Genomic DNA, 138,540 nt, shown 5'->3' with positions numbered 1-138,540 from the left:
GTTTCTAAAATATACAAAGATGGAAGAGTTAAAATTTCGTGATCTTTAAAGTAACTTCTGCAATGGGTTGTTTTTCTGAGGCCAAACAGATATCTTATTGCTCTTTTTTGTAATTTGAAAATAACATCAAATTGGGCAGCTGTACTAGACCCCCAAAAAGAAAGACCATATCGAAGATGAGACTCGAATAAAGAAAAATATGTTATTTTAGAAGATGCTAAATTGAGTTCCTTCGAAACAGATCTTATGGCATAGCAGGCCGAGGCGAGTTTCTTACTTAACAAATCGATATGAAGAGACCATTTGAGGTTGCTGTCTAAAAGAATACCAAGAAATTTTACAGAATCAACGGTAGAGATCTGGCTGCTATTCACAAGCAGGGGTTTAAGAGCACCTTTATATGATAATGCTACCGTTCTATCCACGTTAAAGGAGAGTAAATTAGAGTCAGACCAGGTTTTTATCGTAAGAAGATCAGAAGTTATAGTTGCATAAAGAGTTGCAATAGTTGAGTTGCTCCAAGTGATACTGGTATCATCAGCAAAAAGAAAAATTTTTCCATCGATTTTTAAATTAGTGATGTCATTTATAAAGATCAGGAAAAGTAGAGGACCCAATACTGAACCTTGTGGTACTCCACATATAATGTTTTTGAGACTAGAGTCAGTATCATTTGCTCTAACCAATTGTTTCCTATTATCTAAGTAAGATTTGAACCAATTCAAAGGAATACCTCGAATTCCATAGTAATTAAGTTTTTTAATCAAAATGTTGTGATTTACACAATTAAAAGCTTTGGAATAGTCACAGAAAACAGTGGTAGTATAAAGATTATTGTTTAGTGCTTGGTAAACCTCGTGCAGTACAGAAAACATGGCATCAGTTGTACATTTATTAGTTAAGAAGCCGAACTGATTTTGTGATAAAATATTGTTATCAAAGAGAAAGGACATAAGTCGGGTTTTTATGAGCCTCTCAATAATTTTGGAGAGTACCGGTAGTAGGGCAATAGGTCTATAGTTGCAGGCATTAGATTTTTCGCCACCTTTATGAAGAGAAATAATAATGGCTGTCTTTAGGCACTCTGGAAATTTACCGTGGAATTAGTGACACGAGGAGTTCTAACACATTATCTGTGAGATTTGAGAAGATTTTTATGGATAGTCCATCAGTTCTACAAGATGATTTGCTTTTGATACTATTGATCGTTTGGATTAATTCAGATTTATAGATTGGTCTTATGAAGAATGAATTCGAGACAATTTCTGAATTAGGGAGATAGGAAGTGGGATCTTGTTGAGACTGAATAGTTGATGTTATATTTTTACTCACGTTAATGGAGTATTCGTTTAGATTTTCAGGGTTTGGAAGAGCAAATGTTTGAGCTGCGTGGGTTTTATTTCGAAGATCGTTTATTATGGACCAAGTTTCTTTTGCAACACTTTTGGAGCTTCCCAGACGATTTTGATAGTAGGCTTTTTTAGCTGATTTGATAAGTTTTAGGTATGTGACTCTGTAATTGGTGATATATTGAGTGACAGCGACGTTGGTAGTAAATTTCTTGATATAAAGTAGTGAACGCATATTTTTTGCTGATATGCGGATACCTTTGGTAGTCCAGGGTTTGCGACGTTTTGGCTTAATCGTAATTAAAGGAAATGCCTTATTGAAGATACAGACAAGCTTCTCCAAAAAATCACTGAAATTATAGTCCACGTCCGTAGAAGGAAAATGCCAGTCAGAAGTTAAACAATTTTGAAATTTATGAAAATTCCGAGCGGAAAAAATCCTACCTAAACGTCGGGTTTTCGAGGAGGGTTTGCTGAAGATGTTAAATTTCGTATATACTGCTTCATGATCCGATAGTTCCGCATTAAGAACTGTAGAGCAAACATCAAGGGGTGAGAAATCGGAGACAATATAATCAATTATGGTAGATGTAGTTTTTGTAATCCTTGTAGGAGAATTAACGTGCATTGAGAGACCATATGATTCAAATATGTTGACCAAGAACATTTGGGTAGCACAAGCAGCAGCATAATTTATGTTGAAGTCTCCGCATAGAATTTTTCTGCTTTTGTGAGGCAAGTCATCTAACAAATTTAGCAGGTTCTGAAAAAATAGTTCCACGGAAGAGTCAGGTGATCTATAGATGCAAATAATGTAAAGATTAAGATTTTTATTAAAAACTAGTGTAGGTTTGGTGGGAGGATAAAGGATTACATTATTTGGAAGGATTTCATTGAGTTGTCCCTGTTTAGGATTTTGTCCTCTTCAGGGTATGCGTTGAATATGGCAGAAAAAGCAAACAGTCCGAAAAAAAAACACCGGGGCAAGGTGTGGTGAGGCCTATGTGTTGTCGGACGGTGGTGGTTCAGCCGACTATCAGATATCAGAGAAGAAAGTTTGATGGAATTGGTGTTGGTTCCATTGACATGTGTGTGTACTGTCCGTGCTTTGCCCTCGACCAAGCTCCCTAGAAACCATTGTACAATGGACAGGTAAGCCTGCACTACGCGCTGGCGGTCAGGAGGTGGTTTTGGATATTGCGTGGACAGTGAGCGTTTAAGTGGTAGATAAAAGTTGCGGCTATTTTCTTAGGATGAACAGGTATAATTGTGCAATGAAGTTAGGAAACCGCAAAAAAACAACTTCTCCCTGTTCGGGGAAGGGAAGAGGAGTTAGATGAGGAGGGTAAGGTAGGCTAACGGGGCAGCCTCAAGTATTTCTTCGTATTCTGTCGGGAGTTCGTCAATGCATGTTTGCATTAGAGCAGACGGTGGGTGAAGCTTTTTCCGTTTGGGCTTTCGGTGGCAGAATACGTGGCCGAGAGAAGAACAGAAACATTTTAGAGATTGTTGTGTGTCAGACAAGTGCTAGCTCAGAACTGCTACGATCAAAGGAAAGATGTAATGATGTGCTTTATAGATTACGAAAAAGCCTTCGATCGAGTACAACATCATAAACTCGTACATATACTAAAACAACTTGACATAGATCAAAAAGACATTCGTTGCATAGAAGCTCTTTACTGGAATCAAACAGCTGTCGTCAAGGTGGATAATGAAACAACGCAAGCTCAAAAAATTCTCAGAGGTGTAAGAGAGGGATGCATTCTCTCCCCACTACTGTTCAATTTATATTCAGAATGTATCTTGCAGGAAGCTCTTGAGGAATGCGAAAGCGGCATCAAAGTAAATTGTACCTGGGTCAATAATATACGATATGCGGATGCCTCGGTCTTAATAGCAGACAATATAGAAGACCTCCAAAACTTCTTAATAAAATTGAAGAGCATAGCGAGAACATGGGACTTAGCATTAACATAAAAAGACGAAGTTGCTTATAATCAGCCGTCAATTATATCAACATCAAAATGCAAGACTAGCATATAACAACCAAGATGTAGAGAGCGTAAGAAAGTTTAAGTACCTGGGAACCTGGCTATGTGAAGACTGGATGTCAGATATGGAAATTAAATGTCGGATAGAAAGGGCCAGAAGTGCATTTATGAAATTCAAAAACGTCTTTACGAACTCTGACTTTGACCTAAACCTAAGACTAGGATTCACAAAATGCTATATATGGTCGGTGCTCCTATATGGAATGGACGGATGGACATTAAAAATAAACACAATGAATAAGCTAGAGGCATTTGAGATGTGGATCTATCGACGAATCCTTAAAGCTCCCTGGATCGCAAGAATAGCAAATGAAGAAATCCTGAAAAGAATTGGTACAGAACGACAACTGCTATGCACAATTAAACAGAGAAAAACGGCATACCTTGGGCACCTAATTAGAAATGAAAGATACCAGTTTCTGCAAACCTTAATTGAAGGAAAGATCGAAGGAAGAAGGGGAGTGGGCAGGAAGAAAATGTCATGGCTCCGTAATGTCAAACAATGGACAGGACTAAAAAACATAGGAGACCTAATACATACTGAAAGGGATAGAGAAAAATGGTCAAACGTGATCGCGAACATCCATTAGTGGATTGCATAAGAAGAAGAAGAAGAGAAATGTGTCAGAGAGGGGGCCGTTGATTACTTTAGATGTGAAGTTCCTATTTAGAGAGTTAATTCTCTCGATAATTGTGGAGATATTAGAAAGGTTATGGATTTCATTTGAGGGGAATCGCCAGTGCTCGTAGTTTACCCTCCGCAGGATTCTACGTTTCACTCGCAACAACCTCTCTTTTTTTGTTCTATTGAATAGACAATAGAGGCCTGATTTGTACTCAATGACGGGACGAATATAGGTCTTGTAAGTGTGGATGAGAGTTTTCGTGTGTGTCTTGCCAATTCTCCCTGAGAGAGGGTTGAGAAGTCTGGCTCTATTTCTTACCCTATCTAAAGTTGCCTTTAGATATGCATCCCAGCTGAGAGTCCTGGTAAACAGTACTCCAAAATAGGTCGCAGTCGGGTTGAGCACGAGCCTTTCTCCCATCAATCTCAAAGGGTATTGGTGGTCTTCATTTCTTATGATTTTTTGCGACACAGTGGGGGCGCGAAACAAAAGTGTTGTTGTTTTATTCGCATTCAGCGTAACTCTCCACTTACAACAACATTCCTCAACCGCGTTTAACAGAGCCTGGGCTCTTCTGTGGATGAGTGGTGGATTGTATTGTGAAGTTGTTGTGAGTAGAGCCGTATCGACAGCAGAGAGAAACAGACGAGTGCCTGGGATTGACGAACCTGGTGATGGTAGGGTCTTTATACAAAGCCATTAATTCGTTGTTAGTTCTCCTCTCCCACCCGTCTTCTGTCTTCCGTCCTCCGAATACGCGTCTCAATATTTTCCTTCCTCATCTTTCCCGAGTATCCTCTTCCTACCTTTTTAATGATCATGCGTGGCAGGCATATGTTTTTTTCCCTGGAAGCCGTCTGTTTTGAACCGGTTGTACTGCAGCCACTTGGCTTATTGTACATCTTCCATTGTTTATGAAACCCATTCCAGAATTCTGGAACCCTGTACCAGCTTGTACAGTGTACAGGTCTAGTGGGTGGGTGCCATATAAATTTGGAGTCATTTCGATGTCTCCGAAAAGTGTTTGCCGCCTCCGATCCAATGCCTCACAGTCATGCAAGATATGGTTGACTGTTTCAGGTTCTCTGTTAAAGAGTCTGCAGCTCAAGTCTCCATGAAACAGCCCCATTGTATGTAGGTGACCCTTAACTGGCGCATGTTCAGTGAGGAAACCCTGTTATGACTCTGAGCTGATTCCTGCTTGTTTTCAGCAATAACTCAGCTCTACTAGCACATGTCCGTGCGATATACATCTTACCATGTGTTTGACCGGGTACACTCTCCCAGTGTGAGTTGTGTTGGCTTCGGATCCAGGCTTTTTTTCGTTCGCGGACGGTGCTTTTTGGCACTCCCACGGCCGGCTCTGGACCCAGGTATTTTGTAGCTGATGCTCTCTTGGCAAGTGCATCAGCTCTTTAATTGCCGTATATGCCCCGATGACCTGGAACCCATACCAGTATAACACTGTTATGTTGTGCCAGTCTATCAAGTTCTTGTCGATATTCCCACACCAGCCTAGAGTTCATCTTAGGGCTTATAAGAGCTCCAATGGCTGCTTGGCTATCTGTGCATATGTTAACCCGCTGCAGTTCGAATGCCCTCAGGTTGTTTTCTCTTGCACACTGCAAGATTGCAAAAATCTCTGCCTGAAATACGGAGGTACATTCCCCCAGTGGAATAGAAATGTTGAAATTTCCACCACTATAGAATATCCCTGCGCCCGAACCGTCTGCAGTTTTAGACCCGTCCGTATACCAGGTGCAATCCTGCAGTTTGTGTCGAGAGTTTCCTCTGTCCCATTCGTCTCGTGGGCAAATGTCCACTTGAAAAGGTACTTCAGGCATATATCTTGATGTCATATGGTCAGAAATCATCATCCATTCGGCATCATTAATTTCATTCGTTATTTTACTATGTCCTGATTTAACTGGTACGTTGCTCAGGTTTTCTCGCAGTCTATAATAGCCCATTCTTGCCTCACCTCTTATTGTTATATGTAAAGGAGGGAGATCCAGTAGTGCCTCCATAGCTGCCGTAGGTGTGCCCCTCATAGCCCCCGTGATCCCGAGACAAGCAAGTCTTTGCATCTTGCTTAATTTGATGATGGCACTTTTTTGCTGCACTTTTGGCCACCATACCACTGATGCATATGTAATTGTGGGTTTTACCACCATGTTATAAGTCCAATATACCATGTCTGGTCTCAAACCCCACATTTTTCCATGAGTACGTCTGGCTACCATTAACGTAGATACCGCTCTCTTCGTTATTACTTCTCCTCTCCCACCCGTCTCCTGTCTTCCGTCCTCCGAATACGCGTCTCAATATTTTCCTTCCTCATCTTTCCCGAGTATCCTCTTCCTACCTTTTTAATGATCATGCGTGGCAGGCATATGTTATTGTATATATAATTACTGTGTTATATATTGGGAGTTTGCCTTGTCTATAAACGTATTTTGAGTTCATTTGGGCTCTTAATCTCCCTAATTTTTTATTCCTTTTTGATATTCTCACATCGAGCTCCCATTTCTCTTTTCCATTTTCATCGATTACTACATCCAGGTGTTCTTCTTCTAAGGTTTTCTTTTTTCTTCTCTCCTCACATGATCATATACTTGGTTTTGTCTTCATTTAGCACCAATCCGAATTTCTGTGCTTTTTCAATAATTTTCTTCACAACATTTCTTAATTCTCTCGTGGTTCTTGCTGGGATCGTTAGATCATCAGCAAATGCCAAGCACTGGTGGTCATTGTTCATGATTGTTTCTTCCACCTTCATGCTGCATTTTCTCATTACAGTTTCTAACACTCAGTTGAATAATGTGGTGGATAAAGGATCTCCCTGTCTCAAGCCTTTTGAAACCGTAAGTTGATCTGTAAATTGATCAAATGTTCCATTGCTTGATACATTTTGACTCTATCGACTCGTCTTCTTCTTCTTCAGCCTGTGTTCGTCCACTGCTGGACATATGCCTCTTCCATTTGCTACCATCAATTTCTACTCTTGGCAATTCTCATCCACTGCTTGCCCGCGACTTGTTTAATATCATCTGCCCACCTCTTCTGCGGTCTGCCTACTCCTCGCCTGTTCTGTCTTGGTCTCCAGTTTCTCGGGCAACATGTCCGACCCATTGCCACTTGAACCTTGCTATACGTTCTGCGACATCAGTAATCTTTATTCTTTCACGAATGTCGATATTTCGAATCCTGTCTCTCAAACTAGTCCCTAGCATATCCCTCTCCATCGCTTTTTGGGTTGTACTGAGCTACTCTAAGGTTTTATTTGTAAAGTCCATGGTCTCCAGTCCATGTGTAGTTACAGGCAAGATACATTTTTCACAAACTCTACGGTTTAGACACATTGGTATATCTTTATTCTTAAAGATAAAGCTTAGCTTGCCGAAAGCTACCCAAAACAATTGTATGAGCCTTTTTATTTCGGCTATTTGGTTTTCTTTGCCGATTTTAATGGTATGTCGTCCAACATATATCATGTTGTACATTTTCAAGACTGACGTTGCCAATAACAAGATTAGTTTGTAAATTACTCATTATTTTTGCTTTCTGAAGGTTTATTTTGAGACCTATTTTATTTGACTCTTGGTTTAATTCCGTCAGCATTTGCTCCAGTTCCTTGATATCTGTACTAAATAATACTATGTCGTCGGTCGTCCGCAAACCTCAAATGACTCAAACGTACACCATCAATGTTTAGACCTTTTTCCTCCCAGTCGAGCTGTTTGAATACATTTTCCAATGCTAAGGTAAAAAGCTTTGGTGAAATAGTATCACCTTGTCTAATACCTTTACCAAGGAGCATTTTTTTCAGTTTTTTCGTCTTCATTGATTTTTATGTGGAATGTGGGCTGTTCATAAATGTTTTTAATGAGTGTAGTATACCGTTAGTCTATTCGAACTGACAAAAAGGACCAAGTTTCAATACTATCGAAAGCCTTGTGAAAGTCAATAAATGCCATATGTAAAGGTTCACTATATTCTGTGGTTTTTTCTACCAGTATTCTGATGGTTTGTAAGTGATCGTTAGTACCAAACCCTTTTCTAAATCCTGCTTGTTCAACCGGTTGATATAAATCAAGTTTTTGTGTTATGCGGTTGGTTATTATTATTGTTAGCAATTTATATAAGTTTGTACAAACTTTGTTTGTAGTTTTGGTCTGTAGTTTTCTATATTAGTAGTGTCTCCTTTTTTGTGTAAAAGTATTATTTCGGCGTTTTCCCACAGGCTGGGCATTATTTTTTCTGTTAGACACTTATTCAGCAAGACTTCCAGAACCTCTACAACGATGTTGCCGCCCATTTTCAAAATTTGAGGTGTTATTCGATCCTCGCCAGGAGCTTTTTAATTTTTCATATTCTGTAAAGGTCGCAGCAGATTATCATGCTCGAATAGTTTCCAGCAACATAGCGTAGTCTCCGAAAAACATGATTTTACAAAGAGGTGTCTGATACGATACGTTCCGGACAGTGTGAATTGTTCATATTTAAAACCGATAAAATCAATATTTTTCGGAAACTAAACACTACGTGCTGGTAACGATTCGTGCATGATAATCTGCCGCGACCTTAAGGCATGTCTAATTTCCAAAGAAATTATTTTAGGGAGAGTTTCCGAGCCGACTTGTTCTTTTTTCTGTTCCGGGGTTCTGTATAGTAGATGTATAAAAATTATTATAGAACGTTTGTATTTCCTTGATTATTTGAGTTTTTGCGTCACCGTATTCCCTTCATTTTAGTTATCTTTGATTTTCCTTTAGTTAAATTTGATTTCAATACTCTCATGTTTCTATTGTTTTCGATGGTTTGCAATATTTGTTTTGTTTTATAAGCCCGCAAGTCTGACCTTATGCTCTTTTTAAGTTTATTGTTGATAGCCTTATACTCTGGTAATTCTTTCGATGTTCTTCTTCTTTCTTCCATTAAATCCAGTATTATTTGTTTCAGTTTCGTTTTTCTCGAATTTTTATTTTTACCACAGATCTTCTTTGCAGATGATGTTATGCCATTCCTTAATTTTTGTATTATTTCATTTATATCTTTAGCGTTGAATACTGGTAGAGGTCCTAGTTTCTTTTTAGTTCACTTTGATATTCCTCTTGATTCATTTCGAGTGCTTCTATGTTTGGTAATTTATCCGGTGTTAATAATTTTCTTCTATCGAATTTCGTATTTACTTCTATTCACACCCGAACTAATCGATGATCAGTTACATCATTACAGTAACATCTTTAGCAATGTTTTTGGAAGTTAGAGAGTATAAAGTCAATTTCATTTTTAACTTTGACGTTTGGGCTGTGCCACGTCCATTTTCTCTGCATCTTCTTCTTGTACCGAAGCTCCGCTTCTTTGCCGTGGCTGCCGTTGTGGACTTCATCATCCGTAACCCTGAACAAGGGACCCTAAACATGTACTAGTTTGCCGGGTCAGAAAACCCCCGGAATCTGCGGAGGGCAGGGATTGATTCATTTTCCCTGATAGGACAATCTTCAAGAATTTAAAGAGTTCCTACCCGCTAACCCTTTCGACTTCATATGCATATCTAAATTCCACAAAAAAAAAGCATACAGAGGAACTTTACCTTCATAACAAGTTGTCTGTACCCTAACAACACAAAACATTCCAGGAATGTACTATCAAAGTTCTATTAATGTTTGAATGTCCTGGACATTCAAGGAACATTCGGTGAAAATCTGATTAAGTTATTCGTGGAATGTTACCACAAAACATTCTATGAATATACTACCAATGTCCTATATTTTAAGAGAGGCCATTTACTATTCAATTTGCACTCACTTTCAAATTTGCCGCGCGTGTATATTATGTATTTAGGCAAACCAAACCACGTGACTTCTGGTTGGCATACAACAAAAAGTTACAGGTTACAGAGGTTATGTTTGTAATATAATTTCATTTCATTGTTTATCGTCGTATTTTGTCTATTTTGGATTCATTTGGATTTCGTTTACTGTATTTTGTGAACTTTATAAACTTTATCACACTGCAAAGTAATTATTTAAGGAAATTATTATTGGAAACTCCAGATGTTTGGAGAAAGGTAGGGGAAACAATTTTTATTTACTGTTCATTTTTCTCTGATGTTTATCAATATTGATGAATTTTGCAAGCAATAACATTATTTCTTTTATTGTTTTAGATATTTATTGAAGCTGAAAATAATTGGGGATTTAGATCCATATACAATTCAGTCAGAATTGGATTTTACCATAAAGTGCATTCCACCAAATTACTATTATAGATATTTATCCATTATAAATAGTTGATTATATCTGGTGGAGTCTCACAGTTACTACTCTAAGCAGCAGATGAAAGCATACAAAAGCCTTCAGGCACATAAATATTTTACAGCTGGATTTGTTTTAAAGTTGGAAGTCACAAGCAACAACTTCGTAAGTACCTACAAGAATATTGAGGAAATCCAGCTCCTCGATACTACTGGGCAAACTAGAAGATTGAAGAGGACAAAGCCTTTTGAACTAGTTTGAGTGATATGTGATAGTGAAAAGCAGAGCATAATGCTTGTGTGCCTGTGTATGTTAGAATAGTGCGGTTAGAAAAGCAGGCATAGTGCTTGTGTGCCTGTTAGATTAGATAAGAGACGCTATGGGGTAAGCTCTTCATCTTCATTTTAAGGAACAGTAGTAATTTAGGTTAAATTAAAATTGCTCATTGGTCAGAGTTATGACCAGATTGTAATTGTAATGTACAATTCAATACAATGAATCGTCATCGTAGTAATGATTATGGAAAAAAATATATGACAAGATTTTGTGCAATAAAAATGTTTATATTTATCAAGGATGTATTATTTGGTACGGCCACATATACTTCTGGTATATTGTCGGTGAAGTGACCTTACCTCCTATCTGATTTTTCATGAATTTTGTGGGAGATGAAAAACTTGTTTGGGCCACCTCCTGTTTTCATATATTTTTTGACTTGTTTTGTAGTAAATTCAACTATCTATTTACTACAAAAAAAGTCAAAACTTACGTATGAAAACAGGAGGTGACCTTAAAAAATGTTTTTCGTCTCCTGCAAAACTCATGAAAAAACATATAGGAGGTATTGTCATATCACTGACGATATATTTCAGAGAATGTCTAAAAAATATACTTTGAATGTCCTAAGAACATTCGTAGACATTCATGGAATGTTTCAATACATTCATGGAATGTTTAAACAAGATATTCAGTCTAAAAAATATACTGTGAATGTTCAAAGAACATTCGTAGACATTCATGGAATGTTCCAACAAGACATTCAAGGAATGTTTAAAATGCTGACACAGCACTTTCCTGGGACTTTCCAGGGACGTTCGTGTGCTTTTAAGGACATTCCAGGAATGTTTTCAATGTCCTGTGTGTACCTTCTAGGAACATTCCTGGAATGTTTTGTGTTATTAGGGTATTTCCTTTAAGGAGAATATTCTGTCTGTGTAATAAAGAGTAGATCTATTCTTTCTAAAGCCCGCCTGATATTCATGTAGGATTCTTTCCGTATAGCTATTTAGTCTATTTCTCAATATTCTTGCCAAGATTTTGTGTGCAGTATCTAATAAGGCCATACCTCTATACTTGACATACTTTAGTTGGTCTCATGGCGGTACCACACTTCGCTATGTGATATTTGTTGTGCGCCTTATTCGGTCGCATAAGACGAAGTGTGGAAGGTTCATTCGTCTATTCACACTCACACGCATAACGCATAAGCACGAATAGCAAATATGCCTATCCGTCCAGTTGTCGGTTTTTGACACAAATATTTGGGCACATACAGCGTAGCCGCATAACAAATAACACATAGCGAAGTGTGGTGTCGGCATCATTTTTATGCAGCAGACATATGTGTGCCTCAATCCAATCCGTTGGCATTAATTCATTTTACCATACTTGCACTATATGTCATTTTTTCCAGGACATCTGTTATTTTTATTTTCTTGTATTACTGTCACCAGGTCCTCCTCTGTAGGCTGCCTTTCAACTATCTCATCTTCTCAATTACCCAATTGTGTATTGCTTCATGCTCCACCTGGCCATTTCATTATTCTTCGAAATGTCTTTTCCACTACGTCATTATTTCTACCGGATCCCTAATTAAATTTCCGTCTTTGTCTTTCATATACATCATATAACTACAGTGGCTTTGGTAACCGTTTCCCATCTTCTTAACTACATGATAGAACGACCTTACCTCTTTGTTTTTGAACTTCTCTTTTAACTATTTTAATTTCAACTCATGTTATCTCTTTTTCTTTCTACACAGAGCTTCCAGCTCTCTTATATACTATTACAACTTATTTTAATCTAATTTATATTTAAGGAGTTGGACCTCTGTTGACCAAATATTGTTCTGAAACTGTTTTGTTGTGCCATCTCAAGATGTTTCGAATATTCTGTTGCGAATAAACCACACATGTAAAGTAAATTCTCAATTTGATGTTTCAACTTATTCTATATTTTTTTTTGTCAAGAGAAGAAATATTGAAGAAATATATTAAGATTCTTTGATTTTGTTGCAAGTTTATTTATTCTTTTCTCCTATATATAGTCTCTTTTGGGGCCCAATGTAAATATATTATTAAAATGGTAATTTCTTGTATCGTGCCTGCATGCTTGTTGTTATTTTTTTTTATATTAATCTTGATTTGCTTATTGTATGTCCTACTTTGTCCGCTTTTCTTTCGTTTACTCTACTATCTCTTCGTCCTTAGCCTTTCTTTTTCGTCATAGTGACAACAATAATACACATAGCAAATATTTAGCTGATCATTTACAGTTTGATGGTCAGACTTGTCAGCATCATATTTTACAATTTATATTAATGTATTTTCATTCTGGGTTACAATAGTGCAGTGAACTCAACAAATAATCCTATTGGTACTTTACCCCTCTTAAGCTGCACCCCCACCATTGCAAATACAGTTCATACAAAGCAAAAAATTTAGTGCTATTTATGTGCTAATTAGTTGCTCTAATCCGAATTTTGTTGCTCAAACCGTTGAGCAGGAAATCGCTTTGTAAGTGGGTGGGGGCAGCTTAATATCAAGCTGGACCCCACACCGAAAAAAGTTCGAACTTGGTGAAAAATTTACTTCTATTTATGTGCTAATTAGTTGCTCTATTTCGAATTTTGTTGCTCTAAGCTTTAAGTAGGAAAGCGTTGAAAGTGGGACGGGGCCAGCTTGTTATTATACATACAACGAAAGACTTGTAAATTCACTATAACAATGAGCAGTATAATCAGATACTGATATACTTTGACGGTACGTATTCCCTAAATTATTTTAGTACCAAATATGTGCGACCAACTAACTTATTTAACGCAGAACAGAGACACATAGAGCGCGGAGCAAGGTTGGGTGGGATGAACTAATAAATTTTTAAGTTCTATGGTTAGCAAAAAAATTAGGTATCAATATATTTCGATAGTACATATTCCCTAGAATATTTTAGTACCAAATATGTGCAAGCAACTATATTCCTCTGTCTCGTGTAAAATAAATCAATTGCTCGCACAAATTTGGTATTAAAATATTTTAGGGAACACGTACTATCGCAATATACAGTCGAACCCGCTTATTAGAGTACCGCTTATAGGAATATCCCGGTTTAAGGAATGGAATTTTGAGATCCCGGAACATTTCCATTTACTCCTTAATAAATTTAACCGTTTATAGTGATACGTTTTAGTAAAAGAATCCCGCCTTATCTAATAATCCTAAGTTACCAAAAACTTTTTAGGTACAATTTCCCACAAATTTTTATGTTTTCTGGTTTTATAGGACCTGTCGATAATATTTTATTTCTTACTTTATTATGGGTACCAATTCTACCTTCCGCCAAACATTTACCGATCGTAAAGTAGGTACCTAGTTTTTCAATTGTGTAAATATTCTTATTGCTCACTCACCGCCACGTCGTTGTCTGTTTAGATTTTTAACAGTTGGAAGTAATAAATAACCCCTTGTAATATAATAACCGCTGAAATTTTCTGGAGGGTAAAACCAATGTCAATTTTTTATTTATTATAATTTTAGAGCAACAAGTGACTAATATCGTTGATTGAGGTATTGGACCCATATTAATATTTCAATCAACGCTAATATCTTATGTAACAAAACAAATAGTCTCAGATTACCGATTATTTTTCCAGAAAAAAAGTAAGTCTGTTGGATATATGTTAATAAGAAAATATATATGTATACGTATATCTACATATTGCATACATTTCATACTTATTTGTGTAGGTATGCATGCACAGATAATGTAGTTTGGTGTTTTAATAAAATAAGTAATAGTTACACTAGGTACTGTATTATTGACATAAAAAGAAATAGAACCATATACATAATATATGTACATAACGTATGTATGTACATGTAAATACATACTATGTACATGTACATACAGTATGTACCTCTACAAAGTGTGTTGTACTATTACGACGTATATTCGGTACATATATTTCTGCTAGCCACCACTGATCGGTTATTAGAATATCCCGGTTATAGGAATATTTTTGCTTGGCACGAAGGCTATTCTAATAAGCGGGTTCGACTGTACTGGTATCCAATTTTGTTGCTAATCGTAATACTTGCAAATTCATTAATTTATCCCAGTTAAACTCGCCCCGCGCTCTATGTGTCTCTGTTCTGCGTTAACTAAATTAGTCGCTCGCACATATTTAGTATTAAAATATTTTAGGGAACACATCATTATCATCAATGGCGTTATAACTCTTTGTGAGTCTTTGCTGCGTTTACTATTGCCTTCCATGTTCGTCGGTCCTGTGCCACTAATTCTCATTGTCTCACTTCCATTTTCACCAGATTTTCTTTAACTGCATCTTTCTACCTTTTTCTATGCCGTCATACAGACCTTCTTCCATCTTTCCTTTCCCAGAACACATTGTCTATAAGGCGATTGTCGTTACTGCGTATCACATGTCCTGCCGATCTAAGTCTGTTGGCCTTTATATATCTGACTAGATTTTCCTTTCCGAATAGAGACTCTAACTAGTTATTGTATCTGAGCCTCCATTCGTTTGTCACGCTGTCTCTGCAAGGGCCATATATCATTCCAAGGATTTTAAGTTCCCACACCAACAATTTATTTACTTCTCTTTTGGTTAGCGTCCATGTTTCGCTTCCATATGCGACTGCTGGTCGTATTATGGTCTTATATATCTGGATTTTTGCACCTCGTGAAAGAAGTTTTGACTTCATTAGATGTTTCATTGCAAAGAAAGATCTATTTCCTGCCATTATTCGCGTTTTAACTTATCGCTCTATTTTGTTGTCATTTGTGATTGTTGCTCCTCGATATTTAAATTCTTTAACCACTTCGAAGTTATGATCGTTTATAGTAATGTTTTGTCTTATTCGCCGTCGTTCTTGTTTTGGGACGACCATGTATTTTGTATTTTAGGGAATACTGTCGAAATATACCGGTACCCGATTTTGTTGCTAACCGTAGAACTTAAAAATGTATTAGTTCATCCCACCTAACCTTGCACCGCGCTTTATATTCCTCTGTCTCGTGTAAAATAAATTAGTTGCTCGCACATATTTGGTACTAAAATATTCTAGGGAACATGCACTATCGAAATATGTCGGTACTCGATTTTGTTGCTAACCGTAGAACTTAAAAATTTATTAGTTCGTCCCACCCAACCCTGCACTGTGCTTTATATTCTTCTGTCTTGTGTAAAATAAATTAGTTGTTCGCACATATTTGGTACTTAAAAATTCTAAGGAACACGTACTATCGAAATATATAAGCATCCAATTTTGTTGCTAATCGTAAGACCGTAAGAATTTATTAGATTATCCCAATTAACCTTGCTCCGCGCTCTATGTGTCTCTGTTCTGCGTTATATAAATTAGTAGCTCGCACATATTTAGTACTAAAATATTTTATGGAGCACGCACTATCGAAATATCCCGATGTTGTTGCTAACCGTAGAACTTGCAAATGTATTAGTTTATTCCATGCGACCTGGCTCCGCGCTATATGTGTCTCTGCTCTATGTTAAATAAATTAGTTGCTCGCACATATTAGTTACTAAAATAATCTAGGGAACACGTACCATCCAAATTTACCGGAATCTGATTTATATATATTTGCTCATTGTTATAGTGAATTTACAAGTCTTTCGTTGTATGTATAATGACAAGCTGGCCTCGCCCCACTCTCAACGTGATTTACTACTTAACGCTTAAAGCAACAAAATCAGAAATAGAGCAACTAATTAGCACGTAAGTAGAAGTAAAGGAAAATTTACATGAATAGATGTGTCCTGAAATTTCAATAATTTGATACCATTGCGCCAACTCTGTATTTTGATTAACAAGAGCGTAAATTGATAAAAATAAATCTAAAATCAAATAGGAATGTACGTGTGTCAAAGAGAGAAAAAAGATCTTGTGATTCGCTTACTCCATAAATCTTTCTGAGAGATTAAGGCAATGGCTTACTCTTATCTTTACCTATTATTATTGATAATAAAGTAGGTATAATTTGGTTAGTTGTACCGACTCTAATCGGCTTAAGCTAGTGGTGAATAGACTGTTTTCAATAGCCTCTAGACTAACATTATTTATGAATGCCAGTTTTATGGACTTCAAAATGAGATTTCGATAAACTTTAGTTACAATTACCGCCCTAATTAAGCAAAATTCAAAGTTAGCGCAATGGTATCAAATTATTGAAATTTCAGGACGCATCTATTCATGTAAATTTTATTTCATTTGAGTGACATATTATATTTTCCATAAGATGTGTGCGGTGTCCTTTTTCACCAAGTTCGAACTTTTTTCGGTGTGGGGGTGTCCAGCTTGCCATTAGGCTGTTATAAGAACAGAAAATAAAAAACGAATTTACAACACAATATTAAAACCAGTGTTAACCTATGGAGCTGAAGTCTGGCAATTAACCAACAAGTACAAAGATAAATTACTAGCCACTGAGATGGCTTTTGGAGAAGGTCAGCAAGAAGATATAGACTAGAACACATAAGAAACGACGACATTAGACCACAAATTTAAAAATAAAGAACAATCATAGATGACATCGAAAGACAACAGCTAGTTTGGTACGGACACGTAGGACGAATGTATGAAAGGAGAATCCCCAAAAAAAGTGTTGTAATGATCCCCCACAGAAAAACGAAAACGAGGAAGACTAGCAACTAATGGATAAAGGGCATCTCCAAGGCGATGTCGGAAAGAAATCTAAGAGAGGAAGACTGCCACAATAGATAGGAGTGACTATTAGGAACGGAAAGGCGTAGAACGCTATAAAACCGATATAATATATAAATAAATTGTTAAATAAACCATCCAATTTGTAAAATTTTTTTTATTTCGGCCTTATCTGTTCTTTTTCGTCCTAGTGAGAACAGTAATACATATAGCAAATATTTAGCCAATAGGAATAAAAACTGAACAAAAATTATAACTATTTATATTTTAGTTAATACATCTTAAATACACAGTACACATTATATACAACTATTAATTCAGATTTTTTTCTATCCAGTCAACAAAAGTAGTAACTCTGGTGTAGACACCGGGATATCCCTTTTCAGCGCATCTAAATCCATAGGAAACCACTCCAATCAGATAATATCTTATAAATTCACCATCAAACTTGCCCCAAATTAATGGACCTCCTGAATCTCCTTGACATGCGTCTTGGCGGCCATCCGCCCGTCCTGCACATAGAGTTCTCTCGTCAATTGTTGCTTTAGCCCCAAAGGCGGCAGCGCATTTTGATGTGTCAACTACTGGAATCTGGGCTATTTGGAGGGCCGAACTTGAAGGTCCATCTAAAATTAATACTCTTTTATATACAAATGTTGTGAATGCAATATGCAATGGTAGAATTCAATATCCCTGTATCCTTAATAATCTCAATAAATGGCCGAAAAATAAACAAGCTACGTTTTGTAGATGACACGGCCCTTCTTGCATATAGTCAAGAAGACTTAATTGATCTGATACGACTGGTTGAAAACGAAAATAAAATATCTGCAGTTAAACATATCAAAGACAAAGATCATGATAGTGGATACTCTACATAACAATCATCCACACATAACCACGATTGGCAGGTTTGAGGTTGTGAGCTTATACGTATATCTGGGATCATTTACCACCAGCATAGGATTGCTACAGGAACAAGGACAACGTAGATGTGATCTAGCAAATGTCGCCATAGGAAAGATAGCCAAAATATGGAAAGACTCAAATTTCACTAACTTTAAAAATGAGGTTGATCAACTGCTTAACATTTCCAATACTGGCATACGGATGTAAATCTTGGACCCTAAGACAAGCAGAAAAATTAAATATAGATGCCACTGAAATATTCTGTTGGAGAATAATGTTACGAATTCTATGGACTGACCACAAAACAAATAATTTAATTTTAAATGGGTTAAAGGTCAGTGGACGGATCGCCAGGAAATTCCGTCTCCAACAATTAAAATACTTTGGACATGTTATGAGAGCATATACAGAAAACATAGAAAGACTTACTATCCAAGTAAAGGTAGAAAGCGGAAGATCACGAGGAAGTTTCTCAACAAGATGGATATACCAAATTATAAGAATATGCAAAAGACCTTTAAAATAAATGACCAGAGACAGAGATATTTGAAGATGGACAAGACACGACGTCACTATGACCTCTACACTCCCATCTGGGATTTAATACTGAAGAAAGAGAGAGAGAGAGAGAGAGAGAGAGACCCTTAATAAAATCAGTGAAAGCAAATCTGTGGACAACAGAGTGTAAGGTTAGGCTACAGAAAGGAGTGTCAAAGTCATTCCTGGCAAATATAGGATTACTACAAGGAGGAGCTTGTCATACGCCCTAGTCAGCATTGCTCTAGAAAGAGCTCTAATCGGTATTAATAATAAGTAATACTATCGTTAATAGAAGTGTACACCAATTAGAGTTACATATGAAGAAAAATTACCTTAATCCAAGCTTTAAGTTGTGTTAGAAGTGTCAATAAAAAAATGGGGTCACAGATTATTATCTAAAATCGACGAATAGGAATATACTGAGGATCAGTAAATAGACTGAAAGGTCGCGATTACGCTGATGATATAATGCCTCTAAGCACGCACAAAACAGGACATGTAACTCACAACAAGTAAACGAATTACAAGAAAATCAAAGAAGGTTGGTTTAGAAATAAACATCAACAAAACCGAAGAAATACGAAATACCTGAAACAACTAACCTATTGAGATCAACAACCAAGAAAGTGGGAGTGTGGTGGAATCGATATATCTCCGCAGGATAATCGAAAATATAACGGTGATACAAAGCGTGATGTGTAAGATCTCCAAGACGATGAGCAGACCAAATGAAGACTCAAAGACTCTGGTGGGAAAATTCTTTCATGAAGCTGTCCATCTGAGCAGGACCGCAGCCAATGGCAACAGTAAGCTACAATATTTAGAGTTAAAAAGAAAAGAACCGTTTCGTTTTGATTCAATTCGAGTCTCTTGCCATCCTCTGACACCTGATGTTTCGGAATCTATTCCTTGTCAAGGAGGCTTTGCAAGTAGACTGAATTGGACCATAACGAAACGAAGAAGAAGTGCAAATATTAAAATATTTGCACCGCCGCGGCGTATGGTTAGACTGTCCTCTAACGGGGAACGATGAAATGGGTGAAAACTAATTTCGACCACGAATCAAGTAAGAACTATATCGGCAAGAGACTCGAATTGAATCAAAACGAAACGATTATTTTCTTTTTTGTCATACCTTACACGTACTCGGTTTTAGAGTACAAAATGACCACGTTTCATATAAGTAATCTGCGACGCATTATTGTAGTGTTCTCCTAGCGGCGCCGCTTGGTACTGTGTACCTCGGTTAACAGATTCATGGATACTTGAGCGGATACTTGATTCGTGGTCGAAATTATTTTTCACTCATTTAATATTTAGAGTCTTAGCACGCCTTGAAAGAGCTCAAAGAATGAGGAGGGGGACAGGTATTATTATTTTCAATGACTAAATATCTATTATATATCGTTACGAGAGTAATCCGTCTCAATATGGGACGAATTGCTGTTTGAAATATTTGTTAGTAAAGCTGAACTTGCGAAGAAATGTTCAAAAGGAACTAAAAATATTATTTCTTTATTAAAAAGGTGTTTTATTGTTTAAAGTTACTATTTAATACAGTGGCCTACAATATCATATATTTCTATTAAGCGTTGAGATTATCGGTTTAGAAAGATATCCATTCTTGATGGCAGACCAGATCTTTTCATCCGACAAATATGGTTATCTCCTTGTTAGATAGATATCTGTTAGATAGGTATTATTTACGGAAAAATACTTACTATAATATGTGGCTCCCCAACCAGCAACTACAGCTGCATATTTTACAAAACTTTGTTTTCTGAAATTATCGTCAATTGGTAGACATACAGGCCATACCCAAGCTAGAATAAAAAATGTTTAAATGTAACTTTTCTTTATTAAAAGCTTTTCCTGACTTTAAAATATAAATAAAAAGTAAGACGAGCATTGTTGTGACTATATTATTATGTAATGCTAATAATGAAACTACTTTAAGGTTTCTCTTCAGCCCTGATCTCAGACCACTACCTCCAGATGGAAAGTAGTGGTCATCGTGATGTGGTGTATTTTCTCTCTTCAAAGATCTCTGTCTCTGGTAATTTCTTTTAACTCAATATATATATATATATATATATATATATATATATATATATATATATATATATATATATATATATATATATATATACCTGTAATTTGGTCGATCCATCTTGTTGGGATCTTCCTCGTGATCTTCGACCTTCTACTTTAAGGTAAAGGTCCAAAATTATATTAATCTTAAAATATGTAAAAAACAAGAACTTTCTTTTATATTTTATATTTATTCTTCGCCAGTCGGAACTTCCACTATTTCATTTAGGATATTAATATCTTGTATCTCTTCTATTTAGCATCTACCACTTTCTACCTGTTTCTTATGAAGTAGTTCATCAAAATTTGCATCAATAAATTAATCAATCCTTTCTTAACTTCTATTAGATGTCCGTCCCTTCTTCTGTAATATTTGTTTATTGTTGTATACTTTATTTCCTTTCTTCTCCTATGAATTATTTCTTATATTCTTGTATTGGTTACCAGCATAGCTAACCTAATGGTTTTATTTGCTGCCACCCTAAATAGCATGCTTGTATCAGTACTAAACCAAGCTCGCAAGTTCTTCAACCATGAAGTTTTTGTGTGCTTTTTTCCCTTGCAAACTTAACATTTTGTAGCGACCTATATTTGGGACCTCTCATTACATGTCCGAAATACTCCTTCTATAATCTCAATAGTCGTCCTGAGACGTTCTAGTATTGTTTCGAATCTTCTCCACCTAACAAACTTTTAAAATTTGTAATACCACCACATTTACAAAGCTTTAAAACGATTTAGATCACTTTTATTCACAGTCCAAGACTCGACACCATAAAGCGAGACCGAGAACACGTAGCAGCGAAGTAGACGGATTCAGAATGCCAATTTTAGGTCCCTGTTACATAATACCTTGGACATCCTTCTAAAACCCATATTAGATCTAAACTTTGGCTCTAATTTCACGTGACTCTCTGAGTTACAATTTAACTGATATCCAAGGTAAACCATTTGATCAACGTGGTTAAGTACTATTTACATGTATAGACGGTTTTATATTCTATTGTTTACCTATTTTTGATTTTCCGTATGTTCAGATCCAGACCTGCTTCTTTTCAGCTCTCAACGACACTGTCAAATCATGTTTGCAGATCGTCAGTGATGAATTCAGTTCACAATTTGAGGGTATTAAAGCCAAACTGGCGTGCGTCATATTTGTGAAATGACGTAAGTCTTGCTTTATAGCCTTGATAAATAGACCTCTTCTCAGCAGAAAAATCAGAAAAAGTGGTGTAAATATTTACAAGAATAAAAAACCGCTATACGCCGTAAAAATGAGTGGCGCATACAATATTCCAGCTACAAAAGATCTGATATGAATATTACGTGGCGCTAAAATGTATTTTAATTTTGATGCAAAACAAAATTCTAGTTTTATTTTAAAATATTTTTCCATAACATTTGCTAAATTTGAAGTAAACGCGCCACAAAACAGTTTCAAATTTCAAACTGCATCAAAGTTACTCTTTTGTGGCGCGTTTACTTCAAATTTAGCAAATGCTATGGAAAAATCTTTTAAAATAAAACTAGAATTTTGTTTTGCATCAAAATAAAAATACATTTTAGCGCCACGTACATAATATTCATATCACATCTTTTGTAGCTGGAATATTGTATGCGCCACTCATTTTTACGGCGTTTAGCGGTTTCTTATTCTTGTATCAGGAGTTTTTCAAAGTTATTTATAAATTAAATGTATGAAGTTGGATGTAATGTTTCTCGATTAAACGTAAAGCTTTATAAATGGTCGCCGTTGTTGCATTATCTCCCAAATGATTTAGTGTCCATTGAATGTACAATAGATTTTTTTTTCTATTCGAAATAGATTTAAAAAAATATTGGGATGGCCGGTAAATGAACTCGGATTGCCCGTTGCCAGGTCAAATTTAGCGTCGTAACCACTACAACTACATAAACCATTTCGGGAATAATCGTTAATTGGATTATACTTTTGTAGCTTAATAACTTCTAAACGGCTAAACCGATTTTGATCACTAAACATGAGTTTGAAACGTAATGACAAGTAGTATCTGATTCATCCAAGGTCAAGTATGGTAACTGAAGCTAGTACAGGAATTATTGAGCTTGAAAACCCGTTTTTTCCCATAGGAAATTGATTTGATCATACTTATGAAGCCTCTAACTTAAAAATTCGAATTTTCCTGTATATGCGGTATACACTGTTAGATTCGTCTAGAGTCCTTCTACAGACCTTCAGTTATTGGCGCAATTCATAGGTTGAAATTTTGAGTAATTGTCGAAAAACCAAAATTTTCAAAGTTTAGTTTTTCAGTTTTTCGGCTATACTGAGCCGTGTGTATGTCTGAGCTTGATCACTTAGGCACCATTTGAAAGCTTAACTCAACCCTATTGATTTGGTGTATTTGCGGTTTTCCCGTCTCTCCTTAACCCTAAGATATATACGCCCAAAAAGTATGCCATTTTGTATCTACCTAGCCCTATAACTGGCTTACGGGTAGTCAGAAGTCAAAAATTACACCGGTTCTGAATCGGCCCTCACACCCTCTTGAAACACAGAAAAAAATTCAGATCGGTGTAACTTTTCCACACACATATATACATACATACATACATACATACATACATATCCACAAACATTTTTAAATTTTTAAATAAAAATTGAGTCATATTTCTGAGCTCGGTAACTTTTGATCGTACAACCGATTTTCAAAATTAAACATGCGGTGGAAAGGTACTGATCTGTACTATCAGAAACCGCAAAGATCGGACTTATGTTTTTGAAATTTTTGGGAGTTTTGGGGACGAGAACGAAAAACTGACCCTAAATGGGAAGGGCCGTAAAATCCACACCCTTGGACTAAAATGGAGAGGTAGCATATGGATCGACGAGTCTTTCCCTAAACTTTAAGATGGGATTTGGCCCCATTTTCAATTCAGTCAGGTTTAGAAAATCGAAAATTTCGTGTATATATAGTGTCGCATGTAGGTGTGTTGTGCGCCACTGGCGAGAACTGCCGTTCTCTGGTAACAGTAATACAGTAAAAACTTACACCACTTTTTCTTTGAAGATGTCTATTTATAATTGTTATAAAGCAAGACTTACATTATTTCACAAATATGACTTTGGCTTTAACCCATTCAATTATTCCTTCTTGTTTTTCAGAAAGTGCATTTCTGAAAATTCTTTCGGAGTAAACGTTGAAAAGCAGGGAGCAGGGGCGACAAGGGACATCCCTCCTTACTCATCTTTTAATATTAAGAGCCTGTGATGTGCAATTATGCGAACGTCTCTGACATCCAAAGCCAATTTCTCTTAGAACTTCTATCAATATAGAGTACTTAACACGATCAAATGCCTTTTGGAAGTCAATAAAACAACAATACATGTATCTTCTTCTTCTTCAAGTGCCATCTCCGCGACGTATGTCGGCAATCATCATAGCTTTTGGAGACGGCTGCTCTGAAAAGTTAATTTGATGTACATCCGTACCATTCTCTCAGGTTGCGCAGTCACGATATTCTGCGTCTCCCTATGCTTCTTTTTCCTTAAATCTTTCCCTGCACAATGAGTTAGCGCAAGATGTATCTCTCTCCACGTGTAATATGTCCCAGATATTCCAATTTTCTGGTTTTGATTTTGAATAAATGTATACTTTTAGAGAAATTTTTAATAAATGGCTTAACAAACTGATGGTTCTATAATCAGCACAGGTTTCTGCTATTTTCTTTTTAGGTAGAGCTATGAACAATGAATTGGACCAACCATTAGGTAGGTATCCGCTGGTATTCTCGTGTTATTAAATAGTATAAGTAGTTCTCTTGTGTTGTAAAATATTATAAATTGTTCTATTGTCTTTCTTGCTCTTCCCGTTGTACTAGCTATTGACATTTAATATTGCAAATGGGCCAGCTACATAAAATTGATAATCAAAATAGCAATGACTGAAACTGCCGATGTAAACAAAACAAAATCTGGAAAAGTTTTGGAACACACACTAAGTTAAAGTATTATGTACTAATTCAGACAAGAATATATGTTTCTAAACTTACGATTGGTGGGGGCTCTTTCCAAAGTAAGAATTGCGATATCACTGGTGTATTTCACGGGACTGTAGTCTTCGTGAACTTTAGCTTTGATCAATGGTATATCTTCTGGTTCTGCTCCATCATTAGGATTGTTTAAATCTAAGTCTCCTAAACGAGCGACATATCTAAAAAGTATAAAGAAACAAATCATAAAAGGATATCCACTACTTAAGAGTTTCTCATTGGCAAAATATTCTATTGAGGAAGGGTAAAATTCAATTTAAAAACCAAATGATGAAGATATGATTTAAGAAAAAATTGAAAAAAATATAAACAAATACATAAAAAGACTCTTCTTCTTATTTTTCTTCTAGTGGCGCTACAACCCTCTGTGAGTCTTAGCCTGCTTAAACATGTTTCTTACATTCTGTCCTGTTGGATAATTTTCTTCGCCATTGCCTGATATTTATGGTTTTAAGATTTTCTTCTACGTCGTCTTTCCATTTTTTATAAGGCATACCTCTTGTTTTATTTCCTTGGGGCTTTCATCTCTGGATTACTTTTACAGCTCGATTATCTGGCATTCTTTCTAAATTAATGACCAAGCCAATCTAGTCTTTGTGACTTTACAAACCTAACAATATCTACGCTCCGTATTAGTTCATCCAGCTCGTAGTTCATTTTAATTCTCCACAAACCATCGCTGCAATGGGTTGGTCCCAATATTTTTCTTAGTATTTTGCGCTCAAATATTCTCAGTTGATTTTCATCAGTGGTTAAGAGGGTCCATGTTTTACATCCATATGTGACGACTGGTCTAATTACTGTTTTGTATAATCTAAACTTCTTAGACTTACGATTCAGTAACTTATTTTTCATTAAGAAATTGTATGCATAAAAGCACTTATTACCGCTAAGAATCCATGCTTGTATTTCTTGACGTGTTCTTGATGACGAGTGCAGACAAGCAATAGAGGAAAGAAATGAAGCAAAAATTATTTGAATTCGCAAGACGGAAAGCAGACAAGAGATGTAGAATTAAAAAGAGAGCCTATGAAAACGGACAAATAGAAAAAATGGAAGAAAATTTCAAAAACAACGAAATTAGAGGGGCTTACGAATACCTAAAAAATATAAAAAGTGGGTATAAACCTCAAACAAGTCTATATAAAGATGAAAGTGGGCAAATAATCAGTGACCAACAGAAAGTCACAGAAACCTGGAAGCATTATTTTCAGACACTACTTGGAACTCAAGTAGACATGGAAGATGAAATGGGTATGATCTACGTAGAAGAAAATGGAGTAGAAGCTCCAACCATAGAGGAAGTTCTCAAAGCCATTAAGGCCCAGAAAAACAATAAAGCTCCGGGAGTTGACGAAATACCAGCAGAACTATATAAGGTAGGTGGCGACCACCTAGCAAGTCACATCCACGCGCTCATCAAAGACGTATGGCAAGAAGAGAAAATACCCGACGACTGGAAGAAAAGTATAGTATGCCCGATCTATAAAAAAGGAGACAAACTCCAATGCAAAAACTACCGTGGAATCTCTCTACTATGTACAGCATATAAAGTCCTCACGTATATTATAAACCAGCGGCTCCAACCACTAGCAGAAAATATTATTGGAGAGTATCAGACGGGCTTCCGACGGGGAAGATCGACACTGGATCAAATATTTACAGTCAAACAGATCTTGAGCAAAGCATGGGAACACGATGTTGATGTTCACAACGTGTTTGTAGACTTCAAACAGGCATACAACTCAGTCAAAAGGAACAAACTATACTATATATTGGCTGAATTGGCAATACCACACAAGCTAGTAAGACGCATTAAAGCCACAATGGATGAAACTCAGGCATGTACGAATACAAAACCACCGGACAGACTTTTTCAACATTTCGCAGGGACTAAAGCAGGGAGGTGGGCTGGCCCCAACATTGTTTAACCTGGCACTGGAGTATACGGTTAGGCAAATGCAAACTGGACGAGGAAATCTACTGACCAACCGAATGGTTCAACTGGCCGCTTATGCTGATGATATTAATATTATGAGTAGAACATCAACAGGAGCACAGGAAACATATGCAGAGTTAAAAACACAAACAAAAATATAGTCCCAGAAAACATTATACATGAAGATGACATTGAAAGGTTGAAAAGTTTACATACCTGGGAGTAGAAATATATGCCGACGGATCAGAAGATGGAGGAATACGGAAGAGAATAACGTAGGCAAACAGAGCTTATTTTGCCCTCTCCGATATATTTCGGTCTAAAAGTGTCCACCGAAATACAAAGATGAGAATCTATAAAACCTTAATTCGACCAATAACATGTTATGGCAGTGAAGCCTGGGTCGTGAAAGAAACATCCAAAAACAAACTCGACACATTCGAAGGGAAAGTAGTTAGGAGAATACTAGGACCTGTGAGGGAAAACGGAATCTTCAGAAGTCGATACAACAACGAGCTTTATCAACTTTATAAGGAAACGCCCCTGTCAGACTTCATTAGAATACAAAGATTGCAGTGGGCCGGACATGTAATAAGAATGGGAGAGGAGAGGCTACTAAAACGAGCACTGAATGCTTGAATGCAAGGAAAGAGACCGGTTGGGAAGCCACGAAAGCGCTGGGAAGACACAGTCAACAGCGACGCACAAACCGTTTTAGGAGTCCGTGTATGGAGAAGAGCAGCCACAGACAGGCAAGGGTGGAGGCAAAAAAATAAAGGAGGCCAAGGCTCAATTTGGGCTGTAGTGCCGTAGAAGAAGAAGAAGAAGAAGTTGTTGTTTTCATTTATTATTGAGTAGGGTGGTTCGAAAAAAACTTTTTTTTTTATTTCAGATCGCTATAGTGCGCAAAAGTTGCCATTGGTATAGACTTGAAAAAAGCACTAATTAATTTTTTATTAATTTGTCTTCCGGTCGCGCAATGCCATCGAAGTTAGCAAAAATTGTGAAAAACCTTAATTTTTCATATATTTTTTTAACAGGACAGATGGTTTTAATTGCGTTCCTATACCATGAATTAACTACTAAAAGTATGTAAAATCAATATAAATGCACTTATTATACATTTGTTTCATATCTTCTGGTCGCGCAACATAATACAAAATGAGTAAAATTAGTAGTTTTTGCAAAATTTCAAAGTTTGACTGTTTGGTACAATTTAATCATACGACTTTTAGAGATGGTATAGTTTAATTTAATTACAATAATATATTTAAAATCCAAGCATATAAGATAAATTTTGATATTCAAGTGGAATTCGGTCGCGCAGCTTCGTCAAAAACAGCAGACTACCGAGAGACGAGGCGAAAGTGACAAATGCCAGCGAAGTGCGCGCTGCCACAAATAAAAATATATGTGGGAATACCTCTACAATGGAGTATTTGTCTTCTCCATTACAACGAACTGCCATTCCACCACCGTTTCCAACACTTAGATGAAAATACAACATGCCCAAGAGGATATTCCGGACCAATTGGAAAGGCCCTACCTGATTGTGAAAGACTACCACTTATTGATTTTAATCCTATTGATTGTGAGATTCCAAAAGTTGACAAGCGTATTCTTAGCAAGCACCAGTAATTGTACTTGCTTGAGATATCAGAAGTCATCAAGTCAGGACATTTTTCAGAAGACTTTGTATTGGGTACGTGATCCTATTCCAACGTCACATTCAAGATGGCTTACTACTGCAAAACGAGTTTTGCGTTTCTACATCAGTGTGTCCAACCCTTCTGAAAATCTGAGAGAGATTGTCACATTCATTCTCAAATGTTATAATATGCCTATGTGGTTTGCCATAAAAATAAACCACAAATTCACAGATGGGCCTAGACATGATTACAAAATCATTGGATATTCAAGGTACTTACCAGAAGAGCTTCTTCAAGTTGTTGATCCCGTTTTACAAAGGAATGCTTACTTTGTCCATCCCGAAAATTTACTTTTGGCTATGGTAACTGATGACAGAAACCATATCCGAGAGCTGGGCTTTTGGTGTATCATGAAGGAAAAGCAAGCAATATCTGAAAGTGACTATCAGAATCTTTAAACCACCAAACTTAAACTTGAAGCTAAATAGTATTACGAAATTATCAAATGGAACACCAGTAGACTGACTTCCCTCTACTGCTAAGAACATTGACTAATGAAGAGATAAAACAGTATGTGAGCAATGACTTCAAGCCTGTTATGAGTATAAATACTTTGCCATGCCATACACAGGCAGTTGAAAGATGCGTTAAACTAGTGACCGTAGCTTTAAGTAAAGTGTGTGGACACAGTTCCAGAGACGGCTATATTAGAACCATATTATTGCACCGCTCAGCGACGCCAACGATTAAAATCAACAACAACTGGTAGTCTTTCACAATCAGGTAGGGCCTTTCCAATCGGTCCGGATATCCTATAGTGCGTGTTGTATTTCCATCTAAGTGTTGGAAAAGGTGGCGGAATGGCAGTTCGTTGTAATGGAGAAGACAAATACTCCATTGTAGAGGTCTTCCCACATGAATCTCTATTTGAGCTTCGCTGGCATTTCGTCACTTTCGCCTCGCCTCTCGGTAATCTGCTGTTTTTGACGAAGATGCGCGACCTAATTCCACTTGAATATCAAAATGTATCTTAGATGCTTGGATTTTAAATATATTATTGTAATTGAATTAAACTATAGCATCTCTAAAAGGCTTATGATTAAATTGCACTAAACAGTCAAACTTTGAAATTTTGCAAAAACTACTAATTTTACTCATTTTATATTACGTTGCGCGACGTGAAGATATGAAACAAATGTATAATAAGTGCATTTATATTGATTTTACATACTTTTAGTAGTTAATTCATGGTATAGGAACGCAATTAAAACCATCTATTCTATTTAAAAAAAAAATTTGAAAAATTAAGGTTTTTCACACTTTTTCCTAACTTGATGGCATTGCGCGACCGGAAGACAAATTATTAAAAAAATAATAATTAGTGCTTTTTTCAAGTCTATACCAATAGCAACTTTTGCGCACTATAGCGATCTGATATAAGAAAAAAGTTTTTTTCGAACCACCCTATTATTGAGCATACGTAGGGAAAAGTTGAGGCATATTCGTGGGTATGGTTGTTTACCTTCAGATTCTCATTTTGATTCGACTTTGTGCACTCCATATATTTTGTTTTACTTTCATTTATATATAGACCAAACGTAGCAGCTTCCAGTTTCAGCCTCTATAGATTTTTCGCCCAATACCCTTTTGTTGCGGCTTATTATGGCCATAGCATCCGCATACGCGCATATTTGCATAGATCTTGTATTAATACAGCCGTTCATATCCAATTTTCTAACAACAGCTTCCAAAGTTATAATAAAAAGTGTTGTTGATAAGGTATCACCTTGCGGAACTCCATTTTCAATATGCCTCTGTCATATTCTCCTCATCTACTCTCCCCATGGCTTTGGAACCCGCCAAAGTCATTTTTATAGGTCTAACTAACTTATTGCAATAGAAAGAGTAATGTTAGGTATACGACTGTCAGATAAAAAGATGAATGGCTGGGTAGGATTAAAAACAAAAGTCGAGGACATAACAACAAAACTTGCCAAACTTAAATGGAGCTTCGCAGACTACACTGCTAGACAAAAAGACCAACGTTGAAATGCAACAGTACAACACTGGAGACCTTACGAAAGTAAACGAGCAAGAGGAAGACCATAGATGAGATGGGTTGATGTTATTAAAAGAGTAGCCGGAACAAATAGGAGATATGTTGCTCAGGATAGAGACCGATGGAAGGAGTTGGGAGAAGCATATGACCAAACGTGAACGATAGAAGGCCAAGAAGAAGAAGAAGAACTTATTTGGTATCCCTAATATAGAGAGTTGCTTTAACATTATTTATCTATCTACTCCATCAAACGCCTGTTTGAAATCGATATATCGGTATAAGTTGTAAATTAGTATGTTACACATAGTTTCAAAAGTTATGCATCACCCCTCGTATTCACGATGTTTACACTTTTATAAATCCATATCTTTATCACATATTAATTGAGCCTTTTTTTATAAAAAATAGACCTTTTTTGGTTTTTTATTTTATTTGAATACCCATTTAATTGACCTGGTTTTGCCAAGGTGTAAACATTTGAAAAAATTATTCTGGTGAAATTTTTGAAAACGTGATTAAAAATGAATCCTACTTTAATTTCTGAGTTGGGCCGTACAAGAATTATCGATTTAGTTGAAGAAGTCCATTCACAGCGGTTCGTGGCGGAAAGAGTGGGTGTTTCTCAGAGTGATGTCTCACGGATATGGAATAGGTTCCTGGAGACAAACTCGATACGGAATAGAGTAGGTCTGATAGACCCCGAGTTACCAATGATCGACAGAATAGATATATCAGAATTTCCATCCGTAGAAATTCTTCTATGTCTGTACCAGTCCTCCAAAGAGAATTGAGGCATGCTACAGGAGTCAGAGTATCGTTGTCTACAATAAGAAGAAAAATTTTAGACCCAGGTTTGAGGAGACGCCGACCAATAAGAGTTCCTCAGCTACAACCTAGATATATTTTGGACCGCCTCCAGTGGACTCAAGAACACATACAGCTTCCTTACAGTTTTGGAATTTTGTGCTTTTTTCAGACGAGACCAGAATCTGTTTAAATAGTGATAACCGGCGAATTCGTGTGTGGCGAGAGCCAACAAGAACTGCACAACTAGCCACACACGAATTCGCCGGTTATCACTATTTAAGCAGATTCGGGTCTCGTCTGAAAAAAGCACAAAATTCCAAAATTGTTGGGGGGCTGTATGTATTCTTGAGCCCATTGGAGGCGGTCCAAAACATGTCTAGATTGTAGCTGAGGAACTCTTATTGGTCGAAGACTCCTCAAACCTGAGTCTAAAATTCTACTTCTTATTCTAACCAACGATACTCTGACTCCTGTAGCATGTCTGAATTCTCTTTGGAGGTCTGGTACAGACATAGAGGAATTTCTACAGATGGAAATTCTGATATATCTATTCTGTCGATCACTGGTAACTCGGTGTCTACCAGACCGAGCTCTATTCCATATCGAGTTTGTCTCCAGGAACCTATTCCATATCCGTGAGACATCACTCTGAGAAACACCCACTCTTTCCGCCACGAACCGCTGTGAATGGACTTCTTCAACTAAATCGATAACTCTTATACGGTCCAACTCAGAAATTAAAGTACGATTCATTTTTAATCACGTTTTCAAAAATTTCACCAGAATAAATTTTTCAAATTTTTACACCTTGGCAAAACCAGGTCAATTAAATGGGTAATCAAATAAAATAAAAAACCAAATATGGTATATTTTTTATAAAAAAAAGGCCCATTAAATATGTGATAACGATAAGGATTTATAAAAGCTGTATAAAAAATGTATTTGGTCTGTAGTTAACCTTTTTGATCCGAAACCACATTGGTATTCACCAACGTGGTTTCAGTTCACCAGAAACCAATTCACATAAAAAGACATAAAGAACATAAATAAATCAAAGAGAAGAAGTAATGAGTAAAGACAGCCATATGAGTGCTTAAATCACTAGAGAGTGGGAAAAAAAGAAAAATAATGGTGATAAATAGGTAAATGTCCTAAAAGCAAAAAATAAAATACAGAAAGGAAATATAAAAATGTAGAAAGAACTAAGAAAAAAATTAGTGGAAGAGCGTGAAGAAGAAAAAGAGATCAATGAGTCATCTAACAAGTAGATTGTACTTACAAGTCTTTCTTGTTGTGTACACAGTGAGCAGCTGTGAGAATATGTCTTTCTGTAATGAGTGTTCCGCCACACAACCATCTTGGCTTTGAAGGGTCCCTGCTATTTCTATAACCCAAATTAACAATGAATGGTACCTCATCTGCAAAATAAAGTAATTATTTATATCAGAAAACAGTCTACTGGTTATATAAAATGAATCTGAAAAACTATTGCTGTTAGAATGAAACTACTAGACAAGAGTCATCAAATGTATGATCAGATTTATTTACGATCCGACAAATATTAGAAGAAAAAAACTGGAAATTCAACCGAGACGTACACCTAATTTTCGTAGATTTCTAGCAAGCAAATGATTCGATAAAAAGAGGCAGACTATGGCTAGCAATGCTAGAAGCTAACTCAAAGGAAGGCGTAACAGACTCATATGCACAGGAGCACAGGTAAGAATAGGTAACAAAACATCGATACCATTTAGTATAATATCAGGGCTTAGACAAAAAGATCCCTTATCACCGTTGCTATTGAATTTGGGTGTAGAATATGCAATATCGAATCGAGGATCAAAGCCAGTTTTGGCCTTTGCTGATGATCTACATGCAGCCGCTCATTCTACAAGAGACATAAGAGAGGTGTTTTCAGAACTAGAGGAAAAGGCAAGTAGTCTGGGCCTTCGAATAAATAAAGAGAAGGCGACAAAATACATGCTCGTAACCAAAAATCCAAGACCAATAATTAAAGGGTTTAAATATCTTCTTCTTCATGTACCATGTCCTTTCAGAACGTTGGTTATCATCACAGCTATCTTAATTTTATTCATTGCCACCCTAAATAGCATGCTTGTATCAACACCATACCAATCTCGCAAGTTCTTCAACCATGAGGTTCTTCTTCGTCCTGGACTGCGTTTGCCTCCAGCAGCTTTCTCTGCTTGATGCTTGATGAAGTACTCCAGCTTTCTCTGCTTGATGCTTTTTATGATCTCAGTAGTCTTGCTGAGACGTTCTAGTATTGTGGAGTTTCGAATCTTCTCCACCCAGGAAACTTTTAAAATTCTTCTATAGCACCACATTTCGAAAGCCTCAAGGCGATTTAGATCGATTTTATTCACATTCCAGGACTCGACACCATAAAGTAAGACCGAAAACACGTAGCAGCGAAGTAGGCGGATCCTCAATGCCAATTTTAGGTCTCTGTTACATAACACCTTGGACATCCTTCTTAAAGCGGCTCTAGTCTGCTCTATCCTAGATCTAATTTCGCCGTGACTTTCTGCGTTACAATTTAGTTGCTGTCCAAGGTAACCGATTTTATCAACTTGCTCAAGTTTGGTATTATTTACATATATAGACGGTTTTATATGCTGCTGTTTACTTATTACGAGTATTTTGGTTTTCCGTATGTTCAGTTCCAGACCTGCCTCCCTACAACTCTCAACGAAACTATCAAGTAGTGTTGCAGATCTTCTTGACTAGAAGCTAGGAGTACTGTATCGTCCGCATATCGCAAATTATTGATGACTTCACCGTTCACAAATATTCCTTCTTGTTTTTCAGAAAGAGCTTTTCTGAAAATTCTTTCGGAGTAAACGTTGAAAAGCAGTGGTGACAAGAGGCATCCCTGCCGTACTCCTCTCTTAATATTAAGAGCCTGTGATTCCACACCATCTACTAAAACTGATGTTGTTTGATTCCAACATAAATTTGCAATTATTCGAACATCTCTGCCGTCCAAGCCTGTCTTTTAGAGCTTCGATCAACATTGAGTGCTTAAGACGATCAAATGCTTTTTGGAAGTCAATAAAACAACAGTATATGTCTACAGATATATCTCGACATCTTTGAGCAAGTACGTTCATTCCAAACAATGCCTCTCTCGTTCCAAACCCGTTACGGAAACCAAACTGTGTGTCATCCAGGTATTCCTCGCATTTATTGTAGATAAATTATGTATTACTTTCAGAAAAATTTTCAATAAATGATTTAACAAACTGATGGTTCTATAATCAGCACAGGTTTTTGCTGTTGTCTGTGTTTTGCTGTTTAAATATCTGGGGACGGTAATCACAGATTACAACCATATAGAAAAAGAGGTCTCAGCAAGGATACCTGCGGGGAATAAAGCATTATACTTCCTACCATAATTAACAAGATCTAAGCTGCTAAAAGGAAAATCTAAATTAGGACTGTTCATGTCATGTATTCGTCCAGTTTTTACATATTATGAAAGTAAAACATGGACTCTATGTACCGGGTGTCCCAATAAGAATGGCTCTCTGCCATATCTCAGGAACCTTTTATAGTACAGCTTTGAGAAAAAAATATTTATAATAAAAGTTGCCTTGGGAAAAGCCTGGAAATTATTTTCATAATTGTAGGTCCACCGCTAGAGGGCGTAATTGAATATCAAAAATTAAAAAATCAAAATTTTACATTTGCCTAATGAAAGGGCACTGAAAATCCCATTACCGCATTGTTCATAAAATTCTGCGCATATTTGATTTCACAAGTTTAAGTCTACCTTTGCAAATAAGACGTGGAGGTGAGTGGGAACCTTCTTATGAAAAAATAGCTGTAAGTCCTGTTCTGCTAAATCGAATTTTGCATACTTGGTCTTGTTGAAAACAGCTCTTTTTCGTCAATGTAAGAGTGTTATTTTTGTTGTTAAGAGTGTTTCGTCAATGTGAGAGGAGACATTATTTAATTATTTTCATAAATCTAATTTTCTTTGGAAAATATTAAATACAAGTATGCATTTTTAATCCTGTATTACAAATTATCAAAAGAATACCGAAAACCGCATGTCGATACCTTTTTCTACCTCAAGATATCTTAAGAAATGTGTAAATTTTAAACATAACTGTTACTGTCACCGGCAAACGAAGTTAACGAAAAGTATTGTGCTATGGAAAAAACAAATAAACATTTTCCTGATGTAAACGTATATAATTAATTAAAACAACAATAAAACAAAAAACACTATAAATATAACAAAGAAATACAAGCACCTACTTACTTAGTGACGGCCTAAATGTTCAATTTGTTGCCCATTATTTTCGATGCAAGCATTTACTCTTTCAAGAGTAGATTGAAAAGCAACAGATTTAACTGTTTTAGACTTTTATATGGGGACGGATTAAAGACCTTGTTTTGGCCGCTCGGTCCACTACTCGAGAAAATATTATCTAATCTAGAGAATACGAAACGCAATTCAAAGCATTGCGAGAGCAGAACTTGAGACTGCTGTTCAATCTACTCTTGAAAGAGTAAATGCTGGCATCGAAATTTAATGGGCAACAAATTGAACATTTAGGCCGTCACTAAGTAAGTAGGTGCTTGTATTTCTTTGTTATATTTATAGTGTTGTTTGTCTTATTGTTGTTTTAATTAATTATATAGGTTTACATCTGGAATATGTTTATTTGTTTTTTCCATAGCACACTAATTTTTCTTAACTTCGTTTACCGGTGACAGTAACAGTTATGTTTAAAATTTACACATTTCTTAAGCGGCAGTTTCACATAGCAGTTCACTGTTATCGCAGCGGTTTTTAGCGGTGGGGATATATCTACTGCGATGGGTTTTACTGCTACCTACTTATTCACTACCCGTCCGTATGTCCAAATGAAACAGTCAGTTTTTAAAGATGGCGCCGAATAAAAAAAAAGTTGTAGATGTGTAACTACTTATTTATTAGGTACTATCTACCTATTGAAGAAAAAAATATTATGGAAAAAAAGTTCCCTCGGTGGCGAAACGAATATACAGTAAAAAAAGATATTGGATGAAAACACTGTTATTAAACAGACCTCGCTTTGACATGGAAAATAATTTATTAACAGAATCATTAAAACCATGGCACTGTTGGACAGTAAATATCATCCTGTGCTCATTCCTGTTGGTTGGCTATCATGAATTTTCTTTTTTTCTAGTAGATACGTTGCTCTTATGGATGCTATCTTCTTTTTTATGGTTTCTTCGTCTATAATATATACCCACCTTTTCCGCAATTTTTGCAATTGCATCCTTTCTCTTTAATTAACAAAAACATTTTTCTTTTCGTCCATGAACGCAATGAGTTTTAAAGATTTCGCCATTTTTATTTTATAAATAAGTTACTGCGATAGCAAAACTAGAATTATTTCTACTTATCGCAGTAATTCTTGTAGCAATCTACTGCAATCCAAGTGGTATGATTCACAAGGAAGAAAAGGTGACAGTCAAAGTGACAGTCAAAACACGCCTACCTAACAGTCGCTGTGATAACAGTGAACTGCTATGTGAAACTGCCGCTTTAAGATATCTTGAGATAGAAAAAGGTATCGACATGCAGTTTTCGGTATTCTGTTGCTAATTTGGTCTAATTTTGTAATACAGGATTAAAAATGCATACTTGTATTTAATATTTTCCAAAGAGAACTAGATTTCTGAAAATAGTTAACCCTTAAGTACTAACACACCGTCTCTCAGACGGCATCGTTTGTTGAAAGTGGGATATTTCCATTCCGAGAAAAATTTGAAGGTCATCCGTTTATGACTTTTCAAGTTATGTTGTTATTTACTAGTATTGAATTCGGCAATTTGCTGCAGGTTGTTATTCGAAAGATATTTAGACTCAAAGTGTGATTTCCGTCTAATAGACGGGGTGTTAGTGTTTGTGCCCAGTTCGTCATTAAACATAATGTGCCCCAGTTCGTCAAAAAGTTCAAATAAGGGGATAAAGACTATGAGGAAACTCTTTTGAAATGACTTGATGAGGTAGAAGACGACGTAAGCGAAGTGGGATCAATTTGTGATGAAAATGTTGCCACTGACTACCATTGCTACACTGTACAAATTTTAGTGCCTGTCAGTTTTTTTTTTGTTTTAATATTTTTTAAAAATTTTTTTATTTTCATGTTTATTACTCTTTGTTTAACTCGATTATAAATTTTTATCAAGATTCTTTAATTTGTTTCATTTTTATCACACTTATTTTCAGGAATAAAAAGTCGCACAGACAATCCTTCCATTCTTGTTATAATGTTTTGTATTTTAATAAATACAGAAAAACTAGATCAATTACTGTGTTTTTTTAGATAAGTAATACTTTCAGTAAGTCATCGAAATATTTTTTTGCATTATAATATTTAACAAAAGAAAAATAACCAGTAAAATGTGAAACCCGTCTGTCAGGCGGTTAGTTAGTGTTTGCGCCATTGATTTAAGATGTTAGTACTTAAGGGTTAAATATCTAGCTGGCATATTACCTACTTATTAGGATATTTCGAAAATAAGACTTTTGCATTGATGAAAAAGAGCTGTTTTCAACAAGAACAAGTATACAAAATTCGATTTAGCAGAACCGGACTTACAGGCATTTTTTCATAAGAAGGTCCCCACTCACCCCCACCTCTTATTTGCAAAGGTAGACTTAAACTTGTGAAATCAAATATGCGCAGAATTTTATGAAGAATACGATGATTGGATTTTCAGTGCCCTTTCATTAGGCAAATTTTGTAAAATTTTGATTTTTTAATTTTTGATATTCAATTACGCCCTCTAGCGGTGGACCTACAATTATGAAAATAATTTCCAGGCTTTTCCGGAGGAAACTTTTGTTATAAATATTTTTTTCTTAAAGCTGTACTATAAAGGGTTCCTGAGATATGGCCGAGGGCCATTCTTATTGGTACATTAGCGGGAAATAAATAATCTGCTGATATTTGAATGGAAAGTTCTGAGAATGATATTTGGCCCTCAAAGAGGTGAATTGGCAGTAGAGTGGGGAAGGCACCGTAATGCTGAATTGGTAACTCTGTATGGTACTTAAAACATCGTCAGATATATAGGGTGAGTCACCGCTAACGGGGCGGAAGATTGCAGCGAAACGGTAAAAGATTTGAAAAAAATTTAAATTGAATAGATTGTAAGTTGATAAAAGCTACATTTTAAAATTATTTTGAAATATACAGGGTGTCCCAATAAATGGCGGCGTATCAAAGTTATATTTTTTCTTATAGAACACCCTGTACTTTATTGCATTTTTTAATTGACCGCAAAAAATAAGGTATAGTTTCATAAGGCTTCCCTATACCTATGTACAGAGTGTTCTGAGTTATGTTGACTTCTCTTAAAATGTAAAGTTTTAAAAGAAGGCTTATTCTCAAGTTATTTAAAGAAATTATAGAAACATTACTTTTACATCTAAATAGTTGGATATTGGTTGAATGTATTCCATGATTAATTATTACATATTTGTCAACAGGGTGTTCAAAATTTACAGTTTCATTATTGGAGTATTATGATGCTTATTTTAAATGGAACACCATGTATATTAATAAATAATTATACTAACCAAATTTACCTCTTTCTAATGGTATATAAATGTCCTATACCTAGGTGTCATAGTTTTTGCGTAATTTACAATTATTTAAATTCTTAATCTGTAAATCGATTTTAAAACAAAAGATTATTAATGTCATTGTATGACATTGTCAGTTTATGACAGTACGGTTTGGTAATTATCTAAACTATAAACATCAGTGTATGATATTCAATTTTTTTTTACTTAAAAATGGCTTTGGAAGAGCCAATTACATTCAAATTTAATTGTTCCTAAAAATGAATAATCACACCATCTATGAAAGAGTAGACATGCTACTTTGCATTGGGGAATATTTTTAAAATTTTCTCTTAGCTTCTAAAGTTTACGCTTAAAAGTATCCTGATAAAAGACACCCAAAAAAGGACGTTTTTGAGAAATTTCTCGATAGATTCCCTGCTGCTGGTATGTTGCATAGGTAGGAAAAGTTAAATAAAAATAAACCATTTATTTTTGATGACGTCAACGAACTTGATGCCCTGCTTTCTGTTACGGAAAACCCAAATACTAGTACCTACGTGAAAAATGTCGAGTCAATTGGATATCAGTCAAACAAGTGTATGTAGAATACATAAGAAAAACCACTATCATCCGTATAAAACTCAACTACACCAGCATTAGACAGAACAGGAACGTTTAACTTTTCGTTTATATACTTTAGAATTTGGAGAAGATCCTGATTTTTTAAAGAATTTATTGTGTACAGACGAATCTACCTACTTTTAATAATAATCGTCTAGTTAATAGACATAGCTTTCATTTTATTATGATACAGTAAACAAACATTTTACTGTTGATCGCCAACACCGATGAAGTGCTAATGTTTGGGGCAGTATTCTGAGCCAGTACTTTATCGACCCATATTTTTTTGACGAAAATCTGAATGGAGCAACTTTTTTAAATTTCTTAAAACAAGTTTTTTGAATCCTTCTTAAAACCTTCCACTTAGCGTGCGAACAAACATGTGGCTCCAATTGGACGGAGCTCCTGCTTATTTTTGACGTGGTGTTAAGAACAACCTCAACATAAAATTTAGAAATAAATGAATAGATAGATTCGGTCCATATATTTGGCCACCTAGGTCACCAGGATTGACCAAGATGAATTTTTTTAAATAAGGTTATATTAAAAATATTGTAAATGCTGCACTTCCTAACCCAGGAACCTGTGTTTAGTACAATCTTTGATTAATATACATGGAGTTCTAATAAAATACCCATCATATTATGCTACATTGAATAATCTAATAATGAAACTGTAAATTTTGAACACCCTGTAAATAAATGTGTAATTTTCAATCATGGAATGCATTAATTATAAGATATTTACCAGACCGTATTGTCATAAAATGACAATGTCATACAATGACATTAATTAATGTTTTATTCGTTCTCTGGATTAACTCTTTATAGAAGTTAAGACTAATTTTAATAGTTTTATTTTAATTAAAATACAAATGTATTGTTACAAACTTATCCGTCATTCAACACGTAATAACATCTTATAAAAGTCAATAGGCAAAACGAACTCTTCTTCTTTTTTATAATCTTGTTTAAGGTAGGTAATACAACAATTAATTTCATCTTTTATTTTAAAATCGATTTACAGAGTAAGAATTTAAATAATTGTAAATTACGCAAAAACTATGAGACCTAGGTATAGGACATCCATATACCATTCAAAAGAGGTAAATTTATTAAGTATAATTATTTATTAATATACATGTTGTTCCATTTAAAATACGCATCATATGACACATTGAATACCCCACTAATGAAACTATAAATGTTGAACACCCTGTAGACAAATGTGTAATAATTAATCATGGAATACATTCAACCAATATCCAACTATTTAGATGTAAAAGTAATGTTTTTATAATTTCTTAAATAACTTGAGAATAAGCCTTCTTTTAAAACTTTACATTTTAAGAAAAGTCAACATAACTCAAAACACTCTGTACATAGGTATAAGAAGTCTTATGAAACTACACCTTATTTTTTGCGGACAATTAAAAATGCAATAAAATACAGGGTATTCCATAAAAAAATATAACTTTGATACGCCGCCATTTCAGGGTGGGACACACTGTATATTTCAAAATCATTTTAAAATGTAGCTTTTATCAACTTACAAACTATTAATTTAAAATTTTTTTCAAATCTTTTACCATTTCGCTGTAATCTTCCGTCCCGTAAGTGGTGACTCACCCTGTATCAGAGGAAGACAGATGTAGAAGATCGACAGGCCGTTCCAGAAAAAGGTGGAAGGATGATGTTGAAGCCGATTTATCTAGGATTGGAGTACAACAATTGGAAATGGAAGCGCAAGATCGTAGAAGTAGGAGGGCTATAATAGATGCGGTGAAAACTCAACCCGAGTTGTAGAGCCACTCAAGAAGAAGAAAAAGTCATCAAATTTGAAACATTGCTATCTTTAGTTTAAGAATATCCCATTTCTGTTTTTTGGGATTCAATAATTGAAGAGCTCTTCTCTTCCTTATTTCTGTTTTGTCGTTTAGTATCTATTCTTTCTTGTGTTTCTCACCTCTAAGAACTACCCCGCTATAATCTACCAAGACATAGTAACGGTGCCTTCGAGTCTATTGTGTAAGATTAATAATCTAGATCACTAGGTATCGTACAGCAATACCAAAATAGGGTATAACGGAAATTATCCTGGATCGGTCTACAATTAGATACTAGAAGATTTAATTGCTTTTAGACTGCGATGGAGAAAACCACTGGAAACTACTCCATTACTTTACCCTAGTATAATAATCATGATAACTGTGATACAAGATAAGGCCCTCAGTCCCCGGCAGACTTTTGGTAGTCAGAGAGTGCTATGGATCCCCGGAAGAAATTTAAAAATTGGATCGTGGAACGTAACAAGTATTGTTCAAGCTGGCAAATGTCGTATTTTAGAAAAAGGAATGGCCAGATTCAAAGTGATGGTACACTATAGTTTATTTTTTAACCAGGAGTAAATTAAAAAGACACATTCACACCCAAGAAAATCACTAGAATAATAACCAAATACATCTTCTTTTTTGGTTGATCTAGTCGGCACTCAACGGTAATCCATAAATATTATATTAAATAAATTAATACGTCGCTAAAGAGTTCCAAAAACAACTGCTTTTTATATAAAAGCAGACTAACAATCTAAAAATTAAAGGAATAACACGGAAAACAAAAAAATCGCCGATATAACTTAATTAACCTATGAAATGTCACTAGTGTCAAAATTGATAAATGTCATTAGTGTCAAAATTTTATAACAGTGGCGTAAACTTGCCTGCGGTTGGACCAATTACAAACAAGCAATACAGCGCGGTAAATTTGAATCACTCCTCTTGGTTAAAAAACATACCATAGGTATATACTACAAAGCCAGGTCCTATACTATTCTGGAAATGACAATCAGTAAACCCATTCAAATAGAGTCGGAATAAAATTACCCAACCAACGTCACTATTTAATGTCGCTATAGAAGGAACAATAAGAGCTACCGAAATCTTCTTCTTCTTATACTACTTGTTATAGATCTGTCGATCTGTTAATTCCGACGTTGAAGTATTACTTAACGGGTAGACCGCCAGCTATCTCTCCATTTTTTGGTGGTCTCCCCGGTGGACGCTTGTCAGCTGGTTTTCCTTCTAGCGCAATTCTTGGTAGTCTGTGCTCCTCCATTCTTTTTACATGACTGAACCATGCTCTTCGTCTTTGCCTACCCCATCTTACTACATCTTGCACGCCACATTGTTCCCTGATGATGTTGTTTCGTATTCTATCCCTCCTTGTCTTCCCTGCTATTGCATTTACCGTCTTCATTTCGGCTATTCGTAGCATACTTTTGGTTCTATTGGTGTCTTCTCTTGATTCAATGCCATAGGTCATAACAGGTCTAACGCAAGTTTTGTAAATTTTAACTTTGCTGTCCATTCTCATATATGGGTTATTCCAGACCACATCTCTCAAATATCCGGACATGACTGCGGCCTTGTTTATTTGTCCTCTTAGGTCTCTGGCTGGGTCATGATAACTTGGTAAGTCTACACCTAGATATTTGAACTGGTTTAGCTGTTCTGCGGGTTTCCCCTCTACCATGAGCTTGCATCTAATTGGATCTTTCGTAATGGTAATGCATTTTGTTTTTTGCGTGGATATGTTCATGTTGAGTCGTCGACATGCTTGGTAGAAATAAAAGCTACCGATATAAAAGGTACAATTATAATATCGACGTCGCAACTTGTGGCGTACGCTGATGACATAGCATTGATTAGGAGAAACGTATACAGTTTAAAAGAAGAATTCAAGAATTTGCAAAATTGTGCAAGGAAGCATCCAAGAGGGGTTTGGCAATAAATTAAATTAAAACAAAATACCTAATATGTTCAAGAAAAAATACAGTTAATGTGTCAAGGTTAAAATTGGCGAATATGAGTTTGAAAATAGTAGAGCACTTTAAATATCTTGGGCTCTCAGTTAACGGAACTAATGAGAGAAGCATAGTCATCAACGAAAGAATTCTACTGAAAATAATAGGTACAACTTCCCCAAAGATAAGAAGCTTACTCAAAATACAAAACTGAAAATTTACAAAGCAGCAGTTAGACCAGTAATCACATATGGTGCTATAGTAATGTACTTGATATAGAAAGATGAAGAAAGATTGAGGATCTTGAGATTCTAGAGAGAAAAATCATTCGGAGAATAGCAGGGCTACTAAACTTAGGTAATAATCAATTTAGAAAACTGGTAAACAACAAAGTAAGAGAACTTTTGAAAAGAGAAGACATCGTCCGATTTATCAAGGCACAGAGACGCAGATGGATGGGGCATATAGAAAGGCGAAATCCAGAAGCAGTTATTAAGAGAATCACTTAATGAAGACAGAAAACGAGATGGGACAACCAGATAATTGTGAACCTTATGAAGATGAGAGTTAGAGAATGAACAACCATAAGCAAAAACATGAACGAATGAAGAAATATCATAGAAGACGCCAAGTCACATAACCAACTGTAAAACCAAAATGTTAATGTGGACTGATTCCCCGAGGCAAATGAATCGGAATAGCGCAAAGAGAGCGGCAATCCGCTAGGAGTGTAGATACCATAGTGATTATGATGATGATGATGAAATTAAACATATATGAATCACTACTCACGTAATTTGGCTGGAATTCCACCTACAACTCTAAAGTTTGTTACATTACTAACACCACATTTCTCGTTATTTAAAACGGCACCAATGATTTTTGTATCGGTTGCTGGTTGTGTAGGTTCTGGTTCTGGTTCTGGTTCTGTATTGTCTGTTGGGCAACAAACATATACTACAGCTCCAAATTTACATGTTGAACGTTGCAGATATTGGCGCGTTTCCTGATTATTGCTTCTTGTTTTAAGCAAATTGAGCATGTATTTACATTCGTATATACTTTGACAAATTCCATATTCATTCCTAGCTGTGTAACAGGGCTCACCTTCTTCAACTGAAAAAAATATGTAGTACTAAAATAATGTAAACAGTTAATCTATTTATTTATAAATAGGTATAATGGTAAATATAACTCCACCCTTGCCTGGTCCCAAGCCCAGGATTACAAAGAAGGAGGGTTGTGCGTGAGGTTAGCAACCTCACCACATAAAAAATAATATTGCTAAAGAGACCTCTACATACAAGCCTCGGAAATAGGACAGATAAAGTAATGACGAAAATAGCCACCGAAATGGATTTGGGAAAACAATGTACATAGGGTGCTGGAATGTCTCAACAATGTTTGAAATAAGTAAATCACATCAAGTGGCAAAAGAAATTAATAAAAATAACATTAGTATATTAGGAATTAGATAGAAGGGATGTGGAAAAACAAGAATTGAACACGACAAAACGGTTATATACTCGGGAAAATGTGGCGAAAAAGATCGACACGAGAGTGGTGTTGCATTCATGATTTCAAAAGAAGCAACAAATGCCCTAATAGAATGGGAAGCCATCTCAGTTAGAATAATAATGGCTAGATATAAAGCGAGATATAAAAATCTAATAATTGTTAATGTATATGCACCAACTAATGAAAAAGAACAGGACATAAAAGATGAGTTTTACCAACAGCTACAGACAGCATACGATAAAATACAAAGTAAATATAAAAAAGATATGGTAATCATAATAGGAGATATGAATGCCAAAATAGGAACGTATAATAGTGGAAGAGAAACTGTAATGGGGAAAGAAGGATTGGGACAAATTAATGAGAATTGTAACATGTTTATAGATTTTTCTACGCTCAGAACAGTTTAGTGCTGGGGGGAAGTATATTTCAACACAAACGCATACATAAAGTAACATGAACATCCCCCGATGGACAAACACGCAATCAGATTGACCACATAACCATAGATAAGACGTGAAGGCACTCACTGTTAGATGTTAGGGCAATGAGAGGGGCAGACATAGGGTCCGACCACATGCTGGTTAGAGCCAAAATCAAACTCAAACTAGCCAGAAGTAAGAAAATGCCCAATGGAACAACGAGAAAGATATAACGTTCAGTGGCTCAAAGACGGAAATGAAATTACCAAAGAATATAAAACCAAGTTAAGCGAATTATATAATAAAACTTAGAATACAGAAAATGCCACAATAGAAGAGCTGTGGGACAAATGCAAGTACGTATATACACAAGCAGCAAAAGAAACAATAGGAATACAAAAAAGGAGTCATAAACCATGGCTGTCGAGAAGCACGTGGAAAAAAATAAACGAAAGAAAACTACTAAAATGTAAAATGCTAAAAAATATATCTAAGAGATAGGGAACAAATTAAGAGAGAATAAAGAGAGAAAGATAAAGAAGTTAAAAAATGCGGGAAACGACAAAAGGCAATATAACGAAGAACTGTTAATATAAGCAGAAACAGCAGCAAAAAACAACGACATGGTTAAACTTACTTATTTTAAATGGAACACCCTGTATCTTACTAGTCTATCGAGTAGAAAATTTACTTAGCTTTCAATTTGTATTAGGGTTTCCTATACCTATCTTTTTACAGGGTGGTCAAAATATTAGATTGTTCTATTAACAAATTCAAGCTGTAATAACTTACTTATTTTAAATGGAACACCCTGTAGATTACTAGTCTATCGAGTAGAAAATTTACTTAGCTTTTAATTCTTATTAGGGTTTCCTATACCTATCTCCCTTCATTTTTTAAGTATTTAAAATTTCCTAATTTGTAAGCTTTAAAAATTAGAATTACATACGTACCTATGTCGTGTTTATGTAACACATCACCAACACCGGCAATATACTTAGACAAGATACTGTCATTAATAATAAAATTTTCATTGTTATCATGTAATCACACAGAGTGTTGTATTATTTTAGTTGATTTTGGCCTACATGTATAATTGAATAATATGTTTATTTTAAACTGCATACCCTATATTAGATGCCGTATTCTGGAAGATATTTAAATTATATTTCATTCCGTATAAGTATTTTCCATATCTTAACCCAACGGTTATTAAGTAAATTTAAGAACGCCACTTTTTGTTTAAATCTTTAAATCGCAATTACAAACAATTAAATGCAATGGCTACTTTGACGAAAACGAGCCTATTGTACAAAAATATGTAAAAATGGGTATTTACAGAATAACATGGGAATTTATATTTACAGAATAACATGTGTATTGAGAATGTTAACATGGAATTGAAGAGATTTTAAATATCTTCCATTATAAAGAATAGAATATCGAGTATGTCATTTAAAATAAGAACACTCTGTGTGATTAAATAATAAAAATGTGAATTTTATTAATGAAACTATCTTGACTAAGATATTTAAGTATATTGCCGGTGTTGGTGATGTGTTGTACATAACCACGACATAGGTACTTAATTCTAATTTTTAAAGCTTACAAATTAGGAAATCTTTAAATATTTAAAAAATGAAGCTAGATAGGTATAGGAAACCCTAATAAGAATTGAAAGCTAAGTAAATTTTCTACTCGATATACTAGTAAGATACAGGGTGTTCCATTTAAAATAAGTAAGTTATTACAGCTTGAATTTGTTAATAGAACAATCTAATATTTTGACCACCCTGTAAAAAGATAGGTATAGGAAACCCTAATACAAATTGAAAGCTAAATAAATTTTCTACGCGATAGACTAGTAAGATACAGGGTATTCCATTTAAAATAAGTAAGTTATTACAGCTTGAATTTGTTAATAGAACAATCTCATATTTTGACCACCCTGTAAGAAATTTTGTTGCAATAAGCATCTGTTTAAGTATGCTAAATAGTCTATTATTAAGATCCAAGAAAGAATTTGTTACTGCTTCTGAGATTCGTAGATATTTATTTTTTTCTAAAACCTTACATTTTTATACAAATCGAAATAAATCAAAACACCCTGTATTTAGGTATAGGGAACCCTTATGAAAGTATAGCTTATTTTTTAAGGTCAATTCAATAATGTCATCAGATATAGGGCATTCCATAAGAAAAAATATAACTTTGATATACCACTCTTTTTTGGAACACCCTGTATAATTCACATTATTTTTAGGTTGTAGTATTAAAGGCTCTGTATATTTCTGTGAAGAAATTTTTTTAAAATATCAAGTGGTTTTCCGTACAGAGGCCGAGGCGAATAAGATGAACCACCCTGTATATTACATATTAGCCTCGAATATCGGCTATCAATGCGGCGGCTCTCGTTTAGTGCTTCTATAACACTGTCGAGTTCTACTGAGTCCTGAGTCGAACGCTTTGTGGAAATCTACAAATGTTAAAACTAAGGGCTTGTTATATTGTCCGATTGTTTCGATGAGTTGTTTTATTGTTTGGAGATGATCGTTGGTTCCAAAGTTTGCTCTGAATCCAGCTTGTTCTCTATTTTGATGTAGGTCTAATTTCTTGTCTAATAATGTGGTAATTACTCTCGTGAAAAGTTTATGTCGCGAAAAGATGGTGTAACAAACTGATCGGTCGGTAATTTTCCAGATCAGTTTTTTCTACTTTTTGTGCAGAAGAATTGTTTTGGCTCTATTCCATTCAGATGGTATGGATTTCTTTGTCAAACATAGATTAAAGAGATCTTTTATTTTTCTCATTAGAGGTTCACCGCCATTCTTCACAGCCTCGATCACTATTCCATCGTCACCTGGTGATTTATTGGATTTCATTTTATTCATCGCTTGTCTAATTTCACTGAGAGATATTTCTGGCATGAGTTCAGAGCCTTGATTTAATATTATTTTGTTTATTGCATCATTTAGCTGTGTTTGGTTCAACCGTCTGCTTTTATAAAGTTCTCCATAGAAGTCTTCTACTATTGTTAAAAGCTCCTTTCTATTTGTTGTTATGTCACCCTTTTTGTTTTTTAATTTAATGTTTTTTCCATTATTTAGTTTTCTTCGCAGACTTTTTAGGCCTTTATTATTTTCTATGGTTTGTTCGATTTTTAGTGCATTGTACTTTCTTAAGTCTTTTCTTATTGCTTTCTTGACTTCTCTGTTTATCTTTCTCTTTTGCTCTCCATTTGGATCATTTCTTTCTGTAATAAGATTTCTTTGTTTCATTAAATTCCTGGTGTCAGTACTAAGTTTTTTTTCGTTCTTATTTCTTGGACAGTGTTTTCTCATGCTTTCTCCAATGGCTTGCGTAATATGTTGGTTTAGTGCATCTATGTTTTCGTTGAGAGTTATGTCTGTGTTGTTTCTCAGTTTGGTTTCGATGTCGTTTTGATATTCTTTAATATCCCTATGTTGGGTCCATATTGGTATTGGTTTCGTATTTACTAATTTGCGTCTCTCTTGTTTTGTGCTTATTTTAACTTCTGCTCTTACCATTCTATGGCCACTACCAGTGTTGAATGCATTTAGGACCGTTACGTCTTGGATGATTTCTTTTTTGTTTGTAATTATGAAGTCAATTTCGTTTTTTGTTTTATTATCTGGGCTTGCCCAGGTTCATCTTCTATGTGGTTTCTTATAGAAAAAGCTATTCATTTGGACTAGATTATTCTGAAGGAGAAAGCCAATTAAGGTCTCTCCTCTTCCATTCCTTCCATTCAGTCCAAATTTTCCAAGTGAAGTTTCTTCTGGACAAGCTTTGATTCCTATTTTCGCATTGAAATCACCACATATTATCACGTATTGTGTGGGTACGTCGTTTAGGGGTATTGAGATATCGTCGTAGAATTCTTCGACTTCTTCATCTGAATGGGTGGTTATTGGCGCATAGACTTGAATAATTTTAATGCTGTATCTTTTATTGAGTTGTAATGTTAAGTAGGCAACTCTGTTTGATATTCCCTTAATAGATGTTATTTTATCGCTATGCTTTCTATGTATACAGTAAGTAAATCGTACAGCTGGACATGGGGAATATACATTGAGAGAATTGTGGCAACTGCGCTAACCTGTGTTAGTTGAAGCTTCTGTTTAAGTACGAGTTTTTGGTGCAATAGAGCTGTTAGAATAAATAGAATGAGTGAGTGTTAAAGCAAGGCTGTCCATAAATAGACCAAAAACAAAGTTTATGATTAATGAGTTAATAATTTAACTTTACTTTTTAAAATACAAAACCAATTTCGATACTAAACATATTTCCCATTCCCTTGGGCCAAAAGTATTTAGCTACTACATTGTCATATTTTGATGTTTATTTATGTCAGCCGAAATTTTGAGGTTAATGCCCCTTAATGCTAACAACCAAATTATTGTCATCGAGAGAGCTCAGTTGCCACAATGATCTCAATATAATACAATATATGTATTTATGTATCTAAATATATACAATGTATGTTCCCTATGTCCAGCTGAACGATTTACGTACTGTATAAAGCACAATGCCTCCCTCTGATGTTTCTTCATTACCCATACTGTAGAAAAGATGCCCTGTACTTCGGGTCTTCAGACTTTCTCCTTTCCTTCTCACTTCGCTGACTCTTATTATGTCCCATTTGATATTTGACATTTCACTCTCCATCTCTGTAAGTCTTTCTTCTGACAACAGACTTCTCGCATTGTAGGTAGCAATATGCATCAATATGTGTTTTTTGGATTTTGTCGTTTGCGAATTTTTGCCTCCCCCAGAATCCTTGAGGCAGACCTTATGAGGTGTGGGACTTACCATTACTGATCTACCCACCTGGGGTTCTATATGCTGAAGAATACATGGGAGTCCAATAAATTAACAATCAAAACAAAAATCAGGATATTTAATACAAATGTAAAGAGCATTTTGCTATATGCAGCAGAAACTTGAAAATTGGAGAAAAATATTATACAAATGGTTCAAACATTTGTAAATAGATGATTTAGGCGAATATTGCAAATATATTGGCCAAATCGGATAAGTAATAAGGAACTTTGGAGAAAAACTAATCAAGAACCGATAGCCAAAACGATAAATAAACTCAAATGGAAGTTTATTGGACACACATTAAGGAAAAATGAATATAATAAAACCAAACAAACCCTAGATTACCAACCAACTGGAAAAAGAAAACAAGGCATACCAATGACATCCTGGAAAAGAAATATTACCAGAAAGCTAGAAGACAACGGGTTAACATGGAAAGAGGTGAAAGCCCTGGCCAGAAACAGAGAAGAATGGAGGGTGACTGTAGAGGCCCTATGTTCCAAATGGAATCAAGAGGAGTAAAGTAAGTAAGTATAGTGGTAAATATCTAAAAATAGAAATAAATAACTGAACCAATTTTCAGTAAAAGTTATGTATAAAATATTAAATTAAAAGAAAAATAAATGTACTTATGTAGTTTGTTTTTTTTTTCCAATATCTTCCATGTTGTTCTGAAGCTATTTCCTTGTGGCATTTTTATAATCAACTATTTTCAGTGGAAAATAAGCCACAATTTTACCAGAAAAATGATTTTAAAATAAAATAATTTTTTTGGTAAAATTGTGGCTTATGTCCCATTGAAAATAATGTCTTCAATCTCTATGCTTTCCTAAAATCTTTCCTTGCGTGATATCCTGCATTGCTGATATTTTGTTGTTCGTATCACGTACACAAGGTATTATAATTTACGTATCTTTATTTCATTATTCCGTTCCGTTTCTTTTAAAAGTCTTCGCAAGACTTACGGTAATACCATTAATGGTAATACCATCAAAAAAATGTGTTGGATTTTAGAAATGTTCAAAATATCTCGATAAAATCTGGCTTATCGAAAAAGTACTAAGATGCAAAAAGTTTTAAAAACATTGTGTTTAATTAATGGTACCACAATAATAACTTAATTGGAACGTACACAAATATTTAGGGAGGTTTAAGGGAACAAAACTCCCATATAATTTTTATGGGGTGCACAAATTTCACTTTTATTTTTTTTAAGATATTCCTGCCTTAAGCATGCCACATGTCTATTTTCAATAAAAAATCTCTAACAGTTTTCGATATACTTATTGGAAAATAACGGTTTTCATTTTGTAACGTCAAAGGGATGTAACTTTTTTAAACGCTTTTCTTTAGTTCAATAGTTCGTCAAATCTTTAGACGTTAATTTGACTGCCTTTTCTTCAATGCAAATAAATCAAAATTTGCAGAGATATGCATTCGCGGGAACAATACACAAATAGTCAACAAAAAAATTTTTTTGTTTATTAATTGTTTAAATAAAAAAAACTATTTTAATGGAAAATGCTTAAATTCTATTGTTTTTTACAATGTAGAAACTTGAAACTTTTACGGATTGTAGCTAATGATATGAACTATACATAATTTCACTTTTTGCGGTAATTGTTTACGTTATGCGTCATAAATAAACAATAAAGTTTCAAATTTTGATCACTCATATATTTGTTTATATAAAAATCGGCGCCTATTCGTGTCAAATTTCAATACGATACGAAACAAAACTTCAACCAAAACTTGAATTAAAAAAAATCGTTTTTTTATCGTAGCCTTAGAAAAACCACCGATAAAGACGTTTTGTGCTACAATTAATATTAGAATTCATTTTGGAGTTTTAATTAAACGCTTTTCTTTAGTTCAATCGTTTGGGTCAAATATTTAGACGTTAATTTGACTGCCTTTTCTTCAATGCAAATGACTGAAAATTTGCAGACATATGCATTCGTGGGAACAATACGCGAATAGCCAATAAAAAAATTTTATGTTTATTAATTGTTTAAATAAAAAACCGATTTTAACGGAAAATGCTTAAATTCTCTTGTTTTATACAATGAAGAAACTTGAAACTTTTACAGATTGTAGCTAATTCTATGAACTATGGATAGTTTCACTTTTTACGTTAATTGTTTACGTTATGCTTCATAAATAAACAATAAAGTTTCAAATTTTTTGCCGATTCCGACTACTTTTCATGTTTGTACATCATATGTTTTATACATATTTTAATAAACATGACGATATATTTTAATGTTTGAAAAGTGTAGGACAAAAAATAAAAAATAAAAAAATATGAAAAAAAATTTAAGAAACGCTTTTCTTTAGTTACGAGTGACTAAAATTAAAAATATTATAAAAAAACAACTAAAAAGCAAAAACTAAAAAAAAAATGAAAAAATCTAACACATTCGTTAAAGAAAAGCGTAGGGCAAAAACCGTTTATTCGATGAAGCCGCGCCACGCTTTTCTTTGACGAATGTGTTAGATTTTTTAATTTTTTTTTTAGTTTTTGCTTTTTAGTTGTTTTTTTATAATATTTTTAATTTTAGTCACTCGTAACTAAAGAAAAGCGTTTCTTAAAAAAAATTTTTTCATATTTTTTTATTATGTGTACATTTGTACCTACTAACGTAAGTTAAGTTCAATCAAATTATTTTTGGTTCCAGAATATGTGATTTCATTTATGACCTGTCTTTTTGTTACACCCTGTATAACCCATACGCGTCCACACCCTAAACAGAAGAGTAAGGACATACACATTTATGTACATATGTACTAAACCAGACGATGTCTCTTCATTAAATAAATGTAGTAATTCAGGTGGTCTTGACACTGTAAATACCAGTGAAAGCTAATAGGTAATGACTTTGATAATCATGGTCAGAAAATATTTATTACATAATATAAACCAGCAATTGGAAGGTTGTTTTATTTGACCATTTTATTAGATTAGAGTATCAAATGACATATTTCTTAGATATCGTACAATAAAACACTGAAAACGCTTGTTTTCTATAGTTGTTTCGGCAGAGTGCCTTTCTCAAGTGATTACTTGAGAAAGGCACTCTGCCTAAACACTGTAGTCACATACATAGTTGTAATAAATTTTGTGGAAGTATAGAAAACAAACGTTTTCAGTGTTTTATTGTTAGTAAAAATGAACTTCCATCAAGTAACGGTCGAATCCATCAATTATTTCTAAGATATTTTGTTGACCTATATTTTCAAGGAGTTGACAGTCCATTTCCCACATATCTAAAGAAATGAAGTTTTAGATTAACGAAAGTTTTACTTTTAATATTAACAGTATTAAAAATAAAACTTTATCAGAACTAATCTTTCGGTTACACCATTCGTGGCTTTAAAAAATTTGCAAGCCAACGAATCGCCGGAGCAAAGAATGCCGAGGGAGATCTATAAAGTTGCATCTCACTACCCGCCTGTCCAGCACGGTAAAATACCAACAAAGATTAGTTCCCAATACTCAGAATAGGAGAAGAACTAATAAAAATAATAAATAATCATTTCGTTGTGAATCTAAACAAGAGCCGTCTTATTTTAGTTAGTTCAGAGAGCGCCCAAAGTACTCTAACTAGTTTCAACTCTTGTTAGAGTCTCTTCAGAGAGCACATATTTGATTCTCTCTTCTTCTTAAAGTGCCGTCCCCTCAATGGAGGTTGGCTACTACAATTGCAAACTCTTCTCTGTTTTCAGTTGTTCTTATTAGCTGTTCAAAATTTAGCCCTGTCCATTGTCGGATATTTCTGAGCCAAGATAGTCTTTTCCTTCCTAGTCCTCTCCTTTCCTCGATCTTTCCTTTCACTATAAGTTGAGCATATTGGTACTTATTATTTCTCAGTATGTGGCCCAGGTATGATGTTTTTCTAACTTTCACTGCATTGAAAAGTTCTCTTGCCTTGCCTATTCTACGTAGCACTTCTTCGTTTGAGGTATGCGATGTCCACGAAATTTTGAGAATTCTCCGGTAGATCCACATTTCAAAGGCCTCCAACTTATTTATGGTTGATGGTTTAAGGGTCCATGTCTCAACTGCATAGGGAAGAGTCGACCAGACGTAGCATTTGGATAAACGTAGTCGAATTTCGAGATTAATTCGAGAATCACAAAGCAGTTTTTTGATTTTTTCGAAAGATTTTCTGGCCTGTTCTATTCTCGATCTTATTTCTAGATCAGGATTTAGTCTGTTATCGATCCAACATCCCAAGTACTTAAATCTATAGAATCTATAGATCGTTAGATTCACCGATGATGGACCGATAGGTTTGAAAACGTTCTGATGAACACATTTTATTGAATCCATTGGGATTTTTAAAATTTTTTAGTAAATATACCGTTTACATAGAAGTGGTTTTTACTTCATGTTCCAGTTTGTTTAACTATAAGGTATACAGCCAACCCAGGGAACTACCCCTTTTTAGTTTAAATCTATATACCTGTTCTAAAATGTGCCCATTTATTGTGCAAGGTTGAGGTACGTTTTGGTTTTTTCGGATTGACATCACTTTGGTTTTTCTAATGTTTATTTTCATACCAAACTGCTCACAAGTCGAGTTGGTCTTGTCGATGAGTCGTTGTAGACCCAAGTCGAAATCCGCAATCAACACCGTATCATCGGCGTATCTGATGCTGTTGATATTTACGCCATTCACCTTGACTCCATCCTTGGAGTCCTCCAATGCCTCTTTAAATAGAAACTCGGAGTAAAGATTAAACAGCAGAGGCGACAGAACACATCCCTGTCTAACTCCCCTCCTAATTTCTACTTCTGAGGATGTGGAACCCTCGATCCTAACTCTGGCGTTTTGGTTCCAGTACAAGTTCTTTAGTAAATTGATGTCTTTTCCATCTAAACCGACTTCTTGCAAACGTTCTAATAGTTGGTCGTGTCTTACTCTATCAAATGCTTTTTCGAAGTCTATAAAGCATATAAATATATCTTTCTGTTGGTCGTAGCATTTTTGCGCGAGAACTAGTAAATTGAAGAGGGCTTCTCTCGTTCCCATGCCGGCTCTGAATCCAAACTGATCGTCTTCGATGACCACTAAACCTCTCTGAACCACTATAATTCTGGCCGTTAGCCTCGACCAACAAACGAAAGATTATGATGACATGGATACCGTGGCGGCATCTGCTAAAGACTAACGAAAGTTTTACTTTTAATATTAACAATATTAAAAATAAAACTTTATCAGAACTGATCTTCTGGTTACACCATTCGTGGCTTCTAAAAATTTGTTAGCCAACGAATCGTCGGCGTCGGAGCAAAGAAAGAGATCTATAAAGTTGGCCTTTCCCCAGTTGTATTCCTATTCTGAGTATTGGGAACTAATCTTTGTTGGAATTTTACCGTGCTGGAGAGGCGGGTAGTGAGATGCAACTTTATAGATCTCCCTCGGCATTCTTTGCTCCGGCGATTCGTTGGCTTGCAAATTTTTAGAAGCCACGAATGGTGTAACCAGAAGATTAGTTCTGATAAAGTTTTATTTTTAATATTGTTAATATTAAAAGTAAAACTTTCGTTAGTCTTTAGCAGATGCCGCCACGGCATCCATGTCATCATAATCTTTCGTTTGTGGGTCGAGGCTGACGGCCAGAATTTTAGTGGTTCAGAGAAAATCAAATATGTGCTCTCTGATGAGAGTCTAACAAGAGTTGAAACTAGTCAGACCACTAAACTAACTAAACTAAGACGGCTCTTGATTCGGTTCACAACGAAATGATTATTAAATAATAGGGCCGGCAGACTAAAGCACATAAGTCAAAAAAATCGATTTTTCTTTTTGTACATGCACATGTCCATATATTTTTTCTCCACCGACTGACTCAAGCAGATACGTCATACACGTATATTTCACATTGATTTTAAATAGCGTACTTTTTCAACCTTTCAATTCCTATAAATCTTTAGACGTTATAAAGAACATAAGTTGACTTATGTGAAAAAGTACAACTGACATATTCAGCTTTGCTGATTTATAAGCATAACTTAAGTTGTTAGGCACCTCAAGTATTTGACGTTATGGTCTTATTTGATTAAGAATATACAGATATTTAACTTTAGGTACCTACTTAAAACATGGCTAAAAGAGAAGACCTACTTAAAACATGGCTAAAAGAGAAGAAGAAATATTTAATGAATATTGGCTAATGAGTACATACAAAAAAAGATCTGCTTACATGCCATCATCAATAGAGATTGAAGAAAAAGCTTTTCAAAGACAACGCGAAGTAGACCCTAAAAAACAGAAATTTCGTATGAAGACGTATAAATATTTTGTTGTAATAGATGGACTGCGTTAAGCTTTTTCTAGGGGGTGAAAATGAAGAAACAGTCTTCAGTAGGTGGTACAAAAATTAATGATATGCGTGGAACAACTGTACCTAAAAATAAAATATCCGAGGACAAAGGGAAGGAAATAAAAAATCATATTTTGTCTCGTCCGTCGTAAGCAAGTCACTACATCAAAAAGAGTACATCAAAGAAGTATTTGCCTTCCCTCCTAACAATCACCAAAATATATCAACTATTTGTCTATCAAACCTCCTTTAATAAAAACTTACAGCCAAGAATTTAACAAATTAGGATAGTGTTTCAAAAACCCCGCGTTGATACATGCTACACTTGTGATAAGTTTAAATTACAAATTCAACTTTGTCAAAATGAGCACACCAAAACTGAAATAGCTTCGCAACATGATAATCATAAAATGACAGCAGATCAAGCTTACGAATCTAAAAAAACGACACAGAGATTTATCAAAATGATAGTACCGTACAAGTGTATACCTACATGTGATTTACAACAGTGTTTACCGACTCCATTATTGACTTCTTATGTAGCTTTTTATAAACGTCAGATGTGGACGTTCAATTTGACCATAGATGACAATAAGACCGGAAGAGCTGTATGATATGTATGGTATGAATCTACTCCTGCTCGAGGAGCGAATCAGATTGCATCTTGTCTCTTTAAACATCTTCAAACAACTCTACCTAATAACATAAGAAGTGTAATATTTTACTCTGATACCTGTGGAGGTCAGAATAGAAATTATCACGTGGGTTCTATGTTTACGTGGGCTGTACATAACTTACAGTTAGAGAGACTCGACCATCAATTTATGGTTCGCGGACATAGTCATTTAGAAGTTGAACAGTTCATGGGATAATAGAAAAGAAGAAAAAGAAAACAGAAATCCAAATATATCATCCTCATGACTGGAGTCAACTTATGGACTGAGTAGTAACAAATTTCAAGTTGTGGAAATACTGACTTTTTGGACTTTTGACTTTGGCATTAAGAAATAAAGATGTAGATGGAAAGCAGTTTAAATGGTTGGACAAAAGGTGGCTCCGCTATGATACGGAATTTGGAATGTATCCTACAAAGACACCTTACAAATGGAATCAGAATTTCACAAGATACATTTAAGACGGAGGGCATCCTTTACGGGTGGCCCTCTAAATCTCAACTGTCATCAACACGCCTAACTTCACGCGCAACTTTGATACATCATTGATTCAATATCTATAATATTCTAAATATTTATTTTTCTTAGTATTATGTATCCGAGCTGCTGTGAATATGATAGGTCGTATCCAACTTGGTGCCTATGCTTTTTGGATATATCCAAAGTTGCGAGTGAAGTTAGGCGTGTTGATGACAGTTGATCTTTTGGGCCGCACCCATCCTTTATACCTTGTAACATTCCAGTTGTATCACTATTGCCTTTACCTATATCAAAAGAAAAAAAGATGACTGCGTTTCTCTACTAACATTAATACCAAATTATTGTGTTTTCCATAAATTGTATATAGATTTGTCTAGTAAGGAAAATATAGCTAATATGGATTGATGGAAAAAAATATTGTATTGTAACAAACTAAAATGCCTAGTTGTGCTGTTAGACTTAAGTCATATATGCTTGTGTTCTTTTTAACATAAGTCAGGAAAAACAATTTTCCATACTTTTTTATAGAGTCATACTTAGCTACTAGTAAATATGTTATACATACTCTTATAAAATGCAATAAATGTTTTTAAGAAATATTGAATTATTTTTTTATACAGTTTTATTCGATTTCTGAAAATCTATAGTTTTTGACTTATGTGCTTTAGTCTACCGACCCTACAATGAAGTTTTAGATCTTAAACAGTTCATAACAGTTTTCTTTTATATTTTGATACCTCTCATATGTATTTTTTGTTAAAGCTATTTTTAAAATTCTTCTTACGTCGAATGGTTATGTTTTACAAAAATATTAATCATCAAATACCGAAAAAACATAATATTATTATGTTAGTAGTTATATATACTTTGTGACACTTTCTACGGTATATACTACAACCTTTGCGAAATTTCTCTTGTTCGACAGGCTGGTAACTATCGAATTTATTTAATAGTCTGTTGGTAATTATTTTGGTGAGCAGTTTATAGGGATTTGGTAACAAGCTTATTGATCTGTGATTTTAAAGTTTGTGTTTGGAGTAAAACATATTATTATACTGTGGTAATATCATAGGGACCAATATGTTTGGCTTCATTCATATTAAAACAACGGAAAACATCTTGAATGACTAGAAGAGAATAAAAAAACGTCTAAGAATCCTTTGCACTCTCCACAATACATTGTCGAGTTTTGGAAGGAGCTAACACCTTGCTGCATACTTAGGTATTGAAAGTGTATGTAGTCCAGAGAAATAAGGTTTTTGTCGGGACACTTGTGACCAGCCAGGTTGCAAATGGGTTTTTTGGTTACTATATACCTAATTAATACATTATAAATACAAAAATGCCCGTCACAGTTAGGACGAGAATTTTAGTTATTAACAAATAAGGGTCAAAACTGGCAGTTTTTTCGTTTAAATCGCTACAAGTAGAAATAGGGTAATTCAATGTCTTGTTTGTAGTATTCATCTTTTAGTAAATGAGCAAAGGTTTAAAATGGCAGTTTTTAAATTTCGGACCGATCATTTGTAGTCCGGAGAAATAAGGATTCTCACAGGACACTCAAAGATCCAGGTAGCTGACTACTTTTTTAGTTATTGTAGACCTATAGGAAGGAAACCTACCTGTTTCCTGCCTAGAGTTCGCGTCCGTTTTTTAATTATTAACAATTTAGTGCAAAAACGCGATTTTTTCAATTTTTTGCACCCTATCAAAAAGCTTAATAGTTGACATAAAATTACAAATTTCGATTTTTTAGAACATTAAAAAAGCTTCAAAATACCGATTTTTGAATGTTAACAAGTCAATTTGTTGCTTCGCAAATAGTAGTTTTACTTAAACTACCTTAGAACTGTAGTGTTTTAGTCAAAGTTGGGTATTAGGATACTTAACAAACCCTCAAAATTTGTGACCGATCTATTAATTAGTTTAAAAGTTATTTTTATTGTTTATCCCAGAGACCTTAATTTTGCAATAACATAAGACACAAGTAAACAAAGTAATAAGACTAAATATATAATAGGTCAGACTATAATGAGTATTGTATAAAACCCTATATTTAGACTTGGTACTATGCCTTTATGATTTTTCTACTTCTATGAAATGGTGTTACACCCCTGTAACTGCGATTTATTTGTAAATTATAGACGTTATATAGATTGTTATTTCATATGAAATAGACGTTCCTAAAAAATAAATGACCCATAATTAAAACCAGTTTGCGGCCACGAGAATTATAATTACCCTGTTTGAAAGATTTATCAACAAAATCTAACAATTTGATTAGACCACAAAGCTTTAGACCAACAAAAAACAGAAAAAAAATCAGTCAATATTATCTATACTATTTACCTGATGGAATAAAAAAATTAGACCAGGGCATTTAGGAAAACATAAATCAATTTTTAAATACAGGACTATCGACTTGCAACTTTCTGCATTGTGTTCGGGATGGCGTCAGGAAAAAAGTCTACAATAGAAAAATTAGTGGATATGCATAATTACATTTGCAGTGCATGAAATGCACCCAAATATGCATTAACATGTCAAAACCAGTATATTAAGGGCAGATTTTGTTACTCAGGGGTTTTTGGCGTCACTGAACGTGAACACGTCATCAGAACGAAGCCCCGGATCACCTTCCCTAACAACACAAAACATTCCAGGAATGTACTATCAAAGTTCTATTAATGTTTGAATGTACTGGACATTCAAGGAACATTCGGTGAATATCTGATTAAGTTATTCGTGGAATGTTACCACAAGACATTCTATGAACATACTACCAATGTCCCATATTTTAAGAGAGGCCATTTACTATTCATTTTGCATTCATTTTCAAATTTGCTGCGTGTGTATATGTATTTAGGCAATCCAAATCACGTGACTTCTGGTTCTCGTTGGCATGGCATACAGGTTACAGAGGTTATGTTTGTAATATCATTTCATTTCATCATTTCAATGTTTATCGTCATATTTTGGATTTCGTTTGCTGTATTTTGTGAACTTTATAAACTTTACCACACTGCAAAGTGATTATTTAAGGAAATTATTATTGGAGACACCAGATGTTTGGAGAAAGGTAGGGCAAACAATTTTTATCAATGTTCAATTTTCTCTGATATTTATCAATATTGATGAATTTTGCAAGCAATAACATTATTTCTTTTATTGTTTTAGATATTTATTGAAACTGAAAATAATTGGGGATTTAGATCCATATACAATTCAGTCAGAATTGGATTTTACCATAAAGTGCATTCCACCAAATTACTATTATAGATATTATAGATGAAAGCATACAAAAGCCTTCAGGCACATAAATATTTTACAGCTGGATTTGTTTTTAAAGTTGGAGTAAAGTTGGAAGTCACAAGCAACAACTTCGTAAGTACCTACAAGAATATTGAGGAAATCCAGCTCCTGGATACTACTGGGCAAACTAGAAGATTGAAGAGGACAAAGCCTTTTGAACTAGTTTGAGTGATAGTGAAAAGCAGAGCATAATGCTTGTGTGTATGTGTATGTTAGAATAGTGCGGTTAGAAAAGCAGAGCATAGTGCTTGTGTGCCTGTTAGATTAGATAAGAGACGCTATGGGTAAGCTCTTCATTTTAAGGAACAGTAGTAATTTAGGTTAAATTAAAATAACTCATTGGTCAGAGTTATGACCAGATTATAATTCTAATGAACAATTCAATACAATGAATCGTCATCGTAGTGATGATTATGGAAAAAAATATATGACAAGATTTTGTGCAATAAAAATGTTTATGAAAAAGACTAAGTTTTCACTCTAATGGCATACAACATATCCCACCAGAATGAAAACAATGGGAACCTTCTCTGGTTACACCTCCGAGGCTTCTACAAATTGAAAGTGGTTATTCATTTTTAAAAATGTTTATATTTATCAAGGATGTATTATTTGGTATGGTATGGCTACATATACAGTCGGAAAAATGAAAGAATATCCATGAATGAACATATAAAACACGCTGTATTTTCCTGTCACCGTGTCACAAAGAAAATTGTCCAGTGCAAGTAACAATAATTATTACATGTACTTGTGCTGACCAGTTTTTTGTGTGACACGGTGACAGGAAAATACAGCGTGTTTTATATGTTCGTTCATGGGTATTCTTTCATTTTTCCTACTGTACTTCTGGTATATCGTCGGTGATGTGACAATACCTCCTATCTGCTTTTTCATGAATTTTGTAGGAGATAAAAAACTTGTTTGGGCCACCTCGTGTTTTCATATATTTTTTGATTTGTTTTGTAGTAAATTCAACTATCTATTTACTACAAAACAAGTCAAAACTTACGTATGAAAACAGGAGGTGACCGTAAAAAAATGTTTTTCGTCTCCTGCAAAACTCATGAAAAACATATAGGAGGTATTGTCACATCACTGACGATATATTTCAGAGAATGTCTAAGAAATATACTTTGAATGTCCTAAGAACATTCATGGATTGTTTCAACAAGACATTCAGTCTAAACAATATACTGTGAATGTTCAAAGAACATTCGTAGACATTCATGGAATGCTCCAACAAGACATTCAAGGAATGTTTAAAATGCTGACACAACACTTTCCTGGGACTTTCCAGGGACGTTCGTGTGCTTTTGGGGACATTCCAGGAATGTTTTCAATGTCCTGTGTGTACCTTCTAGGAACATTCCTGGAATGTTTTGTGTTATTAGGGTTGTGCCTGCTAAGGCACTTCATCTGGAGTTTTGAGAATTTTCGGCACTAAATTGATGCAAACAGATTACTCGGGGAGTTTTTGGGATCACTAAACACGAATACATCATCAGAACTGACACCCGGAGTATTTGTTACTCAGGATCTGCTGAGGCACGTCATCTTCTGTAGTTTCAAGTGCGGGACTATATTGATGCAAATAGATTACTCGGGCAATTTTGGGGTTTCTGATCACGAATATGACATAAGAACTGACTCTCAGAGCACCTATTGCCCAGGGTGACTGCTATTCACGTCATCTTCTCGATTTTCTAGGCTTTTGACGGTAAATTGATGCAAACAATACTCATATGAGTATAAAAATAGCAAAAACCCTCGTAATTTGTTTATATCAATTTAGTCACAAAAAACCTCTAGACTCCAGAAGATAACGTGCGTTAGCTGCAACCCTGAACACCAGATACTCTGGGGGTTGGTTCTGATCCCTAACAACACAAAACATTCCAGGAATGTACTATCAAAGTTCTATTAATGTTTGAATGTCCTGAACGTTCAAAGAACATTCGGTGAACATCTGATTAAATTATCTGTGGAATGTTACCACAAGACATTCTATGAACATACTACCAATGTCCTATATTTTAATAGAGGTCATTTACTATTCAATTTGCGTTCATTTTCGAATTTGCCGAGCGTGTATCTATGTATTAGGCACGTGACTTCTGGTTGGCATGGCATACAAAAAGTTACAGCTACAGAAGTTTTCATTGTTTATCGTCGTATTTTGTCTATTTTGGATTCATTTGGATTTCGTTTGCTGTATTTTGTGAACTTTATAAACTTTACCACAATGCAAAGTGATTATTTAAGGAAATTATTATTGGATCTCCAGATGTTGGGTTGAAGAAAGGTAGGGGAACAATTTTTATTTACTGTTCATTTTTCAATGATATTTATCAATTTTGATGAATTTTGCAAGCAATTACATTATTTCTTTTATTGTTTTAGATATTTATTGAAGCTGAAAATAATTGGGGATTTAGATCCATATACAATTTAGTCAGAATTGGATTTTACAGTAAAGTGCATTCCACCAAATTACTATTATAGATATTTATACATATCTGGTGGAGTCTCACAGTTACTACTCTAAGCAGCAGATGAAAGCATACAAAAGCCTTCAGGCACATAAATATTTTACGGCTGGATTTGCTTTTAAAGTTGAAAGTCAGGAGCAACAACTTCATAAGTACCTACAAGAATATTGAGGAAATCCAGCTCCTTGATTCTACTGGGCAAACTAGAAAATTGAAGAGGACAAAGCCTTTTGAACTAGTTTGAGTGATAGGTGATAGTGAAAAGCAGAGCATAGTGTTTGTGTGCCTTTATATGTTAGAATAGAGATCGATCTTGTTAGATTAGAGAAGAGACGCTATGGGGTAAGCTCTTTATTTTAAGAAACAGTAGTAATTTAGGGTAAATTAAAATTGCTCATTGGTCAGTTATGACCAGATTGTAATTGTCTTCACATCAGTTTCCAAGCCCCACTCTTCATATTCCTCCTTTAGTTTTCTTGCCATATACTCTAGATCGTCTTTATCATTAGTTATGATGACTTGGTCATCAGCAAACTGTAAGGTATATAAACAAACGTCTCGGAGGTCTATACCCATACCGTAACATTTATGTTTCCACGGGTTTAGTGCTTTTGCAACATATATCTTGAACAAAGTTGGTGAAATATAGCAGCCCTGACGCAGACGCTTTAACGATTAACTTTTTAGATAGTGTGTTGCCAATATTTACTTGTGATGTTGAATTTTCATATAGATTTTTTAAGGCTTTGATTAGAGTGTAGCTAACGTTAGTTGTAGGGATTTCCACAATTTAGTCACAGGAACTCTGTCATATGCTTTACGGAGGTCAACAAACATGAGATCGGTCTCTTGATTGGTTGCTATTTTTTTTAATTAGTTGTTTTAGACAGAAGACATTATCTGTGCAAGTCCTTCCAGCGCGGAAACCAGCCTGTTCTTCTTCCTCTTGTTCCTTATACTCCATCTCGATGAAATTTCTAAGAATACGTCCGCACACCCGGCTTAGTGTACTAGTTACCGATAATCCTCTGTAATTTGAGCAATCCAACTGGTTTCCTATTTTATGAATGGAAGAAATATAAGCTACCTTCCATAACCTGGGTGGTGTGACACTGTTTATATATTTGTTCATACACCAAGAAAGTGCTTGAAAGAGTTTAGCTGTGCTACATTTTATTAATTCGGCTGGAATATTTTCTGGGCCTGGAGCTCTATTATTTTTTAGTTTATTTACAGCTTTCTTCACCATATCAACTCCCACTATTATCTCTTCGCCTTGAACGAATACTTCTGTTGGTGATTATGTGGTAAATTCTGCTCTACTTTCTGTTAGCAAACTCTCGTAGTGTTCTTTCCATTTTTCTGTTGGTATTAACTGAATAGAAGTAGTATTTATTTCTGTGTTTTTTATTTTGTTCAAAACTTTCCATGTATTGGCATTTCCTATCCCACATTTCTTTTTTGCTGCTATTACCTTCTTTTTGCTATTATCTTCTTGTTGCTCTTCGTAGGTCCAAATATTTGTCTTTGTCTACTTGATGTTTATTACTTAGCCACCGTGCGTACGCTTTCTTTTTCTCCATTATTAGGTTTTGTATGTCTTCGGCCCACCATAGCTTTTACCGTGCCGTTCGGATTTTAAACCAAGCGCTTCTTTTGCGGCTGTTTGCATACTGTCTATTATATTTTTATACACTTCTTCCACGGATACATTTTGGATTATATCTTCTAATTTTTCATTTAGTCTTCGTTGATATAGTGTTCTCGTACTTTCATGTTGTAAGCTGTCCAGGTTGTAATTTGTTGTGTTAAAAATGTCTGTGTCTACAGGTGGTTCTTTGCGGTCCATTTTCCAAAAAAGTGACAAAAGACAAAAGTTAATAAAGTAGTCTAAAGGAATTAGTGTAGTGCCTTCAATAGCAATAATTTTTCCAAAGTTATAAAAGAAAGAATAGAACAATCATTAGGGTGACCATTATGGCGAACTATAAGTCCAACTCTGTTGTATCAACTAGTCGGTCTGTATCACTTGTAGTGATAAGGTCGCTCAATATCAGTAAACTTGATCTAGTGTCGTTTCAAGTTTTTAATTTTAATATCATAATCATGTAATACTAAGGCTTTAACAAAAGTGGGCTAGTTTCAACTACGAGTAGAATGTTTCACTGATGACGGCCTGACTGGAGATTTTGTAATCCATTTGGATGATTTTAAAGTTGTTTAAATAAAAAATATAACATTCTACGTACGAAGTATTCACTTCTTTATAAGTTTTTTTAAACTATGGTATTACAGTACAGCCAACTACTGGGATTTTTTCTTTTAATTTTTTATTATTATATTAGATAATAATTTCAAATTAATAATAATTGATAATATTTAGCTGTACCCTCACATTGTGTAATAGCTTGCACTTCAATTGTTGACAATTTTATTTCAATGCTAATACGCCTATTAACCGACTGCTAAGTATGCTTTATTAAAATAATTAAAGCAATAACAAGAGTATGACGCATTTTCATACGGCTTAATTCGAGAGAAAATCAATTCATTAGTATTAGATGTCAATTATTATTAGTTTGATATTGTCCTTACAATTTAATGCAATATAAGTTGGGCATATTCCTTCATTCAACAATTTATTTGTAAATAATGCAATTTATGTAACAGAACGATTACCAACTGTAAAATTCACCTGAATAAATTATCCCCTTCTCATCTCTCATCTACATTAGGTCTTGGGCCCACCATTAAAAAAAAATATATTTCCTCCTTCATGAGACTTTTTTTTATTCAGTTATTCATGTCGAGTCGGACAACTTTTCTATTTCGGAAAATTTTCAGGAGGGTGGCGTTTCGTAAATATACAGGTTTCTAAACTTTGATGCTTCCGACAACAGGAGTGCCCTTAAAAATTTGCCGGACAATATTACCAGTAAATTGGAAGCATTTTTATCAAACAATCCTGCAAAAAAAAACATCATTTATGACTCCATAGTGCGCCCCCCTCCCTATGGGGGGCGCACTCATCATAAGAAGTCATAAAATTTATACCCTCACAGCTGATTTTTGCAGGATGGTTTGATAAAAATATTTACAATTAACTGGTAATATTGCCAGACCATTTTTTAAGGGCACTCCAGTTGTTGGAAGCCCCAAAGTTTAGAAACCTGTATATTTATGAAACGCCCCCCTCCCTAAAATTTTCCGAAATAGAAAAGTTGTCTGACTCGACATGAATGTATGTCAAAAAATCATAATTTAAAAATCGAATAACTTTTATATTTTGCATTTTTTCCTAATTCTGTAAATAAAGCAAGTTCAAAATATAGTGAATAACCCTGTACATTATAATCTGCTTACACTTATTAAACATTTTTTGGATTTACGGACATTTTTCTTATAACATATTCCATATCCCTCTTTTAGCCCTTTAGTTATCTGGAAGGGATCTGTCAATTGGTTTTGAACTCGTACTTGCGCTTCTGTGTGAGTCATGGTGGCTTGAACTAACTTTACCAATTTCTTGGCTTGTCGAAAATTTATAAAGATTTTGTAGATATACAGGGTGTCTAGAAACTCTACCGACAAACGAAGACAGGAGATTTTTCAGATAATTTTAAGACAATTTAACTAAACTCACCCAGTCCCAATATGCTTCCTAAGGGAGCTAGAGCCCTTTGAAGATGGCGTCTTGTAATTAGTTTTTCAAATATCTCCAGAACGCTTCTAGTTAGAAAATAGAAAATTGGTACGCGTATTATCTTTCAGAGATAAACCGACTCCATCTATTGCGAATTTCTAGTACCGGTCATAGCCGTCGGATTTGGGTAGGGTAACGGTTGTTTTATCGCATAACTTTTTTGTCTTTAAATTTTAAGCATTTTTTACTCTGGATTATTAAATTCTGAGGTAAATATACTAGTACTAAAAGGTACTCTTGTCTTAAGTGGGTAGGAGGTAGGACACACAGTTTTCTAGAAAAATCGATTTGAAAATTTTTCGCCTATTGAATTTGAAAAAAAAAAATAAAAATGTTTCAAAAAAATAGGTGAATTTTACCAACTTAAATCAAGAGTTACTTTTTGTACTAGGATACCTCATAATTTAATAATCAAGTGTCAACAATGTTTTAAAATTAAAGACAAAAATTATGCGATAAAATAACCGTTGACCTACCCAAAACCGACACATATTACCGGTACTAGAAATTCGCAATTAATGAAATCGATTCATCTTTGGAATATAATTAAGCGTACAAGTTTTCGTTTTCCTAAATAGTTTTTTTTTGAAATTTTTTTTTAATTCAAAAAACGAAAAATTCTCAAATCCATTTTTCTAGAAAACGGTGTATCCTATCAACTTAAAGCAAGAGTACCTTTTAGTACTAGAATACCTCACAATTTAATAATCCGGAGTCAAAAGTGCCTAAAAGTTAAATACAAAAAGTTATGCGATAAAGTAACTGTTACCCTACCCAAAACGGACTCCTATGACCGGTACTAGAAACTCGCAATGGACGGAATCGATTTACCTCTGAAATATAAATAAGCATACCAATTTTTGTCTTTCTATATAGAAGCGTTCCGGAAGTATTTAAGATAAACTAATTACCTGACGCTATCTTCAAATAGCTCTTGCTCCCTTAGGAAGCATTTTCGGACTACGTGAATTGGGTTAAATTGTCTTAAAATTATCAAAGGAATCTCCTGTCTTCGTTTGTCGGTAGAGTTTCTGGACACCCTGTATACAGAGAGGGGCTAAATTATGGACTAAATTCATTTTCCCTAAAATGGACCACTTTGGAGAAAAATCCCGAAACAGGTCGATTTTTATTTTTAAATTACAATTTTCTGGCGTATACTTCATACTAGTGACATCATCCATCTGAGCGTGATGACGTAATCGATGATTTTTTTAAATGGGAATAGGGGTCGTGTGGCACCTCATTTGAAAGGATGTTAAATTCTCTATTCAGTAATATAAACAATAATATCATTATTTATACAGCGTGACCAAAAAAATAATTTTTGAATTGAATTAATTGACGCAAAAAGAAGAATGTATGTAATTTATATAACTCAAAATACATTGTACTGCTGTCAGTAAATAGAAAACAATGTTTATTTTACAAATAAACATTCCTTTTCGCTTTAATTAAATCACAAACAGCCTCCCACCTACCTCTTGGCAGTTTGAACATTAATTTAAGCGAAAAGCAATGTTTATTTGCCAAATAAAACTTTTTTTCTATGCATAAATTCAAATAAATTACATACATTCTTTTTTTTCGTCAATTAATTTAATTCAAAAATTATTTTTTTAGTCACCCTGTATAAATAATGATATTATTGTTTATATTATTGAATAGAGAATTGAACACCCTTTCAAATGAGGTGCCACACGACCAATATTCCTATTAAAAAAATCATCGATTATGTCATCACGCTCAGATGGATGACGTAACTAGTATGAAATATATGCCAAAAAATTGTAATTTAAGGATGAAAATCGACCTGTTTCGGGATTTTTCTCCAAGTCGTAAATTTTAGAGAAAATGAATTTATTCCATAATAATTTAGCCCCTGTATGTATATGTATTATTGTATAGTACATACAGAGTGGGCCAAAGAAAAGAGTCCACCTCGATATTTGGCAGTATTTATTAGATTTTAAGGAAATTACGAAACAGGTCGATTTTTGATCTAAGGGGGACACATTTTTACGGTACACACATCTGTCATTTGTCAACCCCCTCCCTTCCACATCCCCCACCCCTTATTTTTAAAAAGGGAATAGGGGCCGTGTGACAGCTCATATGAAAAGTTATTCAATTCTCTATTCAGTAATATTAACATTTGCATAAATATTTATACAGGGCGTCCAAGAAAAATTATTTTGAATTAAATTAATTAACACAAAAAGAAGAATGTATGTAATTTATTTAACTCAAAATACATTCTACTGCTGAATAAATACATAAAATAAAACAGAAAAAAATGTTTTTTGATAAACAAACATTATGGCAGCTTGAACATTGAAATTAAGCAAAAAGCAATGTGTAGTTATCAAAAAACATTTTTTTGTTTTGTGACAGCAGTAGAATGTATTTCCAATTAAATAAATTACATACATTCTTCTTTTTGTGTCAATTAATTTAATTTAAAAAAAATTCTTGGACACCCTCTATAAATAATTATGTTAATGTTTATATTACTGAATAGAGAATTGAATAGCCTTTCAAATGAGCTAGCACACAACCCCTATTCCCTATTTAAAAATAAGTGGTGGGGAAAGTGGAATGGAGGGGGTTGACAAACGACAGATGTATATACCGTAAAAATGTGCCCCCCTTAGATCAAAAATCGACCTATTTCGTCATTTCCTTAAAATCTAATAAATACTGCCAAATATCGAGGTGGACTCTTTTCTTTGGCCCGCTCGTATATGTCGTGCTCCCAGGCTAAGGGGTATGTTCCTAAATTTAAATTCATTAACTAATGGAAGTTCTCTGTGTATGCATTGTAAATTGAATATTGCAACAGCCTGTACAAGCTAATTATTTCAAAATAATTTAGTACCACATAACTATGTATATTTACAATTCTAATTCACACACATCATTGACTGATTTATTATAATACATTTTTGCATTATAATCATTTGTTTAATTTCAGGATACGTTTTTTATAAAATAAAAATGCGACATTCAATAAGAAGGAAATTTACACCCAGACGAATTCTTACATAAGACTCGGGGAAATATACGTAGACAAAGTAGAAGGACAGTATGCGGCAAAATAAACAGTACTGAAATGAATATTGACATATTTATGATTATTTTATATATTTAGTATACATGATATAGCCTTGCAAACATTATTCACGACCACGTTTCCGATAAAACAGATGTTCAAGATACCCTCTGGAATGAAAAAATCTATAAATCTAGGCCGCAATTCCGAAATATCAGACAGTGGATTAGTCTGCCTCCTTAAACCTTCCCTATATGTATGTAGGTACGTATCAGGAGGTGGCGTTAGACCTGGTGAGTGGCGATCTCCCAAAATGATCACGCAGTATTCAAAGAGAGTCCCTGGCTGGGTAACAGGTTGCCCCGTCATGCTGAAACCATTGTTGATTTAAGCTTGGACCGTTTTCGCGACCTTTTCCGTATGACCGGAAATAGCACTTCACAATAAAAATTTCTACAAAACTGAAAAAAATCCTGAAGCTCCTAACATTAACAGGACATTCACATATATATTATAACGATCGACGTTCGGAAACCACTTAGTACGTTTTTGCGCATGACACATACAATTTTAAGGTATACGCATTTAACCCAAAAGCAGTCGCGCCGTTAGAAAAAATCTCACATTTTATCCTTTTCCGTAATAACTTGATGAAAAATTTTGCAACATAACTTTCCACTCGTAAGTGCCTCGAGGAAGATTGTTGTAACGCGTGGGAATTTTTTTTTAATTAATTTTTTATTTTTTGTTTTGAATTTATGGCTTTGGTGAGAACCAATTAGCTTTGATATTGTTAGAAATAGATATTTTTAACATAACAAGTAAATAAAAATATTATAAAATAGAAATTTGTTTTAAATTCGTATTTAAATTCATATTGTGAGATTTTTTCTCTACGCGCGACTACATAATAAGTGACAGAAGTGAGCGCGACTGCTCCCGGGTTAAGTACTGTTTATTTTGCCACATACCGTAGAAGTAAAGATGTAGGTAGAGAAGATAATTTAGAAGCATTTTACAAAGATTTTACTGATGCTGTAGATTTTGTTGCAGAGAATATCATAGTCCTCGGAGATTTTAACGGCAAAATCGACAAAAAGCCCTTTTTTAATATTGTTGGGGATTATGGCTTGGCAAACAAACAGAAATGAACGTGGAGATCGACTTATTCGGTTCTACCACACACAATTTCATTATATCGAGTACTCACTTTAAATTACCACAGAGAAGAATCTACACCTGGAAGTCAAATTCAGAATCAGAGAATAAAATTATTAGGAACCAAATCGACCTGTCTCATAAAAACCAAAGTCTCATGAAAAATTGATACAACCCAACTACAAGACAAGATTGTTAAGGAAACGGTTCAAAAACAACTGAACGAAAATTTAGTTTAGGAAAATATCGGTGAAAATATCGATGAGGGCTTAAATAAGATTATAACAGGAAAGGAGATCTGTTAAAGGGATTTAAAAGGCAGAACAAAACTAAAAAAGAAGGCTTAGATCATAGAAAACATATTTAACTTGATGGAGCAACTGCGACTAGCAAAAAACAACGAAAAACTTTATAAAAGTACCTATATAAAAAGAAATTTGACATTATGAGGAGCAAAGAGTCAACATCTAACCAACTACACCAGGGAAATAAGACAAAAATATACCATGTTCGAGACACTTGAGCAGCCAAGTTGCAAATAGGTTTTTTGGGTACTATATACCTAATACATTATAAATACAAAAATGTCCATCACAGTTTGGACGAGAAATTTAGTTATTAACAAATTAGGGTCAAAAATGAGAGTTTTTTCGTTTAAATCGCTACAGGTAAAAATAGGGTAATTAAATGTCTTATTTATAATATTTTTCTTTTAGTAGATGAGCCAAGGTTTAAAATAGCGTTATTTGAATTTTGGTCCGATTATTTGTTGCTTCGTTTATTGCAAAATAAAACTAAAATTTCGAAAATAAAAAATTTGCTATAACTTTTGCGAAAATGAATTTAGGACTTTCATATTGCATTAAAAGTTGAGTCAAACAGTCCATACAATGCACAATACGTCAATTAGTTTAAATTTTATTCAATTTGTTTATCCCAAAGAGCTTTTTTTCACAAAGTTATTGTTCAGAAAATAATAATGATACAGCAATTCTGTGATAACAACATGAAAGAAGAATAGTAATATTTTCAACGCATTTAAAAAAATCATTAAAAAGTCATTTTTATCACTCAGAAAACATTTTACTAAAATAGAGTCATTTTTGGCTTATAAACAATTTGAATAACTTTGTTAATATTGACTGTAGGCTAAAACTACAATGGAATTTGAAAAACTCGTATTTTTATACGAATGTTCAAAGAAAAACTTTTCGCCTAGGTTAATTACGGTCAAAGTTAGCCACTTTTTTTATTTATTGACGGCTACTTTGTTTATAACAATTAAGCAACCTAACTACAATCATTTTGAAGTTGAAGATATATAGGTTATGTGTAGAAGTTTGAGTAAACTTTAAACCTCAACAGAGTGGTTAATAAAGCTTTAAAAATGGAGTCTGAACGGAATTGGAAGGGAATTACTAAAATACGTGCACTCAAAAAATGAAATTGATTCTGAAAACATATGCTGCGATTAATATCGCTGGAACTTGTTGATGGATTTTGATAATATTTTTTTAATTTGTATGTACTCGTAGTCTTATAGAGTACGTTATGTACACATAACCCCACCTAACAATACAAAATGTTAGAGGGAACTCCCCTTATCACTCAGGGATATGAAAAATAGATTGCGACCGATTCTAAGACCTACCGAATATACATATATAATTTCATATAAATCGGTCATGCGGTCTCGGAGGAGTATGAAAACTAACACTGTGACAGGAGAATTTTATAGATGTAAATATATAGATGGCTATTAACAAATAGGGGTTGGTGAAAGAAGAGTGAAAATTAAGGATTGTATGTATTTTTAATTCTACATCATATAAAATTAAGTTAGATAATTTTGTCCAAAGAAATAAAAAAAATGTCAGGGGGCAACCCCCCTTATAACTTATGGGTATAAAAAATAGATTAAAACCTCTTCAACGTCCTATAGGATAAACGTGTAAAATTTTATAAAAATTGGCCAAGCCGTTTCGGAGTAGTATGGTAACTAACACTGTTACAGGAGAATTTGATGTATATAGAAGTAACTGCGAATTAAATAATAAAAGTGGCTAAGTTTGAACCTAATTAACCTAGGCAAAGGTTTTTTTTCTGAAAATTCGTATAAAAATACCAGCTTTTGAAATCCTAAAGTATAGTCAATATTAACAAAGTTATTCAAATTGGTTAGAAGCCAAAAATGACTCTATTTTACTTAACTTTTTTCGGAGTGATAAAAACGACTTTTTAATGATTTTTTTCAATACTTTAAAAACATAACAATTATTCTTGCATGTGGTTTCCACAGATGATTATTTTCTGAAAAATAACATTGCGATAAACAAATTGAATAAAATTTAAACTAATTGACGAATCGTCTTAAAATTTTTTGTGCATTATACAGAATGTTTGACTCAACTTTTCGTGCAATATGAAAGTCTTAAGGCCATTTTCGCAAAAGTTATAGCACATTTTTTATTTTTGAAATTTTAGTTTTATTTTGCACTTTCCGAAATAAAAAAGGATCGGACGAAAATTCAAAAAGTGCCATTTTAAACCTTGGCTCATCTATAAAAAGAAGAATATTATAAATAAGATATTTAATTACCCTATTTTTACCTGTAGCGATTTAAACGAAAAAACTGTCATTTTTGACACTTATTTGTTAATAACTAAGTTTCTCGTCCGAACTGTGACGGACATTTTTGTATTTATAATATATTAGGTATATAGTACCCAAAAAAATGCATTTGCAACCTGGCTGCTCAAGTGTCCCGACAAAAACCTTATTTCTCTGGACTAAACAGTCTCATTAAATTGAAGAACTCGAAAATAAATTTGACACTTTTAAGATGTTAAAAAAGTGAAAGAAGTGGGTATCTTTAATAAGAGACCACTGTACATTCCTACAGTCGATTTTTGGGACTTAATTAATCATTAACAAATTAAGGTCAATTTTCGCTTTTTTCGTTTATCAGCAAAAAGTGAAGCATTTGAAATTAATTTGAGAGGAAGAAGCTTATGTCATATAAAAACCTTCTAAATGGCGTTTTTCAAATACTTATATCCTTATTTATTGCTTGGAAAAAAATAGGAAATTTCGGTTTTTTATAAATATTAATTTTTTTAAAAGTGAACTTAGAACCTTTATATTACGTCAAATGATGAATGTTGTGACGGTGCTTCAAATATGCTCAAAATTTCAAAGTGATCGTCGGTCAAATATAAAAGATATTTGATTTGTTTATGTCAAATTAAATTTCTTTGTAACAATATCAGAAAATAATTAAGTTACAGTAAATCTTCGGATAACTTATGAAAGAAAAAGGTTTATTCTACCAATATCATTAAAAACAAAGAAGAAAAACAATTGTAACTATTGCATAATCATTTTGCAAAAACATATCGATTTTTTCTTATAATCATTTAAAATAACTTTTTTGTCATTGACTGCAAAAAAATTATTTGTTTAAAAATTTGTTCATTTTTCACAAATTCAAAAAAAAATTTGTCTTAGGACAATTTTGGACGAAGTGGGTACCGTTTTTTAAATTCTTTGTTTGTAATAATTAAGAGATGTAATAAGCGTCATTTGAACTGTCCTATTTTAAAGTTTCAATATGCCAAATTCAACAAATATTGCTTTTCAACAGAATTGTCCACAAAGCTTCAAAATGTAGTCGTAGTCCTCAAAATTGGCCGCTTTTCAAATGGGAGAGATGAAGGTGGAAGGACTGTTAACTGTATCTTCGGTTCTTGTTTATGGATTTCGAGGTTTCTTTTTTTATTTGTCGCCTTGTTTGTAACAATTAAGAGATCTGTCCACAAAGCTTCAATATGTGGTCCTCAAAATCGGCCGCCTTTGAAACGGGAGAGATGGAGGGGGAAGGACTGTTAACTTTATCTCTGGTTCCTGTTTATGGATTTCGAGGTTTTTTTAATTCGAATGTATTTTTTGCGTAGATGAAAAATATGCATTATTTAAATAAATAAATTGTTAAATAAACCATCTACATTGTTTAAATAATGTTATTTTCAAAGTTTTTGTTTTATGTTAGTAATATTTAAGGTAATAATTTTTATTATACAACATAAATATTTCTGATTAATATATACTTCTTCATTAAACGTTGTAAATAAATTATTATAATAGATTTTGTGGAAAAAAAACTAATTACTTTATTCAATTAGGTACATATTTCTAAAAATAGTATTTTTTTATTGCTGTGAAAATACAAAATCTCAAATAAACTAGGATTTATTTCTTGCTAAACATGCTCTTGGCAATAGGCAATATAATGTGGCATATAATTGTGTTTATATATAAATAACAATAAATCATTATTTTCAAAACAACACCAAAAGCCGTCTTATATTTCAGTTCATTCAGAGAGCGTCATATACACTCTAACTAGTTTCAAACAGGTTATCATCAGAGAATGCATGTATATATGACTTTCTCTGAACCAACTAAAGCATACCGGCCTGTTAGTATCGAATCGCAACAAAATAACATGGCATGGGTGTCGTAGTGACATCGGCTAAAAGCAAACGAAAGTTTTAATTTAATAAAATATAAAATAATATCAAATTAAAACTTTATTGGGACCATTTTTCCTGTAACACCTTCGTGGTTTCTAAAATTTGCAAGCCAAAACGAATAGCAGAGCGAAGAGGCTGAGGGAAATCTAATAATTGCATTTGACTTCTCGCCTGCCTAGTGTGGAAAAATTCCAACAAAAAATAGTTCCTTACTCAGTTAGGAGTAAAACTAATAGAAAGAAATAAAAATAAATTGGGATGGCGGGGCGGAATGGGGTACCGGGGCGGAATGAAGATTGGTATTTTTAAGTATCAATAACGTGCAGCAGCCAAGCGGCGATAAGTAAAAGTACATCATTCTAATGCGAGGGAAGACCGGTAGGCATGTTTGTCTAGTTCTCTTGCTGTCAACAACGTAAATCTATCGTTCCGTGATTTTTCGCTTATAATTTGTAACTGTTTGTGATTTTATGACCATGGTAAGTTGCACACGCTTGTTTTTTTTACAACGTTAGTTGGTAATCCTTGTAGGGTGTTTATTTACCTTTCATTAAGTCTAGGCAAACGTTTTCTTGCCAATCGTTTTCGAGTGACCAAAGCGTCCAAAGCTTGATGAAATAAATCATGTGCTTGGGGCGGAATGGGGAAGTACCTTGTTCCGCCCCACACTATTTTTATTAAACAGGAAGTCTATATGAGGTCCGTAACCATTTTTCTTCTATTTCAGATAGTTCTAGTATACAAAAGGAAGACGAATAGACAGTCATGGTCTACTGAAAGTATGAATAATGCTGTCGAAACGGTTATTTCTGGTCAACTAGGTTATTTGAAGGATTCAAAGCATTTTAATGTTCCCCAAAGTACCCTGGAGAGATATGTTAAGAAGAAAGGAAGATCCGCAGTACCATATTGACAAAACAGCAGGGAAATTTCAAGCTGTCTTTACCGAAAGGCAAGAATATGAGCTCATGAGCTATTTGAAAATTATGGAGTCTCGATTATTTGGCCGAACGATGAAAGATTTGCGTATTGTTGAAAGTTGTGTAACTTTGCCTAACTTCGTTCTACTTCCGAAATCTGTCGGTCTGGCGCGTCCGAGTCAAAGAGATCTTTGTCGGTATCGCACGAAGTACGATACGGTAGAAAAGTAGACTCCAACTAGGAAAAGTATACTCTTCCCAATGCCATTTAGTAAAAGTTGATTCTGATTCACACAAACAGCCGATTCTAGAAATTAAATGTTACTGAATATGTTCAAATTAGTCTAGGCTGTATCGTCGCCCCCGTTAGGTAAATTATTCCAGTTCGATTTTTTTTGCACAAACTTACTAAAAAGGAGGTCCTGTTCGACCAAATAACGAATCCACAGGGTGTCAGATGGTACTGTGGTCAAAAAATTGTTTAAACAATTTTTTTAAACAGACTCTCAAAAAAAATTAGGACAATTTTCTTTACATCATTTGGGTCATTCAGAGCAAAAGAGGTCTTTTGTGATTTTTCTGTAAAATTTTGTTGTTCTCGAGTTATACGCGATTTAAAATTTGCAAAATACGAAAATGACCATTTTCAAGGCTTAATAGCTCAGTTAAAAATTATTATTATGAAAGTCCGAAAGTCACCAAATAAAATTTTAACGACCCCCCTACAAGATACTGAAGAAATTTGTGTTATTATTTTATTACTAAGCGGTAATTTATAATTATTAACAAAGAGCGCTAGGAGCGTATTGACGCAGCTATCAATGTGAGTGCGAGTGAGATGCACCATTGCACCATTTTGACATTTAAAAATTCAAACTTCTGTCAAACCACAAAACTGTCAAAACTTTTTTTGTAATTTATAGCTCACATGTCATCACCATGACAAGTCGAAAGATCTTCTTCTTGTGGTGCTTTCTCCTTTAGTGAAGGTTAGCGACTACACTGGCAAATCTGTTTTTGTCCAATGCGGCTCTAAACAAAGATGTTGAATCAAGGCCGGTCCAGTTTCTGATATTTCTAAACCATGAAATCTGGCGCCTACCGGGACCCCGTTTTCCTTCACTCTTGCCCTGGATGATCAGTTGCGTGAGGCGTTACTTTTCGTTTCTCATTATGTGTCCCAGGTAGCTAACTTTTCTGACTTTAATGATTTTTAGCAGTTCCCTATCTGTACCTATTCTCCTCAGAACATATTCGTTGGTGGTGTGGGTTGTCCAAGGTATTTTCAAGTCTCTTCTATAAAGCCAGAGTTCAAAGGCGTCCAACTTGTTCATCAGTGTTGTGTTGTATCCAGGCCTCCGTTCCATACAAAAGTATTGACCACACATAGCAATGCACAAAATGACATCTAAGGCTGATATTAATACTACTGTTACAAAATAAGCTTTTCATTTTGATAAACCCCTGTCGGGCTACCTCTATTCTCGCTCTTGACTTCTTGTTTTTAATCAAATTGATTTTTGAACCAGCAACCAAGATATTTGTACTGGCTTACGTATTCAAGCTGTTGGTGTTTCACATATTTATTGGAAGAGGTAAATTTTTGTTCCTTGATATCCTTATAACTTTGGTTTTCGCAGTATTGATCTTCATCCCCATTTTTTCACAACTCTCAGTAACCCTATCCAACAGTATCTGCAGACTATGGTCCGAATCAGTCATTAATACTGTGTCATCTGCATAGCGGATGTTATTTACTCTCTGACCGTTTATCCTGATTCCTTCTGAAGGGTGCGATAAAGAGTTCGCAAATATTACCTCAGAGTAGACGTTAAAAGTATGGGTGATAGCACACAACCCTGTCTAACACCTCGTTGTATTTCAATTGGCCTTGACGTATTACCATTGGTCTTTATGATTGCTGTCTGATTCCAATAAATAGCCTCTATAATTTTAGAATCTCTTTTGTCGACTCCGATGTCATTCAATCTTTCTATCAAGGCCTTGTGCTTCACCCTATCGAACGCTTTCTCAAAATCTATGAAACAGATAAAAAGGTCTGCTTGCTGATCTTTGTGCCAGAGTTTGAAGACAGAATATTGCTTCTCGTGTTCCCATACCTTTCCTGAAGCCAAATTGTTCTTGACCGGTGACCTCATCACATTTTTTATAATATATTCTGTTCTGTATGATACGCAAGAAAAGCTTCAGAATGTTATTTAATAGACTTATAAGGCGTAAGTCCTGGCATATTTTGGCGTTCTTCTTTTTAGGCAGTGGTATGAAGACTGATTCAAGCCATATTTTAGAGATAGTCCCTGTATTGTAAACATTATTAAATAGTCCAAGAAGAAGGTCTAAGTTTTCCTCGTTGATTAACTTCAATAGCTCAGCTGGTATTTCATCTTTTCCTACATATTTGTTGTTTTTCAGTTGACGTAGAGCATATTCCAGTTCAGACTTTAGTATTGGAAGAACTTCGTCGTTTTCGGTATTTAATGTAGGAGGTTCTCTGATGTCATAGAAGAGTTCCTTTATAAGTCTTCCCACATGTTTATTTGTTCTTCAGGGCTTGAAATCAGTTTGCCTTCTGCGTTGATTAGATTATTTGATCCTTGTGAGTATGTCGTGCCTGTGAATTCCTTGAGTTTCTTATACAGATGGAAGTCATCATGTTTTTTATATAAGTTTTCGATTTCTTCACATTGTTCTGTTATCCATTTTTCTTTTGCAATTTTTATTTTTTGTTTAATGGTTCTATTTAATGCTTTGTACATTGCTTTGTGCTGTTTGCATTTTCTTCTTTCATCCATTAAATCCAATATTTCCTCTGTCATCCATCTTTGCTTCCGTGGTCGCTGTTTTGTGAGCATTTCAGTTGCCGTTGTAAGTGCGTGTCTGATTTCCTCCCGAAGGCGAAAGTTAAGGATGTTTAATTATATGAAAGTGTGCTAAAAAACAGTGCTAAAAAGTAAAACCCATTTAAAATACAGTGTTACTTCAGACACACTTTAAACTCTTCATGTACTGCTATCTATATTTACAATTTTCACACAATAAAACCTTTACATTTTTACATAATATGAGATAGAGTAGATAAAAATTATTTTTGTGAATTTGGTTAACAAAAATTGGTTAAACAATTTTTCGACCGCGGTACCGCTTGACACCCTGTGTATTTGTTATAAGGATTGTTATACGGATGTATTTCTTTGAGTAAGTTTGTGCAAAAAATCGAATCAGAATAATTTACTGCGACGTTACAGACTATACTAATAAGTAGTTGAAACGGTCAAAACAAAGAAACGCACACTCATCAAAAATGCACTTGAGATTCTCGTATAATCAACATTTACTGAATCGATCCAGGAAGAGTCAACTCCAACTAGTACAAGTTGATTTAAATTTTTAAAATCAACTTTTATTGCTCGTTTCAGTTGGAGTTGACTCCAACTAGTTGGAGTCAACTCTAACTGAGAATCAACTTGAACTGTAACATATGTTATACGTACGTTATTTATTGTTATTTAAAATTATAGTATATAAATAAAACAGTAGTAGGAGTAGGTATATAAATAAAAACAATAATAACGTAGTAGTAGTAATAGACCGAGCAGTATCGTCGCCCCCGCTATCGAAATTATTCCGATTCGATTTTTTTGCACAAACTTACCCAAAAAGAGATCCTTATAACATATCCACAGGGTGCCGGGCGGTGCCGTGGGCGAAAAATTGTTTAAACATTTTTTTTAAACAAATTCACGAAAATAATTTTTTCATTTCCAACAATTTTTTTCAGATAATTTGGGCCATTCTGAGCAAAAAAGGGTTCCTGTTATTTTTCTCTAAAATTGATTGTTGTCGAGTTATATGCGATTAAAAATTTGAAAAATGCGAAAATGGCCATTTTCATGGCTTAATAACTCGATTAAAAATTATTATTATAAAATTCAATAAGTAACCAAATCAAGTTTCAACCCCCTTCTTTAAGGTCCTAAAGAGATTTTTGTCATTATTTTATTACAAAGCTGTTATTTTTAATTATTAACAATTAGAGCTATAGTCCAGGATGTATCTTCGCCCCCGTTAGTAAAATTATTCCGATTTGATTTTTTTGCACAAACTTACTCAAAAAGAGGTTCTTATAACATATCCACAGGGTGCCGGGCGGTGCCGTGGTCGAAAAATTGTTTAAACAATTCACATTCAATTAAACAAATTCACAAAAATAATTTTTTTATTTCGAACATTTTTTTTTAAATAACTTGGGATATTCTGGGCAAAAAAGGTCTCTTGTGATTTTTCTCTAAAATTTATTGTTGTCGAGTTATACTCAATTTAAAATTTGAAAAATGCGAAAATGGCCACATAACTCGACAACAATCACTTTTAGAGAAAAATTACAACAGACCATTTTTGCTCAGAATAATCCAAATTATCGAAACAAACTCGTTCGCAATGAAAAATTATTTTTGTGAATTTGTTTTTCGACCACGACACCGCCCGGCACCCTCTGGATGGGTTATAAGGACCTCTTTTTGAGTAAGTTTGTGCAAAAAAATCTAATCGAAATAGTTTCGCTAACGGGGGCTACGATACAGTTGGACTATAGCGCTAATTGTTAATAATTAAAAATAGCAGCTTTGTAATAAAATAATGACAAAAATATCTTTAGAACCTTGAAGAAGGGGTTTAAAACTTGATTTGGTAACTTTTTGAATTTCATAATAATAATTTTTAATCGAGTTGTTAAGACTTGCAAATGGCCATTTTCGCATTTTTGAAATTTTTAATCGCATATAACTCGACAACAATCAATTTTAGAGAAAAATGACAAGAGACCTTTTTTGCTCAGATGACCCAAGTTATTTGAAAAAATATTGATCGAAATGAAAAAATTATTTTTGTGAACTTGTTTAAAAAAAATTGTTTAAACAATTTTTCTCTTTTTGAGTAAGTTTGTGCAAAAAAATCGAATCGGAATAATTTCGCTAGCGGGGAGAAGCTGAGAGATTAAGAAAATAATGGGAATGAACTTGGATATAGTAGACTACATAGAACAGAAGAGATTAACCTGGTACGGACATGTCAGAAGAGCAGACTAAAAACGTAGGACAAACAGAATAACAAAGTGGACCCCGATAGGAAGAAGAAAGAAAGACCCCGAAGATCTTTCAGAAATGAAGTTGCTGAATCAATGGAAAGAAGAAATTTGCAGAAAGCGGACTGGCAAAACAGAAAGAACTGGAGAGAACGGTTGAGTGAAGGAATACAGTGAAAACTGTGGAAATCCTTAATTAATATATATACCTATATAATTCTATGAAGTTATTAAACTGATTATATGTCTTTGCTTTAATCAATGTTAAAAGTAATAACCATTAATTACTACTATACAATTACAAACCGACTTGTACCAGTTGCATATATTATTTGCCCTCTATTACAACTTATTTGTTTATTGTCTTCGACAGAACATGATCAACTGCTATTAAATTTCATGTTATACAAAGATACTTAACATACTGGCATCTAATTAGCAGAAACTTCCATCAATATTTTTATATTTGTTTTAGGTATTTATAGGTTTCCAATTAGATTTGGTGAGTCATTATAATACTATATACAACCAAATTGAGTTGGCCTTGTATTAAGAGGAATGTGACGCAAATAATTTCTAGTTACAATAGCATATTTACAATTTACAGGTAAAAATGTGCTAGTTTTTCAACGATTTGAACCAAAGTGACCCAGTACACAATTTGAGAAAAAAGTTAGAATAAGGATTTCAAATGCAATAATTTTCCGTGGTTTTATTTATATCCAAGCTATGATTCTTTTATTTCAATCCTCATATGCCTAAATACCCCAAATATTACTTCCCTTGACAGACTTATTACCTATAGCAGTCTTCTACCATGATTTCTTTGGCTTTACTCTCCTACCCATTCCAGGAAATTGACATTTAACGATTTTTCCTATTGGGTGATTATCAAGTTTTAAGCATGTTCCAGTTTTGAGCATTTCCATTATTCTGTACTGTCAATAAATACGTCTACAACTATTACTTTTAAACATTATCTACCTATAACAAACAGCTTCATAGCATCTATCGTTGCTATCCGCTCTCTAGACTTCTCGTCCATATTCTTTTCCCGAGCACATCTTGTCAACCAAGTTTCCCTCGCTCGTTCCTTTCTTGATGTTAGTTCCTCAGCTTGTTTTGGGTCTTCCACGTTTTCTTCTTTCTGCTTCATTCGAACTACATGTCTATACCATCTCAACATATCTGTCATTGTTCAACATCTTCCACGATTGTTTTTTCGACCCAGTATTTGCTTTTATTTGTTCGTTTCTCTCTTTCTCTTTCTCGTCATAATGTCATATTCTGTCCATATACATTTTTCTGCATCATAAAGTGCGCTACTTTTGACGATCGTTTAGTGCATTTTTATGTTCATTCCTTTGCTAATTTCAGTTTACATAAATTTAGTCCCGAGATCCTTCGAAACTCCAGAAGATGTTTCGGGTGTCGTTTTCAGCAAACCCAAAAACTGCCTGAATAATCTATTTGCATCAATTTACTACCGAAAATCCTCGAAACTCCAGAAGATGACGTGCCTTAACAGTGACACTGGGTACAGGTGCTCCGGGAGTCGGTTCTGATGATGTATTCGTGTTCAGCGACTCCAAAAACCTCCAAGCAATCTGTTTGCATCAATTTACTGAAAATAACCCTCGAACCTCCAGATGACGTGCCTTAGCAGTGACTCTGGCACCAGTTGCTCCGGAGGTCAATTCTGATGGTGTAGTCGTGTTCAGGGACCCCAAAAACCTCCAGAGTAAGAAAATCCAGCTCTTAACCTTCGGATGACCAACCTTTTTTTATTGCACGGATGACCAACGGGGGTAAAAAATGACCCCAAGACAAAAATGACAATTGACAAAAAATTGTTACTATTGTATCAAGAAATTATAAATAAACATTAGTAAAACAGATTCCTAATTACAACAGAACAAAAACAGGAATCATCATTCCGAACTTAGAACTAAAGAAATTTTAAAATATACACTAATTACGTCGCCACAGGTTTAACAAACAATATTTTTTCAATATTGAAATGTTTCTTACATACAATTCCACATAATAGACGGTATTTACTTGGGTATAAAATTGGAATATGGAAGGCCAAGGGAGTTCGTCTTTGACCCCAAATTCAGAAAATACTTTTTTTTTTTCGTAAAATATAGGGAATTTTACGAAAAAAAAAATATGAGGGTATCTAGAACGATATTAAAGTCAAATAAAAAAATAATGAGTTTAAAATTGAAAATATTTCTGAATTTATTAAATACAAACATGCACTGGGGTCCAAATTTACCCACTTTTTTGACATGTTTATGCACTTTTGGATGCATTTTATGCACTTTAAAATGCAATTATGCATTTCCACCCATTTTTCTATAGTAAATTTTTTTCCTGACATTATCCGGAACACAAGCAAAAAGTTACAAATCTCTAGGTGCTGCATTTAAACATCGATTTATTCTGGTTTTTTTAGTGCTAAATGCCGTGGCATATAATAATTATTGTAAACATAGGCCAGGGTAATAAGACAAAAATATACCCTGTTCGTGACACTTCAGCAGCCAGGGTACTGAAGCGTTTTTTCGACAGGTAATACCTATAGGAACAAATTATAACTATTTCCTGCGTAGCATCTGGCGGCCATTTTTATTTATAAACAATTAACTGTCAAAAAATGGCATTTTCCCCTTTTTTTCAAATCAACGGAAAACAGTGAAACTAATGATTTTTTTAGTACAAATATTTTCGAGATTATGGAAAAATCTTTAAAATGACGTATTACAAAGTTTGATATTTATACTCATTTATTGTTAATATAATTGCGAAAAAAGGTCGGAATTGCAAAAAAAATATTTTCTCCATAACTGTTGTAAAAATTAGTGTACAGCTTTAAAATTTTTGTCAAATGAAGGTTCTTTGGTGCTTAATATGTGATAAAAATTTCAAAGCGATTCATTAAATTGTTTAAATTTTATTCAAATTGTTTATCACAGAGAGAATTTTTTTTGTAATAACATAAGTCATTTTTAATGGGAAATAAGCCACAATTTTACCAAAAAAATGATTTTATTAACGTTTCGAAGCCCAAATCGGGTTTCGTTGTCAAAATACAAAATACTACTGTCAAAATACAGTAGTATTTTGTATTTTGACAACGAAACCCGATTTGGGCTTCGAAACGTTAATAAAATCATTTTTTTGGTAAAATTGTGGCTTATTTCCCATTAAAAATAGTTTATTATAAAAATGCCACAAGGAAATAGCTTCAGAACAACACAAGTCAGAAAAAAATGACCTTAGAACCATTCCACAGGTGTCAAATGAAAGAGCATGAGCTACATTTTCAACATGGTTTAAAAAAGTGAATAAAAAATGCATTTATTAGTAATAAATAATTATGCAAAGGTATCGTCAATTTTTCTTTATAAACTTTTTGAATAACTTTTTCCAAAAAAATTAACTTTTTTACCCTGTTTTAAGTGCACAACTACCAAGTAATGTTATCTATATCATAATTGATAAAAAATTATAATAAATATGTATAATTTCTTATATAACAAAATAAAAAGTTTATAAGGAAAGATTTACGATACTTTTGCATAATTATTTATTACTAATAAATGCATTTTTTATTCACTTTTTTTAAACCAAGTTGAAATTATAGCTCAAGCTCTTTCATTTGACACCTGTGGAATGGTTCTAACGTCATTTTCTTCTGACTTATGTTATTGTAAAAAATGCTCTCTGGGATAAACAATTTGAATAAAATTTAAACAATTGAATGAATCGCTTTGAAATTTTTATCACATATTAAGCACCAAAGAACCCTTATTTGATAAAAATTTCAAAGCTGTATACTAATTTTTACAACAGTTATTGCAAAAATATTTTTTTTTGCAATTTCGACCTTTTTCCGCAATTATATTAACAATAAATGAGTATATCAAACTTTGTAATACGTCATTTTAAAGCTTTTTCCATAATCTCGAAGGTATTTGTACTAAAAAAAACTTTGGGAAATGTTTTCCATTGATTTGAAAAAAATTGAAAAATGCCATTTTTGACACTTAATTGTTTATAAATAAAAATGGCCGCTAGATCCTAAGCAGGAAATAGTTACAATTTGCTCTTATAGGTATTACCTGTCGAAAAATCGTTTCACTAACCTGGCTGCTCAAGTGTCATGGAAAAAACCTTATTACCCTGGACTAACAGGTGTTCATGGTCTATGAAAGTACTTAGTTGACAAACGACTGTCTCAAAAAACTAGTATAAGACTGTATAGAACACTGATAGTCCTCGTTCTAGAATATGGATCAGAGACATGGGCCTTAAACAAAACAGATTAATCTTCCCTATCGATTGTTAATAGTAAGGTACATACTACGCAAAATATTCGGAGCGGTGTGTGTTAGAACGGAATATGGAAGCGTAGATATAACTTTGAACTGTAGAATATCTACAAGCATAAGTTTGATGGAAAATAATATATTACCACTCACAGCCGTGCGGTACGTCTTTTCAATATGATGCAAGTCTTCGAAATGCCGTCCCTTATATTATTGAAACTTACCTTATATTTATGAAACGTACAAATTTACTTGTACCTTTTATTTTTATTAAATGGAACTGCACAAAAAATAAGAAAACTTTTATTTTAAAAACAAAATATACTTTAAATTAAATGAAATATATAATTAACATTAAACAACATTTACAAAAATTAAAATTTTACCCTTCTGACTTTAATTTTGGCAAACTCGTCAATCAGATTGGTGTAGTCAGTAAAGTAGCAGTTAGTGATGACTATTGAAATGAGTGCTAAATTGTTTAGTTTGTCTTATGGAGCTTCATAATTATTTTTGAATAATTTTTAATTTTGAAAACTTCTTTCCCCACTAGTTACCGAGTGTTAATAAAATTCTTAGTGATACAACTACATTTGGGTATAAAGAAATTGGGTTATTTTGGCACAAATAGTTCAATACCTCTAAAGGTTTCATGGGGTATGGTCTGATTTGGGATATATCACGCAATTTTTATAGACGATCATTATCTGATTATTTTTCTGTTAAAAGTATTAAATGAAGATTCATACAATATTTTTTTCGGCGGGTGTAATTTCCTCACCAAAATAATCTTTTGCCTGCGTTTATAAGGGTATGCCATAATCCCACAGGTATTTTCCTCACCAAGACCAAAATGGTTATTTCAGTTATTTCAGGTAGATTTTACTAAAATGCATTCAATTGAATTATTTTTCTACTATTAAATTACAGTAGGTACCTATAATTATAATAATTAATTAATTAATTATAGTATTTTATTTTTAGTCACAATTGGAATTTTGACAAAAATGGGATATTTAATAGAAAGTGATCGCGGTAAACCTTACGCGGTATTGGTATTTGAAAATTTTATTTTTTATAAAGTGAAAGTTTTAAAAAGTGAAGAAGTGTTCTGGAGGATAAAACAATTTGTTTTATCCATTGTGCAACTTTTACAATATCTAGAAATAGCCGACAACACAATCATGAACCAGATTGTCAGAAGTTAGATCGAAAAATTGTTTCTAACTATTGTAAACGTAAAGACGAAGAGAATTGGAAAACCAGCAAAAATTATACGCCAAGCACTTGCAGCTAATATGTCTGAAACAATTACTACGATTGTTGTCAGTTACATAAGAAAAAATATAATTACCGACGAAAAATGATGCCTGGTCGACTTCCTTCCAATATTGATGAGGTTCAAGGATTTGTGACGGGGTGTACTCAAAAAACAACCAAGGGGGAACATTTTCTCTTTATAAACTGTGTCAAAAGTAGGATAATTGTATTTACTTGTGAAACAAATATAAGACTTTTAGCCACATTGAATGTTATTATATGGATGGCACATTGCAATTATTCATTATTCATGGGCTAATTAATGGGCATTATATTTCTGTATTATACTGTTTACTGTTAAACAAAAAAAAAACAGAAATTTACAACAATATTTTTTATTTGTTAAAATCAGAAATTTTTAAAGCTCTCAAAATTGAGTTTAATGCTAGAAAAATTTTTGAAGATTTTGAAAAGGAATGCAATCATTGAAATGTGTCCGAACACTGAAATACATCGTTGTAAATTTCACCTACACTAAGCTTGGTATAGAAATGTCTTGGTCTCTTGATTTAATATCAGAATATAAAAATGATTCTTAAAGAGGCAAGTGGCTCAAACATACTTTTGGCCTTACATATAAAACCAGAAGACGTATCAGATTGTTTTGTGTTTGATTTAATGTCATGCAAACCAGGAAATAAAATTTAAGATAGATATGTTGATTATTTAGTTGAAACTTATATAGACGAAAATGCCATGTTCTCCCCATATTTGTGGACAGAGGCAAATTCTTCTGTTATTCGTATTACGAATGCTTGCGAATCTTTTCATTCGCATTTTAATTTATCGTTTCTTTGAAAAAATAAAAGAATTTCAGGTAGATACGTATGTTAAAATTTAAAGTTTGCATATTGCAAAACCTATCAAAGATAAACAAGTTAAACTAAAATTGAAAAATGTAGTAAATTTATTAATAAGATATCAGTCTAATCAAATGACTAGAATGGATTTTGTAAAATGTCTGTCTTATTATAGTAAATATTAAATAATAATTTATACGTCTTGCATATTATCTATATTATAAACTATTATTATAATGTAAGGAAATGAATGTCTTGTATTCGGATTTTGGATGCTTTCATAACAGACATTCTTAAATTAAACCTATATTTTTATTTTATTACCTGAGTGAGTTGGTGAGGAAAATACCTACCGGATTAATAGGAACCTTTAAATTTGGTGAGGAAAATAATTATATGTTTTTACTGGTTGGTGAGGAATTTACCTCCGCCCATTTTTTTAGTGTTTTATCAGCTATTTCCCTCAATTTAAAAATATCCTCGAAAATTTATTTATTTATGAATTTCTAGAAGCGAAAATCGATTAATCAAAGAATTAACTCAATGTCTAAAATATAGATGACAAAATGTATTTTAAATTTATATTCCTCTGATAAGAGCTCATCCACAGATTTTTCGTAATCAAATTGACGCTTTTGCTCCAGGTTCGAATTTCATTTTTAGCTACAAATTCGGAACTTATATAAAGATTTTCTGCAATTTCATTAGCAAAAATTTTCTTTGGTCATAGCCAATTTTTCATTTTTAACTTTTCATTCATTTCTATAGTTTCTGATAACATTTTTACACTAACTGACAAATTTCTAGTTACATGTTGCAACATCTTCGTGACGGAATTTATATTAAATAAAATATCATGCCAAAGAACTACACCGCATATTTTATAATTTATAATATTTTTTGCTTATCCTCGTGGTTTGACTTTAGTTTCTGAATCTTTGTTAACTTCTTCTATTATTTCGAAAGGGTCATCACTTATTTCACAAAATTAAAATCTTAAAGGTTTCAATGCATCTATTCGGCTTGACCACCTAGAACAGAGGTTCCCAACCAGTGTGCCGCGGCACACTGGTGTTCCCTGTTCCCTGAAGTCTCTGTAGGTGTGCTGCGAAATTTGATTTACTCAATATTATTATAGAGATTATTTACCCAAGTGTACCGTGGCTGAACCAGTTTTTAAGTTAGTGTGCCTCCAGCTAAAAAAGGTTGGAAACCGCTAATCTAGGATCACACCAGGTTTTAGAGTTAGTAGTAAAACACAGTGCCGGATTTACCACTATTAGGCCGCGGCCTAGGGCCGCAAGCAAAAGGGGGCCGCAGCGTTTTGTAAAAAAACTTTTTGGTAAAAAAAATGTGTAAAAAAGCCGTGTCCGAATATGGACATGGCTTTGCGCATTCTACTATGCAGGATGACATCTAATGCATCTGGAGAAAGATCATTCAGCGTGTTGAAAAGAATCAAAAATTGACGAAGATTCTAGATTGTCTAGTTTGGTTAGTTTTGTTTCAAATATGCTAAGAGCTTTTTCAAGCCTTAGACTTTAAGGCCATCGGTACATAATACGCAAATATTTTACGGCTATCCCTATTTTTACAGCTATTCTGTCTTTACACGGAAAATTACGTGTAGTAAAATTCTCACTGGTATGGATATGTAAACATTACTACTTGACAATGTCATCATTAACTTTAAAGAGATGGCTTTTGAATGTTCTTGGATAACTGTTACTTGTATAATTGCAAATTATTAATTCAGTTAATACCTAAATATAATTATTTTTTCACTAATTATGTATTCAGTGATTGTAATCCACAGAGAACGGTAGTTCTCACCAGTGGCGCACAACACCCCTACAAGCGACACTATATATACACGAAATTTTCGATTTTCTAAACCTGACTGAATTGAAAATTGGGCCAAATCCCATCTTAAAGTATATGAAAAGACTCGTCCATCCATATGTTACATCTCCATTTTGGTCCAAGGGTGTGGATTTTATGACCCTTCCCATTTAGAGTCTGTTTTTCGTTCTCGTCCCCAAAACTCCCAAAAATTTTAAAAACTTAAGCCCGACCTTTGCGGTTTCTGATAGCACAGATTATTACCTTTCCAACGCATGTTTAATTTCGAAAATCGGTTATACCATTCAAAAGTTATCGCGCTCAGAATTATGACTCAATTTTTATTTAAAAAAGGGAAAATATTTGTGGATATGTTTGTATGTATGTATGTTTGTATGTGTGTGGAAAAGTTACACCGATCTGAATTTTTTTTTCTGTGTTTCAAGAGGGTGTGAGGGCCGATTCAGAACCGGTCTAATTTTTGACTTCTGACTACCCGTAAGCCAGCTAGAGGACTAGGTAGATACAAAATAGCATATTTTTTGGGCGTATATATCTTAGGTTCAAGGAGAGACAGGAAAACCGCAAATACACCAAATCAATAAGGTTGAGTTAAGCTTTCAAATGGTGCTTAAGCGATGAACCTGAGACATACGCACTGCTCACATATCAGATCTTTTGTAGCTGGAATATTGTACCTATGCGCCACTCATTTTTACGGCGTTTAGCGGTTTTTTATTCTTGTAATTAATATACTGTACAACAAAAACTAATACTCAATCGAGAAAAGAGAAAAAGTGTTAAAATGATTTTTTAATAATATATTGTTACTATGGAACGCTTACAATTTTGAACATCTTTAACAACAAAAAAATTGAATCACAGAATATATCCTGGTCAATTCTCTGCTTGGATCGTCCATAAATAACAATTCACTTTGTATTAAGTTCACGTCTTTAATCAATTATTTATCAAATACACTATCAATAACTCAAAATATTCCCGATGCCATGTCAAATACTTAAAATTGTCACTGTCTGGTCATCATATCCTATTTGACTCAGTGCATTGTATGACAAAGATAGCGAATGTTCGATTTGGAAAATATCACCACGGACATGGTCCATTTTTTTCAAATCCTGAAAAAACTAATAAATATTTTTAAAAAATTTAAACGCAGAATGAAAGACTAAATTATTATCGAGGCCCGAAAGTCCCTTAGAATGAATAAAAAGTTTCTTTTGAACGAGATATTTGAAATTAAACATCACACTACATTTTCTCTTAGTTTTTCATCCCTGTAACTTAATAAAATAAACATTACAGAAGTTTTCAGGGACTTTCGACCCTCGGTAAGAGGTAAGAACGTAATCTCTCATTCTGCGTTTAAATTTTTCAAAAATACTTAGGTATTAGTTTTCTCAGGATTTGTAAAAAATGAATCCCATTTAAATAGCATTAGAGCCGAAACTACGTACCCATCCCCTTAACGATTTGATTAAAGATTTTGCAGCAAAACAGCTAGAAAAGTGAGTGTTTAGAGTTTAGATATGAGATTTATTATGAGTATGGAGTGGAGTGAGTGTCAATGTTAATAGGTCTGGATCCCACGTATGAAAAAAAAGTTGATTGATAGCAAGCTGAAAATTTGTTATTAAGGGTGTCTAGTCGGATAAACTTTGATATATGGGAACACTGGAACAGGGGCAGTTTTAATTGTGGAACAGGTTAAAAATTTGGAACGGTCAGACCACGAAAACGGCACATTTCTTTTGTCCGACAGAACAGACTTAAACTCTCCGAACAGAGATTAAACTCTCATGCAAAAATCAGACTGCTATTTATCACCTGTCATAATTCCTGTCATTTGACATATTCTACATGTTCCACTCATTAAAACGCCCATGTGGTGATAAATAGCAGTCTGATTTTTGCAGACTGTCGGACAAAATACATGTGCCGTTTTCGTGGTCTGACCGTTCCAAATTTTTAACCTGTTCCACAATTAAAACTTCCTCTGTTCCAGTGTTCCCATATATAAAAGTTTGTCCGACTAGACACTCTTAAGCTATTAACAAATTTTCAGCTTGCTATTAATCAACTTTTTTTTCATACGCGGGATCCAGACCTATAATCACTAATCCAACTTAATACAAATTAAGAACATGACATTGACGTTTTTCAATATAAGGGAATAATGTGATAATTTAACGATCAAAGGGCCGGTATTTCCAACCTCACTTAAGCCAAAGCTTACTTTAAGCCTTTACTTAAGCTTAGATGCCTGTATTTCCACTTCAATTTGAGGCTTAAGCCTAGGCTTAAACCAAATAATTTTAAGCTCGCGCGGGAGTTGGTTTAAGCCTTTGCTTAAAATTTGTTTTCTGTTTTTTGAGGTTATTTCTATAGATTATTAATTATAGAGTTGTTTTGAAAACCAACTTTTAAGTAATAACGTTATTATTGGATTATTAAATAATAATCTATTAATTTATTAATCGTAATAACGATTATTAAAATTCTTACTACTTTTGGAAGGTGTAGGCACATGAAAATTGTTTATTTCTACAATGCTTGGTAGCTATATTTATTTTACAAAAATAAACTTACACTCCAATTTGACATTTTAAGGAATATATCCAATAAACAAAATTACAAAGATGGATCTATTGCTTATGCAAAATAACAATAAAAATATAACTAGAGAAAATATAGACAATAAACTAAAAACACATGTACCATGTTTACACAAAATTAAGTGAAGTAAAAATAACATTGATACAGATGACAAGATAAAATTAAATGTCAACAGTAGTGGTTTTTACCTCAGAACAGTTAGCTCTGGCACTTTGACGTATTCAGAGGTACCAAACCAATTAACTTTACAGCTGAGCATCAGTTTAGTTAAGCGAATGATGGAAATACGGCACTCAGCTTAAGCTTCTCCTTAACTTTTGACACAGGCTTAGCTAAGCAAAAGCTTAAGTAGCTATTGAAATACCGGCCCCAAAAGTTTATTTGTGGTATTCTTAATATTTTTATTTTTCAGTACCGTAGCCTATTACTGTTATACAGTTCATATTATTTTGCTTGTTCTTTTACTTATAAAGTCTTTTCAACTCGGCTTTTTTTAGTCTTTTGCTGTCACCTGTATCTACTTTTCCCCCGGATGAAACAAACGCTATTTAATTTTAACAATCAAGGGCAGATGCACAAAATGTCGCTTGTCGAAATGTTCAATGTGATTTACCAATGTACTTTTTCTAGTACCAATGTTGTACCAATTTTAAAAAGTAAAATTAAAATAAACGTTGTGTATTAATATTATGTGCTTTATGCTTTAATTACATAATCGTGAAGTTATCGGGGGCCGCTCGGGGTAATTTGGCCTAGGGCCGCAAGTACCCTAAATCTGGCACTGGAAAACATGTTTATTCAGAACTTCCTAACGCTTTGTAGAACCAGAAAAAAAGTGTATATACTGTTCTTGTATAATACAATAAAGGTTGTTGTTCCTGTAGAAGAAGACGCTTTCTTCACTTTCAAAACTAAGTTAAAGATTGGCATGTACAGGGCACGTAAAACGCTCTCGGATATTTTTCAAGTATTCTATTTTGCACATCCTTTCTTATTCCTATATTATTTTGATGTATTTTGTTTTTACTGAATATGCCGCCCCCCTTATGATGCCGCCTGATGCGACTGCCTCACCGCATCATAGCACGGCACGGCCCTGTTGTCACTTACCACTATAATCAAGCGAAACCGTCTGAAGTGGGCAGGACATGTAGCTCAGAAACCCGGAATCGAACATGATAAAAAAGTTTCTAAAAGAGCAACCGGTGGGAATGAGAAAACGGGGTAGACCAAAACTGAGGTGGATAGATGGGGTAACACAGGATGCTGAGAAGATCGGTGTTGGAAACTGGAATATCCAAGCAAGGGACAGGACAGAAGGGTGAAGAAAGCTTGAGAAAGTCGAGGCCCTCTGAAAGCTGTAGTACCATGATGAAGATGAAATGTTTATAATTATAAAGAATGAAAAATGTTTAAATTCAGGATAATGCAGGAAAGTTCAGGAAAACTGTTTTATTCAAAAATCAAGTGTATAATTATTGTAAACAAGTGTGACAACGTGTGACCTACGACAACGAAATACAAACTAAAAATAAACAAAAACTTGGTTTTCACATTTATTAATATTCCTTTTGAGATTGTTATAAAAATAACCCGTAAACTGGTTAATATGTGTATAACAATGATTTGTATATTATTTGTCTACGCTTCGTTGATCATTGTAAATAGACAAAACAATAAAAATCTCTTCATCTGATTCATAATTTTCAGACTGTTTATTATAAATAGATACAATTTACTTTTGATTTCTGTGTTCGGGTAATTCCAGGTAGAGAAACTTTTTGGTTATTATGAGTGATCTCATATTAATAAAAGGTTTTTAAAATAAAATTATACCTCCATGAGCAACGTGGTAATAAAATGGTAATAAGAATACCAATAGTTGTGCTACTTTTCATACTAAAATACCTAATATGGAAAGAACTCGAAACAGGTAATTTTAATTTTCTGCGGTTTACAAAAAATTTATATTGCACGGTAATCCACAAATCCACACTAGTGTAATGACGTCACCTGCAATTTTTTAAATACAATACTCGTGTACTCTTATATGTATTATGTACTAACACGAATAATCTCTGTGTTTAGTGGATTTTTTTCATTGTTATTAATAAGCTTATTCCCATAAAGTAAATACTTATGATCTAATGGACTGAATTTGAAAGATACGTTCTAAATAAATGAATAATTCTTAATGGCTAATTTAAATAATTAAAACTAACAATAAACCTACTAGCCGCGAATGAAGTCGAAATGATTATCATCACCGAACAATTAAGCCGGATTAGCAAAGAATTCTGACTTCAGATCAACACATTAAAAACCAAAATAATGATCGTTGACGGGGCCAATAATAATCTACCACCTAGACGGAGACAACAATAAATTTTAGAGAAAAATGACAAGAAACCTTTTTTCTCAGAATGACCCAAATTACATAAAAAAAATTTGTTTGAAATGAAAAAATTATTTTTGTGAATTTGTTAAAAAAAATGTTTTAAACAATTTTTCGACCACGGCACCGCCTGGCACCCTGTGGATTTGTTATAAGGACCTCTTTTTGAGTAAGTTTGTGCAAAAAATCGAATCGGAGTAATTTCGCAAACGGGGGCGAAGGTACAGCCCCGTCTAACCGCACATACACCAAGTAGCGAATTTGAAAGTAATAGACAGATTAGTGAGATGGCAGATATAGAAAACTACCGTCCTATATGGACCAAGAGCTAGCAACGTCGGAAAAAAATTATTTTAAGACAACTGGTTCTTTAATATATTATTCGCTATGCTTCCTCGAACACCGTACCAGCCATCTGGCTGCTGATACAGGTTGCGTTCATTACTGCGCAGCACATTTGTACAGGTAAACATATCGAATTTAAAATTATTGTAAGACGAAAAATTATTTTGTCATTACTTTTTAAACATTATTAGAAATATGAACTATAATTGCCAGACAATTTTGGTTTAAAAAGTAATGACAAAAAAATGTTTCGTCCTAAAATAATTTAAATTCAATATACAGGGTGATTGATGAGTGTGATAAAGCTCAGTAGATCCGCTATAGTAATAGATAGCAATAAAAGTCGATAACAAAAATTGTAGCCAACTTTCAGCTTTATATTACAAAATTAGTTAGAATGTTACAGGGTGTTCGATAACATAGTGGCAAACCAAACTTATGTTTTTTTAAATGGGTCCTTAACTTTTCCATCACAAAAATATAAAGGTTTGTTATGTTATATAGGGCTTTTACAAAGTTATAACCAATTTTTTATGATAAACGTAAAAAGTTCAGCTCCCTGTATAAATAAAAATAAGCACAACAGCAATGGTTTATTGGTGCTATATTTTTTTCTTGATTGTCAAAATTTATAAAAATGGTTGATATTGCTAATTTTCCTTATATCGAATACAGGGTCAGTAAAAACGCAGGTACATTCTCTTCTCAGAAATTTTAAATGAAACACCCTGTATTTTATATCACCATCGAAAAGTATCATTACCGTACTTTAATTTTTGTATAATATTCCCTATGCCTAAATTTGTTAGTTTTCGAGATATTTTCATTTTTCTGAGCAAATTATTAATTAAGGTGTTCTATGTAAAATTACTGAGAAAATAATGTACTTGCGTTTTGACTCATCCTGTATTCGATATAAAGAAAATTAGCAATATCAACCATTTTTATAAATTTTGACAATCAACAAAAAATATGGCACCAATAAACCATTGCTGTTGTGCTAATTTTTATTTATAAAGGGAGTTGAACTTATTACGATTTTCGTAGAACATTGGTTATAACTTTGTAAATACCCCATATAACATAACAAACCTTTAAATTTTTGTGATGGAGAAGTTAACAGGATTTCGAATATAAAATAAAATGTAGGGTGTTCCATTAAAAAAAACATAAGTTTGGTCTGCCACTATGATATCGAACACCCTGTAACATTCTAACTATTTTTTTAATGTGAAGCTCAAAGTTGGCTACAAGTTTTGTTATTAACTTTTATTGCTATCTATTACTATAGCGAATCTACTAAGCTTTATCACTTTTTACTCCTAGTTTTTATTAAAAACTAGGAGTACAATATCAGTACAACTTAACCATACCTCCAGACGCTACAAGTTTTGTTATTAACTTTTATTGCTATCTATTACTATAGCGGATCTACTAAGCTTTATTACACTAATCAATCACCCTGATTTTGTATTTACCTGTACAGGTGTGCTGCGCAGTAATGAACGCAACCTGTATCAGCAGCCAGATGGCCGGTACGGTGTTCGAGGAAGCATAGGGAACAATATATGAAAGAATCAGCTGTCTTAAAATAGTTTCTCGAAAACGTTGCTAGCTCTTAGACCAATGCTCATTCCTCAATGTAATGTATAAACTCATATCAAAAATTTTAACCAACAGATTGACGACAAAATTCGACGGATACCAGTCGAAAGAACTGGTATTAGAAAGGGATTTAGCACAAGTGACCATTTATTATGAAAATCCTTATAGAACGAGCAAATGAACGAGTCGAACATTGGGCAGTGAAAAGTTCTTTGATTAACAGCAGAATTGACCACAGATATACAGACCTAATTCTCCTTCTTCTTTTGGCATCATAACCCTGGATGGGTCTTTGCGTGTCTGGCTATGTCCTTCCATTCAGATCTCTCTTGTGCCCTCCTCCTCCATTGTCTTATATCCATGGTGTTCAGGTCGTCCTCCACGTCATCCAACCATCGCGTCCTGGGCCTTCCTTTTTTTCGCCTTCCCAGGTCTTACCGGCTTCCGCTGTAATATCTTCTTTGTCGTTTTTGCATCTTCTTGTCACTGAACATGTCTCAGCCATGACAGTCTTTGACTTTTTACAAATCTTACAATATCGTACCCTTCATTCAGTTCATTAACCTCATCGTTTTTCCTGATTCTCCATGTGCCGTCTTCCTCTTGCACCGGACCATATACTTTTCTCAGTATCTTTCTTTCGAATGTCCTGAGTTCGGCTTCATCTTTTTTCGTCATTACCCAGGTTTCACAACCATAGGTTACTAGGGGTCTAATCAAGGTTATGTAGATAGTCATTTTGGATCTTTTGTCTAATAATTTTGATGTCGTCAATCTTTTATTAGCATAGTATGCACGATTTCCCCGTGCATTAATTTCGCTACTTACGGAATTCTTCTGATTGATTTCTAAGCCCAGATATGTGAAGGCATCCACACGTTCAATAGTATAGTTGTCTATTGCTATATTATTTTTATTCTCAGTTTATTGTATTCAATAAACTGAGATTTATTGTATTCAATTTATTGTATTCAAATCGAATTGTCGAAACTGCAATAAACCTAGCATACTTAAGAATGCGTTTTTTGACCCTTACCGAGAAACAACTAAAACAAAATTAGTGTATCCACCACCACAGAAAGAACCTAGTACCTTCTGCTCTCTCACATACACTGGCAACTGGCAAGATAACAACAAAAATAGCCAGATACATAAAAAAGAAAGGAATAACACCAGCTTTCAGAACTAACAACAACTTTTCTATAAAGAAAACAATAAAATAAAAATAAGGCAACAAAATGTACCTATGTATCTATAAAAATAATATTGTAGTACTTATGTTATGAAATAAGAAATTTATGACTATGAATCTGCAATCAATCATAAACAAGTCTTGCTAATCGGCTCTGCCAAAGATATTTTTCAGAAAAGAAAAGACATTTCTATTCCTGTTTTTCAAGCAATAAATTGAAATATAAATATACAATACTTACAATAATATTAATTGCAATAAAAACTTAGACACCAAAATTTAATAGATGCCTTATAATTTAATAGGTGCCGAAATCAATGAGGGTTTGTAGCGTAAGGCAGGGCCGCACATCAAAGAAACATGAAACGTAAATTACGTTTCATGGAAATAAACCACTGCTAAACAAATATATGTCCAGCCATTTATGAAACTCTTCGAAAATAAAAATGTGTCATGAGCATGAATCACACTCGTTTGATTGGTAGGCGGACTTTGAGATTTGTTTAGCAGTATTTTCTTTTCATGAAACATGTTTTTCGTTTCATGTTTCATGTTTTTCGTTTCATGTTTCTTTGGTGTGCGGCTTGGCTTATAGTGTATTTCAAATTCTAACCGATTTCAGCACTCTGGTGCCGTAGTATAGGAGCATCCGTAAATATACAGCCGGGCCAAAACTATACATATTGGGCACCACTTGTTTTTAATAATTTTTAAAATACCAAATTACATATCAAATAATTTTTATTTATTGTGTCTGTCTAATTATTATCGTGTCTGTTTTAGCTTGCGTGAAGTAGTCCAGAGAAATAAGGTTTTTGTCGGGACACTTGAGCAGCCAGGTTGCAAATGGATTTTTAGGGTACTATATACCTAACACATTATAAATACAAAAATGCCCGTCACAGTTCGGACGAGAAATTTAGTTATTAACAAATAAGGGTCAAAAATGGCAGTTTTTTCGTTTAAATCGCTACAGGTAAAAATACGGTAATTAAATATCTTATTTATAATATTCTTCTTTTGTAGATAAGCCAAGGTTTAAAATGGCACTTACTGAATTTTCGTCCGATCCTTTTTTGTTTCGGAAAGTGCAAAATAAGACTAAAATTTCAAAAATAAAAAATGTGCTATAACTTATGCGAAAATGGCCTTAAGACTTTCATATTGCACAAAAAGTTGAGTCAAACATTTCGTATAATGCACAAAAAATTTTAAGACGATTCGTCAATTAGTTTAAATTTTATTCAATTTGTTTATCGCAAAGAGCTTTTTTTCGCAATGTTATTGTTCAGAAAATAATAATGACGTAGAAATTTTGTGGAAACCACATGCAAGAATAATAGTTAAGTTTTTAAAGTATTGAAAAATATCATTAAAAAGTCGTTTTTATCACTCCGAAAAAAAATTTGGTAAAATAGTCATTTTTTGGCTTCTAAACAATTTGAATAACTTTGTTAATATTGACTATAGAGTAAATCTACTTTGGGATTTTAAAAGATTTTATTTTTATACGAATTTTCAGAAAAAAACTTTTCGCCTAGTTTAATTAGGTTCAAAGTTAGCCACTTTTATTACTTAATCCGCAGTTACTTCTACGAGTATATACATCAAATTCTCCTGTAACAGTGTTAGTTACCATACTACTCCGAAACGGCTTGGCCGATTTTTATAAAATTTTACACTTTTATCCTGTAGGACGTTGAGGTAAGAGGTTTTAATCTATTTTTTATACCCACAAGTTATAAAGGGGGTTGCCCCCTGACATTTTTTTATGTTTTTGGACAAAATTATCTACCTTAATTTTATATGATGTAGAATTAAAAAATACATACAACCCTTAATTTTCACTCTTCTATCACCAACCCCTATTTGTTAATAGCCATCTATATATTTACATCTATAAAATTCTCCTGTCACAGTGTTAGTTTCCATACTTCTCCGAGACCGCTTGACTCGGTCGTAATCTATTTTTCATATCCCTGAGTGATAAGGGGAGTTCCTCCTAACATTTTGTAATGTTAGGTGGGGTTGTGCGTACATAACGTACTCTATAAGACTACGAGTACATAAAAATTAAAAAATTATGATCAAAATCCATCAACAAGTTCCAGCGATATTAATTGCAGCATATTTTTGCAGAATCAGTTTCATTTTTTGAGTGTACGTATTTTAGTAATTCCCCTCCACCGACTACGAATTAATTCCTTTTCGGACGCCACTTTTAAAGCTTTATTAACCACTTTGTTGAGGTTCAAAGTTTACTCAAACTTTTACACATAACCTATATATCTTCAACTTCAAAATGGCTCTAGTTAGGTTGCTTAATTGTTATAAACAAAGTAGCCGTCAATTAAATAAAAAAGTGGCTAACTTTGACCGTAATTAACCTAGGCAAAAAGTTTTTCTTTAAAAATTCGTATAAAAATACCAGTTTTTTAAATTCCATTGTAGTTTTAGCCTACAGTCAGTATTAACAAAGTTATTCAAATTGTTTATAAGCCAAAAACGACTCTATTTTAGTAAAATGTTTTCTGAGTGATAAAAATAACTTTTTAATTATTTTTTTAAATGAGTTGAAAACATGACTATTCTGCTTTCACGTTGTTTTCACAGAATTGCTGTGTCATTATTATTTTCTGAACAATAAGATTGCGAAAAAAAAGCTCTTTGGGATAAACAAATTGAATAAAATTTAAACTAAATGACGCATCGTCTTAAAATTTTTTGTACATTGTATGACTACTATTGTTTGTATGAACTATTTGACTCAACTTTTCATGCAATATGAAAGTCCTGAATTCATTTTTGCAAAATTTATAGCAAATTTTTTATTTTCGAAAATATAGTTTTATTTTGCAATATCCGAAGCAACAAATAATCGTACCAACATTCAAAAAACGCTATTTTAAACCTTGGCTCATCTACTAAAAGGAAAATGTTATAAATAAGACATTTAATTACTCTATTTTTACCTGTAGCGATTTAAACGAAAAAACTCTTATTTTTGACACTTATTTGTTAATAACTAAATTTCTCGTCCAAACTGTGACGGGCATTTTTGTATTTATAATGTATTAGGTATATAGTACCCAAAAAGCCCATTTGCAACCTGGCTGCTCAAGTGTCCCGAACATGGTATATTTTTGCCTTATTTCCCTGTTGTAAAGGGGGAGTTCTGAATTGAGTAGGGGCTCTTATGTACTTCACGGAAGACAAATGGGCGGGCGAGTCCTGAACCTCAACACGACGCGTCCCAATGGCTGATAGGGAACGTTCCTATAGATATAAAGGACAGGTGTGAATAAGGTCTTACCAAATAAGCACCCGCGGATCAACTGAGGATATGGCATAGGGCAGCAGCTATGTCATTAGTGATTCAAGGCTGAAGGAAAATAACCTTCTCTCAGGTTTGACATCACATATTCACAGGCGGCAATCAAATAATGATTTAACCGGCTGTTGATACTGCGGTGCAGAAGGCAAAATGAAAACCACTGCACTATTCCTTCCTAAGAGAATTCCCTGTGTATATGAGTGATAGACGGAATAGATGTGTGCAGTCAGGCGATCCGATTGACAATCGGCGTTATCCCACGTCCGGGGTGGGAGATGTGAAATGTGCTACCGGGCACAATGCGATAGGGGACCAGGTCGCAAGTGAGAAATATGCTACTGGAACATCCAATTATAACAAGATGTTTTTCCGAAAGACCCACAAAATAGGAACCTGGAACATACAAGGTTTAGTACAGCATCCTGGAAAACTACATATAGTCGAGAAAGAAATGAAAGATCATGGCGTTTCGATTCTTGGTATAAGTGAAACCCACTGGAAGGGGACAGAACACTTTCGTAGCATTTCCGGAAATATCGTATATTTCTCCCGAAAATGAAAGAAAAAAATGGTGTCGCAATAATAGTTTCCGCAAAACTCCAAAACTCTGTTTGTGGATACGATACATTTAATGATAGAATCATTCACCTTAGGATTCTAGGCTCAACTTGTGTCTTACACATTATACAAGTATATGCCCCTACATCAACAGCAGACGACATAACTGTGGAAAATTTTTACACAACTTTGGAGACAACACTCGACAAAATATCAAACAAAGACATTTTAATGATAATAGGCGACTTCAATGCCAAAATTGGTAGAACTCAGCTTGATCATCATATGAGATTCACCTTGGGTCCTTTTGGTTTTGGGGAAAGAAATGAACGAGGCGATAGATTAATAGAGTTCTGTGGCCAAAGAAAATTGTCTGTAATGAATACCTACTTCCAACACCACTCACGAAGACTCTACACTTAGAATCTCGACTTTCCTCTATTTTCCTCTCCACCGTCTTAAAATTTTTCGGCCATATTGCAAGAAGAAGTGATGACAATCCTGAGAGACTTATAATTTCGGGAAACATTGAAGGGCGCAAAAGTAGAGGTCGCTCACCTACTCGACGGACGGATCAAGTACAGAAAGCCAGTGGAAAAACATTCTCTGAATCCATGAGGGAAGCTCAGAACAGAAGCCGATGGAAAGAGACAGTTGCTCGTATTATAGGGAATCACGACACTCAGCAATGAGGAAACAACTGAGGAGGAGGAGCAGGTCGACCTTATATCGGATCTTAGAATATTACTAAAAAAAATCTTGAAAACATTATCTTGAAGATAAAAATAAATTAGTGAATATTCGTTTATATAATATAGTTGACTCGCGGAACCGGATTTTTAAATTCTATTGTAGTAGGTAGCTAACGTGCTAATCAATGGCATTGTTTATTAATATTCGTCTATATTCCTAATAGACCAGGGTATTCATGAAAAAAATGATTCGATTTTAAAAATACAGCACCTAGATACTTGCAACTTTTTGCATTGTGTTCAGGATGATGTCAGGAAAAAAGTCTACTATACAGGGTGTTTCATTAATAATTGTCCATATAGTAACTGGAGAAACCTTAGCACAAAATACGAAGATTCAACCTAAAACACTTAAATAAAATGTGGTTCCTTACCGAGTTACAGGGTGTTTTATATAAAAATTTAAAAAGTATTTTTGCTCAGCATTTTAAAAATATTCGACGTATCCTTTTCATACTTGGCAGAAAGTGCGACTACTATACACCCTACTAAATTATTATAAACAAACGTTTCTAGCTACTACCAGAGGCGTCCGACAGGGGATAGTGAATGGTTGACCCTTCTCAAATTCTACGCCACTGGTGGAATTACAGTTTTAGTGCCATTTTTAGATTCTCCAATACTTTCTACGTAAATAATATACTCCTCATTAGTAACGATAAAGTCATTAGTTTTCGAGATATTGGAAGTTAAATATGAAACGGCACAGTTATTTTGATTAATTTATGATATGATGCTTATGATTAAAATTTAAAAAATATTTTTACCCAGTACTTTAAAACTATTTAGCGTATCCTTATCATACTTGGCAGAAAGTGTAGGTACTGTACACCCTACTAAATTAAGCTAAATAAACGTTTCTAGCTACTACCAGAGGCGTACGACAGGGAATAGTGACTGGTTGACCCTTCCCAAATTCTACTTCACTGACGAAATTGCTATTTTTGTGTAATTTCTTGATTTTTCAAAACTTTTTTTGTAAATAATATACTCTTCATTCGTAACGATACAATGATTAGTTTTCGAGATATTTGAAATTAAAATTGAAGCGACACAATACATTAATCAAAATAACCGTGTCGTTTAATTTTTAACTTCAAAGATCTCGAAAACTAATGACTTTATCGTTACGAATGAAGAGCATATTATTTTTAACGAAAGTATTGGAGAATCCAAAAATTTAACTAAAATAACAATTCCGCCAGTGGCGTAGAATTTGGAAAGGGTCAACCATTCACTTTCCCCCGTCGTACGCCTCTGGTAATAGACAGAAACGTTTATTTAACATAATTTAGTAGTTTGTACAGTACCTATTCTTCCTGCCAAGTATAAAAAGTATACGTCGAATAGTTTTAAAATGCTGAGCAAAAATAATTTTTAAATTTTTAGATAAAACACCCTGTAACTCACTAAGGAAACACATTTTATTTAAGTGTTTTAGGTTAAATCTTCGTGTTTTGTGCTAAGGTTTCTCCAGTTCCTATATGAACAATTATTAATGAAACACCCTGTATAATAAAAAAATATGAAAAAAATATTTTTAAGAAACGCTTTTCTTTAGTTACGAGTGACTAAAATTAAACATATTATAAAAAAATCAACTAAAAGCAAAAAATTAAAAAAATGAAAAAATCTAACACATTCGTCAAAGATAAGCGTCTTCATCGAATAAACGGTTTTCGCACCACACTTTTCTTTAACGAATGTGTTAGATTTATTAAATTGTTTTTTTATTTTTTGCTTTTTAGTTGATTTTTTTATAATATGTTTAACTTTAGTCACTCGTAACTAAAGAAAAGCGTTTCTTAAAAATATTTTTTTCATATTTTTTTATTTTTTACTTTTTAGTCTTACACTTTACAAACATTAAAATATATCGTCATGTTTATTAAAATATGTATAAAACATATGATGTACAGTTACGGTCACTGAATAGTTTACACTTTAATTTTTACATTGTAATACTGCAAAAATAGCAGTGTCGTACGGATTTGATAAATGTCAAAGTCAAAAAATTTGAAAAAGTCAATGCTTGTCAAAATTTCAGAAGTGTTGAAAAATAAAATAAAACGATATCAAACTCCTCCAAAATGATTCGAATGCATTTGAGTGATGCGCAAAAAGCAAGAGCAATTGCCAAACTCGAAGAAGGTTGGTCACTAAGGCAAGTTGCTGCAGATTTAAACGTGAGCCATATTTTCATATGAAAATCAAACAAAGATGTGTTTATCAATATTTAATATAAAATAGATTTAAAATAAAAGGGTATTTTAAAACCAGACTTCCTTATTTTCGTTATTAAGACCATAATCAAGTTTATTCAAAAAAACTTCTTTCTATACTTTTCATTTTGTTAAATTTTGTAAAATATATTATTTATATTATTTTGATTTTTTAATTTTAATCAACCTATTCTATGTACACCACTGGTAACGTCACTTTGACGTAAAAGGTGCTTTTACACGGGGTAAAAATTTTAAAAATCGGCTCCTAGATACGTAATCCTGTAAACTATTTAATGACCGCAACTGTACAAACATGAAAAGTAGTCGGAATTGGCAAAAAATTTGAAACTTTATTGTTTATTTATGAAGCATAACGTAAAAACAATTAACGTAAAAAGTGAAATTATGTATAATTCATATAATTAGCTACAATCTGTAAAAGTTTCAACTTTCTTCATTGTAAAAAAACAAGAGAATTTAAGCATTTTCCGTTAAAATCGTTTTCTTATTTAAACAATTAATAAACCAAATTTTTTTTATTGACTATTCGTGTATTGTTCCCGCGAATGCATATTATGTCTGCAAATATATAGTCATTTGCATTGAACAAAATGCAGTCAAATTAACGTCCAAAGTTTTGACCCAAACGATTGAACTAAAGAAAAGCGTTTACTTCATTAATACGACAAAACGAATTCTAATGTTAATTGTAGCACAAAACGTCTCTACCGGTGGGTTTTATAAGACTACGATAAAAACACGAATTTTTTGAATTCGAGTTTTGGTTGAAGTTTTGTTTCGTGTCGTATTGAAATTTGACACGAATAAACGCCGATTTATATAGGGTGAGGCAGATAACTGGCCCATTACAAATATCTCGAGAACTAAAAGCAACAAAATCATGAAAATTTGAATAAAGTGGTTTTGAAGGATGATCTATTAAATGAAAATATTTTCATCTCTTTGCAACTTCCGGTTATACCGGAAGTTGCTTATAACTTCGTTTTTTAAAATGGGACACCCTGTATATTTTTAGATTTTTGGATTCTCCTCAATATCTTCTTTCTTAAAATATGAGGGTTTGTAATATTATACAGGGTATTTTATGAGACATTTACGTTTTTTTATTAATTTCGAGCAACATTCACACCCTGTAGAATTGTAATAGTTTGACATTAAAAGAATCATTGTTAAGAATCATTAATATAGCTAATTTTGAAATTTTAGTATACAGGGTTGGTTGAAACTCGGAATTAATATTTTCTGAGTTTTCTTAAATGGAACACTCTGTATTTTAGTATTGTAATGAAATAATATTTCATGGTACTTTTTTATTTTATAAGTATTCCCTATACCTAACTGCCTTAATTTGTGAGTTATTGGTGATTCAAGCTAAACATTAATTGCAACAAAAAATACGTAAAATTTTACTAGATTGGCCGTGAAAATATTCAATCACAAATAATTTTTCAGAAATAAATACATATTAATCCAGACTGATCATTAAAATTACCAATAATGGTTTAGCTATCAAAATACCTACGTAGTTAAGATTGTTGGTGTGATTAACAATTAAGCACAAATTAAAGCAGTTAGGTATAGGGAATGCTTAAGAAATAAAAAAGTACCATAAAATATCATTTCATTCCAATACTAAACTACAGGATGTTTCATTTAAGAAAACTCAGAAAATACTCATTCCGTGTTTCGACCAACCCTGTATACTAAAATTAAAAATTTGGCTATACTAATAATTCTTAACAATAGTAGACTATATTAAAAATCATTTGAACGTAAGTAGAGTTTTAGTTGTCAAACTACTACAATTCTACAGGGTGTGAAATGTTGCTACGAAATTAATAGAAAAACGTAATTATCTTTCAAAATACCCTGTATAACATTACAAAACCTCATATTTTAAGAAAGAAGACATCGAAGAGAATCCAAAAATGTAAAAATATATAGGGTGTCCCATTAAAAAAAACGAAGTTATAAGCAACTTCCGGTATAACCGGAAGTAGCACATAGATGAAAATAATTTCATTAAACAGATGACTCTTTAAAACCCCTTAATTCAAATTTTCATGATTCTGTTGCCTTTAGTTCTCGAGATATTTCTAATAGGCCCTTTATTTGCCTCACCCTGTATATAAACAAGTATATGAGCGTTCAAATCCTGAAACTTTATTGTTTATTTATGGAGCATAATGCAAACAATTAACGTAAAAAGTGAAATTATGTATAGTTCATATCATTAGCTACAATGCGTAAAAGTTTCAAGTTTCTACATTGTAAAAAAAACAAGAGAATTTAAGCATTTTCCATTAAAATCGTTTTTTTTTATTTAAACAATAATTAATAAACATAAAAAAATTTGTATTGACTATTCGTGTATTGTTCCCGCGAATGCATATGTCTGCAAATTTTCATTCATTTGCATTGAATAAAAGTCAGTCAAATTAACGTCTAAAGATTTGATGCAAACTATTGAAGTAAAGAAATAAAGAAAAGCGTTTAAAAATGGGTGGAAATGCATAATTGCATTTAAAGTGCATAACATGCATCCAAAAGTCCATAAACATGTCAAAATCAACATATTAGGAGCCAGATTTTGTTATTCAGGGGGTTTTTGGAGTCACTGAACACAAATACGCAATCAGAACCGATCGCCGAAGCACCTGGTGCCCAGAGTTACTGCACGTCATCTGGAGTTTCTAAGGATTTCGGCACTTAATTGATACAAACAGAGTAGGTACTCTGTGGTACTACAGAGGTTTTTGGGATCGCTGAACACGAATACGTCATCAGAATCGACCCTCGGAGCACATATTGCCTGATATGCACGTCATCTTCTGGAATTTTGAGGCTTTTCGCCACTAAATGGGTTACTCGGGGGATGTAGGGGTTGCTGAACACAAATACACCATTAAGACTACCGAAAACCGAAAACTCTTGAAGTTCCAGAAGATGACGTGCATATCAGTCACCCTGGCTACTAGTTGCTCCGAGCGTCGGTTCTGATGTTATATTCGTGTTCATTAACCCCAAAAACCCTCCGAGTAATTTGTGTGAATCAATTTAGTGCCAAAAACCCTCTAAATTCCAGATGACGTGCCTTAGCAGTAACCTTGAGCACCAGATGCATCGGGCATCGGTATTTATTGCCTATTCGTGTTCAGTGACCCCAAAAATCTCCCCAATAACAAAATCTGGACCTTAACATACTGATTTTGACATGTTTATGCACTTTTGGATGCATGTTATGCACTTAAAAATGCAATTATGTATTTCCATCCATTTTTCTATTGTAGACGTTTTTCCTGACGTCATCCTAAACACAATGTAAAAAGCTGCAAGTCTCTAGGTGCTGTATTTAAAAAACAACCCCAAAAACCCTCCGAGTAATTTGTGTGAATCAATTTAGTGCCAAAAACCCTCGAAACTCCAGATGACGTGCCTTAGCTGTAACCTTGAGCACCAGGTGCATCGGGCATCGGTACTGATTGTCTATTAGTGTTCAGTGACCCCAAAAATCCCCCAATAACAAAATGTGCACCTTAACATACTGATTTTGAGATGTTTATGCACTTTTGGATGCATGTTATGCACTTAAAAATACAATTATGTATTTCCACACATTTTTCTATTGTAGACGTTTTTCCTGACGTCATCCTGAACACAATGTAAAAAGTAGCAAGTCTCTAGGTGGTGTATTTAAAAATCAATTTATTCCGGTGTTTTTAGTACAAAATGTCCTGGTCTATAAGAAATTTTCTTTCTATTACTCAGGGGAATTCCCTAATTTTTTATCGATCTGGTGTATCTGTGTGATGTTGTCCAAATAAGCCTTGAGTTAAATCTGTGCCAAGGTATATGGCATCCGTGTCTTTAAAAATGATTTTGTTTTTATTCATATAAAATATGTAGTGGATATTACTCTTTTCTTGGATTATTATCAATGCTACTATAATAGATGTTTCATTTATTATCCGGTTTTATCAGTTCATTATAATTTCGAACAAATTTCAATGATTCGTTGGTATGTCGTGACTTTAGGATATCAGTATAATATGAAAAATTCTTAAGATAATGTTGGAACTGGTATTTTACGTACAAGATTATCCTAGCCTAGTTTCGTGAAGGAAAAACTTGATAAGAAAATTGGTGAAAAGTTCATGACTTAATATTATTTACAATTATTGTCCTTTTATTCGCTTATATAAATATACGTACTAAAGTGAGGTAGTACCCCTCGAAACAAAGCATTTAAAAATAAAAAAATCTTTAGTTCTCCAGTTCTTTGGATTTCTTTTTGCTTTTAAAAGTAGTATCTACTATCAAAATTAAAGATAATCGATTAAAGCGAGGAGCCGAATGCGGCACTTTATTTCAAAAATGGAATTTTACTACACGCTAGAAATAATGAGGAACTCCAGATAGAAAATAAAGGGAAAAAGAAGAAATGAAGTTCTAAATACATTTACTGCAAGACGAATTTATACAGCACCTTTATGAGAGCAGACTTATGAAAACATAGAAGTAAAACGAAGAAGGACAAAAGGAAAGAATGAAGAATGGGAAGGAACGTGGGCAGAAATTGAACAATACATAGGAGGAACAAGGAAATCTGAATCTTGAAAATATTCCAATTTTTAAGGAAAAATACTAACGAATAAGTCCAAATACAATACGTATCAGAAGAATGGTGGGAAGAATACTATGAATAACTACTCAGAAAACAACCAGATTCCTTAGAGACAGACACAGGACTTCAACAGCAACGAAATCAGAATAAAGAACGGATTGAGCTAATACTAAGGGAAGTAAAGAGCGCGATAAGAACGCTAAAGCACAAAAAATCATTGGGACCTGGAGGAAACGTTAATAAACTAATTAAGTACAGAAGAGAGAAACTTTGCAAAAATCGTATACGAAGTGATCAGTAGGAATATAAATCTGAACGAAATACCAGATGAATGGCATAAAAAGCACATATTATTATTAACAGGTCGTATGGAAAAATACTAAAAGAAAAACTAAAGAAATTTGTCTTAAATAAAATCGGAGATGATTAGGTAGGATTTACTGAAGGAAAGTCCTGCATAGACCACATTCTTCTTCTTCTTTCTAACGAAGGTTGGAAATCATCATGACAATGCGGACCCTGTTGACTGCCGCTCTAAATAGCTCTGCACTACTGCGTACGAACCATTCCCTTAAGTTCTTAAGCCAGGATGTTCTTCGTCTTCCCACATTTCGCTTCCCTCGGATTTTGCCATGCATAATAAGTTGTAATAATGAGTATTTTTGCCCTCTCATCACATGTCCCAAGTACTCAAGTTTACATCTTTTGATAGTTAATATTATTTCTGCTTTATTTCCTATTCTTCTAGTTACTTCCACGTTTGACATTCTTTGAATCCATGATATTCGTAGGATTCTTCTGTAACACCAAAATTCAAAGGCAGCCAACTTATTCAGATGAACTTGTTTTAATGTCCACGCTTCCAAGCCATAAAGAAACGTAGAGAACATGTAACACCGAAGCATCCTTAAGCATAGTTCTAACCTTATATCCCGACAACAAAGAAACTTTTAAGTTTAATGAATGATTCACGTGCTATTTCAATACGTGTGTTAATTTCTTTGATTTGGTCTACATTTGATGTTATCCATGTTCCTAAGTATTTGTAGTTATCCACACTCTCAATTATTACAGTATCTTCAATAGTCAATTGGATGTTTGCGTGTGCTGATTTAGTCACGATCATGCATTTAGTTTTCTTTAAATTCATCTTCAGTCCGTACTCATGACAGCGTTCATTAAGGCGCTGCATTACGTTCTGTAAATCATTGTTGTTATCCTTTATTATTACTGTATCGTCTGCAAAACGTAAGTTGTTCAAAACTTCTCCCTTGATAGATATACCTTCTATTGAATCTGAGAGCACTTCTTGAAATACCGCTTCACTGTAGACATTGAAAAGTAGTGGAGACAGCACGCAACCCTGACTGACTCGTCTCTATATTTTGATATCTTGGGTGTCCTGGTTGTCAATTTTTACCTTGGCAATTTGATTCCAATATTTATTTAATTAGATATAATTTTCATATCACGACTATCAATATTTTTGCTTTTTTACATATCTACAAGCTTTTTATGTTGAACTTTATCAAATGCCTTTTCAAAGTCTACAAAACATAAGTAGACCAAAAATGTTTGGCCATGAAATTATGTACTATGTTTGGCTCAACTTATATGTGCGAAGCCTCTTTTTCAAGAATGAACTTTATTAAAAATCGGCACAGATCTCAGCTAACAGATAAATCTCAACTCCCTAATGAAAATCAGTTGCACTAAACTCATTCCAGATAGGTTAAACATTTTTTTGCAGAGGAATCAATTTTTTTAAATAAATTCAATGTCAATTCAATTCCAAAAAATATATTTTAAGGTTTTTTGGACGATTTTAAACAAAAAAGGTCTCTTGTCATTTTTCTCAAAAGTTGATAGTTTTCGAGTTATAAGCGATTTAAAATGTGAAAAGTGCGAAAATACGCATACGCATTTTCGAGGCTTGAAAACTCATGTGTAAATTATTAGTGTTCCGGTTGACAAGTGCCTAAATTGAAGCTTATACATTCAATTTCAAGATGATTCTAACGAGTAATCGGAGCTTATATCAATATAGACCGTTGTTATTTAATTGTTAATCGTCGGGCATCGTATAATGATATGTATACAAGTATACATATTAAGGTACGTATAGATATGCCCGCCAACACTTCGTGCCGTGTGTGCTTTACGCTTTCGTGGCGGGTTCGTTAGATTAGTACGCGTTAGTACGTGTTTTTAAGTGGCACACAAACGGTGCGCACACGATCCAACTTCAGTCGGCGCCACGAACGCACGGCGCACACACGGCGCGTAGTGCGCAGCGCTCATATCTATACATACCTTTATACGTACTTATACGAAAAATTCCCATCAAATACTTGACATTTATTAAAATTTTATAATATATTATTACCATAGTTTTTTAAATAATTTATTTATTTATTCAATTAATTAAATGTGCTAATTAACTACGCCAATCATATAGTGCGGTACGCACCACATGTGTGACGCACCGCCGCGGCGGATTAAGGGTCGGGAGGACGCGCATAATTGACAATTAAAAACAACAGTATAAATTGAAATATGCCCGATTACTAATCAGAATCTTGAAATTGAATGTTTAAACTTCAATTTAGGCACTTGACAACCTCAAAAATAATAATTTACAATGAGTTTTCAAGCTTCGAAAATCCTTATTTTCGAATTTTTCAGATTTAAAATCGCTTAAAATACTTAAGAAAACTTTTGAGAAAAAATATCTTTTTTGTTTAGGATGGCCCAAAAATGCTAAAAACATATTTTCGGGGACAAAAAACGTGATGTTTTGAATTTGTTAAAAAAATTGTTAAACAATTTCTGCCTAAAAATTTCACCCTTCTGATTTGTTATTATGATGGGGATGATATTTTTTAACAAGAATCCGCAAAGAAACCGAATCAGAACAACCGAACAAAGATAGCATTAAGTCCGGACCCCGGAAGTGTCATAGGTTTTCGAAACGGACCCTCAGGGAACATAATTGGTGACCCCTGGCGAAGGGAATCAGAAGAAGTCGTTTATACTTTTTGTTTAATTTATAATTTATTTTTTGATTTCTGATTTGATATGACGTGATCTGTAAAGAATTGCATAGAGGCATAATAGCATAAAGAATAGCACAGATAGCTAGAAAAATGACAAATTTATAAACTAAAATATCTTTTAATTTTACAAATTTAACGTCCTATGGCTCAGTAAATTGCAATATTAGATTAATTTCATGTTAATAAAGAGATTATTTGTTCCTTCTGAACATACAGTTAAAATTTTTCTCATATTCTATGACTCGCCTTGTTTATTAATCAATAATAATCCTATTAAACTAAGTAAAATCGTAGATTATACCACGAGTCAATAATGATATAATCAATTTACTCAGCTTGGGAATATTCCTATCACACCTTATATTATTAATGTCTGCAATAAAGTCACTGTTGTGTAAATAATTAATCAATAAGCTATTCAAAAAATTCAAAAATAAACATTTATACCTACTTGTTTTAATTGATGCAGTTTTATTTAGTTGTTAAAATGCATGTGTATGTGAGTATTTTTTTGTGCACCACATTGAAAATCCGAGTTATGAAGTACTGGTATAGATCAGGGGTCCCAAATAATGTTCACTGAGGGTCCGTTTCGAAAACCTATGACACTTCCGGGGTCCGGATTTAATGCTACCTTTGTCTGGTTGTTCTGATTCAAAGAAAACATCTGATATAAACAAAACAGAAGGATGCCGGGCGAAATTTTTGGGCAGAAATTGTTAAACAATTTTTTTTAACAAATTCAAAACATTACCTTTTTGCGCCCGAAAATATTATTTTAACATGTTTGGGTCATCTTAAACAAAAAAGATCTTGTGTCATTTTTCTCAAAAGTTGATAGATATCGAGTTTTAAACGATTTAAAATCTGAAAAATGCCAAAATAAGCATTTTTCGAAGCTTGAAAAATCATGTGTAAATTATTATTTTTAAGGTTGTCAAGTGCCTAAATTTAAGTTTGGACTAATCGGGGCTTATTACAATTTAGACTGTTGTTTTTAATTGTTAAATATGCGCTTCCACTCGACCCTTAAGATACCCTTTAGCACATTGGTAATAATTAATTAAATACATAAACTATTAAAAAAACTATGTGTAAGTCCAGTTATTGAAACTGAGAAATTTAAAATAAATTATCATAGTACAAAATGGTAATTGGTACATGGTACAAACTTATAACCAAAATGACTATCTACCGTAAATTAATTAGATCCTTAGTAACTTATGGTTGTGAGACCTGGGTAATAACAAAAAAAGATAAAGCGCAACTCAAGACATTCGAGAGAAAGATACTAAGAACAGTATACGGCAGACAGCACATGCGAATGAACTGAATGAAGGACACAATATTGTAAGATTTATTAGAAGTCAGAGACTCTCATGGAAACATCAACATGGGACATCAACAAAGAAAATATTGCAATAGAAGCCGATAGAACGACGAAAAAAAGGTAGACTCAAAACAAGATGGTTGGATGACATGAAAGACGTCCTGAAAACTATGAATGTAAGATAATAGAGGAGAAGGTACAGTGGAGGCCTGAATGGAAAGACATAGGCAGATTTGCAAAGACACAGGGTTATGATGCCAAAAGAAGAAGAAAAAGTATTATTTTATTTGCTTGTTTTTTTTTGTTTATTGTATTTTTATATTTGTGGAATTATTTTTTATAAATGTTTGAGTATAATAATGGGAAGAATTTGCTCCTCAATGTGAAATAAGTATGTTAAGAACACATTAAATGAATATCATTGTAAAACAAATAATAGTTAAATTCGACTGAAACAATACCTAAGAGTTCAGAAAAGACCAAATAAAACGTACCTATATAATAATTTCTGCAAGAGAAATAGTCCTTAAAATATTGGCAAACTACCACAGTCATGTAAAGCTATCCATGTTTATCGTTATACCAATAAAATATTTCTCTAACCTATTTTCTGAATAGTTGCTTATAATTTAGAATCCGCTAAATATAATATCCTTAATTATTGTTATCCAGCCTACTAATATTGATCTACATTAAAAAGTATCTGAGAGGATCAAGTGATCCTTATCCACTCCTAGATACATTTTAAACAATATCCAAATCAATTTCAGCAGTGCTTTGTTACTTTTCTTCAAAAACTTAACTTTTATTTTACAATTACGTGATTAAAAAAAGTAATAAAAAATTATAGAACAAGTAAAAAGAGAAAAAATACAAGGATCTTACCAGCCGCGTGAGCAACACTAAACAAATAATAGCAACAAATACACAACCACAAATTCATGCTGTACAGTACAACTTTTGACGAATTCAACCATAAACTACTTTCTTGTGGTTTGGCCGGCTGATTCTGACTGTTTGATATTTGCGATAGTTATTAAGATTTAATCCCAGCTATTGCAAATGTAATATGACTGGTTGAAGTCGCTTAATAATTTAAGCGCTAGTTCCCCGCCATGTTGAACAACTCGTCAGAAGGTCGAGCAGCATAAAAATCGGAAAGAGTGCATGGGAAATTATAAATGTGTACTGAGAATTCACTAATATACACGCAGTGATGACGCATCTTCTTCAATTTTTTATGAAAAACCGGATAAGGATTTTGTAGCTTCAGTAACACAAAAGTTGTATACAAGAACAAGACTAGACAAGACCTTTGAGGTAGAATGGAGCAGGCAAGAAGGCTTTTTACCCAAGTCAAGAAAGAAAAAAAGTTGAAAAAATCTTATATGGATATTTGAAGGTTCTAAAAGGTATACAGGGTGTTTGGTAAAGAATGGGCCATAGATTAAACTTAGATTTCTGAGGTTAAAATAGGTATATTTAAGCTAACTTACTTTAGTTAGAAAGTTTATAATAACCGAAATACAGGGTGTCAAAGTTAAACTTTTATTTTATTTATTTTTGAATATTTCCTGACAGGCATGGGACAAGGACACAAAATTTGGTAAGTGGTGCTGGTCCTGGTACTGTACACCCTACTAAATTATGTTAAACAAACTTTTCTGGCTACTACCAGAGGCGTACGACGGGGGAACGTGAATGGTTGACCCTTCCCAAATTCTACGCCACCGGAGGAATTGGTTTTTTGGTGCAATTTTTTGATTCTCCAATACTTTCTGTGTAAATAACATACTCTTCATTTGTAACGATAAAGCCATTAGTTTTCGAGATATTTGAAGATAAAAACGAAGGAGCATAATACATTAATCAAAATAAGTGTGCCTTTTCATTTTTAACTTCAAATATCTCGAAAACTAATGACTTTATCGTTACGAATGAAGAGTATATTATTTGCATAGAAAGTATTGGAGAATCTAAAATACATGCTAAAATAGCAGTTTCATCAGTGGCGTAGAATTCACTTTCCCCTGTCGTACGCCTCTGGTAGTAGCCAGAAAGGATTATTTAGTAGGGTGTACAGTGCCTACACTTTCTGCCAAGTATGACACGGATATGTCAAATTATTTTTAAGTGTTCTTTTTTTTTATATAATGTATTCCCTAATTTAAAACAAAGAATTATGTGTGCCCGGTAATATAAAACTATTTGACATATCCTTATGATAATTGGCAACAAGTGTAGGTACTGTACACCCTACTAAATTATGTTAAATAATCGTTTCTGGTTAATACCAGAGCCATACGACAGGGGAAAGTGAATGGTTGACCCTTCCCAAATTCTACGCCACTGATGAAACTGCTATTTTAGCATAATTTTTAGATTCTCCAATACCTTCTATGCAAATAATATACTATTTATTCGTAACGATAAAGTCATTAGTTTTCGAGATATTTGAAGTTAAAAATGAAAAGGCACACTTATTTTGATTAATGTATTACGCTCCTTCGTTTTTAGCTTCAAATATCTCGAAAACTAATGGCTTTATCGTTACGATTGAAGAGTATATTATTTACATAAAAGGTATTGAAGAATCAAAAAATTGCACTAAAATAGAAATTCTGCCAGTGGCGTAGAATTTGGGAAGGGTCAACCATTCACGTTCCCCTGTCGTACGCCTCTGGTACTTACTACTTTACTCCTCTTGATTCCATTTGGAACATAGGGCCTCTACAGTCCCCCTCCATTCATCTCTGTTTCTGGCCAGGGCTTTCACTTCTTTCCATGTTAACCCATTGTCTTCTAGCTCTCTGGTAATATTTCTTTTCCAGGATGTCATTGGTCTGCCTTGTTTTCTTTTTCCAGTTGGTTGGTAATCCAGGGCTTGTTTGGTTATATCTTCTTCATTTTTCCTTAATGTGTGTCCAATAAACTTCCATTTGCGTCTGTTTATCGTTTTGGCTATCGGCTCTTGATTAGTTTTTCTCCAAAGTTCCTTGTTACTTATCCCATTTGGCCAATATATTTGCAATATTCGTTTAAGGCATCTATTTACAAATGTTTGAACCTTTTGTATAATCTTTTTCTCTATTTTCCAAGTTTCTGCTGCATATAGCAAAATACTCTTTACATTTGTATTAAATATCCTGATTTTGGTTTTGGTTGTTAATCTATTGGACTCCCATGTTTTCTTCAGCATATAGAACGCCTCTGGTAGTAGATAGAAACGTTTGTTTAACGTAATTTAGTTGGGTGTACAGTACCAGCACCACTTACCAAATTTCGTGTTGTTGTCCCATGCCTGTCAGGAAATATCCAAAAATAAATAAAATAAAAGTTTAACTTTGACACCCTGTATTTCGGTTATTATCAACTTTTGTACTAAAGTAAGTTAGCTTAAATCGACCTATTTTAACCTCAGGAATCTAAGGTTAAGCTATGGCCCATTATTTACCAAATACCCTGTATAAGGGGTAGCTGATAAAAAATCGGTGAAGACGTACTGCTGATTTTGCTTTGTTGTTTTTACAGTATTAAAAAATTTAAAAAAAAGTTTGCCTTCAAAACGTTTTTTATAAATTAGGTATAGAGAAAAATGGTTCAAATAAAAGTTGTAGCCCATAAAAAATTCTTTAATTTTGAGAGTTTCCAAATTAAAATACATGAACAATTGACTGAGATAATTACAAAAAACCTTTATTTTTGTAGTAATTTATAAATGTTAAAAAGTTTGTTGTCTGGATAAAGATATGTAATATAACTACTCCAAATTATGTCAGTGAATTAGTTATTGCAGTGTGCTAAATTTCAAACAGATCGACTAACTAGTGTAAAAGTTATTCAATGTTTTATCCCAGATAGCGGTTATTTAAACAACTGTACTTGCCCAAACAGTCACTCCACAGGTATTTTGTAAATCGCTAACGATTCTTTGGGGTCTTCATTTTTATATATTAAGGTAGGTATAGATATGCGCGCCGCGCACTTCGCGCCGTGTGTACGCCATGCGTTCTTGGCGCCGACAGAAGTTGGATCGTGTGCGCACCGTTTGTGTGCCACTTGAAAACACGTACTAACGCGTACTAATCTAACGAATCCGCCACGAACACGTACCGCACACACGGCGCGAAGTGTTTGGCGCGCATATCTATACGTACGTTTATATATGTTACAGTTCAAGTTGATTATCCAGTTGGAGTTGACTCCAACTAGTTGGAGTCAACTCTAACGGCTGGCTTCTAGTCCAGGCGCATCTGTTTTGAGATGGACGTTGAGAGGTGACTCAAATTTTTTTGCAGAAATTGCTTGAAAATAAATCAAATAATAATATTTGAGTTATCCTCCCTCTCAAAAAGGTCCGGAACATTGTTTAAATAATCAAAATGTCAAAAATTGAAGGAAAAATTCGATTTTTTTCTTCGTTTTTTGATTATAACTTTGAAAGTATTCATTTCCGAGAAAAGTTGTACTAACATAAAAGTTGCGTAATTAAATTTCCTACAATATAGAATTGGTTAAAAATTTAAAAAATAGTCACCCTAGTTGCAAAGTAGCAATAATTGCGAAAAAAACATACAAAAACAAGTATTCGCATTTTACGTTTTTCAACCATTTATGCTACACTTAGGACCTTCATATTTCACCCAGGAAAACTTTATGATACAGTAAAACAATACTGTAAATTTCTTTAAGATCGCTTTAATAGATTTTGCAAAATAAATTTTGAAATCCAGCTTTCGCAAAAAAAATTCATTTTTTCAAAATGTTACAGGACTCAAAATAAAGCAGATAGCAAGTTGAATTTTTTTTGCTTATAGAAGTTTACTGTACCTTTCATTTGCAATTTTCATTATTAACATCGATTAATTACCACGGCGTCAGAAAATTTTTGAAATAAACAATAATTTTTGGTGCTACGCGCAGGACAGCGGTGTTCGATTCACACAAGTTGATTTCCACCAAAATTTCTTCCAATCTTTATATAATATATTATTTTCTTACTCTATATTTTGTTGTATTTTAATATTTTAATTCCACAAAAATCAAACTAATTTTATTATTGTTTGTGAAATATTGTTTAAACAATTGCATATGTTTAAAAATAATAAACTTTTATTATTTAAGTTAAAATATATGAACAAAGAAAGTTTTTGCTAATAAAAGAGTTATTTCAAAGGATAGAGTAGGTGTTTTTATTTTGCAATACACAAATTTATTTATTTATATCGAAATGTAATAAAAATTAAAATGTATCAATCACTATCAAAGGTCATTGGAATGCCCAATCAGAGCAAACTATCCGCTGTCCTGCGCGTAGCACCAATAATTAATGTTTATTTAAAAAAATTCCTGACGCCGTGGTGTTAATCGATTTTAATTTTTCAAAATTGCAGATGAAAGGTACAGTACACTTCTATATGCAAAAAAAAATTAAACTTGCTATCTGCTTTATTTTCGGTCCTGTAACATTTTGAAAAAATGAATTTTTTTTACGAAAGCCGGATTGCAAAATTTATTTTGCAAAATCTATTGAACTGATCTTAATGAAATTTACAGTATTGTTTTAATGTATCATAAAGTATTTCTGGGTGAAATATGAAGGTTCTAAGTGTAGCATAAATGGTTGAAAAACGTAAAATGCGAATACTTGTTTTTGTATGGTTTTTTCGCAATTATTGCTATTTTGCAACTAGGGTGACTATTTTTTAAATTTTTAATCAATTCTATATTGTAGAAAATTTAATTACGCAACTTTTATGTTAGTCCAACTTTTCTCGGAAATGAATACTTTTAAAGTTATAATCAAAAAACGAAAAAAAAAATCGAATTTTTCCTTCAATTTTTGACATTTTGATTATTTAAACAATGTTCCGGACCTTTTTGAGAGGGAGGATAACTCAAATATTATTATTGATTTATTTTCAAGCAATTTCTGCAAAAAAATTTGAGTCACCTCTCAACGTCCAATTGTACTAATATTTTTACAGATGGGCCCTGGTCTATTCGGTAAAAGTTGATTATAAATATAAAATGAAGAATTATATTCAACATTTACTAGTAAAAGTAGACTCCAACTAGGAAAAGTATACTCTTCCCAATGCCATTTAGTAAAAGTTGATTCTGATTCACACAAACAGCCGATTCTAGAAATTAAATGTTACTGAATATGTTCAAATTAGTCTAGGCTGTATCGTCGCCCCCGTTAGGTAAATTACTCCGATTCAAATTTTTTGCACAAACTTACTCAAAAAGAGGTCCTTGTAACAAATCTACTGGGTGCCAGGCAGTATCTTGATCGATAAATTGTTTTAACAATTTTTTTTAGACAAATTCACAAAAATATTTTTTTCACTTCGAACAATTTTTTTTAGATCATTTGGGTTATTCTGAGCAAAAATAGTCATTTTCCTAACAAGTGCAGAAAGTCATACTTTTCCACACGCGACTGCAGTTTGCCGAACGACGCGAAGCGGGAGTCGGCCAGCAGTCGAGTGCGGAAAAGAGACTTCCTGCAAGCGTTAGGAACAATATTTTTTCTACGAATCTTTAAAAAATGACCAAATCTTAATCAATTAATTTAATTAATATGATTATTTCATTCATAGGAGATTCTGACCAATAGAAAGCTACAGAAATGCAAATTAAGGTGATAATTTTTGATAATATCCCGTCGTTAGATATATTACGTCAGATGCCCTTCGTTGCTACGAAAAAATACATTCAGTGACATTAATGACAATTAATGTTTTAAAAATTATAAAAGTGATGACTTTCAACCGTCAAATATTTATAAAAAATGTGTGTTTAATGGTACTAATTTGTACTTACATAAATAATTTACAATAAAATTTTGGTTTTGAACAGTTCTATTCATGAAATAATCGCAACAAATTTCACTCGAGCTCTGAAATTAATATAGAATTTTTGCTCTCGTGACACTTTGACATAATTTCACTCACCTTCGGCTCGTGAAATTAAAACTGTCAAAGTGTCACTCGGGAAAAATTCAATAATTTCAGAGCTCTTGTGCAATTACTACTGAAAATACATACACAAATTAATTCTCTGACAAGGTTGTCAAAACCAAACTTTCAGCATAATTGGTTAGCATGACGACGATCTTGGTTTCCATGACGACGATTCAAAACCACTGTTATTGTCTACTGATTTGACTTTCGAATATTATGTCAAAATTATTTATTTCAACGAATTCTCGCGTTAATTTCATTAAAACATGAACACAATAAGATATATTTGAAATAAATTAGTAAATAATATCTAAATATTAGTTTATTGTATGTATTATAATTACTTTAAGGCCATATTAACATATGTAAATTAACACGCGTGCAGAAAATTAAGACGCTTGCGGAAAAGTAAAACGCGTGCGGAAAAGTAACACGCGTGCGAGAAAGTAAAACTTTCTAAACTAAAACGCGTTCGCGAAAGTAGACATTTTTGCACGCTCGTAGAAAAAAGGTATTTTGTGATTTTTCTCTAAAATTGATTGTTGTCGAGTTATACGCAATTTAAAATTTGAAAAATGCGAAAATAGCCATTTTCAATGCTTAATAACTCGGTTAAAATCCATTATTATGAAAGTCAGAAAGTGACCAAATCAAAGTTTATAGCCCCCTCTACAAGATCCAGCAGAAATTTTTGTCACTATTTTATTACTAAGCTTTATCTTTAATAATTAACAATGAGCGCTAAGTGCGTATTAGGCGGCCGTCAATGGTGAGTGCTAAAGAGATGCAACATTCCAGCCGTCCAATGGTGAATCTCACTCGCACTCACATTGACGGCCGCCTCAATACACGGTTAGCGCTCATTGTTGATAATTAAAAATAATATCTTATTAATGAAATAATGACAAAACTTTCTTCAGGATCTTATAGAGGTAGCTTTAATCTTTGATTTTTTTTAGTTTCTGACTTTCATAATATATAATATCGTATGGCATTTTTGCCTTTCGGACGGTTCCGGCGCCAATTACATCTTTAACCCTGTTTCAAGTAACTAGTGTCGATGTACACTAGCCCAGGGGGACCGACGGCTTAACGTGCTCTCCGAGGCACGGTGAGACGGCTCGTATCATTTTTAGAAATGAAAAATTGTTTGTCTTTGGCACGGCTCGAACCCACGTGCACTGGCTTATGAGGCCAGCGATTATGCCGTTACTCCACGGTCGCTCGCTCGACTTTCACAATAATTATCTTTAACCGAGTTATTAAACCTTGAAAATGGTTATTTTGGCGTTTTTCAAATTTTAAATCGCTAATAACTCGACAACAGTCAATTTTAGAGAAAAAAAGGCCCAAAGGATCTAAAAAAAATTGTACGAAGTGAAAAAATTACATACTTTTGCGAATTTGTTTAAAATCATTGTTTATCGCCAAACGTCACTAAAATCATTCATTATTGTACTCATTTGCCCTCATTTTCGGCAGTAAAGTAACACTTTGTTGTATTGAAAAAAGAATATTATTTTACCTGCCGCGATAATTAATCAAATTAACCGAGATTGAATGTAAGTGGTCAATGGCAGCAATCGATTATTTATTTGAGTGAAATTAAAATTTATTTACTTTAATTATTAAAAACATGGTACAAAATTTATCTTATTATTAATAAAATTAATGTCAAAAAGTAAAACTCTGTAGTGTTTCGCAATTATATTCATATACAAATTAAATCAAAACTTTACAGATTTAGTAATAAGTCAGGTATACAATATTGATAACTATCGATTAAACATCAATACCGGCCATCATGCAAAAGTCATCTGTCATTACTGTCATACGAATTTTTTATTTCGTCTAAAATTAAAAAAAAAATTCCTGAAAGTTGTAAGTCAGTGTTAAGAGGAAACAGTAGCGATCAATAGGTAGCGAAAACGCGTTCCAAGATTGCGGCTGTAATTTTGAATATTTTTTCGAGGTATTTGGCACACGTATTCGTAATATAATAAAGAATGGCGGTACAGAGCCCAACTTTAAAAATATATTAATATGTGGAAATTACTCTGTAATTAAATAAAATATCAAAAAAACCAACCTGTACCGCCATTAAGAAGAACGAAAAAATACACTTTCTTCAAATAAACTTTTTTATCCGATGCCTAGATTTTGTGTCATTTTGGAACTACTAATGAAATAAAAAATTTTAGTAGTTCCAAAATGACACAAAATCAAGGCATCGGATAAAAAAGTTTATTTGAAGAAAGTGTATTTTTTGTTCTTCTTAATGGCAGTACAGGCTCGTTTTTTAATATTGTATTTAATTACAAAGTAATTTCCACATATTAATATATTTTTCAAATTGGGCTCTGTACCGCCATTCTTTATTATATTACGAATACGTGTGCCAAATATCTCGAAAAAATATTCAAAATTACAGCCGCAATCTTGGAACGCGTTTTTGCTACCTGTTCATCGCTACTGTATCACCTTAATGTTTTTTATGATTGACGATACAATTTTGTACGCACCACCTCAATACTCTTTATCAAACGCGTCTGTTCCTCTGCTCGTAATATCAGACTCGTTCGATAAAGAGTCACTTTACTGACTGACTTTACTGAAATTGGTTAAACAATTTTTCGACAGCGGTACCGCGTGACACCCTGTGTATTTGTTATAAGGATTGTTATACGGATGTATTTCTTTGAGTAAGTTTGTGCAAAAAATCAAATCAGAATAATTTACCTAACGGGGGCGACGTTACAGACTATACTAATAAGTAGTTGAAACGGTCAAAACAAAGAAACGCACACTCATCAAAAATGCACTCGAGATTCTCGTATAGTCAACATTTACTGAATCGATCCAGGAAGAGTCAACTCCAACTAGTAAAAGTTGATTTAAATTTTTAAAATCAACTTTTACTGCTCGTTTCAGTTGGAGTTGACTCCAACTAGTTGGAGTCGACTCCAACTAGTTGGAGTCAACTCTAACTGAAAATCAACTTGAACTGTAACATATATAATGTTCTTGAACTTCTAAGTGGAGCATAGAGCTTCAGTGAAAACGCACCATCGGGTTCTATTATGAGCTAAGACCTTCACCTTATTCCAAGACTTTCCTTGACCTCTTATCTCGTTCATGATGGATCTTCTCCAAGTTTGTGCTGGGGACCTCTTTTTCTTTTTCCTTGGGGATTCCACTCTAGGGTAGAGCTTCATTTTCCCGGCCCCTTGTGATTTCCCGGGAATCGAGAGTTGGTAATTTGGATTTCCCGGGAATTCGCGAGAATCGGGAAATTTAAAAATAAAAAGAAGAAATTGTTTTTGTTCTAATTGTTCAATGCAATTAGTATAAAAAATTTGATTACAAATTAAAAATGTTTAGAAAAATTCAAAAATTTAAAAGAAAATTAAAAATTTTTAAGAAAATTTTAAAAATAGAAAAATTATAAATTTGTGTAATCTGAATTTTCGTTGTTTTTATTATTGAAATAATATTATGATTTAAAAATCATAATATCTCTAAGAGTGCTTGATCTTTCAGGCTGGCTCTTTTTTGTACAGAAATTTACTGAAGTTGAAAACGCACTTTCTGTTGATGTAGGTCTGATGCTTTTTAGTGAAATGAGTAATTTTTAAACGTCCGGTCAGCTGATTTGCACTAATCTAATAACGTATTAAATTTCTTATGTACTAATTCTTCAAAAACATAATTTTAATTCAAAATAAATATTTATGTTATAATTTTCCACTTTGATAACGGCCGACACAACTATGAAATTTTTCTTAGACAAACTAAATAGCCAGGACTTTAGCCTTAATGCCGATCTATCGGAAGCACTACGCAACAGAATCACGGAACGGCGTCTCTATGAGATTACAGGTACATTAGTGTATTTACAAAATCAAAAAAAGTATGACGAAGGACTAAACAATCCTGGTTACTTCCCCATGCCGAAAAAGAATGCAATGCGACAAGAGATGAAAAATTTGTTGATTCGTATAAATAAACCAGTAACTGTGGAACCAGTGCAAGAGATAATGGAAGAAGATGGGCCAACTAATCCGGAGCCTGTGAATTTTACTTTGGAACAAGAACTTGAGATTGAATTGAAACGAGAAAGAGAAAACATTTGTAGCCAAAAAACTGATTCTCAAAAAGATTACGAAAAGATTTTGGAAAAGGATATGGCGGTTTCTCAGGCAACCAAGTGACGTCAAGAACGTCGAGGAAACGTCAGTTTTTGGTGGAATATATACACGTGGTTGAACATTACGTCATATTGACGTCTTTTGTATGTGATTTTAAATACGTAAGATTAATGACGTTAAAATACGTTTAAAAGACGTTTCCACTTCTGACAGCCTAAGTCTGACGTCACGAAATTGGGAGGAGCTTAAAAGTTAGAAATACAAAACAAAGGTTATTAGGTTATGTTTGTATCGTCCATTTTCATTTTAGTTTATTGTTTGTCTGTCGTCGTATTTTGCCTATTTTGGATTCATTTGGATTTTGTTGGCTGTTTTTTGTCTATTTTTTAAAACTTTTGTTTGTCATTTGTGAATTTTATAAATTTACCACAATGCAAAGTGATTATTTAAGGAAATTATTATTGGAAACTCCGCAGATGTTTTAGAAAGGTAGGTGAAACAATTTTTATTTACTATTGATTTTTCCCTGATATTTATCAATAATGATGAATTTTGCAAGCAATAACATTTCTTTTATTGTTTTAGATATTCATTGAAGCTGAAAATAATTGGAGATTTAGATCCATATACAATTCAGTCATCAGAATTGGATTTTACAGTAAAGTACCAATTACTATCATAATGCTATTATAGATATATCTGGTAGAGTCTCACAGTTACTATTTTAAGCAGCAGATGAAAGCACACAAAAGCCTTCAGGCACATAAAAGCCTTCACAACTGTATTTGTTTTGAAAGTTGGGAGTAAAAATTGTTAATGATTTCTATATTATTGTTGGAAAGGTAAGCCTTTATTTTATTTATTCACCATTAAGAAATATATGGATAACAGTATAAGTGCGTTTTGAATAAATTGGTTTTAAATATTAGATTTATTTACGTTTATATATCTGTATGAAACCAGACATATCGATACATTTTTGGCAAAGTAATGTAAGTGACATTTTTGTCGAACATAATGTTTTTCCATTAAACTAACGCAATTATTGTTTAGAAGGTACTGTCAAAGTGTAGTAAGCCTATACATAATATTATGTTTAAACCAATTCTAGGCTTACTACATTTTGGCAGTACCTTCTAAACAATAATTGCGTTAGTTTAATGGAAAAACATGATGTTCGCCAAAAATGTCACGTTACTTTGCCAAAAATGTATCGATATTGTCGTCCTAATTTGTAAACTGTGTAACTCCATATTTCTCTGAAAATGAGTTATTACTGCCATTTATTTGGAAAAATCCCTACTCGTTTAAAAAAGGATGCACATGCATATTTTTACCAGAAGAGTAAATAGTGACATCTTCGTATACACCGTATCTCCCTTGCAGCAAATTTAGTGCGAAAACTTTGTAACTCCCCAGTTTGTCATACCACACGACTGACATCACTGTTTAGAAAGTGATATTTTCAAGAAAAAGTTGGTGGTAAATAATATTAAATACACTCATTAAACAATATAGGTACAAATGTTAGTAATATTTGTACCTATCTATAAAATATTCCATTTTAGCATCCTATCTTTTAAAATGGGAGATACGTAGTATACACATTAGTCATATTTAGAGAAATAATTGTTTGTGCCTCTGTAAAATTTGGATAAATGGAGTTACGCAGTTTACAGATTAGGTCGACGACATGCAATTGCTATGATAGAAAAGAGAATAATAAACAGTCATGATTGTTTGTTCTAAAATTATATTATATGAATGTCTGATTTTAAAATATTCTCAATCATTGTAAAGAACGCAAATACTCTAATAAAAATAAACTTTTGTAGTTGAAGCATTCCCACAAAGATAAAATATTTTTTTAGGTGAAGCATTCCCAAAAAGCTAATGCTAAACCACTAGATGCTTGGGTGATAGCCAGTTCCAATGGCATAGCAAATGCACATTGTATGTGTATGGCCGGTAATAGTGAAGTTTGCAGCCATATTGCAGCAATCTTATTTGCAGCTGAGTAAGCCCACAGCAAGACAGAAGAAGAAGAACCCAATGCATGTACAGATGTTACAGCTATGTACATTATCTGATAAAAAACTAATGAGTTTTGAAATTGTTCGGTCAGAGTGCTTGTTACGCTCTCTAAACGAACTGAAATATAAGACGGCTTTGGCGTCATGTTGCAGCGATATGAAAATGGTTAGTCATTTTTAATTATAATGTACTTCTTCATCATGAGTATCTATGTATAGGGCTTTTCATTCAGTCATTTGTTTCGAACTTCTGTCATGTCACATATTAATATATCTACGTCATACGTTACTGGTATATACCAATGATACAAACCAAAGACGTGTGGCGTAGATATTTTAATATTATGTGACACATGACAGAAGCTCGAAACAAATGACAGTCGATGAAAAGCCCTATTAGTCTTTTAAGTGTGTATTATCAGATATCACGTGTAAATTGTTTTTATCATTTTAATTTGGTCATTAGAGTCCCTTAATCAAAAAATATATTTTTCAGGTGTCTGTAGATATGTTTGAATGCAAAAATTTGTAATAATTATTTGAAATCAATTTGAGGATTATGAGAGTATGGAAATATATGTGAGAACACAGGCTATTATAGTTTTGTCCTATTTTTTATCATTCAATCGTCTTCCTTAAAATTCATAAGTATAAAGCAGATAGTTTTCATTCAAATTCAATATATTGGGTCTTATTTGTATGTATTCAATTCTGACTAAAGGTACGATTCTGACAACGACTGCAGATGGCAACTGCAAACATCAGTTGCAGTTCTCGGCGTTATGGACGTTACTACTTTGCACTATGAGACTGATTCCGACATCTGACTGCAAGTGCTGTCCGGCAGAACGTCAGTTGCTAATAATTATGCAAATTAATAGTGCAAAATAATGACGTCTGTCATGGTAACAACTGTAACTGCCGTCTGCAGTCATTGTTGGAATCGTACCTTTAAAGTGTGTGGTATAATTATAATAATTATATATATTATATAACTTAATTGGTTTAAACTTAAGTTTGTTATTAAATTGTGACTTAAATGTTTAACTCTCCACTTGGTCATCTGTTGTACTAAGTAATTCGCCTGTCTTGGATCTTACAATGTTCGAACAGTTGGGCCCATTTTTTGTTAGTCGTCTAGTAATTTGGTATAGCTCTCTAGTTCTGTTGTGTTGTGCAGCTGTTTCTGCTTGTTTTGTGAGTTCTTCAGCCCACCTTCTTTTGTCTCTTCTTGCATTTCTTTTAACTGCTTTATTTAGTGTTTCGTATTCTTGTTGCCGGATCGCTCTTCCTTCTCCAGTTCTTGCTTGCAAGATATCTTTTTTCGTTGTTTTCGGTCCTCGATAAGCTTCCAAGTTTCATTTTATATCCATGTCTTTCTATCTTTCTCTTTTTACCCAGTTCGTCTTCATCTATTTCTGCCAAAACATCTGCTAAATCTTCCCAGCTATTTACTTCACGTTCTCTTGTTTTTAGTTGAAGCTCCTCCCTAAACATGTGTCTTCCTGGGGCCGTTTTTAATTTATTTAGATTGTATGTTGGTCTGTTGGTGTTTCGTGTGATTTTGTTTTTTGCCATCTTGATATTAATAGTACCAATTACGAAATGATGGTCACTTGCGATGTCTGCTCCTCTTTTATTACGTAGATCAAAAAGAGATGATCTCCATCTTTTTGATATGGCGATGTGGTCTATTTGACTTTCTCTTGTAGCACCAGGTGCAGTCCATGTTACCTTGTGAATATTTTTATGTAGGAAGATGGTTCCACCAATAACTAACCTATGATTGGATCAAAAATTTGTAAAGTGGTCTCCATTTTCTTCATCACTCCCAAACCATGTTTGCCCATTACGGTTTCTAAATTTTTTGTAAATTTCTTCTCCAACTTTAGGGTTTATATCGTCCATCACTATTAGAATATCGTCTTGGTTTACTTGTTGGGTCGTTTGTCCTAGTTGTTCGTAGAAAATGTTTTAGTCTTCGTAGGGAGATGTGTTCGTGGGAGCATGGCACTGGATCACTGTTATCTTACGGCATCTGGTATAAAATCTGGCAGTCATAATTCTATCATTAATGGGTTTCCATGAAATTAGGCTTTTTTGGCTTGTTTGCGGAGTAAAAGACCCACTCCGCTCTCGTGACTTCCATTTTCTTTACCACTACATAATAGAAGTTCTTCTGGTTGAGTATGGTGTTCACCATTGCCCAACCATCTTACTTCCGATAGACCAACAAAGCTTAATTTGTATCTATTTAATTCTGTTAATGCTTGAGCTAGTTTAGGAATCTCATACAGAATTTTAACATTCCGGCAACCAAATCATGTCCGTGTTTTCGGTGATGCCAAAGTCCTCAACATTTGATCCGTCCGGTTTGTTTCTAACAAAGTTTCAGTAATAATATAAAATTTAAGATGGGTATGTTATTGGCTTTCCGCACCCGAGTCTGGTGCCGGGGCTGCCGACTGTAGCTTCCAGACAAGCCTCAGGGGGTAGTGGTCCTGGAGGTGGCAACGACATTTCCTTCGTGCGAGATGTTTAGGTTATACCGCCTATAATCGGTCGTGTAGGGGGGATATAGGAAAGGAATTTGGGGTTTGGGTAGGATAGTACTGGGGTTTGGGCCTGGTTTCGCCTAATAAGCAGGGAGTGGAGGAAAGATCAGGAGCTCGCGTGGGCAGGGACGCTACTCCCTGAAGTAAGTTTACTCTCTATCGGGATCATAGAGGGGTTCCTACCCTCTACCACTGTCTTCATTTTTAAGGTGTATTAAAACAAAGTTCAATATTTTATTAAATTTGTTAAGTATTAAAAAACGGTTTGACAAAGGGCTGACTTTTATGTCACACGCTTGTAAGTAGGCTCAATGAAAAGCCCGTAAAAAACACACTTTTCGAAAAAAAGAACCTTATATTATGACCAATAACAAAAAACAAGCGGAGTTATTGCAGCGGACAGTGCTCCCTTCCACTTTTCCTGGGTCATCATAAGTAGCAGGTTCTGTTTTTTTTTTTGGAAAGTGTGACAGCGTGTGACATAAAAATATCAAGGTTGTTAAATTAAAAAAGGCACGTTTGACGAAAACGCTTCATTTTCTATTTGACTCATACGACCAAACTTAAATTCGGAAATCTAATTTTTAACAATTCCAAGAAGAAGTAGATAAAGACAACTGTTTATTCCTTTTTTAAATTTGAAATTTATCCAAGGATCTATGTTAGGGATGAGTGTCCTCGTCCAAATTGCTTAGTTCATTCTTCTGACCACTCTCACTGCCACTGTCTGACACTATTTTCTCTGCTGTCCTGCCTGATTTTCTTTATATCCCTCCTTTTCTTATTGTACATGGTCACCATCCCATTTACCATTAACTGGATCCACAGAACTCCTGCTATCTGTTCTTGTACAGCAATGTTTTATGTATTTTTTCTTTGCGCTCTTTTTTTTCTCCAAGACTGTGGCCACATATAGAACTGTAGAGTGTACTATTTCTAAATACATGTTCGTTTTGTATGAACTCGGCCACCCAATATTTGGCATTATCTTTGCTGAAGCAGCGGTCTACTCCTCAGCTTTCTTGACGACCCCCTCTAAATGTATTATGAAATTGAGTATGTCAACAGGTTGCACCCCAGATACATCGCCTCTTTTTTCTGTACAATTTCAATTACTTCTTCCATCGCATCCGTGGGCGTCCTAAGGGCTAACTTCTTGTAGGGGCTTCCTTCCAGATTAACTTGGCAAGGCGGTTATTAGGAAGTCTATGGACATGACCAGCCCATCTTGGACGATGGGATTTAATCTCTTAGACTACGTTGCTCTCTCTACACATTTGTTTGACCACGGCATTTTTTCTCACTCGGTATTGGTGCCATTAGGGTCGTGATAAGGTCCAAAGTATACAAACTTCTGATAATTATTAATAATCGGTTGACGTTCAAAATGGAGAATTAACTGGTTGAACAGACTGGCTTCCGCAAAGGATATCGACTATCTGCTGACAATGAGAATCTCAATGAGGATTTCTTGTCTTTGTAGACCATAAAAAGGCAATTTGATAGTATTGAGATGTGGGCCATAGAACAAGATATTAATAATTGTACTACTAAATCTAAATCTACTATTCAAGTTATACGTAACTATATACAGGGTGGTTCATCTTATTCGCCTCGGTGTCTGTACGGAAAACCACTTGATATTTTAAAAAAATTTCTTCACAGAAATATACAGGGCTATTAATACTACAATCCAATAATAATGTGAATTATACAGGGTGCTCCAAAAGAGAGTGGTGTATCAAAGTTATATTTTTTCTTATGGAATGCCCTATATCTGATGACATTATTGAATTGACCTTAAAAAATAAGCTATACTTTCATAAGGATTCCCTATACCTAAATACAGGGTGTTTTGATTTATTTCGAGTTTTATAAAAATGTAAGGTTTTAGAAAAAAATAAATATCTACGAATCTAAGAATCAGTAACAAATTCTTTCTTGGATCCTAATAATACATAGACTATTTAGCATACTTAAACTGATGCCTACTGCAACTAAGTTTCGTACAGGGTGGTCAAAATATGAGATTGTTCTATTAACAAATTCAAGCTGTAATATCTTACTTATTTTAAATTAAACACCCTGTATCTTACTAGTCTATCGCGTAGAAAATTTACTTAGCTTTCAATTTGTATTAGGGTTTCCTATACCTATCTTTTTACAGGATGGTCAAAATATTAGATTGTTCTATTAACAAATTCAAGCCGTAATAACTTACTTATTTTAAATGAAATACCCTGTATTCACTAGTCTATCGCGTAGAAAATTTATTTAGCTTTCAATTCTTATTAGGGTTTCCTATACCTAACTCCCTTGATTTTTTAAATATTTAAAGATTTCCTGATTTGTAAGCTTTAAAAATTAGAATTAAGTACCTATGTCGTGGTTATGTACAACACATCACCAACACCGGCAATATACTTAGACAAGATACTGTCATTAATAAAATTTTCATTGTTATCATGTAATCACACAGAGTGTTGTATTATTTTAGTTGATTTTTGCCTACCTACAGATGACATTGAATAATATGTTTATAATAAACTGTATACTTTATTAGATGCCGTATTCTGAAAGATATTTAAATTATATTTCATTTCGTATAACTATTTTCCATATCTTAGACTAACGGACTAACGGTTATTACTTAAGTAAATTTAAGAACACCACTTTTTGTTTGAATCTTTGAATCGTAATTACAAACAATTAAATGCAATGGCTACTATGACGAAAACGAGCCTATTGTACAAAAATATGAGTGTATTGAGAATGTTTACATGGAATTGAAGAGATTTTAAATATCTTCCATTATAAAGAATAGAATATCGAGTATGTCATTTAAAATAAGAACACTCTGTGTGATTAAATGATAAAAATGTGAATTTTATTAACGAAAGTATCTTGACTAAGACATTTACGTATATTGCCGGTGTTGGTGATGTGTTGTACATAACCACGACATACATAGGTACTTAATTCTAATTTTTAAAGCTTACAAATTAGGAAATCTTTAAATATTTGAAAAATGAAGGGAGATAGGTATAGGAAACCCTAATAAGAATTGAGAGCTAAGTAAATTTTCTACGCGATAGACTAGTAAGATACAGGGTGTTCCCTTTAAAATAATTAAGTTATTACAGCTTGAATTTGTTAATAGAACAATCTAATATTTTGACCACCCTGTAAAAAGATAGGTATAGGAAACCCTAATATAAATTGAAAGCTAAGTAAATTTTCTACACGATAGACTAGTAAGATACAAGGTGTTCCATTTAAAATAAGTAAGTTATTAGAGCCTGAATTTGTTAATAGAACAATCTCTAATTTTGACCACCCTGTAAAAATTTTTGTTGCAGTAAGCATTTGTTTAAGTAAACTAAATAGTCTATTATTAAGATCCAAGAAAGAATTTGTCAAAATACAAAATAATGTTAATAAATATGTTAATAAATGTTAATAATTAATGTTAATAAATCGAAACGTTAATAAAATCATTTTTAGATAAAATTGTGGCTTATTTCCCATTTGAATATACTTGATTATAAAAATGCCACAAGAAAATAGCTTCAGAACAACATTAAGAAAGAATATGTTACTGATTCTTAGATTCGTAGATATTTACTTTTTTCTAAAACCTTACATTTTTATAAAAATCGAAATAAATCAAAACACCCTATATTTAGGTATAGGGAACCCTTATGAAAGTATAGCTTATTTTTAAGGTTAATTTAGTAATGTCATCAGATATAGGGCATTTCATAAGAAAAAATATAACTTTGATATACCACTCTTTTTTGGAGCACCCTGTATAATTCACATTATTTTTAGACTGTAGTATTAAAGGCCCTGTATATTTCTGTGAAGAAATTTTTTTTAAATATCAAGTGGTTTTCCGTACAGAGACCGAGGCGAATAAGATGAACCACCCTGTATATAGTTCAGCTCAACAGGCCTCAGGGGCCCAAAGCTTCAATGATTTTCTTCCATTTCTTTCTGTCTTGTGCTAGGTCTTTCCAATCTTGTACCCTCAGCGACTTCAGATTTTGCCGACTTCAACCATCTTCTTCGGGGACGTCCTCTTTTCCTTTTTGTACCCGCCTCCGTGTTTATTAGTTCATTGGGAACTCTTTCTTCTTCCATTCTTGCTATACGCCCGAGCCATCTTAATCTTTGAATTTTGGCGAGTGTTGTTATTTTTGGTTGTCCATATATTTGCATTATTTCTCCATTCGTTCTTCTTCGCCAGATATTCCCCTCTTTTAGACCTCCTTATATCCTTCTAATGATCTTTCGTTCCCACCTATCTAATTTTACTTCCATGTCTTTATTTATTGTCCAGGTCTCGCTAGCATAGAGTACTGTAGGTCGGATAACTGTTGTATATATTCGTTTTTTTGCTATTCTGGATATTAATTTCGACCTCAGTATCTTAGTTAGACTCCCGGCACTCTTACTACCTTTCGCCATTATTTTTGCGAGTTCTTGGTTCTCTTCATTCCTATTTGTTAGTGTTACTCCCAAGTAATCGAATTGGCCGACAATTTCAAAGTTATATTCTTTACTTGGGCTTTGTATCTTAAAGGACTGTCCCAGATGATTTTCATTTCTCTTCATCACCATATATTTCGTTTTTTCTTCGTTTAACCATATTCTTTGGCTGTTCTCTCTAGTCTATTAAAGATTTCTCTTAATTCTGCAGGTCTCCTTGTTATTAAGGTAATATCATTTGCGTATGCTACACATTGATGCCTTTATTGATGCCTACTGTGCCTTTAGTATAGATGTTGCATTCTCGTAAAATCTTCTCTAAAATTAAATTGAAGAAATCGGTTGATAACGGGTCACCTTGTCGCAGGCCTCTATTGGTGATAAAGCTATTCGAAACCCGTCCTTATATCATAACTTTACTTTTAGTGTCACTGAGTATGCATTTAGTCAATCTTACTATTTTTGGCGGAAATTCAAAATATTCTAGCGTTTCGTATACTTTACTTCTTTTTATGGTATAAAACGCAGTTATGTAATACATAATATATGTGAAAACGCAACTATGATAGTACAACTATGTAGACAAAAATACAAATCCTATCCCATTAAAAGAGGTGTTAGACAAACAGACGTAATATCGCCGAAGCTTTTTAACCTAGCCCTAGAAGACGTCTTCAAAACTACAAATTGAACATACGACATTAACATTAATGGAAACAAGTTAAACCACCTCAGATTCGCTGACGACATCGTGATTATAGCGAACACATTCGAGAAACTGCAAATTATGATGAAGAAACTCGCAGACAGCTCCCAATACGTCGCATCGGCCTTAAAATGAATATGAAAAAAACAATGAAAAACACACACCACACATAACTATAAATGGCGGTGACATAGAACAAGCTCATGAATAGATCTACCTAGTACAAATTCTGAGACTTGACAAAGAGAACCAAAGTGCGTAAATCGTCAGGAGAGCAAGATTGGCATGGGCAGGACTTGGAAAACTTAGATGGCTACTTAAGAACCGCAAAATGTTTTTATAAGAGCGTTATAAGAATTGCAGTGCATCATTCCTATCATGACATATGGATGTCAAACCTGGATCCTAATCAAGGCAAATATGGATAAACTAGCCACTGTAACGGGGTACGGATTCGCGTGATAGGTTATGGTCACCACGGGGCGATATTGAACAATAGCGAATGGCGGGAGGAAAAGGACTATGGTTAAAATGTACTAACTTTCGGTCCACACCACATATATTCCGTGATTAACAAAACATGAACAAACAGTATAGTTACTACAATAGTAAAATAATAAAGAAATGTAACAATAGTTCAGTGTCTTTTCCCACCGACCCGATTCGTGTGTCACCATCTTCTCTCTCTTCTTCTCCCGCGCAGTCTCTGCGATTCATTTCATTCGATTCTTCAAGGGAGACATCATACAGCTCGGCCGGAGAAGCACAGGTCCGACTCGTTACACCACAACTGAAAGGGAAATGGAAAGAGCAATGTTAGAAATACGACTGTCAAATAAAAACTGGAACGACTGGGTAAGCTCAAAAACAAAAGTCGAGGATATTACAACAAAAATTGCCAAACTCAAATGGAGCTTCGCAGGTCACACTTCTAGACAAAAAGACCAACGTTGAAACGCCACAATACAACATTGTAGAGCCTACAAAGGTAATAGACCAAGAGGAAAACCTTTATATTTACATAGATGCATAATATTTACAGACAGAGTAAGAGTGTCGTTGATAGACTAACTTATGACTTTTTATAATAAAATGGCAAAAGGAAAAAACATCATTATATCATGGATAAAGGGACACGCAGGTATTAGGGGTAACGAAATAGTAGACAGGCTTGCCAAATCCGCCCTAAAAATAGGCGAAGAACTTCCCATGAACTTACTACTTATTTCGGATATTGACATTAGTAGACGACACCAAAAAGAAAATTGGCAAACGTATTATCGAAACACGAGAACTGGAAGTAATTATAAACAAATGCAGCCTGAAATTCCCATTAAAAGATGGTTTCATTCTGTATCAAATCGCCATTTCATAAGAGTTATAAATAGACTGAGGTGTAATCACGCTTTTACCCCCCTTCATATGTACAGTTTGGGTCTCACAGAGTCACCTAACTGTGAGTGTGGAAAAGAAGGTGATCTACTACATATTCTCCTCGAAGGTTCACATCAATCAGTAAATATAAACAAATTTTATGATTATCTTAATATATTAAAAATTCCACTTCCCGTCTACTTGAACAATTTGATTTTTTCTGAAGATATTAATACATTAAAAACAATTTACGAACATATCAAAAACTGTAAATATAAATTATAGCAATAAAATTTACCCTGTATTTAAGTAATTTTGTTAAAACAAAGCAAGCATGGTTGTTAAAACAAAACAAACATGTTTGTTTTGTTGTTATTTTTTAAACCCTGTAGATTTAAGTAATTACTGTATATTATAATTGAAAAAAAAACTACGAAGATGTAAACCTCCGAGATGTTGAATCGGGTTTATGTCTTAGCGTAGTAAAAAAACAATAAAAAAATAATAATAAAAAAAATGATATTAAAAATATAATAAAAAAATACAAAAAAAATAAATATTTACAAAAAAATATTTACAACCAAAACAGTGTATTATTCAGATAATCATTGTAATATGTTAGTTTGTTATGTATTTAGAGTTAGAAATACAGAAATAATTCCTCTGATTGAAAAAAACATTGTTTGTTTTTAAAATAACAAAAGTCTGGATAATTGGCTCGGTCAAGGCCATCAAATTCACACAAAAAAAAAGAGGAAGATCTCAGATGAGATGGGTAGATGATATAAAAAGAATAACCGGAACAAATTGGAAGTATGTTGGTCAGGATAGAGATCGATGGAAGGAGTTGGGAGAGGCCTATGTCTAAAAATGGACAATGGAAGGCCAAGAAGAAGAAAATTTACAAGAAAACTGAAACCAGACGACCCCAACATCTAATGACAAAACGACATGATACTCGCAGCTTTACTCTAATTAATAATTTAATAAATTACTTTTAATGGGAACCCTACACCATTGTATGGTAGAAGGGATACGATTATATATAATATATATACTTTTAATGGGAAATAAGCCACAATTTTACCAAAAAAATGATTTTATTAACGTTTCGAAGCCCAAATCGGGTTTCGTTGTCAAAATACAAAATACTACTAAAATAAACAAAAATGTTGTTGCTAAGTAAAAAAATTCTTCTAATAATTTATTTAATCTGACTCATTTATATTGGCAATTCAGACGTATATTATACATTTTAAAGTAGAAGACTTTAAAATGATATCGCCAATATTTATAAGTTCGTTCCGGGGACGACTTTACTAAAAGATAGTTCATTCGATTACATGAAATCAATCCCAACTCAAGAATATCCGTCACAAAAAAAGCATAGCATGTGATCTGTCTTTAAAAAGAGAACCAAATGCAACGATGACAGTAAAATTCTCGCGTTAGAGATTCCATAGTAAATCACGAGGGAAAACCAGGACAAAACCTCACGATACTATCCCGACATCGTAAGTAGTTGGTCTTACATTTAATTTACTTTTCATAAAACTAATACCAAATTCTGACTTTAATATGTTTAAATTATAAATACCTAATATTAATAATACATAGATATACAATAAGTAATACTAAAATATAAAATTTGTACTAACTCGAAATGTTATTGACTTACTAATCGTGGTATTTTCTTTCTATTGACTTCCTCTTTCAGTATGGGTAACCACATCTTACTGCATTCTACCGAGGAATTTGCGACACAATTGGTTTCATTTAGCATAATTAGAGCCGCTTGTTTGATTTTTCTCTTTTTACTATCTGATTCTTTCAGGATTATACTTGAATCTCTCCACTGAACTCTATGTTCATTATCCCATGCATGTTGACATATTTGAGATCTATCAAATTCTCTATTTTTAATATAAGATTGATGTTCACTTATTCTAACGTTTAATGGTCTTGATGTTTCACCTAAATAAAATTGTTCGCATTCACAAGGTATTTTATAAATACATAAATACAATTCTTTGTT

The 138,540-nt window shown here is 33.7% G+C and overlaps 1 protein-coding gene across 1 annotated transcript; it reads right to left on the bottom strand.

Moving 5' to 3' along the window:
- Positions 1-17,515: 17,515 nt before the first annotated feature.
- Positions 17,516-115,417, bottom strand: LOC114335550 (venom protease). The gene is made up of 6 exons (XM_028285797.2): positions 115,116-115,417; positions 44,110-44,433; positions 32,575-32,713; positions 24,842-25,002; positions 20,440-20,541; positions 17,516-17,895 (listed from the first exon to the last, which is right to left on the bottom strand). Exons 1-6 carry the CDS (start codon positions 115,171-115,173, stop codon positions 17,582-17,584), a joined length of 1,098 nt encoding a protein of 365 aa, XP_028141598.1. The 5' UTR covers positions 115,174-115,417; the 3' UTR covers positions 17,516-17,581.
- Positions 115,418-138,540: the final 23,123 nt, after the last annotated feature.

The sequence above is a fragment of the Diabrotica virgifera genome, chromosome 10, assembly GCF_917563875.1.
Source record: "Diabrotica virgifera virgifera chromosome 10, PGI_DIABVI_V3a".
NCBI lineage: Eukaryota > Metazoa > Arthropoda > Insecta > Coleoptera > Chrysomelidae > Diabrotica > Diabrotica virgifera.
Note: the sequence above shows the minus strand (reverse complement) of the source record. Positions and strands in the feature narration are given on the sequence as shown.

What these genes read in the sequence shown, in the direction of transcription:
- LOC114335550 (XM_028285797.2), bottom strand. Translation starts at nt 115,173, where the DNA reads ATGAATTTGTGGTTGTGTATTTGTTGCTATTATTTGTTTAGTGTTGCT. An exon ending in TGGAATTCCAGCCAAATTAC is followed by an intron (nt 32,714 to 44,109) that starts GTGAGTAGTGAT and finishes TTTATTTTGCAG; the next exon opens with ATGAGGTACCATTCATTGTT. An exon ending in GGAAAGAGCCCCCACCAATC is followed by an intron (nt 20,542 to 24,841) that starts GTAAGTTTAGAA and finishes TTTTTATTCTAG; the next exon opens with CTTGGGTATGGCCTGTATGT.